This window comes from Narcine bancroftii, chromosome 6 (genome assembly GCF_036971445.1).
Source record: "Narcine bancroftii isolate sNarBan1 chromosome 6, sNarBan1.hap1, whole genome shotgun sequence".
Lineage (NCBI taxonomy): Eukaryota > Metazoa > Chordata > Chondrichthyes > Torpediniformes > Narcinidae > Narcine > Narcine bancroftii.
The window spans coordinates 17,021,757-17,165,935 of record NC_091474.1 but is presented as its reverse complement, the minus strand read 5'-3'; the positions used below and the strand labels follow the sequence as shown (position 1 = coordinate 17,165,935).

At 41.1% G+C, this 144,179-nt stretch overlaps 2 protein-coding genes across 7 annotated transcripts in view; both read right to left on the bottom strand.

The window, feature by feature from the left end:
- Positions 1 to 44,062, bottom strand: part of cables2b (Cdk5 and Abl enzyme substrate 2b) — a 49,390-nt gene extending 5,328 nt beyond the window's left edge. The window contains exons 1-9 of one of the 3 annotated variants that reach the window (XM_069884121.1): positions 43,516 to 44,062; positions 23,615 to 23,707; positions 20,868 to 20,945; positions 16,418 to 16,526; positions 13,561 to 13,717; positions 12,240 to 12,343; positions 7,457 to 7,563; positions 6,413 to 6,617; positions 3,437 to 5,631 (exon numbers count right to left, since the gene is read on the bottom strand). In XM_069884121.1, the coding sequence (XP_069740222.1) occupies positions 5,491 to 5,631; positions 6,413 to 6,617; positions 7,457 to 7,563; positions 12,240 to 12,343; positions 13,561 to 13,717; positions 16,418 to 16,526; positions 20,868 to 20,945; positions 23,615 to 23,707; positions 43,516 to 43,988 (1,467 nt within the window). In that variant the 5' untranslated portion in view covers positions 43,989 to 44,062 and the 3' untranslated portion in view covers positions 3,437 to 5,490. Of the gene's footprint in view, positions 1 to 3,436; positions 5,632 to 6,412; positions 6,618 to 7,456; positions 7,564 to 12,239; positions 12,344 to 13,560; positions 13,718 to 16,417; positions 16,527 to 20,867; positions 20,946 to 23,614; positions 23,708 to 43,515 lie in introns of those variants that run through there. The other 2 variants (XM_069884123.1, XM_069884122.1) reach the window with 2 other exon arrangements.
- Positions 44,063 to 52,161: 8,099 nt separating this feature from the next.
- Positions 52,162 to 123,206, bottom strand: rbbp8l (retinoblastoma binding protein 8-like). 4 transcript variants are annotated; one of them, XM_069884117.1, is made up of 16 exons: positions 123,039 to 123,206; positions 122,631 to 122,807; positions 103,198 to 103,275; positions 102,880 to 102,922; positions 100,475 to 100,570; positions 97,632 to 97,744; positions 97,464 to 97,539; positions 95,311 to 95,471; positions 91,967 to 92,031; positions 88,677 to 88,813; positions 85,380 to 85,839; positions 84,122 to 84,230; positions 83,326 to 83,378; positions 79,435 to 79,564; positions 68,761 to 68,890; positions 52,162 to 53,188 (listed from the first exon to the last, which is right to left on the bottom strand). In XM_069884117.1, the coding sequence occupies exons 3-16, from the start codon at positions 103,262 to 103,264 to the stop codon at positions 53,179 to 53,181; spliced, it is 1,650 nt and encodes a 549-aa protein (XP_069740218.1). In that variant the 5' UTR covers positions 103,265 to 103,275; positions 122,631 to 122,807; positions 123,039 to 123,206; the 3' UTR covers positions 52,162 to 53,178. The 4 variants fall into 4 exon arrangements, with proteins under 4 accessions (XP_069740218.1, XP_069740220.1, XP_069740219.1 ...); XM_069884119.1 differs by having other exon boundaries at positions 83,326 to 83,375; XM_069884118.1 differs by having other exon boundaries at positions 122,631 to 122,802.
- Between the last annotated feature and the right edge of the window lie 20,973 nt (positions 123,207 to 144,179).

Genomic DNA, 144,179 nt, shown 5'->3' with positions numbered 1-144,179 from the left:
ATCTGAGAGGATAATGAGGGCAAGGACGACTCCTGATGGGGCTCAGGCGTTGAAGGCTTCCTGATAGTGTCAGACATTTGGACCTGGAGCTCAGGTTGCCCATGGATCAAATAGGAGATTGTGTGTGGCTGCACAGACTGCAGGAAAGCTGGAAGCGAATCTGTGAACACTCAGTGATTCTGTAGGGATTCTTTTGTTTATTTTTCTCTCATTCTGTAAGGGGTGCCAGGCACAATTGCAATTCTGTATGTCTTGTGGTAGGCAATTTGGTGCAATATTACATGTCAATAAAGGAATCTTGACTCAGGGTGATGAGAGCGTGCAATGAGTGGAAGTGGTGGAAGTAAATATTGCTCCTATTCAAGTATCTACCAATTTACAAGGTAGAAGATGATTTTAGTCATTCAAACCCATGCTGACTAATTACACCCAATTAACTTAACCCCGTATACTTAAGGGGGGGGGGGTGGAAGGAAACTGGAGCACCCAGGGAGAATGCACAATTCCTTATTATTCAAAGGACATCCTCTATGGAATACTTGTAATAGGCAAGAGGACCTCTGCAAACGTGACATGAAAGCCTTCAGCAGATATTTCACCATGTTTAATTGTGATTCATATATAAACAAGGCTATTTGGTTGGTTTTGATGATCTTGTTGTGGGAGGTCCTTCATAGAACAGAAACCATTAAAGCTGGATAATATTTAAATATATTTAATGAGGAAGCCTTCACGGCTTCATTGAGAATTCCAGATTCACTACTCTGGGAGACGTAGGTCTTCCTTATCTACTCCCCAAATCTTGAGGTTATGTCCCGATTCTAGTATCAATTGTCAGTGGAAACCACTTCCCTGCTTCTAGCTTATCTATTCCTTTCATAATTTTATATTTCTACAAGATTCTCCAAAGAATCCTTATAAGCTAACCCCCTCATTTCACCACCAACATTCCTTACATAAAACATTTCCCAATCAGAGCCAGCTTACTTCTCATGCCTTCAGTTTCCAGATTTTATTTAGAATTTGTTTCAGATTAACTACACTTGTGCAAATATTATCCAGCTTTAATGGTTTCTGTTCTATGAAGGACCTCCCACAACAAGATCATCAAAAACCAAATAGCCTTGTTTATATGTGAATCACAATTTAACATGGTGAAATATCTGCTGAAGGCTTTCATGTCACGTTTGCGGAGGTCCTCTTGCCTATTACAAGTATTCCATAGAGGATGTCCTTTGGCATCCTCTTTCAAGCACAACATGAAAGCCTTAAAAATCAGTGTGCAAAGATGATGGCAACAAATGGCAAAGTACTCTTCAACACCTAGAGCAAGGAGAGAGAGCAAGGAGAGAGAGAGAGAGAGAGAGAGAGAGAGAGAGAGAGAGAGAGAGAGAGAGAGAGAGCTTGAGTCAGTTCGAGGAGCAGAGAGCTAAACAGAGCACAGCAGACAAAAATTCAACAATACCTTACATATGCTGCAGGTTTGGAAGAGCCTGCCATTCCATGATCAGCCTCAATTGACTCTGCTCAACAAACTAGTGATTATCAGAGGCGCAGTACCCATGGTCAACCATGTCCGAAGGAGGCCACACATATCTGTTTAATGACGAATTTTCTGGTACAGTTATAAGAACACAGCACACATTGGCAATGTTCTTAACCTATACCCAACTGAAAATGCTGTCAAGGGTGAGCTCTGGCAACTATTAGACTATATCTAGACTGGATAGGATGTGGAAAGAGCCTCTGCATGAAAATGATGCGGATTGGAAAGAATACAAGAGTTAGAAATGTAAACAAGCAATATTTGATACCATAATTAGATATTTTTGATGGTAAAATGGTAAAAAAATTAAGAACTGACCTAAAATAAGATCCATAAGTAAAGTTGATGAGATAAAGATATAGCTGGTACATACTGCAGCCATGGTGTGCCTTATAGATAAGGAGGAATGCACAAAAAGGTTGAAAGGGAATACAAGAGCGAGCAGAAAGAAGATTCAATTGTTTCACGTGAAGAGAAAAATAAATGAAAAAAAAATCTATTGGATAACATTTCTCACCATACAAAAATTGTTAAAAAAATGCATTCTCATGGGAATGAATGGAAAAATATGCTAGATTAAGGAGCCTTGTATGACAAACGAAATTTAATGTTTGATTGGAGAAAAAAGTAAACGACAGTGCATGCACTGGAACTAAGAGAGTCGAGAAGAAAACAAAGAAATGAGGACAAAAGGGTGGCAGGAAATATCCTTGGGAATAAGAATACCAACACATTTGATAAGTTTACCTCGAGTTTCTCTATCACTTCATTGGACTGCTTATTCCACATACTCACACTCAGTGTGGAAAACGTCAGGTTCCTTTTAAATTTTTCTCCCCGTCTTAAACCGATGCTCTCTAATTTTCAACTCTTCTACTCTGGGAAAATCTCACATTATCTATGCTCCTTGTGATTTTGTATACCCTGATAGGGTCATTCAACCTCCTGTACTCCAGAGAAAGTTGTGCTGAAGGGTGTTCAGAGAATAATCATGTTATTTCCTGGATTGGAGGACTTTAATTAGAGGGAGTGATTGAATTGGCTGGGCTTGATTGCCCTGGCACAAAGGGTGATCTCATAGAAGTAGGGAAATGGGGAAAGATAGGGATATCAAAAACATGATTCAATAAGAGAGGAAAAAAATTAAAGGGGATTAGAGAAGTTTTGTTTATTCAGTGGTGACAAATTAGATACAAACATTATGCTTAACAGACATTGAGACAGACACTTAAATAACAGGGTGTAGAGAGATATGGGACACATCAATGTGACGTGAATGGGCAAAATGGATGAAGTGGGATGAAGGACTTATTTCTATGCTGTACAATTTATAACTCTTATTTGGTGGTAGAAAATGTAAATTAAATTATTACACAAATTATTCTGAGAAGTTAAATTATATCAATTAATTTGTATAATTGCAACTCAGATTAAGGGATCTAAAACAGAGTACTTAAAAATGTGTGGTTTCTTGGGAGCTGAGTTCACATTGGTGCTGCCATCCATAAATGGATGTTAATTTGTTTCAATGGTAAGATTTGGAAATCATGGGCTTGTGTTTCCAATTTCTGGAGTCATATTAACAATGTCCAGCTTTCCAAGATCACTTCCAGTTCATTCTTTTGCTAAAGTTCTGACAGCTCATATCCATGCTGATCTGTTAAAATTCAAAGTTACTTTCCTCAGCACAGTTAGAAAGAAATACAGGTCTCAGTTTGAGCTAAATATTAATAAACAGCTTTCAGTATCTTTGAAGGGTTACTGACAAAACGTTTGATTACTAAATCTATTACACAACAGTATCAGTTGTGTCTTCAGAAACTTATCCATTTGAGAAAAGACCAGACATCATTTAAAATTGACATTTTACTTGCAATATTGCAATTCCACTAATACAAATTTAATAAAAATATTCATAATTTTTTAATCATAATTTTTAAGTCCCAAGATGGTCATTTTGTGCAATGAGACAACTCATTTAGATTTACTCAAATACAGTACTTCTTAATTATCAAAAGTAACAATAACCCATTAAATACAGTAACTAATTCCATTTTCCCATTTTATGATAAATAAGAGCACATCCGTGGAGCAAAATAAATCCATATACTATACAATAAATGAGGAATAGAAAGAAAAACCAAGGCATAATCTTAAAATTACAAAGTATAAAAAAAGGGATTAAAACTGAGGTGAAATTCAAAGTAGGTGAAATCTGAAAGTATACTCTATTTTAGAATGATTCATTTAAAAAAGATGAAATTAGAAAGTTTGGGTACAAAAAAAATTGGACTTGGAAAGGATAATTGGGAGATTCATTAAAATTAATTAGATATACTTGTTTTTAAATTTAATTGTTAGGTTGAAGGGTGTTCTCATTAAGGTACAATCTCCTTTTGGTGGGCAGGTAGGGAGGGGGGAAAATAAGGAATGGAAAGTGTACTCTACAATTTAAGAGCAAGGACATTTACAAATGAAATTTATTACCAGACGAAAGAAATCAGGAACACATCTCATAGTAAGACAGGGATGTTGGACGAATTGAACTTTTAAGATGGAAATAGATGAACCTTTGCTATGGCGCAAGAATGAAGGGGTATGTACAAAGAGGAGATGAGGTACAGGTTTAGTCTTGATCCACTTGAGCAGCTAGACACATTTAAGTGGTCAAATTGCCTTCTTCCATTCCCATATTAGACAAAAATAATGAATGGATAACCAAATGAAAACAGTACAAAGCATTATGCTCTTTTCACAATTAAAAAAAAATTGCTGACCTGATGCATGATCATAATTTGCTCACTGTTGGTTCTACCTGAATACCTGAAATGTCTTCACATCATGAAACTATTAAAATAATATGTAGACCAAAATGCAAAATATTGCAGATGGCAGTAATCCAAAATAAACTAAGGGCTGAAATAGACATTAGGCCACACAGCATTGTGGGAGAATGTAAAGTAAAGTTAACTTTTCAACCCTGCAGCTCGGAGAAGAAATCATCAATTTGAAAGCAACTCCAATCCCTTCTCCTCACCATCCACAGATGGTGACTGCTGTTCAGTCAATCCAGAGTTTTCCACCAAAAACATTTTACTCACAAGACAAAGGCAACATGTTAAAATGTAGAAGCTAAATAAACTTTAAGTACAACAGTTAACATTTAAATATTAAATATTTACTAGTATTACCATTAATCATAAAATGAGCAAACTGATAGCTGGTCTTCAATATTATTTTCCAAACTACTAAAATCTGTAAGACTCTATAAATGCATCTATTAACTACAGCTATTAGTAAGTTTAAAAATAGCATGAAAGGGGATCTAAAAAGAACAAATGTTATCTTTGACAGTTTACATTTTACAAACAAGATTATGAAAAGTACAGTAATACATTTTTATTGAAGACTACACTACCATGAACAAGTCTTAAACCCAAAATATTCAAAAAATATAGTTCAAATATTAACTGCACTATAAACGTGCTTAATTTGAATCTCTAACATAGAGTGGTAGCTTCTGTGCTACTCTGTAGCAGCAGAGTAGCTGTTACAATGCTTGGAAGAACAAAGTTTGGAACAGGCTATCACAGCAACGACAAGTTACTATGTAGAAAAGTGCTGATGCCTATTGAATTTTTTGGTAGCAGATATTACTCTCTAATGTTCCATGTGACTGGCCATTACATACACACACCCCTTCACAAGTTTCATCCACATAAAGGTACTGGAATTTAAAAAAGACAAAAACAGAGATAAACTGGCCAATAACCATTGGATGGATCACCAGTAACTTGTGAACTAGTTCCATAGCAATTCTTTTTGTTACATTGGTTCTCATTCTAAACAAAAGGAAAATAAAGTCATTCAACTAGTGCAGCATTTCAAGGAAGAACTTCTGGCTTCTCCCAAGGGTGTCATCTTCAATAGGAATGGAATTGCATCTATGATTGCTGGACAAGGCGTCTGTAGTGAGGTAATACTTTTTTCTCAGGAAGGTAAAGGCCAAACTCTAAAGCCACAAGTGTTGTGAACTCAAAAGAAACCAGCTCTTTGGAGTTCAATCTTAAACGCTCTTCCAGTTTCTGTGCACAAAGATTGATAAGCGTTATAAAAATGGTACATGCAATACACACACCAACTACCAGTCTTCAACACAAGACAGACTGTGTTTGCTGAACTGAAGCATACCCATTAGAGAATTTATACATACTAGACATTTTTGTGGATTACAATATTACAAATGAGTCAGGCCACTCTGATCAGAAATGTTTGGGTGGAGCAGATAAAAGTAAAAGCTCAAGGAGAAATCCCTTCCCCCAACACCACGTGCCCCACATAGCACCCCCCGCCCCCCCCCCCCCCCCCCCCTCCACAGACGCTGACTGCCTCCTCAGTCAATCCAGAATAATCAGTTCTCTCATTTCAGGATTTTTAGCACAATCAGGATCTGTCACATCTTTCTGAAGCTTGAGTGATTTTTCGTTTGGACTCTATTTAATTGGATTCATTTATATCTCATTAAAAACAAGATGGTTTAAAACTAAGAATATTAACCACTATATAATCTGCTACAATTTAATGCTTCTGGCCAGAGGATAATGAATTGTCAGTCATGCTCTATATTTCTGAGATTTAGAATGATCTAATAATGGTTATGATCAAAATCAATGTTTTTCTATTGACAAGAATATTGAAATTGCGTGTTTTTCTCTTCGTATACAAATAAAATTAATTGTTTCTGTTTCAAAAAACCCAGTCTACTCCTTAATCCAATACTATAATTTTCCCCCTCCCATAATGAACCCAACTTAAAGTTGATGGAAATGCAAGAAAGTTAGTCAGCTTGCTGTAGATTATACTTACATCAATCAGATGTTTAACTTCGTGCTTCTTGAGATCGCTGCTGATTTTGGCTGCTAGAAGCAAGCAGGCACCAGAACAAAGCTTTCTGTTCTGCTTATTGACTTTGCCTTGGAGTACAAGCTTCTCAAAATAAACAAACGATAAAGCCACAGTACAGTGCTCCAGATTACATTCTTCTGCCAGGTCTCGCATTTCCCGCTTTAAACTACCAAGAAAGCAGAAAATTACATGAAGCCCAGTGGTAATTTTGTTGAGGGTTAAACCTAATACATAAGCCACATTTTTTCTCTCTCATTCCTTCCATAGCTCTGTATCGGATCACTTTGTTACAATCTAGCTTGATTGATGATAGATCTCGCTGACTTCTCAGGAAATCTATCTTTAGAGATCCCACTTGTTTGTGTGAGCTTCCAATCAAATTGACTTTATCGTACTACATCACTGAGCACCACAGCAAGTAAATTAATGGACAATGATCCAGATTTATACATTATGTCAATGGCAATAAGGAGTACTAACATTTTTAATAGCAGTTGATTGATGAGAGAAACCAGCATTTTACTATTTAGAGATATCTGTACATTATTCACAAATTAAACTAAATATCGGATGATTATTTAGCTTGTACCTAAACAAGCGAAGATTAAGAAAGACTTGAATGTTTGATGGCGTCTTTTAATCGCTCGTGGTTGACCCAAAGCATTTTACAAAGTGTAATCATCCTGTGACATGGGGGATGTGCCAAATAATTTGGCCAAAATATCCACCCACCAACAGATATCAGATTTCTTTAGTATTGATTGTTCATTTAATAGCAAGGTTATTTTCCCCTCATTGTCTCTGTTCTTCAATAATAGTGTCAAGAGAAATCCCAAACAAAATTCCAATTCTTTAATAATATCCAAAAGGTCAAAGCTTAAAATGCCGAAAAGAAAATAAGAGCAATTCTTATGGACAAAATATTTTTATCTGCTTAGTTTTTTCTTAAACAGGTTGATTCCAAGAATGGTATTTTTACACTGAACATGTCATTAGCTAAATTACCTTCTTATCTTACTAAGTGTCAGCTTAATGTGAGGAAATTTTTCCTTGAATGTTTCATTCATATCCTTTTTCAGATCAGATGGTTTTACGTATTCAATCACTGTTGTCTGGCAAAAAGCAAGAAAATTCATTTGTGAAAAAATGGTTACTGATTTCAATCTCTCCATAACGTGAACAATAAATATACAGTCTACAGCACAAAAATTGGCCTATCTACATTAATCCCATTATGCTGCTACAACTTTCCCAAATACCAGTCCAAATGGATTTAAATATTATGACTAGACCTTCCTCTACCTCCTCTTACATCAGCTCATCCCATATGACCACCACCTCGGTGGAAAACATATACCCCTTGGAATTCCTTTAAACATTTCCCTTATTACTTCAAACCGGTGACCTCTAGTTACAGACCCTCCTTTCCTGGGAAAAAGACCAATATTCTATGTCCTTCATAATTTTATTAGCCTCTTCAAGGCTACCACTCAGCTCCTACTTTCCAATGAGAACAACCACACCTATCTAATCTCTCCCAATATAGAGCACTTAATTCCGCATAACATTCTGGTGAATCCCCTCTCTCGATTGCTACTACATGGTTTCTGTAATGTGGCAACCAAAACTGCACACAATACTTTTCAGTGCTATCAAACCAATGTTTGGTGGATGAAATTGCCAATCATGCAACATCAAATAACATAAAAAAGGGAAAATCTAGATAGCTCTGGATATTAACACCAAAAATAAACAAATGCAAGCTTCTTGTTGCTGTTAGTCATTGGCTTCCATTACATGGTAATTCTTCGATAAGTTTGTGAGAATTTAAGTATACAATACCATTAGTAGAACGGAACCAAAATGATTTCACACAGGATGGATTACAATCGTAGCTGGGGATTCTGGATTTAAGGTGGAGCCTTGGGTGATTTGTTAGTTACAGGATTCCAAGAGCTTTTGGGCAATTTCAGGTTGTGCACAAACCTCAATTCAATACGAATCTCAAATATGCTTACAAGCCGAAGAGGGAAGAACTCCCATATGCTTCGTCCAAGTATATAATAAATCCCAAAAGCAGTACCTAAATAACTAGGTTTAATTTTCACAAATTAGTCTTAGTTATACTTGATGTCATTATTGATATTTTATGACTTTTTTTAAACTTTATTTTTAAAATGGCAAATGACAACAGAATTGTGTGCATAGAAGACTCTTAGTCTCAAGATAATTTCCCACTCTCTTGTTTTGTGGAATGGAAATTACCACAATGAAGGTCGTGATCAGGGAGAGGAGAAAATAGTTTCAGGTATAAACGAGCCTGTCATCTATATCTCATTGAATGGAAGAGCAGGCTTGACAGACTAGATGGCTTACTCCTATTTCATATGTTCTTCTACATGCTATATTCATCATTTGAAAATTTCGACTGGTCTCATTTCAATTAAGCTCATTACAGAAGATAAATCAATACATTCTGTTCAAGATTTTTAACTCCAAAGCTGCCCTTTTTCATCTGTGGCACCTCAATGCAAAACTAAAGGGATAGCATTCAGAATACATAATCAAGGCTAATACAAAAAAGAACATTTAAAAAGAAAATGTTTCACCTAACATTTCTTTAATATCAACAATCTCGAGGAGTCACGAGATGGAGTAGTGGCCGGACGGTGAACTCCAGCCCTCTCCAGAAAAGTCGGGAAAAACAAGAGAAAACACAAAGGCACAGAAATAAAAGTTACAGAAAAGTGAGTATAAAGGTGGAAAGAAGATGGCGACAAAAAAAGAAAAGTCGAAAGCAACGGTAAGAAGAGAGGAAGAGAAGACAAAGGAGGAAAAAGGTGAAGGCCTTACCTGTCCGAAGAGGCCCGCTGCGGAGAGAGAAACCCGCTCCCTCAGGTCGGTAAATAATGGACTACAAAAATGGCTCGCAGAGCCGAACAAAAGTGCGCAACCGCGCATGCGCGAAGTTTCGCGCATGCGCGATGCGAATGAAAAAAAACACACCGACGGGAGGGGGGACCAGCTGGGGAGTCGATCTCCACAGCCGGCAACGACAGCTGCAGAACACCTGCAGCAAGAAGAGACCACAGAAGACAATAGAAACAAGATAGAAGAGGAGGAAAGGGCAGCAAAGAAACAACAGATGGCCAACCCAGAGGAAGAAGAAGAGGAAGAGTATGGTGAAATAGAAGAAGAAAAGAGAGGCAAGGTAAAGGATATACTTGCTCTTATTAGAGGATACATGGAATCATTTAGAGAATGGCAAACACAGGAATTTAAGGATTTAAGAAAAAGAATAAACAACACAGAAGAGAAAATAAATAAAATGGAGATGACCTTAACAGAAATGGGAAAGAAAATGGACAAGATGGAAGAGCGGGCAGTAGCAGCAGAAATGGAGGTAGAAGACTTAAAAAAGAAATTGGAGGAATCTAATAAAAAAACTAAAGAGACACAAGAACTACTAGCTCAAAAAATAGATACAATGGAAAACCATAACAGAAGAAATAACATAAAGATAGTGGGCCTTAAGGAAGATGAAGAAGGCAAGAATATGAGGGAGTTTATAAAAGAGTGGATCCCTAAGACCCTAGGATGTCCAGAACTACAGCATGAAATGGAAATAGAAAGGGCACATAGAGTATTGGCCTCTAAACCACAACCACAACAAAAACCAAGATCTATTGTAGTAAAATTCCTAAGATATACTACAAGAGAAAAGGTACTGGAGAAGACAATGGAAAAAGTAAGAGAGGGCAACAAACCACTGGAGTATAAAGGGCAAAAAATCTTCATTTATCCAGATATAAGTTTTGAACTCCTAAAGAAGAGAAAAGAGTTCAATACAGCAAAGGCGATTTTATGGAAGAAAGGGTATAAATTTATACTAAAGCATCCAGCGGTATTGAAAATATTTATTCCAGGACAACAAAACAGACTATTCGCGGATCCAGAAGAAGCACGAAAATTTGCAGAACAATTACAAAAATAGACTGAGGGAGGAAGACGGGTAATGAGAGTTAAAATGATCACGACTGATATGTATGTGGGTAAAGACAAAAATAGACTGAGGGATGAAGACGGGTAATGAGAGTAAAAATGATCACGATTGATATGTATGCAGGTAAAGAGGTATAAGAGTGAATAGAGACAATGAGCATACATGAATGTATCTGTACTTAGAGGAAAATATGGATAGTATAGACAAGAATTAATAAGGGAAGGTAATGGAATAGAGAGAATAAGGAGGGAATTAAAAGAGGGACCTTTGTGACATATGAAAAGTGAAATCTTTTCTGGGGGAGGCGGGGTGGGGGGAAATAGCGGTCACTGCAAAATCAGTTGACGCTTGCGAGTGGATTCGCAAATCCAAATGGAGAGGGGAGATGTGGTTGTCCGACAAGGGATAAAGGACAACTCAGGAGGTGAAGGGGAGATTGGGGATAAATAAGATAGAAATAGGAGAATAAGGAAAATGTTAGATGTTGTAGGAATGTTGTCTTATAAAGAGTTGAAAATAAGAAAACAGAAATGGAAAAGGAGGAAAGGTAATGATGGAAAAACGGAAAGAGAAGATAAACAAAATATAAAAGGGCTACGCTGAACTATATGTCTTTAAATATTAATGGAATACATAACCAAATTAAAAGGAAGAAACTACCAAATTTAAATGAATAAATGTATTCCATTAGAAAAAATAACATATTGGTTAAGAAATAACATTGAAATATTCGAACAAGTATAGGAGCCTTACATTAAATACAATAGCAAAAACCTACCGGGGACAAACATTACCTAAGTTGATGGAAGGAGAAGGAAAGAAAAGAATGGACTCAGTAGAATTTCTGGTGTAATTTGGTTGAATGACAACATTGTCTGACTGGCTTAATGCAACCTAGATTGTATACCTAAAATGGATGAGAGGGGGGGGGTGGGGGGGTGGTTTGGGAGGAAAGGGGGGGGGGGGAGAAAAAGTCACTGTATATGTGTGAAAAGAAATAGTGTATATCATGGCTAATGTGATTTATGGTGTGAAAAATAAAAAAATTTAAAAAAAAAAAAAAAAAAAAAAAAAAAATATCAACAATCTCAATGTTCATATTTCCTTATTATAAATAGCATTTATACAAAATTCTACATATTAAATTAGTCTTGGCGAAGAAAAAGTACATCTGTTCTTAAACAGTCTGTAATAACATAAATCAATGTCTTTCCTACTAAACGTAATAAGTAGAATTTCATAGAACAATATAAAAAAGGAAATTTATACATTTGTGGTTGACCAGAATGAAAAAAGGTTTTTAAATGCCATTGACTCTTTTATCAACTGTTAAAAACAGGTACCTGCGCAGCATTGACTGCTAAAAAACCATTTCAAATCTGCACTCACTCTCACCATGACACGACTGTCCAGGTTTCATGGACTGCCAAACTAAGGTCACCTTTAAATTGGAGGAGCACACCTAATATTCCATCTGGGCACTCACTAACTGGATGGCATTAACATCGATTATGGTTTCTGCTGGACCATTTCTCCCCCCCCCCAACTATTTTATTCAGGTGCCTGCCAACATTTTGCTCATACCTTAATGAAGGACTCAGGCATGAAACATTGGTTATGTATCTTTATCTTTGCTATATAAAGTACGCAGTTTGACCTTCTCAGTTTTTCCAGCAAATTGTTTTTTTTTAATTTTAAATGTCATGTTGTGGATCAAAAGATTAAAAAATAACTTCAAGCAGTAAATTATACTTTATTTTTGAATATTCTTCAAAATATTCTTACCATATAAGATGCAAAGATTAGAACACGTTTGTGTTTTCCACATGGCCACTGGGGATCGTCAAGAAGATTAGGATCATATTCAATTAAATCTCCAACTTCACTCCCTACACCATGACAGAAAACAACACATGCACTTTTATTTTGAGACCCTTAATACGCACGATACAACTTTGACATTAATCAGAATAATTGGCTTGGAGCACAATTCATACTTGCAACTGGATGCTCAGACAACAGAAAATTCAAACCTATCAACTCAGATTACAGTTGCATTTCTCACCAGAGGGCATTCAATGCAGTGTGTGACTCAAGTTTTGCCACTCATATTTGCAGAGGAGCTAAAACTCAAACTGGAAACTACATTGTTTCATGTGAGCCCATTCTGCTGGGCAGACTCAAGCCAAATAGTTTAATACAGATTAACTACATGAGGAACACAAGTTGATTTTTCCATTATTTTTAAAATCAGGAAAATAACAGTAGATGCTCCAAGACAAAAATTAGATTAGAAATAAACATATCATGTATTTGATGCAAACATATCACACTTATAAATGCATTAATTTCCAGGTAAAGGTGCAACTAGCATTATTTGATGCCCATCTCCAAAATCCCTTGACTTTTTAATGTCTCGTCAGAGAGATATTCCTTGGTTTTATCAATCATACCCTACTATTTATGCTACCAAAGCTAAATATGTTTCCTCTTCCCAGTTTCAATGAAGGGTCTTACACTGGAACTGCCATCTATTTCTTTTCCACAGAATAGATTCAGCATTTTACGTTTTTTTTTTTAAATTCTAATTTTCAGCATCTGCAATTGTTTTTTTTTGATAACTTGCCAATCTTGTTCTGCTATGTAATAAAGGTCATGGTTTGGGAGGTGCATTTGAAGACACCCTTGACAAAATGTTACAGTGCATCTTCAACACTTAAGCATCTTCAGACATAAGCAAAGCAGTTGTGGATGGACTGAATTTTTGAAATGGAATTCAAGTGTCATTCAATTGGTCTGCTTTGCTTTGCTTGATATCAAGTCTCTGTCTGCTGATGGAGCTGCATTTATCTGGGAAATTATGGAATAATCCATCTTACTGGGACACGGTTTGTGGATGCTCTGGGAAGTTGGAGTTACTTCAGAATACCTTGATCTGCTTACAACAACAGCAAAAGTATTTACATGGCTCATCTAGTTTTGTGTCAAATCTAATTAAAAACTTGTTCAACCATTCATGCAGCAGAAACAGTTTCATTCAAAACAGCAATTGGTACACATTTTCCTTCCAAAACAATATTAAAGTCATCTACCACTTTTATTATACCCAAGTCCATTGCTATTGGAACAGTTCCATGTCTTCCAGGTGTAAAACTTCGATGCATGCTGTTTCGAACTTGCACGAGTGAAGCTGAAACCTCAGGCAACGCCTTTGGCACAACAAAGGCATTGGTTGGATAAAGAAATTGAGCATACGAAACTGACTGTAAAGCAAAAAGAAACAAGTTTTCCCAAATACAATTACTAAAAAAAAAGCACATTTTAAGATCTGAAGATTATTGCTTGATTAGTCCAGCACTCCTGTGCAGCCATCCTTGTTCAAAGTCCAGATTATCGAGAATGTATGTGACATATAATCCTGAGATTCTTCTAAAGCGGAGGTCGTCTCAAACAGTTGCCCCTACATTAATGTATTCATCCCAATAATCTAACCCTCCTGTAATTATAAAACTACATGGATTCTGGGCTTTCAAATTTTCCTAATCTTGACTCTCCACATATTTAACACCTTCAAACCTCCTGTCATCTGAGCATTTCTGCCCTAATATTGTTTGTGTTGAATTTTAATCAATATCCTATTGATGCAGGGAAGGCTCCCTACAAATTCTGGAATGGTGTCCCTACACTATGACTCAGCAGCTGAAGGACCCACACAGGCAATGGCCTGTTGGCAAGCTGCGAAGGACTCGCATTGACTGTGAGCAGTTGGGAGTGGTTCATGGGAACTATGTATCGGAGCTAGGATTCAAGTGGGAGCTGAGGTCAAGAAAGGCTCCCAAAGGACCTTGGGCACTGATAGCTTCAAAATTGTACCAGAGGTTTGGACCTAGAGCTTGCGTTGCCAATGACATAGACTGAGTCTGTGTGGCTGCAGAGGCTATGGGAGTGCTGGAGGTGAATCCATGGACACCGACTCTGAACAGACTCTTACCTCTCTTATTATTAGGGGTGCTTGGCATTGCTCATGGCACCTCTGTTTGCCTTATGAGGAGTAAATTTGGAATACGTCATGCATATTACATTTTTATGTATTATTGTGTGACAATAAAAGGAGTCAAATTTATACCTCACCATCCTCTCCTACAGCCAAGCTTTCTTCCCTTGCATTCCTTGTATGGGCCATTGTCAAATTTTGTTTGAGTATTCTCTTTCTCACGTCAATAGGATCAAACAAATGCAAATTGTTGAAAGTACACAGTGAAGTCCAAAGGAGAATTTCCATTCAATTCAAGGCAGCAGAACTTTTTTAGATGTAGGGGCCAAGAAATGGAGTACTGGACGGTAAAAGCCAGGGTGAGACTAATCAAAGTTGAGGAAGAACATGTACTCCTCCTGGACAGCCTTGAACCCAACCGCGTTAATATTCAATTTTCTAAATGTATCTAGTTCCACTCTTTCCATCTTTTTCATTTTCACTTCTCATAAACCACCCCCTCCACCAGTCTTTTCCCCTACTCATCTTTCCACTTCTCCCACCTTCTTTTCAGTGCCCCATCACCTTCTGGCTCTTCCCCACCTCCTGTTCCCACTTCAGTTTCAATAAAGAGTGCCAATCCGAAACATTAACCATTTTGACCCATGAATACGCTGCTTGATCTGCTGACTCCCTCTGCCTCTCCTAGTTCAACAAGGCAAACACTGGCCAACTCTTCCAAGTATATTTAATTTATTTTCAAAAATATGTAGTTATTTAATTAAAAATGCATTTTAATGACAAAATAAAATGAGAAACTCAGGAACAAGACAGTAGGTGGAAATGTTTTAATTTTCAATTTGGACAAAAGCAAATATAGTTGTAAGTGTTTTAACATCAAGGGTTACAGCACAGTACAGGTACTTCCCCGATTTGTGACCAACGTGACTTATGTCTATCTACATATACGACTGAAAATTTGTTAAAAATATTTAAAATAAAATTGACACTGTTTTATGTTGTATTTGACAAACTATAACTGGGAAACAGGGCATGCAAGAGCCAAAATGTGTGTACTAACCTTGTTAGTCGGCATCCCCTGGGGTCCATAGGCTGGGCGCAGTCACCTTGATTCCTGTGCACATGCGCGAGTCTTCAGTTGGCGCATGCACATAAGTTAAGGGCACAAATTCAATATTGTTAGGCACTTAATTCTCATGCATGTGCCAACCAAACTCCAAAATGCGAAATGTGCATGCGCCAACCAAAGACTCACACATGCGCACAGGAAACAAGGTGGCCATGTCCAGCCTACAGACCCCTGTACGCCGACTAATGAGTACGTACATTTAAGCTCTTACATGCCCTGTATCCCTGTAATAATTTGTCAAATATAACACAATCCACGTAAATTTTATATATTTTTAATAAATGTGAGCAACTCTGACAGACGTCCATCCTTCGGTCTGAATTATGGTTGTAAGCCTTTGATATTTTGCCGACCTAATATATTCCTACCAAAAAACATACTAAACCCTTCCTGCCTCATAACCCTCCATTTTAATTTCATCTATGAGTCTGTCTAAGAGTATCTTAAATGCCCTCAATGTTTCAGCCTCTGCTACCACCCCTGGCAAGGCATTCCAGGCACTCACAATTCACTGTGTTTTTAAAATAAAACTTACTCCTGATGTCTCACCTAAACTTACCTCCCTTCACTTTGTAGAGAAGTCCCTGGTGTTTGCTATTTCTGTCTGAGGAAAACTTCCAGAAATGTAATTTTAGAAAAAGAACATGTTGGTTTGTGCAAATTGATCATACAATTTCAAAGGATGTATTATTTCAGATGTGGATAGAGCACCGAGTCAGCTTGAACTTATTGTTTAGTTGCCAGAATAATAAATGGAACAAACTCATATCCCAACTTTGAATAAAAGCATTAAAAAGTTATCAACTCTTACTGAACTGCTATTTACAATGAAGCCATTACCTTCCCATCGGCAGCAAGTTCAACTCCTTCAAGTCCAAGCAGCATGTCTGTTGAGGATGAAATCCCACCAGAAGGATTACGCTGTCTTGGTCCTTCCAGTTTGCTGTCACTGTAAAGAAAGTGTAAAATCCAGGTTCTCACAGAAGTCAGGAAAGAAATATGAATCAAATATTTAAAGAAGTGGTTTGCACATACAATAGACGCAGGGTATACAAAGAAAGGAAATGGCTTCCTTTATCGTTTATTCAGAAATCAAGGCTGCACACAAACAGGAAATGATTTTACACAATAATTTTTAAAATGTTCTGAGAAATTTATTTGTCTAAGGATCACAAAGCACAAATGATTTTGAAAGTCATTTAATCTTTGGCTCTTCATCTATACCCAAACTAATTTGGGATGGTTTACCAAAATAAACTTGTCAAACAGCATGCTCCGAGAGAAATTACTTCAATTTTTCATCTGATGACAAGGAAGACAATACACAACTTTCCTATGGGTCTGCCAGCTATAATTTTCCATCTGCCCATGGAAGAATTTATGGAATGCCTGTTGCAGCTTCCTTTTCATGGCATCTGTTCCCATCACAGCAACTCCATAAATTATACAATGGGTGACAACATGTAAATTATGAAGAGAAATCTGAAAAATTGTCACTAGGCAGAACAAAACTGATCAAAATATTAATGCAATCAAAAGTTGTTGCCTGTCGCATTGCACTTTGAGCACTTCATATATAATGGAGTTCAACCTAAAGTTGAAAGCCTGCAGATTCAGCCACAATATGCCATGAGAGTTTTTGCCATATTAACATGGGCTAATGCAGCTTATGGTACGAAATTACTTGCAACTCATCCATTATATTTAATTTTTGCCACAAAATAAAAACATACTTTGCCCTAAAGATATCCCTAAGGCAACAGTAGCATCAGTTTAGATTTCAAACCACAAATGCCAGATCTCACAACTCCACATTTTAGATGTTTTTTAAAGCAATGGGCATTGATGCAATCTTGTTTTCAACTGCCACTGTATACACAAATGGGCAGTCAAATGGGATACATGTTTTGTAATCCATAGTCAACTATTTATAAGGAAAACAGAACAAAAAGAGGATAAAATTACAGAGAGTTATACTTCCAAAGTTAGGAAGTAATTCACTCAAGACGTCTTTGAAGTTGGAATAGCATTTCACTAGGATTATTAACATGGAAAAATTTCAAACTTTTCACCAACTGAATTTACAGAGCATAATAGTCCTCATTTATAATAAAAAGACCATGTAATTTCAAGTACTACACACTTTTTCATTCTGGGTTTTAAGTTTTCAATCTGGAGCAGTTGCAACAGAGCGCTGCTCCGCATGTTCCTAAGGCCGACAGCTCTGTACAGGGTTTAAAAAGGCCGTTAAAGAAGCTGACGCTGCCTTTTTTAATTTTAAATTCTACAACTATATACAAAATGGCAGTGCCTGTGCTGGTCACCACACCACGAAGGGCTGCAGAGTCCAGGGGAGCAGTGGACCAGAAATGGGGAGAACACTTGCTGTTGAGAAGCAGCAACATAGCAACATAGAAGACAACCCTGAAGGACGGTGACCACCGCAGCGGACCAGCAAAGGGCCCAGCGGCTGAAGGACCCACACAGGCTGCTGGAGACTAGCTCATGGGAACCAGGTATCAGAAGTGGGACTTGAGAGGGGCTGAGGGCATGAAGGGTTCCCGAAGGTCCTCGGGCAATGAAAACCCTGATTGTATCAGAGGTTTGGATCTGGAGTTCAGGTTGCCAATGGATCAAATGGGTCTGTTGCTGAAGAGGCTGTGGGAATGCTGGAAGTGAATCTACAGACACAGTATCCCTTCATTCTCTTTTGCTTCTTTCACTTACTGTTAGGGTGACGGGCAATGCTAATGGTGACTGTTTGCCTTACAGCAGGCAAAAGGAGATTTTATGTATTACATTTTTTATATTATTACATGACAATAAAAAGAAGAATATTTTTTGACAATTTGAAAAGCTATTGGTATTGTCTACAACTTGAATCTTTCTTTCTTCTTTGGCTTGGCTTCGCGGACGAAGATTTATGGAGGGGTAATGTCCACGTCAGCTGCAGGCTCGTTTGTGGCTGACAAGTCCGATGCGGGACAGGCAGACACGGTTGCAGCAGTTGCAGGAGAAAATTGGTGGGTTGGGGTTGGGGTTGGGTTTTTCCTCCTTTGCCTTTTGTCAGTGAGGTGGGCTCTGCGGTCTTCTTCAAAGGAGGTTGCTGCCCGCCAAACTGTGAGGCGCCAAGATGCACGGTTTGAGGCGATATCAGCCCACTGGCGGTGGTCAATGTGGCAGGCACCAAGAACTTTCTTTAGGCAGTCCTTGTACCTCTTCTTTGGTGCACCTCAGTCACGGTGGCCAGTGGAGAGCTCGCCATATAACACGATCTTGGGAAGGCGACGGACCTCCATTCTGGAGACGTGACCTACCCAGCGCAGTTTGATCTTCAGCAGCGTGGATTTGATGCTGTCGGCCTCTGCCATCTCGAGTACTTCGATGTTGGAGATGAAGTCGCTCCAATGAATGTTGAGGATGGAGCGGAGACAACGCTGGTGGAAGCATTCTAGGAGCCGTAGGTGATGCCGGTAAAGGACCCATGATTCGGAGCCGAACAGGAGTGTGGGTATGACAACGGCTCTGTACACGCTAATCTTTGAGGGTTTTCAGTTGGTTGTTTTTCCAGACTCTTTTGTGTAGTCTTCCAAAGGCGCTATTTGCCTTGGCAAGTCTGTTGTCTATCTCGTTGTCGATCCTTGCATCTGATGAAATGGTGCAGCCGAGATAGGTAAACTGGTTGACCGTTTTAAGTTTTGTGTGCCCGATGGAGATGTGGGGGGGCTGGTAGTCATGGTGGGGAGCTGGCTGATGGAGGACCTCAGTTTTCTTCAGGCTGACTTCCAGGCCAAACATTTTGGCAGTTTCCGCAAAACAGGACGTCAAACGCTGAAGAGTTGGCTCTGAATGGGCAACTAAAGCGGCATCGTCTGCAAAGAGTAGTTCACAGACAAGTTGCTCGTGTCTTGGTGTGAGCTTGCAGGCACCTCAGATTGAAGAGACTGCCATCCGTGCGGTACCGGATGTAAACAGCGTCTTCATTGTTGAGGTCTTTCATGGCTTGTTTCAGCATCATGCTGAAGAAGATCGAAAAGAGGGTTGGTGCGAGAACGCAGCCTTGCTTCATGCCATTGTTAATGGAGAAGGGTTCAGAGAGCTCATTGCTGTATCTGACCCGACCTTGTTGGTTTTCGTGCAGTTGGATAACCATGTTGAGGAACTTAGGGGGGCATCCGAGGCACTCTAGTATTTGCCAAAGCCCTTTCCTACTCACGGTGTCGAAGGCTTTGGTGAGGTCAACAAAGGTGATGTAGAGCCCTTTGTTTTGTTCTCTGCACTTTTCTTGGAGCAGTCTGAGGGCAAAGACCATGTCAGTAGTTCCTCTGTTTGCACGAAAGCCGCACTGTGATTCTGGGAGAACATTTTCGGCGACACTAGGTATTATTCTATTTAGGAGAATCCTAGCGAAGATTTTGCTTGCAATGGAGAGTAGCGTGATTCCCCCGTAGTTTGAGCAGTCTGATTTCTCGCCTTTGTTTTTGTACAGGGTGATGATGATGGCATCACAAAGGTCTTGAGGAAGCTTTCCTTGGTCCTAGCAGAGCTTGAAAAACTCATGCAGTTTGGCATGCAGAGTTTTGCCGCCAGCCTTCCAGACTTCGGGGGGGATTCCATCCATACCTGCTACTTTGCCACTTTTCAGTTGTTCAATTGCCTTGTATGTCTCTTCCCAGGTGAGGACCTCATCCACCTCTAGCCTTAAGGGCTGTTGAGGGAGCTGGAGCAGGGCAGATTCTTGGACTGAGCGGTTGGCACTGAAAAGAGATTGGAAGTGTTCTGACCATCGGTTGAGGATGGAGATCTTGTCGCTGAGGAGGACTTTGCTGTCTGAGCTGCGCAGCGGGCTTTGGACTTGGGGGGAGGGGCCGTACATAGTCTTTAGAGCCTCGTAAAAACCCTTGAATACCTGTAGGGGAAAAGCATTTCTTCTCTTTTAAAAAAAAAGAATTTGGGAAAAGTCTTTTCACTATTGGCTTAACTCTATTGTCAAGGGGATTTGATTTCATAAGCCTGGCTGTATCAGTTAGGTTTTTAAAAAAAGATTAACTGACTGAGGCAAAATTCTCTTGTTTATTTAGGCATACTGTGGCTGAATCAAAATTCAGGTCAGAGTTAGGCTGCATTTAGCTATGTAAACCACAGTGTCATTACAAGGCACAGTTACTTGATATTAGTGATAATGTCTTCGACGGAATTGTGTGCAATATCAATTTTAGGGAAAAGAAACATTTAAAACAGGGAAAAGAGCATCAACTTTTGAATTTATTTTAAAGCAAAATATCCTTACCTGTTACTATGAAATTCTCCATAAGGCAGTACCGAAAAGGCTGAGCATAATGATCTTTTAGCACAGATAAGAACTATCCTTGAACAAAATGAATAAAATTAAGTATTAGTTTCTAAATATACACAAATTAAAGGACAAGTACAAAATATACATACCATCATCTGAAAACAATTGAAAACAATTTCTGAGGTGAAAATCTGACCGAAATTGTTGAAATGCAGGCTATATTTATTTAACACTTGGGTTCAGTCAAGAACAACATGGTGATTTATAAGCTTCTGATTTTTTTTTTGCATCAATATCAAAATTTCCAGGTTCTAGTTCTGCTACCAGAGTGAAAATGATCTCTCTGAGTTTTTCCTTAATTTTTTTGTCCTTTTATCTTTCTATTTGCTCCAAAGCATCATCGCTAGAGATCCCCAGAGTGATTTTTGGACAAAGCTGCTTCATCAATGGTCTTCCATTATTTGATCAATTCCATTTCTAACTCAAATTAAAGTAGACTGGTAAGTTGCAGAAAAAGGCTAAATAGCTTTTGTTCATGGATTAGTTACACTCAACAACAAGGATTTTGCTTCCTGAACTCGTGCATGCATTTTATGGACTTTGGGCTGCTTATCATGAAAATCACCTTAAAATTTTCTTATCATAGATCTAACCTGCTGATTTCCTGTCATATTTTAAGTCCACTTCAAGCGTTCAAAATCATGAAGTGCAACTTGTCACTGAAAATTCATTTCTCCATTTGCACTTGGACGTCTTCCCTGCTGATCTTGGTGCAGTTTGGAAAGGTTTCACCATGACATTGTAACCATGAAAAGCGGTATCAGGGCCACTGGAATCCATCAATGCAGGCTGACTATTGTTAGACACTGACACGAGGGGGTTCAGATGCTGAGTACAAACGAAAATCAGCGGCAAAACATTTTTAGGAACTAACGCAATGTGTCAGCGTCACTATTTGATTAAACGCACTGAATTCAGTAAAAGTTAATTTAATGCTTCTCCAACTCTTACATGATACAGGATATATGTAATTATCTTTGTGTTCAGCTTGAAGTTGTCTATCATAATCCACAATTTTTTATTTAGGAAGCAAACCTTACGAAAAAAAAAAATCTGTTGTTCAATGTTATATTCCTTCCACAAACATGCCAATCAATGTCCATCAGCAAGACAGAATCAACCACCAACCCTTAACATTGCACAATATTCTCATTGTGCACTTAGTCATTGTTCCAAACTAATTAAACCTTATTAGTGCTACCAAAGGAATAGCAATGGAAAATTCATCAAACCAAGACTTAATAGACCCGAAATTTAACTTCAACTCCTTTGTATATCAGCTATTCTGCAGGGGAAAAAAGGCTATTCCAAAATTCTATTAGCATATTTTCTTTAATAGTTTCTAACACTTAAATGATGCATACAAACGCTATAATCTCCACCTCTCAGCTATTCCCTTGATTTCTAGCCCTAATCTCTCTGCATTCTACTGTTTCTAGTATTTTACCTTGTATATACACTGACCATTAACATTTCAGTCAATTTCCTGATACTTAAATTACTTACTTTGGCCACTTTTTAAATTTAATACATTCATCATGACAGGTTATGCTACCTTGCTTTGTAACATTTACCCACTGATTGCTGGGCATCTATCACTTATCCATGTCTTTTATAAATATAGTGAATAGTTGTGGCCTCAATACAGATCCTTTAGGAATACCATTCATTACATGTTCTTCCCACCACCTCATCACTAGCAACTCATTACAAATGTTTAATATGCTGATAGCCATCTCCATTAAGCCATTTCAATTCATCCTATCAATGATTATTCCTTTGTTACACATCTCTCCCCACCCTCCCTCCAACTGCAAGTCGACTTGCACCTCTTTCCCCTCTTTCCGATGAAGGGCTGCAGACCCAAAACATTAACTGTTTATTTTACTGTAGATGTTGTCTGAGTTTTTTCAGAATTGACTGTTTCTTTTTTCAGATTTCTGACATCTTCCACAACACATTAATAACTCAGTAATGGAGAGGGTAGAGAGTGCCAAGTCACTTGTCACAGCAGCAATTGCCCTTCCTAGAAAGACTGAAGCAGGAATGTCTCCCACCACCATCATTTCAAACTTTCTACAAGAGCACTATCAAGAACATCCTGGCCAGCTGTATCAGTGCAGTATGGTTACTGTAGAGAATTGGATTGGAGGTCAATCTACAGGACCATAAGAGCGGTAGATCCCCGTAATCTACCGGGATTGTTGTTTGAAGATGGCTCTCAAAATTGTTGGGGGCCCCTACCACCCTGCACACAGCATTTTTCAGCTGCTCTTGTTGAGAAAGAGATACAGGAGTATCAGAGCCACATGGCTGAAAAACAGCTTCTTTTAATGGGCAGTGTTGGATGACTTAATTATCTGCTCATGCGAAGGTTCTACTATTTAATAAACAGTATCTATTTTATATATACATATTGCTGTTTGCATGTGTGTTATGTCTGGTTGTATGTTTGCACATTTTACACTGAAGACAGGCGAATGCCGTTTCGTCCGGTTGTACTTGTACAATTGAACGATAAATAAACTTGAACTTGATCTGCTTATTTTGATTAGTTATTCACATTTTGTCATTTTGGTTACCTGTTTGTTATCCCTAGTCTCATGGCTAATCAAATAACATCATTGCCTCTAACCATTTATAAATTATTAACAGATTTTTTTATATATACTACCAATTACCTGCTATTTCTTGTGTCATACTGACGCATATTTTTTATAAAATGGACTTTCTTCGTGTTTTTTGGATGGGGAGATCCGGATGAAGTTCTACTTCTGAAAAATAAAAAAAAGTTTAATAAATAATGGTACAACCTAAAAACGGCAGTAACAATATTTCCCACTTGGTCAATTAAAAAAAGTCAAGTTGAATAGCACTGCACGACTGAGGTATAAACAACCAAATTTTAAAAACCCTATTTGACATTTACAACAGAGATGGAAATTTTATGAAGAGAAAGAGCTGAACCATGAAATGAAAGCTGAGTTTGAGTAAATGATTAAAATAATTGCTTTAAGTGACAGATAAAACAGTCCAAAATTTGCACATTTGTAGCTCATAGGGAAATCTGAACACATCAATTCAAAATCCTTGTAAGAGTCCTCAATTCTCACTGAATATGAGAGAAAAAGAACATTTTTAAAAAAATATGCAACTCTCATCTCTTCCTTAATTTAGATCAAGGAATGTACCCATCCAAAGATATTTGGGAATCTGTATGAATAGGAGGGGCTACTGGATATGGGCTAAACGCAGGCAAATGGGACCAGCCCAGAATAGTCAGCATGGACTTGTAGGGCCGACATGGCCTGTTTCCATACCATAAACTGTTATATGGTTGATGGGGGTTTTAGTCATCTTCTAATTTGTACTTTGTTGATATGGAGAGGCACTGCATAACCTAGGCAGCAGAATTCCCTACAAGTTTACTGTAATGTACATCTTTCATTGTACATATACACTGAAATTCTTGCTGACGCTGAGCAAGGAAATAAAACTGCAATAGTGCACTAAAGATAAGTGGATAATAAATATTCACAGTTGCCACATAAGAAAATAAATGCTGGTATAAACAAACAATCTTCACATCAGTTATCTTCCGACTTAAAAATCATTCAAACTTTGATTCAACTTTACGAGTCTGCACGCTGCTATCTAAAGCAGACCAACAAGTTTATTCTCTCCTTCACGCATGCAGCATTGAGTTAGATATATTTTCTTTTCAGAAACAGTTCAGTCAGTAAACTGATGCAAATGACTTAAAATGTAATTTAAAAACAAATAATTCTGCTGTTACTCTTCAATTTTGTATGGCTGTAGGAATGTTAATAGCTGGCCAATTAGTCTACCTGAGGAAAGAAATCAAAATAGTTAGAAATGAAAATCCTTTTTCCCCCATTTGCTTTCTTTCCTGAAAAAAAAATTCCAATTCACACACAGGTCAATTGAGTCCTGGATCCTATAGCCGATTTAGTAGGATTAGAAATGCATTTTTCCAATGCAAATACTAGTAAGCACCTTTGCTGTAGACGTGCTTCCAGTTAAATAAGTAAATAGCAGCTCTTGCATTTATCAGCGTTGGGGCCACACAGTTGAGACAGAATTTCTTGGTTAGTTCTTTTTCAGTTGAATTACTTTTTTGGGGGGGGGGGGGGGGGTAGAAGGGAGCTCTCAATGCTGGGTAACTACTGAAATTTTAAAGATTACACAGTGGGAGATGAGGCAGTTCCTTGCCCATTGATGTTCTTAGCGCACCAATATTTTGTTGATGAACGCTGGCACACTGCTTTCCAATAGCAGAGTATGTATGGGTCAGTTAAGTAATGTTTATATGCAACCCATTAAGTATTCTAACTAAATTTCTGAATCCATGGCCTTTATTTCAAAATTTTATTTGTCTTGGGGGAAAAAAAAACGAACAATTTAAAAAAAGTTTTGAAATTTTTACACAGCTGCCCGAAACTAAAATGAGAAAAATTGAAGCTAAGCCATTAAAAAGATCTTGGGGTGGCCCGCCAATCAAGCTGGCTCATCGTGCGGCGTGCACGGTAGTAAACAGCAGCATAACAGCAATGAGCTCTCTGAACCCTTCTCCATTAACAATGGCGTGAAGCAAGGCTGTGTTCTCGCACCAACCCTCTTTTCAATCTTCTTCAGCATGATGCTGAACCAAGCCGTGAAAGACCTCAACAGTGAAGACGCTGTTTACATCTGGTACCGCACGGATGGCAGTCTCTTCAATCTGAGGCGCCTGCAAGCTCACACCAAGACACAAGAGAAACTTGTCCGTGAACTACTCTTTGCAGATGATGCCGCTTTAGTTGCCCATTCAGAGCCAGCTCTTCAGCGCTTGACGTCCTGCTTTGCGGAAACTGCCAAAATGTTTGGCCTGGAAGTCAGCCTGAAGAAAACTGAGGTCCTCCATCAGCCAGCTCCCCACCATGACTACCAGCCCCCCCACATCTCCATCGGGCACACAAAACTCAAAACGGTCAACCAGTTTACCTATCTCGGCTGCACCATTTCATCAGATGCAAGGATCGACAATGAGATAGACAACAGACTCGCCAAGGCAAATAGCGCCTTTGGAAGACTACACAAAAGAGTCTGGAAAAACAACCAACTGAAAAACCTCACAAAGATAAGCGTATACAGAGCCGTTGTCATACCCACACTCCTGTTCGGCTCCGAATCATGGGTCCTCTACCGGCACCACCTACAGCTTCTAGAACGCTTCCACCAGCGTTGTCTCCGTTCCATCCTCAACATCCATTGGAGCGCTTTCATCCCTAACGTCAAAGTACTCGAGATGGCAGAGGTCGACAGCATCGAGTCCACGCTGCTGAAGATCCAGCTGCGCTGGGTGGGTCACGTCTCCAGAATGGAGGACCATCGCCTTCCCAAGATCGTGTTATATGGCGAGCTCTCCACTGGCCACCGTGACAGAGGTGCACCAAAGAAAAGGTACAAGGACTGCCAAAATAAATCTCTTGGTGCCTGCCACATTGACCACCGCCAGTGGGCTGATATCGCCTCAAACCGTGCATCTTGGCGCCTCACAGTTTGGCGGGTAGCAACCTCCTTTGAAGAAGACCGCAGAGCCCACCTCACTGACAAAAGGCAAAGGAGGAAAAACCCAACACCAACCAACCAATTTTCCCCTGCAGCCGCTGCAACCGTGTCTGCCTGTCCCGCATCGGACTTGTCAGCCACAAACGAGCCTGCAGCTGACGTGGACTTTTACCCCCTCCATAAATCTTTGTCCGCGAAGCCAAGCCAAAGAAAAGAAAAAAAAACACACTGTAACACGTCCCTTAACACAGTGAACCAGCGCGGTTGAAAGCTGGAGCAGTACAAGACCAGCAGCCCTAAAATGGCACTGGCCAAGCTGCCCAGCTGACAGATCAATAATAGGCTGAGAAAAAAAGGTAATCACATGCAAGAATGTTCTCGCCCACTATTGTTATTCATGCGGCTTTTGTGAGCCAATCAAACAAACGGCTGATGTGAGCCAATCAAACAAACGGCTGATGTGAGCCAATCAAACAAACGGCTGATGTGAGCCAATCAAACAAACGGCTGATGTGAGCCAATCAAACAAACGGCTGATGTGAGCCAATCAAACAAACGGCTGATGTGAGCCAATCAAACAAACGGCTGATGTGAGCCAATCAAACAAACGGCTGATGTGAGCCAATCAAACAAACGGCTGATGTGAGCCAATCAAACAAACGGCTGATGTGAGCCAATCAAACAAACGGCTGATGTGAGCCAATCAAACAAACGGTGGGAACTCCAACTGTATAAAAGGAGCCTTTCCAGCCTCAATAAATGGCAGAGTTTAACCTCCCACACTACAAGTGTGTGTTTCTTTGTAGCAGTCGGCTACAGTGTTATCCACCTATCTTGGCCAGGGTACACTAAAATCCCTAGTATTTGGTAAAAAGTGGACAATAAATAAATAGGTGCAAACTAAATAAGAATAAATAAAAATTTGAAATTGTATAAGTAAATGTTCTCTGGAATAACACAAACTCTTTGACGAAAGCTGAAGCAAACATTCCGCTGGTGGAGCTGTTTGCATAAAGTTTCAATAAAATTGTTTGAATAAAATGACACTGAGCAGGCTGATGCCGCTCACTGCTGGGGTGAATCTCCCCAAGTCTCTCCCTATCCATGCCTAGTAAGTCTTTATCTTTATTAGTATATTAAATATATTAGCAAAGTTTTCTGTAAACCTGGGGGATGGGTTAAAATTGTGATGGTGGCAAGGTAGTCTTACCAATTAGTGTAATGCTGTTACAGTGTCAATGACCAGGGTATGACTTTAAATTTTACAAGTTACGGGAATTACCCGATTAAAGTGAACTTTACATAAGGACTACAATACTGATTTTTTTTTCAAATTACTTTACATTTTACACTGTCTTTTGTCTTTTAAACTGTTTATTCTTAATGCAAATGTATTAGGCATTGTAAGAGTGTCTCAGGCAACCGGAAAATTTGCACATCTGGCATTTGCAATTCCAGCAAGTGCCAGATATCAGGGATTTTACTATATATATTTGTTCACAGGCCTATGCAGGTGCATTTAATTTAAAAGCTTTTCTATTCAATGCACATTTTTATTTCCTGTTTTCACTTATGAAGTAAAATCCTTGAAATTGCAAAGAAATTTCACCACTGGAATCAAACTGCCAGCATTTGCTTCCATCAATCCAGTTTGCCAATACAATGCAAAGTCCTAAACTTGCTGACTGACATCTCAGATTCCAGTGGAACATGAAACTTTATTTTGCTCTGGCAGTTTTAGTGAGGATCTGCTTGTTGAACCAGTTCCAGATTGGACCTACCACAGGAACAATGAGCCCAATGAATGGAAAGGAATGGCTATAAGTGACAAAGGACATGCTGAAGAAAATTTAATTACTTGTAAATTAATTGAAAAGCTTTAATAATTAGGAAATTTTATTTACATCTTTGATTTTTATTGATTGAATGTTTTTCACATCATAGACAGATCTTTCTCTGGCCCACAATGTGCATATTTGCTAGCACAAGGCCCAATAACCATGCACGATATTGGTATTTTGGGTTGGGACTGTGTTTATCTGTAAGCTGACAATAGTAAGCCCATGCAGCACCTATGATCGGCAGCAGCCATGAGGGATTGCAGACTCCCCGGGAAGCATCCTGCCCACCCCGGTTTGAGAATGAGAAACAGAAGAGATGACCCATGGGATGGTGACCATGGCATTAGACCAGTGAGGGGTTCTGTAGCGAAGGAACCCACAGGTGACGGGCTGTTGGTGACTCAAGGAGAGGAACACCCGCAGGCTGCGAGCTACTGGTGAGAGCAGTCAAGGGACTCGCACCAGGTGGCAGACTGCTCGAGACTGGCTGAAGGGGTACCAATTATTGGATCCAGGATATGAGAGGGTGCTGAGGGCACTGAAGGTTTCCTAATTGTCAGAGGTTCAGATCTGGAACTAGGATTGCTGATGGTTTGGACTGGACTCTGTGTGGCGGTGGGAGCGGTGGAGGTAAATCCACAGACACACAGTGACTCTAAGGCGGTGGTTTTCAAACTTGTTCTTTCCACTCACATACCAATTTATGTAATCCCTATGCCAAAAGAGGTCGAGAACCACTGCTCTAGACCCAATCGTTACGGAAATATTTTGTTTAAGAAAAATTGCTATTGGTCCATTTCATTTGGAGTTATGAAGCTGTCCACATAATGAGTCAATTAGGTACGATTAAAACAGTGGTTTTCAAACTTTTTCTTTCCACTCACATACCACCTTAAGTAATCCCTTACTAATCACAGAGCACTATTGCAAGACAACTCTCATTTGCCTCTCTTTCTCTGTCTAAGAGGCTGTTGAGGCAACTTCTTCCGATGGCAAATTTGTCTGCGTTACAGACCGTTTTTATTATGAAAATAAATAGAATCTTGAATCCTGAATCAATGTACAACATGTGCAAGTTTACTTCACCTGTCAGAGGTGAGTGGAATTGGCTTGTTGCAATTTTAGTTCAATATTTCACTAGTTTCAAAATACAACTACTGTACTTGTCTGCCATGCAGTTCAGAAATTCTTTATCTTCATACCTTTAAAGTAGGGAATTACTGATCAATCTCACCAAAGATCAGAGATGTTTAGCAATCTTACCCTCTTGCAACAATCAACTTAAATGAAGCACCATATTGAATAGGCGAACAGATCACAACATAATTTTAAAGAAAATATCCCCCACAATTCCTACAATAACAGTTACCAATAATCTAAATGCCAACCACAGCTTTTTTTTTGGAAAAGAAACATGACTTTAGATGCTGAAACAAAAAAAACAAATACTGAAATAATTTGACCAGTCTATGGAAAGAAAAATAATAATTTTTTTTAGGTTGAAGTGGAAGTGTTTTTGACCTGAAACAGTGCCACCTCTTTGCCCTCCTCAGCAGTCTAATATAGCTGAGATATTGGCTAAACTGACTTAACTGAACCATATATATGTTACTGTTATCATGTATGCTTTTGCTACTGCACTTTAAATGAATGGATCTCTTCTCTTTGTCAATTAGTTTTGATTTCCTCAATATAAAATTGTTTTGGATGGTTGGGTGCTGAGATTCTTTTTTTTTTAATATTTTTTTTATTTTCCATACTATGAACCATATCAACCAAAATATATACAAACATTTCTCATTAAATATACATTTAATGAGATCTCCATTTTCCCCCCTACCTTCACCCCCCCCCTCCAAAACGAATAAATATTCAACATATACAATACAATAAAACCATTAAACAATGTCATCACACAATGAAAATAAACCAGACAAAATGTGTGATCTACTTTTACACACTGGATCAAGTTGTTTTGTCTTCTTATCATTTTAGGGGTGGAGGTCTGAGGCAAGCCCTCTCTGTTATGTTCCATGTATGGTTTCCAGATTTGTTCAAATAACGTGACTATTTTTTAAATTATGTTATTTTTTTCAATGGAATGCATTTATTCATTTCCATGTCCCATTGCTGTATTCTCAGGCTCTCTTCCATTTTTCAAGTTGACATTATACATTTTTTTGCTACTGCTAAGGCTATCATAATAAATCTTTTTTGTGCTTTATCCAATCTGAGGCCTAATTCCTTATTTGGAAGAAAGATCTCTGAATTTTTTGGTATATTATTTTTTGTAATTTTATTTAATATCTGATTTAGATCTTCCCAAAACATTTTCACTTTCTCACATGCCCAAATTGCATGTACTGTTGTTCCCATTTCCTTCTTACAGCAAAAATATCTATCTGATAATGTTGGATCCCATTTAAAAAAAAACTTTTGGGGCGTGTAACCAATTATATTGTATCATGCGTAACCTTGTGTTTATTATATTCTTAGTTCCAGAGCACAATTTTTCCCATGTTTCATTTTTTAATCTTTATGTTTAAATCTTTTTCCCCACTTTTGTTTGGGTTTATAGCTTATTTCATCCTTTTCCTTATCTTGCAGCTTAATGTACATGTTCATTATAAATCTTTTAATTATCATTGTCTGTAATCACATATTCAAAGCTGCTTCCTTCTGGTAATCTCAGTCAGTTTCCCAATTTATCCTTTAAATAAGCTTTCAGTTGATGATATGAAAACATTGTACCATGAGTTATTCCATATTTGTACTTCAACTGTTCAAATGTTAATAAATTATTTCCTAAAAAACAAAATTCTATTCTTTTAATTCCTTTTCTCTCCCATTCTCTAAAGAAAAGGTTATCTATTGTAAAAGGGATTAGCAGATTTTGCGTCAATAGTAATTTTGGTATTTGGTAATTTGTTTTTTTTTCCTTTCTAAGTGAATCTTCCATATATTGAGTAAATTATGCAGTACTGGTGAGCTTTTATATTGTACCAGCTTTTCATCCCACTTATAAAGTATATGTTCTGGTACCTTCTCCCCTATTTTATAGAGTTCGAATCTTAGTCCAGTCTGGTTTTTCCCTTGTCTGGTAAAAATCTGATAAATACCTTAATTGTGCTGCTCTATAATAATTTTTAAAGTTTGGTAACTGAAAACCACCTTGGCTGTACCTCTCTGTTAATTTATCTAATACTATCCTCAGTTTCCCCCTTTCCACAAGAATTTCCTTATTATTCTCTTTAGATCATTAAAGAATTTCTCTGTTAAGGGAAATGGTAACGATTGAAATAAGTATTGTATCCTTGGGAAGACATTCATTTTAATGCAATTTATCCTCCCCATCAATGTTAACGGTAATTCTTTCCAATGTTCTAAGTCTTCCTGCAATTTCTTTATTAGCGGCTGATAATTTAATTTGTACAGGTGGCTTAAGTTATTATCTAACCTAATACCTAGGTATCGGATTGCTTGTGTTTGCCATTTAAAATTCTGTATAATCCGCATTACTCATTGGCATCACATCACTTTTATTTGCATTGATCTTATACTGCGATATTTCTCCATACTCCTTCAAATTCTTAGGTAATTCTTTTATAGATATTTCTGGTTCTGTTAAGTATATCCCTTTTATTTTATTTTCTGTTCTTATCAGTTCTGCCAATGGTTCTATTGCTAAAGCAAACAGTGGCCATCCCTGCCGAGTTGACCCACTTAATTTAAATTGGTTTGATACATATCCATTTACTGCTACCTTCACCAATGGTCCATTATATAATGCTTTAATCCAATTACTATATTTTTCTGGTAGATTGAACCTCTGTAATACTTTGAATAAATAATTCCATTCTACTCTGTCAAGGGCTTTTTCAGTGTCCAAAGCAACAGCCACTGTTGGCTTTTTATTTCCTTGAACTGCATGAATTAGATTAATAAATTTACAAACATTATCCGCTGTTCGTCTTTTCTTAATAAATCCAGTTTGATCTTGTTTTACTATTTTTGGTACACAATCGGCCAATCTGTTTGCTAATAATTTTGCTATTATCTTATAATCTGAATTAAGTAGAGATATTCGTCTATATGATGCTGGTGCTAGTGGATCCTTCCCCGTCTTTGGTATTACTGTAATTATTGCTGTCTTACATGAATCTGGCAAGTTTTGTGTTTCTTTTATCTGGTACATTACTTCCAGGAGAGGAGGAATTAATAAATCTTTAAATGTTTTATAGAATTCTATTGGGAATCCATCTTCTCCAGGCATTTTATTGTTCAGCAGCTTTTTTAATATATCCTGTACTTCCTCTATTTCAAATGGTTTTATCACTTTGTTTTGTTCCTCTTGCAATTTTGGCAGTTCAATTTTAGCTAAAAACTCTTCTATTTTATCATCTTTCCCTTTGTTCTCAGTTTGATATAATTGTTCATAAAATTCCTTAAAGTTCTCATTAATCTCTATTGGGTTATATGTAATTTGTTTGTCCTTTTTCCTTGATGCCAATACAGTTCTTTTAGCTTGTTCTGTTTTAAGTTGCCAGGCTAATTTTTTGTGTTTTCTCTCCTAGTTCGTAATACTTTTGCTTTATTTTCATAATGTTCTTCTCCACCTTATACGTTTGTAATGTTTCTTATTTTATTTTTTTGTCCGCCAATTCTCTCCTTTTTGTTATCCCTTTTTACTAGTTCCTTTTCTGTACTTTTCTGTCCCTTTCCAACTGCTCTATTTCTCGATTGTAGTCTTTTTTCATCTTAGTTACATAACTTATTATCTGCCCTCTAATGAAGGCTTTCATTGTGTCCCATAATATAAATTTGTCTTTCACTGATTCCATATTTATTTCAAAATATATTTTAATTTGGTGTTCAATAAACTCTAAATTCCTGCCTTTTAAGTAACATGGAGTTTAACCTCCATCTATATGTTCTTGGTGGGATGTCCTCCAGTTCTATTGCTAATAACAGGGGTGAATGATCAGATAACAATCTAGCTTTATATTCCATTTTCCTAACTCTCCCTTGAATATGGGCTGACAACAAAAACATATCAATCCTTGAGTATGTTTTATGCCTACTTGAATAATATGAGTATTCCTTCTCTCTTGGGGGCTGCCTCCTCCATATATCCATAAGTTTCATTTCTTGCATTGATTTAACCATAAATTTGGCCACTTTATTCTTTTTGCTAGTCTTTTGTCCAATTTTATCCAACATTGGATCCAAATTAAGGCTAAAATCCCCTCCTATCAATATATTTCCTTGTGTATCTACAATCTTCAAAAAAATATCTTGCATAAACTTTTGATCATTAGGTGCATATACATTGAGCAAATTCCAAAATTCTGAATATATCTGATACTTTATCATTTCCTCCTCTATTTTGATTGGTACATTTTTATTAATTAATATAGCTACACCTCTAGCTTTTGAATTATATGATATTGCCGCTACGTGCCCTACCCAGTCTCTCTTTAATTTGTTATGTCCCACTTCAGTTAGATTCATTTCCTGCACAAATGCTATATCTATTTTTTCTTTTTTCAGTAAATTTAATAGCCTCTTCCTTTTAATTTGGTTATGTATTCCATTAATGTTTATAGTCATATAGTTCAACATGGCCATTTCATATCCCGTTTACACCTCATTTCCGCTTCCACACCACCACCATCAACTCCCTTTTCACCATTTTCATCTCTCAGTTTTCCCTTTTTAAACTCAATGTAATGACAACACATTTAAAACACAAAATACTCCAACAACTCTCACATCCAATATTCCCTTAACCCCAAATATCCCTCCCTTCTTGGAGTTGCCCCTTATCCCTTGCCGGGCAACCACGACTCCCCATTCCATTTGGATTGCGAACCTGCTCGCAAGCGTAAACCGATTTCGCAGTTACGATTATTCTCTCCCCCCCAACACTCCCCAGAAAACATTATTTATTTTTTTTTTAAAAAAACCACACATTTAACAAAGTTCTCACTTTTTTCCACCCCTTATTTCCTTTCTTCCCTTCTCTTTCCCTTCTTTAGTTCTTTACTTATACATTGTTTTTACATCTTTATATATATTTTATCACCATTCTTCAATCTTGTTGCATCTCTTCATCTCTCCTTCTGTCCTGTAAGCGTTCTGCAAATTCTTGTGCTTCCTCTGGATCTAAGAATAGTTTGTTTTGCTCCCCTCTTTAAGAGTTCAAAACTTGTGTGGGTAAAAAAAATTTTTTTGACCCTTGTATTCCAATGGTTTATTCTCTTCTCTAATTTTATTCTTTGCCCGCTCCAGTATATTTTCTCTCATCGTATATCTCAAACATTTTACTAAAATGGATCTTGGCCTTTGATGTGTCTGTGGTTTCGGAGCTAGTGTTCTGTGTGCCCTTTCTATTTCCATTCCTTCCTGTATTTCTGTCATTCCCAGGACCTTTGGGATCCATTCTTTTATAAATTCCTTCACATCTGTGCCGCCTTCATCCTCCTTTAGGTCCACTATTTTTATGTTATTTTGCCTACTATAATTTTCCAACATATCAATTTTCCGAGTGAACAACTCTTGTGACTCTAATTTTTTTTTTTTTTTTTTAATCACTTTCTTCCAATTTTTCTCTTAAGTAGTTTACTTCCATTTCTACAGCAGTTTCTCGTTCTTCCACATTTTCTACTCTTTTCCCCATTTCTGTCATGACTAGCTCTAATATTTGCACTTTATCTTCTGTTCTTTTTCTTTTAATTGCACTAAATTCTAATGACAACCATTCTTTTAATGCTCTCATTTGTTCTTGAAAAAAAAGCTTTTTCTATGTTCTGTCCATCTGTTTTAGCTTCTATTTCTCTGTGCAGATCTTGGTCGTCTTCTTCCTCTTCTTCTGTGTCTGTACCTGTGTTTGTGTCTTCTTCTTTTCTTCCTTGTATCTGTGTCTCTTCTGACTTTCCTGATGAGTTTCTTGTCTCACTTTGTTGGGCCTCTTCTTGCTTGGCTTCTTGCTGTTGGTCTTCTTCTGGGCTGCTCATCTGAGCCTCCTGCTGCTGCTCTTCTTTCCTTTCCTGCCGCTTTCCTCTTCTTCCAGCTGAGAGCCCTGGTCTCGGGCATCCCTCAGCTGGTCACGCAGTAGTTGCCAGCTTCTAGGCTGAGCCCCCCTCCCGTCAGTGTTCTCCTTAGTTTGCGCACTGCACATGCGCGAGTCCTCACGCATGCGCGGTTGCGCACTTTTGTTTGGCTCAGAGAACTATTTTTGCAGTCCAGCAGTCAGGGGGTCACGACTCCGCAGGGCCGACACCAACCTCAGAGATCGGGCGCTCTTCTCCACCACGGCTCACTGTTTCTTCATGCAGGTAAGGCCTTCTACTTTCTTTTCCAGCGTCTTTTTTTTAGCGTTGATTTTACTTGTTCCTTCTTGGGTGCCATTTTCTTTCTTTTCTTCACAACTTTATCTTTTATTTCTTATATTTTGTATTTATTGAACTTTGTCTTTTCTTCACTTTTTTTTCTTTTCTGGAGAGGGCTGGTATTACCCTACCGGCCACTACTCCATCACGTGACTCCCAGTGCTGAGATTCTTTGAAAATGTTCTTAAGTGTCTTGAATTGAACAATGTTATTTTCAGGATAATATCTAGTGACTTGTTAAGATTTCAAGGCAAAAACTTTTCCTTTTTATTTTTACAAATGGCCCAATCAAAGTTGAATATACCGCATAACAAATTTGTAGAACATCTCAGATCATGATTTCATAAGATAAAGGAATAGAAGTAGGCCATTCAGCCCATCGAGTCTGCTCCACAACTCTATCCTAGGATGGACTGTTCTCATATCTAGTTCCTAATTCCGGCCATATCCCGATATCCCTTGATATTTTGACTAATTAGATACCTATCAATCTCCTCCTTAAACTCCCCCAATGATAGGGCCTCCACAGCTGTACGTGGCAATGAATTCCACAAATCCACGACCCTCTGGCTAAAGAAATTTCTCATTTGTTTTAAATGGGTACCTTCTAATTCTAAAACTGTGCCCTCTTGTCCTGGATTCACCCACCAAGGGAAACATCTTATTCACATCTACTCTGTCCAATTCTTTCAGCATTCAAAATGTTTCTACGAGATCCCCTCTCATTCTTCTATACTCAAATGAATACAAATAGATACGTTTGTGGTCTGATTAAGTGAGAGTAGGGCTTTTCATTCTGTGGGCGAGTGGTAACCCTGCTTGGACCTGGGTAATGGTAGGACCTCCCAGGACTTACACACCACGGTCCAAATTCCCTCTCATTGCCCTCTCGGTGATTTGTGAGGGGGAGTCCAGCCCCCAGCAATGATGCATAACTCACTCACAGAAGTGAGAGGCTACTCTACCCAGGGTTCTCAGAATTGGACCTTTATATTGCTCCCCATTGTTCATTCAAACTGATCTTCACTGTCATGTGAACTGGACACAGGGTGTTTATTTCATCATCACATGAACACGGGTATTTAAAGGATTTCTTTACCCAGTTGTCCAATCAGCATTGAATGAGATTCAGATTTGGTGATGTGGTCCAAAGGTTGAAACGTGCGTGCACTCCACCCACCCCCCCCCCCGTTTTGAGGATGCTTCAGCGTGTCACGATGGCGGCACAATGCAGGATCAATGGCCAACTTTGTTACCCATAATCTCTCAAGCAGTGGGAACCACTCTGGGAAATGCAGAGCGATTACAGCTGCATGGGGGATTATGGGTAACGAGGACAGCTGATGATCTTGCATTGAGCTGCTGGTATGAGGTGCCGGAGAAGCCCCAAAATGGCCCGCTGTTGTCGGGATTTTAGTGCTATGATTCTTTATTTTAATCACCTGTGTGACGCAGCACGCAAGCGCTAGTATCATGACGCTTCCCCTGCTTGGCCCCCGATTCGCACCGCAGGGTCAGGGTGACCCAGGGAAATTACCCAGTAATTTTCCCGGGCCGACATTTTCACACCACCGGTTCACGGGAGGGTTCCTGGGAAAATTTACCGGGAATCCCCATTTTACATGGCAGTGTGAAAAGGCCGAGCCACTTTTATTCACTTCAGTAACAGAAATTTAACTTGAAAATCAGAGGGAGAGGAGATGGATTGACTGCAGTGTGGGAAAATAAAGGATAGAGAAAAAATTCACAAGCCAGGAGGGTTGCGCAAAAGGATAGGTGACCAGGTAAGAAGCATGGCTCAAAATCAGGGTCATTAAATGACACCTAATGATAATTTTTTTAAAAAATCCCAAGATACATTTACAAGAACACAAGATGTAGAAGTAGGCCCATTGAATTTGCTCGCCATTCTAATCATGAGTTGATCCATCCTCCCGCCCAGTCCCAAACTGCAGATTTCTCCCCTGACTAATCAAATACCCATCACACTCTGCCTTAAATACACCCAATGACCTCGCTTCCACAGCTGTTTGTGGCAAAAAGTTCACAGACTCATGACCCTCTGACTAAAGAAATTTTTCCACATCTGTCTTAAATTGACACCCCTTTATCCTGAAACTGTGCCCTCTTGTCCTAGACTCCCCGACTACATCTACTTGCCACATCTACTCTGTCTGGGCCTTTCAGCATTCAAAATGCCTCTGAGGTCCGCCCTCATCCTTCTGCACGCTAACGAGTACAGTCCAACATTCCACATAAGCTAACCCTTTTTATTCCTGCTGTCATTCTAGTAAATCTTCTCGGAGCTTTCTCCAATGCCAGCTGTAATTATACAAATGAACATGTATCATAGGATGAATGATGAATCCATCAACTTGCTCTGACCCTTTGTTACTTTATTGAAAGTAATGGAATCGGATTCATATGTAGTCTGCCTCTGTTGGTGTTTCACAGCACCAAAGACCTTGGATGCTGTCCATATAACCATTTACGGAGCGGAAACAGGCCATGATGGCCTTGCGAGTCCGCACCGGTTCACTGATTTTGTGCGCCCTCTTCAGGCATTGGTATGGTAGTGTGACACCCCCTCCACCCCACTGTTCTTCAGTGTCTTGCTACATCCCAAAGATGTGGCTTGATAGGTTAATTGGTTACTGCAAATTGCCCTTTATTGTCATTGTGCTGGTAGAACAGCCAACGAAACACAATCAGCATCATCCAGAATTCAAAATAGAGTTACGTAGATTATGATAAACATACAATAAACCATATACAATTAAAACCACACTATTCTAAAATGAATTGTTAAAAATTATTAATTATATAACAGAATGAGTGGTAGAATCGCAGAAAATCATGTAAATGAATGAAAGTATGATTAATGTACGATTATGGGTGTTATCAGAGGAGGGAAAGATGGGGTTTGATGGGTGCCATAGATTTGGTTAGCAAGTTTTTGTACTGCATTTCCTCACAGCACATCATGAGGGCGAGGAAGTAGGTGGGTATAGATTGCACTGGGGTTATATGATTCTATTGGTTAAATTTCAGAAGTTACGAGCACATTCGTAAGGTTCTTCAGACCATTTGTGGAAGTGACTCAAAAGAATCCCTAAAGCAGTGTAAAAGATTTTTTTAAATAAAAATTCCTTTCTTTCTATTTTTAATCTTTTTAACCTCTTCCAATCTCTACATTACTTTCCTTCTAACAACATTTTGATAAGCTAACTGCTTTTTATCAGTTTCCTTCCCCTTCGTTAACCATGCACAATGTCATAGACCTCTGTTTAAGTGAATATTATCCAGTTTTTAAATGATCAACATATGAAACGTAGAAGTGAAACACAACCTGCTGGAGGAACTCAGCAGTTCAAGCAGCACAAGGCTAGAGCCTTTTATCAAAATTGGAGACTGGAAACAGAAAATAAGCTAGTGTAAAAGGACAAGGGGGGGGGGGGGGGGAAGGAAAAGGATGGGCTTATTTGGGACTGGTGAAGCAAGGAGAGATGAAGCATGGTGGACAAAGGCCACTATTGTCGTACTTTTCAAGGGGAGAGGCAGCAAGACAAGCAGTCAGGTGGAGTAACACTAGTCATTCAGGGTAATAGTCTGCACCAATTGGAGGAAATAAAAAAATTTAAAGCATCAGAGGCTTAAAAAAAAGACCTTCAGCAACTAATGGCAGTATGGTTAAAAATAGTGGCTGGGGAAGCATTTGTGCCAGAGAATGAAGGCAATACCTTTGGTCTTTCCAAAGGCTTCCATGTACAGCACACATGTCAAACTCTGGCCCGCAGGCCAAGATCATTTCAAAAATGTATTAGAGGTGGCCCGCTGGCCGCCGCGCCAGTATAGCGCATGCACAGTAATACAACAAATCCCAGAATGCATTGGCGTCAGCCCGCTAATCGCCTCCACCTCCTCTGTTTACGTTGCAGAGTCTCACCGTGGACTCTGGTTTTGGGGCCTGGCTGGTGTCAGGGGAAGCCAAGGCCGCTTCCCAGCGCCCGGAACCAGAGGCCTCGGGCCTGACCTCGCCAGGACCGTTGACCACTCCCCCTCCCTGCCGCAGGCCGATCCGCGACTCATGATCCGCCAAGATGCTGCCCTGCAGCGAGAGCCGATGCCCCCGCACTGTCGTTGTCCAACCCGATCGCCCGCAAACCCCGCCCTCCCGCACACAGGCCTAAGTAAGGATTATGAACTTTAATCTCAGGATAAAACGATCTTCCAATAGTTTCATGTCACAGTGATAAATATATTCCTGGTTAAAAATGGTCCTGCACCTGGATACAAGCTCATTAGGCATAAAACTTGAAAAGTGTGTAAATCAAAGGATATCTGTACCAATGGAAAAAGGGCATGGCAAATAACCCTGTTAGAGTTCATGCCCACAATCAGTCACCCATTTGATTGTTTCAGGAATCATGTTATTCTCCCACATTCTCAATAGCCCTCAGATTTTACTATTCGACAGCACACTAGCAACATTTGACAAATCCTCTATAGAGAAATATTATTTATTGAATATTTTATTTCTCATTTGTTAATGCTTCTGGAAAGAGTTTATCCAAAACTATTATTAAACATTTATTTTAATAAGAAAAAGTTATGTTGAAAGAAGAGAAAACATGCAGATGTTGTTGAAAATTTTCAATAAATATTTAGTTCGGCCCTCGACTTAGTCCAAGTTTTTAATTTTGGCCCTCCGTGAATTTGAGTTTGACACCCCTGATGTACAGTATTCCAAAATGTCAGACAATAAAGGCAATGACTAAATACACGGGAAGTCGCTTCACTTCTCTTGAGCGATTAAAAATATGCAAGTATATATTTTTTCTAACTATTGTTAACATTCCACATTTTGCAGCCAAACAGGGTTTAGCTGTCAAATACTAGTAATTAAGTAATTAATCACAGAGGACAGAATATGGTTTCAGACAGGAGGAATTAGTGGAAAAAAAATCCTTTCAACAAAAGAACTTTCAAGGAATAGTTTTAATGACTTTTTCCAGTGCTTTAGGAAGAAACAGCTTAAAATCAAAATAAAGATAAATGTGAACAGAGAGGGATTCTTCAGTTTTTTTCTGATCTTACACCTTAGCCATTTATTAAGTTTCTAAGGTTTCAAAACTATTATAAATGCATTGATCAGACGAAGATACTCACATTTCATTCTAATACAAAACTTTGTGGAAAGACACAAGGAGCATACAAAGGTATATGGAAGTTTAAGAACACAAAAGGCAGATGAAATGCAAATTATGAAAATATAAGGTTATTAATTTTGGTATGAAAGTAAATATATAAAATGATTTTTTTTTGCAGTGTGAAATGAGTAAATGATGCAAAAACCAAACAACATGCAGGAACAGTAAATAATTTGGAAGGCTCAGGGATAGAGTTCAGAAGCAAAGTCAACAAAGAAATTGTACATACAGTACATGATACAGCTTCTGGGATATTGTCTGCAGTTTTGATACCAAAGAAATAATTGACACAATGCATAGAACACAGAAGATTTACTGGAAGGAGAGGTCATCCTAACAGAAAAAATAGTGTATTGTTCGAATGATAGAATGGAAATTCAAACAATTAGAAATGCAGAAGATGTCAATAAGTAGCAAAGTCATGACCATCATGGGCTCCTATCCACTGACATCAACTGTGAGGTGCTACCTCAAGGCAGCCAACATCATAAAAGATCCCCGTCACTCTAGCCATGCTCTCATCTTGTTGCAACCTGCAGCCATTAGATTCAACAACAGGTTTTCCCACAACTACTATCAAGCACTTGAACCTCCCTGTACTTGGCTAACCATAACACTGTTCCAAGACCACCAAAGATCCGTCTGCATTACTGACAAAGCACATGTTACATTATTGGCCAACAGTGACTGATTGATTTTTCTCTCTTTTATATTATCCATTTTTTTTGTCTTTGTGGCATTTTGTGTGTTAATTATGTTTTAAGTCCCTAGCAGCAGCAAGACTTTATTTGTACAATGGACATGGATATTACAATAAACTAAATTAATTCAAGATTATCTCATCTTCACTGAAATTCATGAGAATGATAAGTGATACCATTAATCCTAAATTTTTTTTGTTTGGCAGACTAGATACTGAGAGGCCATTTCCCATGTATGAAGCTGGAATTGTACACTCAAAATAGGAAAATCAGTTATTTAAATTTGAGATAAAATCATCTTTACTTAGAAGGCTCATGTTCTTGGAGCCCTCTGGCTGCTTGATCACCAAATCTATTCAAGGTTTAAGATTCTAAGGCAATTAAGAGACTTGGCTTGAATAGAAACTGGGCAAAGCTGAAAATTATATCAACTTTATTGAAAGTAGAGAAAGGCTGCACAATTTTTATTTATTCTCTCTCCACTTAAAAATTTTACTTTGTTTTCCATTAAAAACATTGTCTCATACATACTTATATAGTGACCCCTCCTTCTGTTTTGCCTCATTTCTCACTTTTTTCCCTTCCCCACCCTCCTTACCTGCATGCTATCTGCATGTTCCCTCCTCCAGCTCCACACCCCTTCCCTCCTATCAGATTACATTTTTTCTCAGTTCACTGCCCCTTCCCCATCACCTCTTTGCTCCTTTCTTCCCTCTCCCATTTAAAAAAAAATGAATGTATCTGCCTGGTTTTTGCTATTCCCAATGAAGGGTTTTTGATTTGAAAGGTTAACTGTCTATTGCTTTCCATGGATGTTGCCTGACCCTCTGAATATCCATTGCAAAAATGTTGACGGGCTTAACGCACACCCCCCACTGAAGTCTCAATTATATGGAAGTATTACTTACAGAAACATCCCTTAAATGATTTGCGATGTATTCTCGCAACATTTAGTACTGATACTAAATAATTCATCCATGACGAATGTTAAACAGGCAGTGTAGCTTTGAGATTTGAAACAAAGACAAAACCCAACTCCTGGTAAGCAAGAAACCCTCGAGGGTGTTTGAATGCCAATGAGCTGTCAATTCAATGGGGATGCAATCATGTGCTAACCTTGGACATGCTTAAACCTACATTATATAAACACATCTTTTCTTTCCTTTTGCCAGTGTAAAATTAAAGCTATAAATATTGATACGTCAACCGTCAGAAGTTACTCCCCAGGCACAGAACCAGTCACAGCTCGAACTCTCATCATTACCTCCTTTCTCTCATTGTCAACCGTCTAGACTCCAGAACATAAAACAGCAGTACGGGTCTTAAAACCAACATACGGCACGTCCAACTTTTAAATGTATTTAAACGATGGATTCCTGCAAAGTGATAGAAGAAAACACACACCAGGATTTTCCACAGGGTCAAGTTTGATAGCCTCGAGTTAGTGATGAATAGATGAATACACTACAAATAACAACATCTGCAGGAACACTATACACAGCTTTAAAAATGAGCATTACTTGTGATGTTCTTCTACAGCTTTTGCTTCTATTTGAGGAGTTAGAATCAAGAACTTCGAGTGGCAGTTTCCAAACGACAAGGGACCGAGTAAAATCGCCCAATTTGAGACGTTATATACAGGAGGGGTGAGGGCTAACAACTACTTTACTTGCAAAGAGTTGGTAAACGTACTTACGAGGAGTGAATTTCAACTTCCTGACCATCTAAACGGCGGCTCATGGCAAGTGGTCCAGGTGAAGTTCTAGCAAGCCGGAGGATACATCCAGCCACTGGCCCCAGGACGGAGGGGATTAGGAGGGGTGCAAACAACTCTGAGGCTGGTCAGGCTGAGCCTCCCACACACCTACCTCTGTCTCTGCAGGTCCAAGCCGAGGGGTCCGGCCGTTTGCGTGGTTACCAGCCCGCTCCTGGGCAGTGGAGTCCCCGGGCCCGAAGACACCTGCGGTCCCCCAGCGACACCTTCACAGGGGCCCGAGCAGAGAGCAAGGTCCGCGGCGACCGCCGCCGCCCCAGGCCCGGCAAACCCAGCGCTCGCCGCAGGCCCCAACCGGGGAACTTGCGCGGACAAGGGCGCCCCGGACACGCAGCCGCCCGCGGGGGGGGGGAGCGCCTCTTGCTCCGGTCGGAACGGCGCATACCCGTTGGCCAGCTCCGCGGGCCGGCGGCCGTCCAGTGAGATGTTGTGCAGGAAGCTGAGGGCAGCCTGCCTCCGCCGGGAGTCCGCGCGTCTCCTCGCCCGGTGGTGGTAATGATGTTCCTTGGAGCCGCCGTGCTTGAGACCGGGGAAGTGGAGCGAGCCGCCGCAAGCAGCGGCCGCCATTATCCGGAGGAATGATTGGCAGCGGTGGGGGGCAGGGCTTGGACCCGCGAGGCCCCGCCTCCTCGGTCTGTGACGCGTGACCTCATGCGACCCCGTCTATTGTTTGTGACGTCAGAAGCGCCGCCAGCAGGATAATATGGCGACCATGATGCTTCAGTGATCAGAGGTCTGCTTGGTCATAAAACCTACAATGCTGGAGAAACAGGCTTTGGTGTTTTTTTTTTAAAATCTAACCACAGTGGCAACAGATTTTCGTGTCTTACTTCTGTATTGTCATGTCTTCTTTGGCTTGGCTTTGCGGACGAAGATTTCTTCTTTGGCTTGGCTTCGCGGACGAAGATTTCTTCTTTGGCTTGGCTTCGCGGACGAAGATTTATGGAGGGGTAAATGTCCACGTCAGCTGCAGGCTCGTTTGTGGCTGACAAGTCCGACGCGGGACAGGCAGACACGGTTGCAGGGGAAAATTGGTGGGTTGGGGTTGGGTGTTGGGTTTTTCCTCCTTTGTCTTTTGTCAGTGAGGTGAGCTCTGCGGTCTTCTTCAAAGGAGGTTGCTGCCCGCCGAACGGTGAGGCGCCAAGATGCACGGTTTGAGGCGATATCAGCCCACTGGCGGTGGTCAATGTCATGTACATCATACACAAAATGTGTTCATATTTGGTTGCACAGGGAAGGGGAAGCAGAAGCGAGCCCCTTCAGCTCACCATCTGCTCCAATGCCATTGCCCTGCACCTCTGTGGCAACATGACCTCAAACTACCAGAGGAAATCAGAATGTATTGCCTCCAAATTCGTCGTTTTGAGGCAGCATTACAGCGCAAAAAATTATTTAAACCACTTGACAAAATAAAAGAGTCCAAGAAAAAGGAAAGGACAAAGTTTGAGGCTGTTCGTTCAGAAATCTGATGGCAGAAGGGAAGACGCTGCCCTTGTGGCTCCGAGTGCTCGTCCTCGGGCTCCTGTACATTTTTGTTCTCGGCAGCAGAGTGAAGAGGGCATGGTGCCTGGGCGGGTTGGGGGTCCTCGACGATTGAGGCTGCTTTCTTAAGGCACTGCCTCTTGCAGATGTCCTCGGTGAAGTGAAGGCTGGTGCCCATGATGTCACAGTCCAAGTTGACAATCCTGTGGAGTTATTTCCTGTGCTGAGCATTGGCACTTCTGTACCAGGCAGTGATGCAACCAGCTAGAATGCTCACTGCAGGACACCTACAGCCGTTTCCGTGAGTCTTCAGTGATGTACCGAATCTCCTCAAACTCCTTACAAAGTATAGCTGCTAGCAATTGCATCAATATGGAGGCTCCAGGACAGATCTTCAGAGATGTTGACACCAAGAATTTGAAGCTCTTGACCCTCTGCACTGCTACCCTATCTATGAGGACCGGTCGTGTTCTGATTTCCTCCTGAAGTCACAATCATCTCCTTGATTTTGCTAATGCTGAGTGCAAGGTTGTTCTTGTGATACCACTCATCTAACTGATCTCTTTCCCTCCTGTACACTTCCTTATTGCCATCTGTGATTTTGCCGTCAACTATGGTGTCATCGGCAAATTTGTAGTTAGCATTTGAATTGTGCCTAGCCACGGAGTCGTGGATGAAGAGTGAGGAGAGCAGTGGGTTAACCATGCATCCTTGAGTGCACATTTGTTGATAGTCATTGAGGAGGAGACGTTGTTTCCAATTCATACTGACTGTGGTCTTCCGATGAGGAAGTCAAGGACCCAATTGCAGGGGGGTGGGGAGGGGGGGTGGTGGGTGCAGAGGCCCAGAGTTTGGAGCTTGTTGACCAGCACTAAGGGAATAATGATGTTGAAGGCTGAGCTGTAGTTGATGAAGAGCAGCCTTATGTATGAGTTGGTGTTTTCTGGATGATCCAGAGCTGAGTGAAGAGCCACTGATAGTGCATCTACTGTGGAGCAATTAATCCAACACCAGGCTCATCTTCCCCTCTCCTTCCTTCTCTACCTTCCGGAGGGACCACTCCCTCCAAGACTACCTTGTCCACTCATCCCATTAATTGATCCCACCACCAGGCACATCTTCCCCTCTCCTTCTCTACTTTCCGGAGGGACCACTTCCTCCAAGATTCCCTTGTCCACTCATCCCATTAATTGATCCCTTGGCACTTTCCCCTGGGGCCACATGAAGTGCCGTACTTGCACCTATACTTCCTTCCTCACCACAATTCTAGGCTCCAAACATTCCTTCGATGTGAAGCAACACTTGTGTATCCATGGGAGTGATCTACTGCATCCAGTGCTCCTGATGTGGACTCTTCTGCATCAAAGAGACTGGATGCAGGTTGACGGTTGACTGATGCTTCTGTTGCATCAGTGACAGGGATTTCCCATTTGTCAACCATTTCAATTCTGCACCCCACACCTGTGCTGACATGTCTGTCCATGGCCTCAGGTACTGTCAAACCAAGATCACCTGTAAATTGGAGGAGCAAGACCTAATTTTCCATCTCAGCACTCTCTAGCCAGATGGCATTAAGGTTGGATTCTCTGGTTTCTGCTAGCCTACTCCCCATTCTTCTTCTCTCATCTCCATCCCTCTGTCTTCTTTCCTCTGGCTCTCAACCCCCTTCCTTCCCCTTCACAGAGCCATCCCCCCCACTCCTTGCTTGCTGGCATGTTCTCCCTCCCTTATCCACCTATTATCTCCTACCTGTGGGCCTGTGTTCCTCCCACTGCCCACATTTTGCTCATACCTTGATAGAAGCTCAAAGCTGAAACAAGGGTTATGCATCTTTATCTTTGCTCGATAACTGTTTGAACAGTTGAGTTTCTCCAGCATTATATTTTTACTTTTCCCTTCATCTCACCGCCTGCTCCGAAGTCTTAAACTGACATGGCAACATTGTCTCACATGACCAGAGGAAAGGGCTTCAAAGGGCCATGTGTTGAAGGTGTAACTTATTCAGTCAAGGATAGAGGTAGCCTGTGATGCTTTGTTTGGACACAGTGAAGAAGCAGGGATTCTGCATTCCACAGTGTGGAAGAGCAGAGGGATCTTGGAGTCAAAATCCATCGATTTCTCAAGATTGCTGCGTAGGTTGTTGGAATAGTTAAGAAGGCCTAAGGCTTCATTAGTCAGAGAATTGAGTTCAGGAGTCGTGAGGTTCTATAAATCTCTGGTGAGACCACATTTAGAATATTGTGTTCAGTTCTGGTCACCTCATTACAGGAAGGATGTGGAAGCTATGGATCTTTCCATCTGGGAACAAGAAGTCTGGTTATTTGTTATTTATTGGGGATCAATCTACATAACCAATGCCATTTAGACCAATATATTTAAAAAAAATTAGACATATAGCATGGTAACAGGCCCTTTTGGCCCACGAACCAATGACACCAAATTGCCCACAACCCTCAATACATTTTGGAGGGTGATAGGAAACGGGAGCCTCCAGGGAAATCCCACGCAGGCACAGGGAGAACATACAAACTCCTTACAGACAGTGCTGGATTCGAACTTTGGTCCTGATCACTGGCGCTGTAATAGTGTTGCGCTAACCACTGCGCAAACCGTGCCACCCTTCACGCTTCAAGGTAAAGTTTTCTGATTGTAAATGACCAATGACCTGGTCTCCACAAATGCCTGTGGCAACAAATATCACAGATTCACCATCTACTGGCTAAAGAAATTCCCCCCGCATCTCTGTTCTAAGCAGACATCCTTCAATCCTGAAATTATACCTTCTTGTCTAAAACCCTCCCACCGTGGGAAATAAACCTTTCTACACCTATTCTGTCCATGCCTTTCAATATTTGAAATGTTTCTATGAGATACCCTCCATTCTCCTAAATTCTGAGTACAGTTAGTGTGGAAGTTAGCGCAATGCTGTTACATTGCCAGCAACCGGGACCAGGGTTTGAATCCTACAAGGAGGTTTGTACATTCTCTCGGGTACTCCAGTTTCCTCCCACCGTTCAAAGACATACCAGGGGTGTAGTTCAATTGGGCGGCACGGGCTTGTGGGGCAAAAAAGGCCTGTTACCATGCTGTATATCTACATTTAAAAGGTGGCACAGTTAGTCTATTGATTAACACCTTTGTAGTTCCAGCTAATGGGACTGGGGATTGAATCCCATGGTGTCTGTAATGAGTTTGTTCGCTCTCCCCATGTCTGCATGGGTTTCCTCTGGGTGCTCCGGTTTCCTCCCAGGTTCAAAACATACAGGGGGTTGCAGGTCAATAGGGTGTACAATAATTGGGCGGTACAGGCTCGTGGGCCATGCTGTATGTTCAAATTTTTTAAAGATAGAGTCCAAGAACTGCCAATAGCTTCTAATGTAATGTAATTGGTTCAAGAGCAGTCAGGGATAATTATTGGCAATATCTAAACTCCATGAATAATGAGAAAAACTCTGCCAAATAGGAGATATTTTACTGGTACTTGTTAATGAACGCAGGCATTTACACTCACTGGTGTTTTTCTATTAAATAAACATTAGTGTTTAATGATGTTAATAAATTTAACCATTGTTTACAGTTTGAAATGCACTATCACACTGTAGAGCAGATTTTGACTGTAGTGGTTCATTGGTGGAAAATTGCACTGTTAGACTGATGTTCATGGTTTAAATGTAATATTACACAAAATTGCCTTTTAAAATATACCGTAGGTTAATGGGGTGTAAATTTGGCAGCATGGACTTGTAGTGCTGTATGTCTAAATTTAAATTAAAATTTTTAATTTAATCTAAATTAAAATATAACATGGGTTATTAATTCCCCAAATATAGTACAATGGTGATCTAAACTTTACCATAAATCCAATTTACCCCATTCATGATCAAGCCTGTCCATGTAGAAATCTGTGCCCCTAGACCTGGATCTATGATTTTGTGGAGTCATGTAAAAAAAACAGAAAATGTTGGAAATGTGAAACAAAAAAAAAATGCTGAAAACATTCAGCGGTTCAGATATTGAAATATCCCCCTATTGTAAAGGAGATTCTATAGGTTGAAATTATAGTCTGGCATCATTGAGTTTTGCTGATCTTTCGGAGACAGCATTAAACACTAATGTTTATTTAATAACATCGGACTTGTCAGTCACCAACGAGCCTGCAGCAGACGAGGACATACCCCTCCATAAATCTTCGTCCGTGAAGCCAAGCCAAAGAAAGAAAGAAAAGAGACAGCATCATAATCTCTGGCACGACCTGAAGCATAATTTCAGTGCCTTGTCAAAACCAATTTGAAACATACTCATTCATAAATTAATTTTAAAATGACTGTTTAGACATCAGGATAATGTGACTTTTCCATCTGAATTTTCAACAGACACAATAATGGAAGGACAGTGTGAAAACAGGAAGAAAATATATTATTTTGTAGTTTATTTGCAATAACTAAATTATAATACCAAATAATTTGATGACTAGATTAAAAAGAATATCAAGTTTTCCTTTTAAATTGTAGAGGCCCAGGGGAAAAAATAATTTCTTTGTCTGCTGATATTTAGAAACTGTAACATAGTTAATAACGTGGGTTAAAGCAGGTTCTTGACTAATTTTGCTTGGGTGTATTACTGTGCCATCATTAATAATTGAATAAAACTTACTCAAAAAACCTTTCCTCTGTCATTTTCTTCTGTTTTGGTTAGTGGAAGTTTATTATTTTTTTAAAAAAGCTGTCGCTGCCAGAGCTGCTGTAATGGCTGTGCTGTCATTGGTGTGAACTTGAGAGAGCTGAGACCAGAGACATAGTGCTGCTCCAAAGGGTTCAACCACCCGGTCCTAGTGCCAGTGGCACTGTACAGGCATTAAATAACTTGCTGGAGGAACCAAAGGCAATTTTAAACTAAAATCCTGCAACCACAGGTCTGTGCCCAAGATGGTGGAGCCTGTGCTTGGTAGCAGCCATGAAGGTTTCAGACTCCGGGGTGCATTGGACCAATGAAGGCACCAGAAATGGGGAGAACCTCCTCCCCCCACAATTGTGAAGGAGAAGCAGAAGAGATGGTAATTACAGCTGCAGACCAATGAAGGGCTCAGCGACTGAGGGACTCACGCAGGCTTCAGGCTGCTGCACATGTCAGAGCTAGGATTCAAGAGGGCTCTGAGGGCAAGAAGTGCTCGATGAAGGGGTTCAGGTGTTGAAGGTTTTCTCATTGTGTTGGAGATTTGGATCTGGAGCATGGGCTGTCAATTGATCAAACAGGAGTCTGTGTGGCTGCAGAGGCTGTGGGAGTACAGCAGACAAATCCACAGGCAAATTCACTCAATGACTGAAGGAACTCTCATTTGGTTCTCTATCTCTCAGTAATGGTGACTCTTTGCCTTTTGACAGGCAGAAGGCAGTTTCATGTAATATTACATGTTTTGTACTATTATATAACAATAAAGGAAGTTCTTGAAGAAATTAACTGAGATCCAATTTGAGGATGAGGTGAAGTCAGAGGAGATAAGGATCATGAGATAGGAAAACTGGGGAGAGGATTCAATCGGGAAAGTGTTGGGGAAAGGTCTTGGAGGGACGTTTTGGTCACAGAGATAATTTGTGGGGAAAATGGGTGAGTTGTTTGAAAAAACAACAGTGGGCTACTTGGTTGGGGAGATGATACAGAGATGGCATAAATTATTGAAACTATGGAGGGGGATGCATCGAGACTGAATTGGGAAATGAATGAAAGAATTGCCTGAGTACATTGGTAACAAGGGGGAAAGAATGGGGGAAACAGTCAAAAATAATTCAAACTCGAGTAAGATACTTACCTCAGGCATTCATCCTCTAGTTAAAGCTTGCTTCAGTGCATAAGGTCTGTGCAGTTCACAACAGGGTACATTAGTAGGATACTGTTTCACAGGAATAATATGTTTAAGCTCTTCATGACATTTGATATTTCTGCATATGTTCAGTAGCTCCTTGGCATCAAACATACTGAGCACCCAATTCTAATCATGTGAAGTGTGTTACTGGCACACAGAGGTCTATAACAAAATTTCACTGTAACTTACATAAAATTGCTGCCCTACAAAAAAATAGTATTAACACCAATGTGAATACCTGGACACAGATCAAACAATTGAAGCTAAACATTAGGTGGCACAGTTGGCGTAGCAGTTAGCACAATGCCTTTACAGTGCCAGTGATCGGGACTGGGGTTCGAATCCCATGCTTCTATAAGGAGTTTGTACGTTCTCCCCGTGTCTCCGTGGGTTTTGCCCGAGCGCATGGTTTCCTCCCACCATTCGAAATGTACTGGGGATGTTGGTTAATTTGGTGTAAATTAGGAGGCGCAGACTCATGGGCCGAAATGGTCTGTTCCCAAGCAGTATGTCTAAATTTAAATTTTAAAAATTGTAAATCATGACTTGATTCTAACATTTGTACTGGGTTACGAGACACTTGAACTCAGATTTGGCCTGTCTGGGAATAAGAGTATGGATGTGAAAATTTTGCATTAGAGATGAGAAGGAAAGTCAGAGGGACATTCCTAAAACAGTGCTTTCTCAATTTCCAAGCTCATTAAAGCTGGACAGAAACAATGTTCCAAGCAGCCAAGACAAGGAATAACAGAACAACTGACAAATAAAATAATTCACAGAAATATTTATGAAAGTCTGAATGTTCCTCTGTTCTCTGTAATGTTAGGAGTTAACTGGAAATCTCATTTGGAAATTTTCATTGCATCTCTTCATTATACTTATGACAATAAACTTAAACTTCAAACTCGAGTCATTAGCAAAACAAAATAAACAGCAGATGTTGGAATCTTGAGCAACCAAAAAGAAGTTGGAGGGACTCAGCAGCTTGGGCAGAATATGTGAAGAAGGAATGGGCAATTCACATTTTGGGTTAGGACCTTTTTGGAAAGATGGCAAGCATGAAAAGAAGGAAAAAAAACATCTTCTTCCTCTCCCCCTTGCTGATCCTGAGCATTGACTGACCATTTCTCTCCATGGATGCTGCCTGACCCATTGAGCCCCTTGAGCATCTTGTTGGCTGCTCAAGAATTACCAATGTTGGAAAATGGCAATACAGTAAAACCCCTGGTATCCAGCATCTATGGAGATTGATAGATGTCGGATATCAGTGTATTTTCTGGTTGCTTGAGACTTTTACAATGTTTAACTAATACACTTGCATTAAGAATAAACAGTTTAAAAGACAAAATACTATACCGTACTGACACTGAACAAACTTCACTTGCATGAATATATAAATATTGATATATTTTTCTTTATTTTCAGTCACATTCTTTGAAAACATTGCTGGATTTGCACGTTCTTCCCCATCAACAGGAGGTTCCTGAAAATTGAAAAATAACATTATAGATAATTATCCCCCCATCCCCTCAAGTTTACAGATAAAGCTTCTGATCGGGGTGACTCTTACTAAGCAGGGTTAAGGAGACACTTTAAGAGAATCACTCCAATGCCAAGTGGCATCAACCAGCTTTTCATCCTGGGCGACGCCATTGTTGTTTCACACAACTTTATTCAATCAGCTGCTAAGAGCAAAGCACCGTCAAGGCATCCAGCTGGCTGAATATTTGCTCCCACCTTCACTAAAGATTTATGGGTTACTTCAGAGAATATTTACTTTTACAATTTTAAACATACATATATTTTTTACCTACTATTCTTATCTATTTGAATGTTTAACATTTATTTTCCTCAATTTATTTTTGCATGGTTGCTCGAAGCTGCTGGTCGCATGAATTCTGCATGCCAGGGGTTTTACTGAACATATGGTATGTAGCAGTAATAAGATTAGGCTTAAGATATTTTGTTGATATTGAGTAGCAAATGTCTCCATGAACACCAAACTTGTGTGACATTTGACACGGAATAGTCAATATGGATTTCAAAGGTGGAAGTGATTCATTTTGTCAGTTATTGAGGCATTCTTCAACTCAGTAAGAAATTGAATGTTACAAATGGATGATAGGTAAAAAGAAATGTAAACTGCATTAGGACACATCGATTGTATTTTTGATTCTGTTGGTGTAACATTTCTATTTAGCCAAGATATAACATAGCTGATGGTGAAAAGCGTAAAGAATTTTTGCTCCTGTCCAAGTTCTCAATTCTAAATGTGCTGCCGATCCACTTGAAGACTCAGTTGTCAGAAAAAAAATGGTATGCGACGGAACTGCAGTGTTAAAAAAAATCTAGTATGCCTTCTCTCTGGTCTCTGGGGAACTCCTTCGCTTCCCATTTTTCACACAAAATTTCTTCTTAGTTTTGACTGCAAAGGGAAAAAAAAATTATCAAGATGATAACAGGATCTGGTAACATGCAAAGCAAATGAATATTGATACGTATGTCTGCAGGCTCTCTGCCTGTAAAATTATCAAAATGTATCAAGAATACATAATTATAAATATCACTTTACCCCCAATACCTTAATTGCATATGCTGAAACTGTGTTGCCCTATTATTCCCGTGAAGAACAATGAAAAGACTTTTTTTAACCAAATTGTAAAAAGTTAACTGGTCGCATATTATAAAAGTTTAGATTATTTTGGGTGAATTTTTCTGGGGAAAGAATGAATATCCTCTTTTGCTTCTGTCTCAGTTGCAAACAAGAATTTCCCCAGAAGATCCTCACATCTTGATTGGATTAAGTAATCATTGTATTATTGTGTGAAATTTTCTTTCAGTATTTGACAAAAGTCTGATCTGTTTAAAAATTGTTTGATTAATATTATTAGAGAAATGTAATATGAGCATATTGTATATTGCACATACATTAATATATATTTTGTATGAATATTCCACAATGAATTTGCAACTAAAATATTGTTTTAGCTCCTGTAGCAGCAGATCCAACAGAGTAAATGACCAATTTTGCCCTTGTGAATATTATTTCAATGAATATGAATGCATTCAATTAAAAAGTTTATTGTGGACAATTTCATGCAGTAAGTATAAATTGAGTGGAAGCTGAATTTGAACTCAACACCGTTGTAAAACTTAAAAAAAAATCCCAAAACAGTTCAAAAACATTTTAAACAAAACTAAAGTGTTATATAATTCTTAAGGAGCGTAACAACAATTTTAACTTAAATAGTGACTTTATACCAAAATAAAATGTCACAACATGTTTTCAGGGCCCTTATCAGATAGAACTTGAATGATGAATACCAAGCGAATAAAAACAAGTTGTTGGCAGTTGACCAAAAACTTGCTCATATAGGTAGCTTTTATGGAGCAATTTGTGTTGATTTACTGTCAAAATCTACCCGGATAAGGCCACTGTAAATCTTGTGACATTTTACAATTTATGAGCATTATTCAATTACAAATTATTGCCAAACCAGTTAAGAAGTACACATCACATTGTTTTTCTTTCAAACTTTGAAGTAGCTTATGAAATGTTTTATTGGACAAAAGAGACTAATATTTAGAAAGGAAATTCCAGAAGTTATGCTTTGGTAGCAAAAGGCATTGGTGCCATTTGAGGTACGCAAGAAACTAGAATGGGAGGAACGCAGGTATCTCTTAAAAAAATAAAAACCTCAAATGCTGTCAATCTGAAATATAGGCGGGAAGTACTGGTAACACACAGGGGATCAGAAATATTACCACTTCTTCTTTGTACAGGTGCTACCTGAAAAGTATCTGAAAGCAAGGATGATATATTTAAATTTAGGGAATTGCCAAACAAGGAGCCAATGTGCCACAAGTGGCCATCACAGTAGTGGGTGACCAATGTGAGTAGATTGGGATTGGAGGTGGAATGTGGGAAAGTGCTCAGAGCAACGGCAAAGGTTAAAAAAATCCCTTTTCCACAATAACATTGTAGTGATAGACCACTTATACTGTTACTTGTTTGCTGGCACTGTGCATATGTTTGGTTTATATGTATGGCTGGCCTGCCTTCTCTTGGTGTCTCCACCCCCTGGAATCCCCCAATAAAGGCAGTTAAGGTAAGTCCCTCCCTCAGTATGAGTATTAAAAGCCTGTCATCCAGCAACTCCAGCCTTTTGGTATTATTGATAGAGTATCAATATCATAATTTTTTTTGCAATGGACAAGCTGCTAAAGTCGGACAAACTAGATGTAGATCCTAAAATGCCCGACGCCCCAGACCAATTTGAGCTCTGGCTTATCTTCTTCGATGACTTCTTGTACACCTGCGCTCAAGTCATGAGGACCGATGATGACAAAATATGCTTGCTGCGTTTGACGCTCAGCCATCGGGCCTACATCTTCATTAGAGGCTGCACGAGGATTGAAGAGGCCATGAGTAAACCCCAAGACTAACATAGTCTATGCCAGGCACCTCCTCACCATGCGCAAGCAATGTCCCGGTGAGCCCCTTGAGGAGTATATTTGGGTCCTGCGTGAACTCGGGCATGCATGAAGCTGTAAAGACATGACTGCAGAAGTCTACACAGACAAACTCATCTGGGATAACTGCATAGTGGGCATCCGCTCAGACTATCTGCCAGCGGCTACTGGAAATCGATGAACTAACCTTGGAAAGAGTAGTTGAGGTTGCCAAAACTCTGGATGCAGCCTTCCGTACTGACAACGTGGCCGTCTCATGGGGAACATGGGCATTGCCATCTTTAGACACTTGGGTCCCACTCCGCCACAGCATAGGGGTGTCCCGACTTCACCACCACCGCTGCTGAGCCCCGAAGTGCGAGTACTGTGGTCAATTGAAGCACCCCTGGAAGCGCTGCCTGGCCAAAGAAGCAGTGTGCTCAGGGTGTGGGAAGAAAGGGCACTATGCGAAAGTACGCGAGTCCAGATCTCTTCTCCCCAGCAGCACCGCTTGCAGACAGTGGGGTCAGTCATCTTGGCCGACGACACTTCCACCTTCACTTTCATCCCCAAACAGCACCACCGCGTGTATGCCATGGAAGCCGCCATCTTCCCAGCCCAGGCCGCAGGTGCCATCTCTCTGGTCCAATACCGACAGTGACTACAACAGGGTACTGGCTTCCATTACACTTGATCAGCACAGTCCTCACCAACTCACTCGTTTTTGGAAGTCGAAATAAACAGAGCCCATTACCTGCCTGTTCGACAGCGACAGCATGGAAAGTTTTGTGCATCGGGACTGTTTACTCATGGTGAATCCATCCAGTTGCAAAATATCCGTGGCATCTAGGTCACAGTCGGCAGAGACTCTGGGCTACTGCATGGTATCACTAACTGTACGGGGCACTACTTATGACAATTTTAAACTTTTAGTCATGCCTCAGCTCTGCACGTCGGTAATCCTGGAGCGTCACTTTGGAAGTTGATGGGCCGCATCCTTCTCTCACTGTCCACAACCACCAATTTTTAAACCTCCTGACCTCCCCTCCACACGTGATCAATCGGCGCACTGTGAGCCACCCACAACATCTGAACTGTGGGCAATCCACTTGGATAATGTTACTATTTGCACCCTTGACATGTGGGATCATGATACAAACCTGGAGAAATTCCTCCAGATGGCCAAGGCACTCAACCTCACTTATAACAAACCAAAGTGTGTGTTCTGTACATCACACCTGGCCATTCTCGGTTGCGTTGTGGAACACGGTGTCATTGGGTCAGACCCTGACCGTATGCACCCCCTGATGGAACTCCCTCAGCCTCACAGCCTTAAGGCTCTGAAGAGATCCCTCCTGCATACCACCACTAATGCCATGCCTCATGAAAGACTGTTTTCCTTCCCCAGGATATCAACATTGGGAGACAACGCTACTATCCTGGCTGACATCCCCAAGCCCAGTCCTGCTCAGGAGGCATGTACAGGGCCACAAGAATGACCCACTGGTCGAGAAGGTCTACCTCGTCCATGTCAACCCCCAGTATGTCTATGTGGTGTACTCAGATGGACATGAGGACATAGTTTCTGGCTGGGACCTGGCCTGTGCAGAGACTCCGAGATCACCACTGACCAGCACCTACTCCCACACCCACTGAGCCACCTGCACCTGGGCACCCTACCCAAACCCAGGCACCAGCTGCTTCAACTACCATGGCCGATCCCCACCACCTCACCCTGACTCCTACACCACCCAACCCGCCCTTGCCCCCAACTGCCAACATACTCCTACCTGATCGGGAACTGGCAGCTGCACCACAGCCAGCACCACGACGTTCCACAAGGAACAGAAGACCATCAGACCGGCTGAACGTGATGGACACTGGACTTTTCCGACCCAGGACTTTTCTTTTAAAAGAGGGGGAGAATGTGGTGCAATACCACTGTATTCTGTTACTTGGTTACTGGCACTGTGTATATGTTTGGTTCATATGTGCTGTAAATGGTTATATGGTTATATGGTATGGCTGGCCCATCTTCCCTCGGTGATTCCACCCCATGGAATCCCCTAACAAAGGCAGTTAAGCAAAGTCCCTCCCTCAGTGCAAGTCCTGGGATCGGGCCATAGCAGGAGGATGGCCCAAGTTCAGCTTTTTGGTATTATTGATGGTGTATGGAGCATCTTATTATGTTTTCAATTTGTTTTGTTCATTATTTCACATTTATGTTTGCAAAAGAGAAAAGGTTCTGTGATATTATCTTTGATTTTGTTTTCCTTCAAATTCTGCATCAGAATGGGTATTAAATGGCTGGAGCTTTCAGTAGTTAATGGGCTGGTCATTTTAATGATAACATCTGGCGGTACACCACTAGGCAGGCAAACCAGCCCCGCTTGTAATCCACGCAGCGGGGCAGCCGGTCAAAATGGCGCCGTTGGGGGTTTCCCCTTCTTCTCAGCACAGGGCTCAGAAGCCCGCGCTGGGGGACCACGTGACGCCTGGGTGACATCAGCGCCACCCAGCGCGGTTCTCAGCCAGGTCCGGGCTGGGAGTGTAAGTCCAGCCCAGCAGCCTGTAATAAATCAGTTCTGCTCACTGAGCTCAACCCGTCTGGTTGTGTATTCTTTCAGTAGCAGTGTAGCTGCCACTACAATTGGTGACCCCGACTGATTCAAATGTATTTAAACCCATCATAAGCGAACCTGGGATCAGTGCTATAGCCGTCAAGCTGCCTGAATTCTGGGTTCAGGAGCCAGAGACCTGGTTCGGCCACGTGGAGGCTCAGTTTGACCTCTGCCAGATTTCATCTGACACGACCAAATTCTACCATGTGGTCGCCGCCCTGGACCAGGCCACCACAAAACACGTGCTGCACCCCGTTCAGCACCCACCCAAGACCATCAAGCGAGTGGTCATCGGATCCCTCGGACTATCCAGGCGCCAGCGTGCCATTCGGATGCTGCACCTCGATGCCCTGGCGGAAAGGTCCCCGATGGAGCTGATGGACGAGATGCTCATGCTCACGGGTGATCCCACCAACTGCCCACTCTTTGAGCGCATTTTCCTTGACCATCTGCCTGAGGACATTCGGCCGTTACTGGCCCAAGAGAGCTTTACCGACCCGAGGAAGGTCGCTCAGAAGGCCCAAGGGCTATGGCTCAAGTGATTCCCGGAGGGCTCGGTGGTCCAGTAGGTCACAAGACACGGGCATGACCATGCCAAGCCCGCCCCTAGCACTGCGGTAGAGCATCCAGCCCCTGCAGGGGCCACCAAGAGCATAACCAGGGGCACAGTATCCGCTCCAGGCTTCTGCTTCTACCACCAGCGCGGGGGAGCCAAGGTTCAGAAGTGTTATCAGCCCTGCTCATTCCAGGGAAACGAGCAGGCCGGCTGCTATTAATGGCTGCAGGGGCTGGCCAAAGACACAGCCTCCTCTACCAGTGAGACTCAGTCAGCGGCTGGCGGTTCCTCATCGACACTGGGGCCCAGATCAGCATCATCCCGGCCATGGCCATCGAGTCCAGGAACTGACCTCGAGGACCTCCCCTCCGTGCGGACAACACAACAGGGATCCGGACATATGGAGACAAGACAGTCCACTTCCAGATCAGCCGACGAAAGTTCTCGTTGAGGTTCACCGTCTCGTCTCTTCCGACTGCCATCCTGGGTTCCAACTTCCTCCTCGCCCACGGGCTTCTGGTGGACATTCTGGGTAGGCACCTGGTGCATGCCCGTACTTTCCAGGCCATTCGCTTCAACGTCTCTCGCACAGAGCAGCCGCAGATGGCCACGATCAGCACACCCAGAGACGAGTTCCACCAAATCCTGTACGAGTTTCCAGTCCTCCTTAAGCCACAGTTCTCCACTGCCTCGCCACGCCATAGGGTGTTCCACCACATCCCCACCCAGGGCCCACCGGTTCACGCCAAGGCACACCGGCTCCCGCCTGACAAGCTCCAGGTGACGAAGGAGGAGTTTTCGCATCTGTTGGAGCTGGGGGATCATTCGGCAGTCTGACAGCCCGTGGGCTTCACTGCTCCACCTGGTCCCGAAAGCCTCCGGTGGCTGGCGCCCCTGTGGAGACTATCGATGACTCAATGAGGCGACAGTTCCTGACCGTTACCCCATCCCTCACATCCAGGACTTTACAGCCAATCTGCATGGTGCGAGGGTTTTCTCCAAGGTTGACCTGATGCGCGGGTATCACCAAATCCCGGTGCACCCTGAGGACATACCTAAAACGGCCATCATCACCCCCTTCAGGTTGTTCGAATTCCTTCGCATGCCTTTCGGGCTCAAGAACGCCGCTCAGACCTTCCAGTGCCTCATGAATTCAGTGGGCAGGGACCTGGATTTTGTCTTCATTTACTTAGATGACATCCTCGTTGCCAGTAGGGATCGGGCGCAACACAAGGCTCACCTGCGCACCCTCTTCTCCTGGCTGGCCGACTTCGGCCTCACCATCAACCCAGCCAAGTGCCAGTTTGGGAAAGAGTCCATGCAGTTCCTGGCCCATACCATCATGGCTGAGGGAGCTACGCCCGCTGCTAAGAAGGTCGCTGCTATCAAGGAGTTCCCACGTCTGGACAATCTCAAGGGGCTGCTGGAGTTCACGGGTATGGTCAACTTCTACAACCAATTCATCCTGGGAGCTGCACGAATCATGCAGCCACTATTCGCCTTCATCGCAGCCAAGCACAAATTGCTCACCTGGACCCCAGAGGCCTGCAGTGCATTTAAGGCCACCAAGGATGCCCTCATGAAGGCTACCATGCTCGCCCACCAGCACACCGACCTGCATATGGCACTTTCTGTCGATGCCTTTGCCACAGCTGTCGGCGCCGTCCAGGGGCAGCAGGTGAACGGACAATGGATGCCGCTGGCATTCTTCAGCCAGTTTCTCCGCCCACCAGAGTGCAAGTATAGCGCTTTTGACTGTGAGTTACTGGGCATGTACCTGGCGGTGCAGCATTTCTGTTATTTCTTGGAGGGGAGGACTTTTACCATCTTCCCTGACCACAAACCCCTCACCCAGGCACTCGCAATGATGAAGGACCCCTGGTCAGCCCGCCAGCAGCGTCACCTCTCCTTTGTGTCGGAGTTTACGACCGACATTCAGCACAAGGCGGGGAAGGACAATGTGTTTGCCGATGCACTCTCGCAACCGGCCATCTGCGCGCTGATGCCCGGCTCGACTTCGACCAGCTTGCCTGGGACCAGAACTCCGATGAGGAGATGCGAGCCTTCAGGACTGCCATCATGGGCCTGCGGTTCTGAGACTTCCCGACTCCGAGCGGCGGAAGCACCGTCCTGTGTGATGTCTCCATGGTCACCCCACGGCCAGTGGTTCACCAGCAGTGGCGTAGGCAAGTCTTCCATCACATCCACGACCTTTCGCACCTGTCCATCAGGTCCACAGTCCGGATGGTGGCAGAGCGGTTCATCTGGCACGGGCTGCAGAAGCAGATCGCGGGCTGGGCCAGAGCATTCATCCATTGCTAAATGCCCAAGGTACACAGGCACACCAGGGCACCCGTGCAGGAGTTCAAGCACGTCCGGGAATGGTTCAGCAACATTCACGTGGCCATAGTCGGGCCCTTACCTGTTTCCCGGGGCAACCGTTACCTGTTCACGGTGGTGGACCGCACCACTCATTGGCCCGAGGCGATCCCGATGCCAAACGCCTCCATGGACTCCTGCTCCCGAGCGCTGTTGCACGGTTGGGTCACCCGGTTCGGCATTCTGAATCACCTCACCAGCAATTGAGGCGTCCAGTTCATCTCTGTGCTCTGGGCACAGCTCACCAACAGGTTGGGGATCGAGCTACACTGCACCATGGCCTATCACTCGCAGGCCAACAGGCTGGTCGTCTGCACTGCCACCTTAAGTCGGCACTTATGGCCTGCCTCACCGGTCCTGACTGGGTGGACGAACTGCCTTGGGTGCTCCTGGGCATCTGCTCCACGTCCAAGGAGGATCTGCAGGTGTCATCAGCTGAGCTGGTCTATGCCGCACCGCTGGCACTTCCTGGTGAGTTTATCAATGCGCCTTACAACCCCCAGCAGTCGTCGCACGAGCTGCTTCCCCACCTCTGGGCCCACTTGGACTCCTTTGCACCCCCACCGCCGTCCAGACACGGCACAAGCCCATCTCACGTCCCCAGCAAGCTGCTTTCCGCAGAGTACATTTTTATTCGGTGGGGCCCACCCGCAGCACCTCTGCAAAGACTTTACGAGGGGCGGTACAAGGTTGTCCAGCGTCCAGGGTCTACGTTCATGCTGGACATCAATGGCAGGCGGGCACTGTTTACTATGGACAGGCTGAAGCCAGCTCACCTCGACCCCACCGAACAGCACAAGAAGCGAGGCCGCCCAGATAAAAAGGATATTGGCGCCGGTTCTGGGGTGGGGGGGGGGGTGCTGTGTAGCAGCACACCACTAGGCAGACGAACCGGCCCCACTTGTAATCCACGCGGTGGGGCAGCTGGCCAAAATGGTGCCTTCGGGGTTTCCCCCTTCTCAGCACAGGGCTCAGAAGCCTGCGCTGGGGGACCACATGATGCCCGGGTGATGTCAGCGCCCCCCAGCGCGGTTCTCAGCCAGGTCCGGGCTGGGAGTGTAAGTCCAGCCCAGCAGCCTGCACTAAAGCAGTTCTGCTCACTAAGCTCAACCTGTCTGGTTGTGTGTTCTTTCAGTTGCTGCTACAAACTCTTCCTTTCTAAGAAATAATTAGTAGCATCAAAACATTTCCTTTGCATTCTTTTCTATTTAGTTTTTTTTCCTTCTTTTCATCAAGATAGACTCCTGAGTGATTGAAGATGACTGACTTATGCTTCAGGTTCTGAGAGGGCTAGTCAAGCAATTGTGCGAGCACAGAGACTTCCATAGATGAGAATGTGGTGGGTGAACAAAGGATGGGTAGACTTCTCCTTCCACTGCTTAGACAGGCCCTGTGTGTTTTGGATGCATGGTGGCATCAAATGTTCCTTCTCCAAATGTCTTCTACAGGTCATTTCCTGTAGGGGGCAGTGATTGGTAGCAGGAATCTCTTCTGCTGAGGAGCTTCTCCAATCACTCTTGCAATGACTTATTTCAATGTGCCACAAAGGTGGATATTGTTCACAATAAAACACAATGCTTTCAAAATATTCATTGAGCATGAAAACAACTTTGTTCACATTATACAGATGTACGTTGTGCCCCCTCTTTTTTTTAACAGAAAAGCCAACACACTTATATACATAGATATTCACATACAGCCTCAGATGCACACCCAGAGCCCCTACCTTGGTACTTTTGCTGATAGTTTCATTGATATATTACCGATCATACTAGTGCATAGAAACATAGAAACATAGAAGATAGGAGCAGGAGTAGGTCATTCGGCCCTTCGAGCCTGCTCTACCATTCAATGAGATCATGGCTGATCTTAAAGTTCAGTACCCTGTGTCCCCGCCTTCTCTCCGAAACCCCTAATTCCCTTATGCTGAAGAAATATATCTAATTCTCTCTTAAATATATTCAATGAACCTGCCTTTACTGGTCTCTGTGGCAATGAATTCCACAGATTCACTACCCTCTAGGTAAAGAAATTCCTCCTCATCTCGGTTCTAATACACACACACACACACACACACACACACACACACACACACACACACACACACACACACACACACACACACACACACACACACACATATGGGTTTCTATAATAGGTAGCCTATTATCCTCCAACCATGGTTCCGGGTTCTGGACTCCCCCACCATTGGAAACATCCCATCTGCATCCATTCTCTCCAGTCCTGCCAGAATTTTATATGTCTCTATGAGATCCCCTCTCAATCTTCTAAACTCCAGTGAGTACAATCCCAAATTGCACAATCTTTCCTCATAAGTTATTCCTGCCATTCCAGGTATCAGCCTGGTGAATCACCTTTGCACTCCCTCCATTGCAAGAACATCCTTCCTCAGATAAAGCGACCAAAACTGCACACAATACTCCAGGTGGGGTTTCACCAAGGCTCTGTACACCTGCAGTAAGGTATCCTTATTCCTATACTCAAACCCTCTTGATATGAAGGCCAACATACCATTTGCCTTTTTAACTGCCTGCTGTACCTGCATGCTCGCCTTCAGTGATTGTGCATACATTGCACAGTAAGACATTTACTCCATAAGCGCTCATAATTCAGAAAAATAATGCATAAAGGGTTGGCATGTATGAAAAAAATTCCAGTGGACCCTCTTAATGTGTATTTAATTTTCTCCAGTTTAATAAAGAAACTAATGTCCTTAATCCATTGTGTAAATAGATGGACCCTTTCAGATTTCCAATATAACAAGACTAGATGCTTGGCTAATGGAGATGTAAATGCTATCACGTCTTTGGTAGAGAATTTAGGGAATTGTCAGTGATTTCAGATATTGCAGTCAACAGGCAGGATTGCAAATTAACTTTGAATATTTTAGGTATTGAACTAAAGACTCTACTCCAGAACCTCTGTATTTTGGGGCACTGATAAAACATACGACTTAGGTAGCAAAGGGAGCCATCACACCAAACTGAATGTCCCAACCAAGCACAGGAGGTAGTAGAGCAAATTCTCTCAATTGCCTCTTCACACAGTTTCTCCTCAATTTCCATTTCTAATTCTTCCTCCCATTCTATCTTGGAATGTGAATGCCTTTTGATTGACAGAGTGGAGCTATACATTTTTTAAATTGTCCTTCTCGCTCCTGGACTGGCTGTTACTAGATCTTACCAAAGCACCATTTTTAATTACTTTGTTCCCCTCAAATAACAACAAAATGAATTGGACTTTCTTTGCCTCATGATTGCTGCACAACCCTGTCTGAGTATGTATACTTATATGTACCTTTATATCCAATAGCACCATCTATTGTGACGCAACCAGTATTACATTTGCATTTTTATCACTGATAGACTTCCTGCCAATGGTGCATGCAGAAACAAGGCATTATGTGAGACTTGCACATCATTCTGTTCTTACTTGGGTAATGCTGATGTTCCAATATCTACAAAGAACCTAATTTTGAATGAGTTTATGATTACAAATATTATCCCAGTTCAAAACATCAATGATGTTCAAGTTCAAATTTATTGTCGTCTGATTGCACATTCTTCTTCTTTCTTCTTTGGCTTGGCTTCGCGGACGAAGATTTATGGAGGGGGTAAAAAGTCCACGTCAGCTGCAGGCTCGTTGGTGGCTGACAAGTCCGATGCGGGACAGGCAGACACGGTTGCAGCGGCTGCAGGGGAAAATTGGTTGGTTAGTGTTGGGTGTTGGGTTTTTCCTCCTTTGCCTTTTGTCAGTGAGGTGGGCTCTGCGGTCTTCTTCAAAGGAGGTTGCTGCCCGCCAAACTGTGAGGCGCCAAGATGCATGGTTTGAGGCGATATCAGCCCACTGGCGGTGGTCAATGTGGCAGGCACCAAGAGATTTATTTTGGCAGTCCTTGTACCTTTTCTTTGGTGCACCTCTGTCACGGTGGCCAGTGGAGAGCTCGCCATATAACACGATCTTGGGAAGGCGATGGTCCTCCATTCTGGAGACGTGACCCATCCAGCGCAGCTGGATCTTCAGCAGCGTGGACTCGATGCTGTCGACCTCTGCCATCTCGAGTACTTCGACGTTAGGGGTGTAAGCGCTCCAATGGATGTTGAGGATGGAGCGGAGACAACGCTGGTGGAAGCGTTCTAGGAGCCGTAGGTGGTGCCGGTAGAGGACCCATGATTTGGAGCCGAACAGGAGTGTGGGTATGACAACGGCTCTGTATACGCTTATCTTTGTGAGGTTTTTCAGTTGGTTGTTTTTCCAGACTCTTTTGTGTAGTCTTCCAAAGGCGCTATTTGCCTTGGCGAGTCTGTTGTCTATCTCATTGTCGATCCTTGCATCTGATGAAATGGTGCAGCCGAGATAGGTAAACTGGTTGACTGTTTTGAGTTTTGTGTGCCCGATGGAGATGTGGGGGGGCTGGTAGTCATGGTGGGGAGCTGGCTGATGGAGGACCTGAGTTTTCTTCAGGCTGACTTCCAGGCCAAACATTTTGGCAGTTTCCGCAAAGCAGGACGTCAAGCGCTGAAGAGCTGGCTCTGAATGGGCAACTAAAGTGGCATCATCTGCAAAGAGTAGTTCACGGACAAGTTTCTCTTGTGTCTTGGTGTGAGCTTGCAGGCGCCTCAGATTGAAGAGACTGCCATCCGTGCGGTACCGGATGTAAACAGCGTCTTCATTGTTGGGGTCTTTCATGGCTTGGTTCAGCATCATGCTGAAGAAGATTGAAAAGAGGGTTGGTGCGAGAACACAGCCTTGCTTCACGCCATTGTTAATGGACCTGATGAAACAGCATACCTCTGGACCATAGTGCACCATAGTTCATGCACACAGATACACGATACACCCTACAAACAAACGACATATACAAAATACACACACACACACACACACACACACACACACACACACACACACACACACACACACACATATGGGTTTCTATAATTGTTCAACAGTCTCACCATCTGCAGGAAGAAGTTGTTTCGCAGCCTGGTAGTCCTGATTTTTATGATCCTGTACTTCTTCCTTAAAGGTAGTGTCTCAAAGATACAGTGATGGTAAGGATCCTCGATGATTCTCTGAGCCCTCTTTAAGCACTACTCCCTGGAAATGTCATCGGTAGAGGGAAGGGAGATCCAGTGATCTCAGCATTTTAATCACCCTCCACACTGACCTCTAATCTGATGATTTGCAGCTACGATACCACCCTATGATGCAGCCAGCCAGGACACTCTCTATTGTGCTCCTGTAGAACGTTGTTGGTGGGGGGGGGGGTGTCACAGCACATTTTTTATGTAGTGGGTAAGAGAGAAGTATGGAAGAAACCTAAACTTCACTGCTTCATAGGGAAAGAGGCCCATAAACGTGAGCAGAATCCTAAGGGGACCATTGGCAAATAAAGGTTGAAAATGGCTAATCTAAATAAATATTGTTGTTCCAGAAACAGGGCAGAGGCAGGGTGTGCTGAGGTGAGTCATTCCTCTCTGACACCCCAATGTCTCATAACAATTTACAAGATGCAAAACATACTGAAATCCTAATCATTTGCATGGATTAGTGCAGTGCTAAGAACACACAGATGCTCAGCCCCCATTCAGGAACACCACTACCTTCAGAATACTCACAAAGTTACATCTCATGATGATTTGGGAATATATTGCTGTTCCCTTATTGTTGGGTCCAAATCCTAGAACTCTCTCTCCTGTAGCACCATGGGAACACTTTCGCCAGATCTATTTCAAGGGTTCAAGAAGGCAGCTCACCACTATTTTCTCAAGTGCATTTGGGGTTTGGCAATAAATATTGGTCTTGCCAGCAATACCCAGATACTCAAAGTGATTAAATAAAACTAAAACTCGGAGCTTTCTGGGATCAGCAAGGTTCCCAAGTGGATCTAGTAGCATTTGTCTCCTTCCATTTTGTTATAGAGATCATCCAAAATTTGTCAGTCTCCAAGATATCAAACAGCTGGCTACCCAATGTTTGACCAACTATTTTATCTCCTGCCCACTGAAGAGGGCCATGTCACCCAAGCAGTCAAGTCATGGCCCCTTTTTATATCCTGAACTATCAGGCACAATTGACAAAAACACCATCTGGGACTATAAATTCCTCCTTTGCCAATTCCCACTTCCCCTTCTGCTCATGACTCACCCAGCAGTTCTGCTCCATTGACTGGTTCTTCTGTGAAAATGTTGATTAGGAAACAGGGTGGGGAGGCAGAGAAGGTTTGAAATTTCTCTTTAATCTCAGTGTTAAAAAGTGATGGAAATTTGGAGTTTAATTTCTCGTTCTAGTCAAGGTTGGAGTACAACTCAAAGGGGTTGGGTTGTATTTCTCATGACCAGTTTTCCTCTCTTTGCTGTGCTGAAAACACCAAATACAACAGTCCAAAAGCTAGCTGAAAGTTGTATGGTTTCTTATTTTAAAGTGGTGACAGAGAGTGAAGAGCACCAAGTTCCTTGGAGTCCACTTAAGTAGTGACCTATCCTGGACACACAACATTTCCTCACTTGTCAGGAAGGAGCAACAGCAACTGCACTTCCTGAGATGACTGAAGTAAGCAAGATTACAGGCCACCATCCTGTCAACTTAATCCTGGCTGACTGCATCACAGAGTGGAATGGTTGTTGTGGAGCATTGGATCACAGGTCAATCCACAGGTCCATAAGAGTGGCAGAGAGGAGAACTGGGGCAATCTCTATCTCCACCCCCTCAATTGACATGATCCATCAGGATTGTTGTCTGAATAGGGCTCACAAAATCATTAAGGACCCTTACCACCTCACACACAGCATCTTCCAGCTACTCCCATCAGGAAAGAGATACAGGAGTATCAGAGCCAGAACCATCAGGGTGAAAAACAGCTTCTTCCCACAGGCAGTGAGAAGGCTGAATTACAGGTATCCTCAATTTACAACCGTAATTGGGACCGAAGAATTGGTCATAACTCAAATTGGTCGTAAGTTGGATTTGCATGTCTTAATGAGGCATTAAAGCAATTTTTCCAAAAAAAGTTTCAACAAATGAACCTTTAATGAAGAATCTCAGCATATATACAGTATTAAAAAAAATCAGTCTTATGTGCGGGTGGAAATAACTCACGCAGATTGTAATTTGAAGACTACCTGTACTGCTGAATTGCTCATTCAACTCCTCTGAGACTATTTATTTAGCAATATTGATATATTTTAAAATATGTACTGCATATATATCGCTTGTGTGCTATATTGGAATGACTTCATTCATTCACTGGAATGACTTCATCACCAACATCGAAGTACTCGAGCTGGCAGAGTCTGCAAGCATCGAATCCATGCTGCTGAAGACCCAACTGCGCTGGGTGGGTCACGTCTCCAGAATGGAGGACCATCGGCTTCCCAAGATCGTGTTCTATGGCGAGCTCTCCACTGGCCACCGAGACAGAGGTGAACCAAAGAAGAGGTACAAGGACTGCTTAAAGAAATCTCTTGGTGCCTGCCACATTGACCACCGCCAGTGGGCTGATCTCGCCTCCAACCGTGCATCTTGGCGCCTCACAGTTTGGCGGGCAGCAACCTCCTTTGAAGAAGACCGCAGAGCCCACCTCACTGACAAAAGACAAAGGAGGAAAAACCCAACCCCAACCCACCAATTTTCCCTTGCAACCGCTGTAACCGTGCCTGCCTGTCCCGCATCGGACTTGTCAGTCACCAACGAGCCTGCAGCAGACGTGGACATACCCTTCCATAAATCTTCATCTGCGCAGCCAAGCCAAAGAAGAATATATATATATATATATATATATATATATATATATCTCTATATGTGTGTGTGTGTGTGTTTGCATGTTATTTCACAGAGGACCGAAGAAACACAATTTTGTCTAGTTGTAATAACAAACTTGAACTTGAACTTCTATGGCAAAACTTAAGACTTTATGAATATCTCTGATGAGGTACCAATTTAGTAAAATTATCATTGCTTACTTACCCTCCTGAAACCAACTCTGGAAGAGCCAAAGCTCTGTTTTCAGTGGTTTTTGGTGCACATTGTGAAGAATGTGTGTGCGCCGGGTGAGTCACTTTATATTTTTTAAGTCTTCTTCCTCTCTTGTATGAAGCTATAAATAAAAAAAATGATTACATGCAAACACTAAGGGTGTGCTTTCCAATGGCTTGAATACTGACAGTAAATTACATGAGTAAAAGGAAGGAAGAAGACGATTAGAATGCACACATTGACTCGTCAACTCAGATGCAAATATCAATTTGATCCCATCAATTGTTGCCAGTCTTATCCACTTTAATTTTTGTGGGTGAGAATGCTTGAGGATGAAAATCAAGTGATATTCCCAGAGGTATTTGTATCACCTATTGCCCAACGACATAATCATGATTGAAATACTGAAATCTCTTGATCGTACGTTTGAGACAGCCATGGATGTGAGTGGTAGAAATCATAAATTCAACAATATCAACAAATGCTGCAAGTTGAGAGACGCAGTGAAACCTTCTGATTAAGCAGAGCAGGTGCTACATTATACAGTGACACTTCCAGGAGAAAACATATTTCCATTTATATTTAATATATATTGCATTTGGTATGATAGTCAAATATGAAATTTGATATAACTTGGTAGAACTTATATTTTATATATATATATTCAACTTAAATTTTTAAAAACAGAATGGAGATCATCTGGCCTGGAATAAAATAATTAATTGAGGGAATGGATGAAGAATTTTCTTGGTATGTTCTAAACTACTCTTAGTTTCTTTTATTTTTGCGACCTCCATTGATAACCAGTCTAGTATGATGAGAGACATAACTTCTTAGAAATGTAAGTGGAGCAGTGATTCATTCTGAACACAACTTCAATTTATGCTCTGGCTTTGTTGGCAGCCTTTTGCCTTTGGATCAGAAATGTCTAAGTTCCAGTTCCGAACCCATAGAACCATGACATCGAATATTGAACATGGAACATTACAGCACAGAAGAAAGGCCCTTTGGCCCTTCTAGTCTAGGCTGAACTATTAAATAACATGCAAACTGTTTAGACCCACTGACCTGTACCCATTCCATATCCCTTTATTCCCCTCCCATGTATCTACCCATCCAAATTTTTCTTCAGTGTTAAAATTGAGCCCGCATTCACCACTTCATCTGGCAGGTTGCTCCATGCTCCCACTCTCTGCATGAAGAAATTCCCCCTAACGTTCCCCCTAAACCTTTACCGTTTCACCCTGAACTAATGTCCCCTGGTTTGTATCTCAACTAAGCTCAGTGGAAAAAAGCCAACTTGCATTTATTCTGTCTGTACTCATCATAATTTTATATACCTCTATCAAATCTCCACTCATTTCTCTACGCTCCAGGGAATAAAGTCCTAACCTGTTTAACCTTTCCCTATAACTCAGTTCCTGAAGTCCTGCAGCGACCTAATAAACCTTCTCTGCACTCTTTCAAATTTATTGATATCTTTCCTATAGTTACATGACTAAAACTGCTCACAATACTCCAAGTTTGGCCTCACCAATGTCTTATACAACTTTACCATAACATCTCAACTACTACACTCAATACATGGATTTATGAAGGCCAATGTCCTAAAAGCTCTCTTTATCACTGTTTCTATTTGTGATGCCACTTTTAGGGAAATATGCAACTGTGCACCTCGGTGCCCTACCCTTTACTTTGGTTTGTCCTTTCGAAATGCAGCACCTTACACTTGTCTGCTTTAAATTCTATCCGCCATTTTGTAGCTCATTTTTTCCAGCTGTTCCAGATCCCCCTGCAAGCTTTGAAAGTCTTCCTCGCTGTCCACTACACCTTCAATCTTTGTGTCATCTGTAAACTTGATGATCCATTTTATCACATTATCTTCTAGATCATTGATATAGACGACAAACAATAATAGACCCAGCCCCAATCTTTGAGGCACAGGATGCATTGAAACCCACTGAAATCCATTCCAGATATATCAGAGGACAAATCGAATTAGGATGCTATACTGTAAGTGTGGTCTGAATTTAGCTATGTAAAACTGAAGCATTATTCTCTTTACTCTGATTTACTAACTCTATGAGACAATATCTTTCATTCCAATAGTCTTTTGTGCAATTGTGATATCCATTATATAGATGAGAAACAAGAGAAGAATAGAGAGACAATAATATACTTGATTCCTGGAGCAAAAAGACACCATAGAATCATATATGGAGATAATGTAGGGGATGGGGAGAGGGGTTAAAGAGGTGACTGGTTGAAAAAAAAACTGTGGATGTCTTATCTTTCAAGTTAATAATTATCATCTTTTGTACTCGCTGATGAAAAATTTTGTTTACTCATACTCTCTCATGTCTAGTAAGGCTTTGTCATTAGAAATCTGGGGCATGCAAGGTAAATGCTCCTGTTTGTCAAAACTATTATCAATGGATAATCAAATTTCATAACTAGAACAGAAGGGAACTCTATTTTCACAATAATTTAATCCCCATCCTTGGTTAGGGAAAATTTGGCTGCTATAGAATATTAATTGAAGTCCATTTTCTTGGTAGCATTATGACCTATAATAAAGAGAATTAGACTGATGATCTAAATGAAAGTTCAACTATTACCAACTGTTTGCAAATTTGGATCTAGTTTTGGGAGAATGAAGTAAATTGCTGGTATTGGTGGAGGTGAAGTAACTGTTAGGAATAGGTGATTTGGTCTCGATCTTGCACTACCATTGAATAATATCTTTAGCAACCCCACACTATCTCTGGAATGCTCAGCTATCCAATAGTCAAGTCAAGTCATCATCTTTATTTATTGTTCATAGCATGCATTGCCCAGTAAAGTCAAGATAGTATTTCTCCAGGACCACAGAGCAGATTTACATAAATAGAAGTTAGAATATTAAGACACATACAGTAAAAAAAAAAAGTCCATGGTAAAATATCCACATATATTCTGGGAATTCAGGAGCCTAATGGCTTGGGTAAAAAAAAACTTTTGCCCAATCTGGATGTAAGGGCCCGAGTGCTATTGTACCTCTTGCCAGATAGCAGAAGGGAGAAAAGTTTACATGAGGGGTGTGTGGAGTCCTTCACAATTTTTATTGCTTTCCACATACATCGTGTGTTGTAGTTGTCCTTCATGGTAGGAAGAGAACCACCAATGATATTTTCCGCTGACTTCACTATCCTCTGCAGGGCCTTACGGTCTGAGGTGGTGCATCCTCCAAACCAGTCGGTGATGCAATTGCTCAGAATGCTCTCAATGCATCCTCTGTAGAATGTAGAATGCAACCTTCGCAGAAAGTAGAGGCGCTGCTGGGCTTTCATGGCCATAGGGCTGGTGTTAAGGGACCAGGTGAGATTCTCCGCCAAGTGCACACCAAGGAACTTGATACTTCTAACAACCTCAAATGTAGAGCCATCAATGGTCAGCAGAGAGTGATTCTCCCAGGGCCCTCCTGAAGTCGATAACCATCTCTTTTGTTTTATTAACATTCAGATATAGGTTGCTGGCTCTACACCAGTCCATTAGCGACTGCACATCATCACTGAACGCTGACTTACCATTCCTACTAATAAGGCCCACCCTTCAGCGTATGGTTTGAGCTGTGTTTTGCTGCACTCAAGAGTCAGCAGAATGAACAGCAGTGGACTAAGCACGCAGCCCTGGGGGCCCCCCATACTCAGTGTGATGGTCTTAGAGGTGCTGTTTCTGATCCCAACTGCCTGAGGTTTCCCTGACAGGAAGTCAAGAATCCAATTGATGAGGGACTTTTTTAGACCCAGCAGGCTCAACCTCCCTATCAGGTACTGAGGTATGATTGTGTTTAATGCCGAACTGAAGTCTATATACATTCAGGAATGCAGCAGAGCTTCATATTCTTTCCTACAGGAAATATTGCTTTAGTTTGGTGTCCCATCTCCAGATCCCAGCTTCAGACATTGCTGTGAATAATGCTCCATTTATAGAAGTATCATTTTGGCTTCTTCTCCCAGTGACAGTGCAAATGTTTTCCTGTTTCCCTGCTAGGAGAAAGGAAAATGTAGCCTGTCCTTCAAAATAATATTGACTGAGTGCTGTGCTAGAAGTTCTGTTAAACTGAATATCCAGCACCCAACTGAGTGGAGAAAAAAAACAATCCCACGGCAGGATTTGTGGAACACCAACTTCCTCCCTTTGTCTTTCCCACATAAATTATTCCATAACCCACATTACCAAAGCACCAATAACTTGACAATTTAAAACATTTGTGCTTCTTTCTGTGTGCATTCTAACTGCTACATTTCCTCAGAACAAAACTGGTAAAGTTTGGGAATATTTCGGGGATATTAAAACTCCTTAAATAATTTTTGGTGATTGTTTAGTGTTTTGGAATTATTTTAATCTCACTGAAAGTAAGAACAAACTTGAGAATTTAATTGATCTATTCCACTACTCTCTTCCTTTGTTATACATTGTTAATATCTGTATTGGCTTCACATGCTTATTTTAACAACAATTGCGTGAAACTTATGGAAGACAACTGCAGCCCTTACAATATAAGACAATCAATGCTAATGATCATAAAACAAATTTCACTCTTTATGTTTTCTTGCCCTGATCCTGAGTGAATTGGGACCTTTTGTATCAAAATCAGATCTGCACAGTGGCATAGTTGGCATTGCGGTTAGCGCAACGCTGTTACAGCACCAGTGATTGGGACTTGGGTTCGAATCCTGTGTCTGCGTGGGTTTACCCAGGTGCTCCGGTTTTCTCCCACTGTTCGAAATGTACTGGGGGTTGTAGGTTAATTGGGTGTAATTGGACAGCACGGGATTTTGGGCTGAAATGGCCTGTTACTGTGCTGAATGTCTAAATTTAAATTTATTGCAAACGTAGGAAGATCTTAACTTTGCTTGCCTCCAGAGTGCCATTTTGCCATCAGATCAGATCCAATGTTAAAATTTACCAGGCTTTGTTTCAATGAGCTCATTGAAAATCAAAAGAATACTTTTGGCTCTTTACAATGTCACACAATGAATGAAAGAAGAAACGCTTACTTTTCGGAACAGGCCCATTGCCTCTTTGCAATCTCTTATCTTCATTTTGCAATTCTAACTCCACCCTGAAAAACTTCGTGCAATCCTAATTAAATGTTGAGTAACAAAATGGTATGTTGTTTTGAATTAAAGGTAAATAAAGGTCTTGTTGAACAAGCACTTTTAAAGAATTCTCTGCTGATATCACTGTCTCCAGTGGCAGTCATATTGTAATTAATTAACAGCAAAATAAAAGGTATGCACAATCTCATAGTTTAATGTCTGCCTCACCCTTTCTGCATATATTCAATGTAAGTAAATGTCGACTGAAGGTGACTCCAGGGAAATATGTTCTCATGACCACGATAACTGAGAACAAGCAATGTAGCTATAAATACTTGCAAGCAAACAATCCATATATACCCCATGAACACAGTTGCTAGTTTGTAGATTTTTATCTCCAGTGAAAATTTTCCTTCACCTTGTCAAATGGTTAGTTGCACAAAAACTAAATTTCATAAAGATATAATATTTCCTGAAAGACTTAGAAATATGTTTTAGGCATTGTTATTCTCAAGATAGTAGAAATGCCCTTTAAAATGACATCTGCCTTGGTTGCACACATTTGAGATGGCAATTGTGATGGATGTGTTATCAGTGATGGTAGTGTCAGAATCACAATTTATTGTCACAAACTTGTCACATGTTGTTTGGAAGCAGCGTCATAGGGCAAATATTCTGATAAAAGTCCATTTAAAATGAATAAATGAGTGAAAAAATGAGAGAAAGTGAGGTAGTATATGTGGTTCATTGCCCATTCAGAAATCTGATGGTGGAGGGGATGAACCTGTCCTGGTGTCACTGGGTGTTTCTCTTCAGGATCCTGTACCTCTTTCCCAATGGTAGCAGTGCGAAGAGGGCATGACCTGGGTGGTCGAGGATAGAGGCTGCTTTCTTAAGATATCGTTGATGGAGTGGAGACTGATGTTCTTGCCCTGTGCATTGGCACCTCCATAACAGAGTGTGATGCAATCAGTCAGAATGCTCTCCACAGATTTCTATAGAAATTTGCAAATCTTTGGTGACATACCAAATCTCTTGAAACTCCTCGCCATTGGTGAGCCTTCATGATTGTATTGACATGGAGGTCCCAGGACAGATTCTCAGAGATGATGACATCCAGGAACTTGAATTTCTTAACATTTTCCACTACTGACCCCTCGATCAGGACTGGTTCACGTTGTCCTGATTTCCCATTCCTGAAGTCCACAACCTGGTCCTTGGTTTTGCTAACATTGAGTGCCCCATTCAATCTATCTCCTCCTGTATGCTTCCTCATTGCCATCTGTGATTCTGCCAACAAACGTGGTGCCATCAGCAAATTAGTACATGGCATTTGAGACGTGCGCTGACCTGTCATTAACAGTGCCATTTTGGAATGGAGTACACCAACTAACATCTCTTAATCTCACACAGCAGCAGGAAGGGGTTATAAGATGATCACTTGATGATTGTCTTGCTCTGACTTCAAATGTTTGCTGGATCCTATTCCAAGGCATCTCACAAATCAGTTGGTCCTGATCATGAGTGTATTGTTGGCATCCCCTTTGGAAGAATGTGCAGGCACACGGAGCAGGAGGAAGAGGGGCCTCAGGTGGGTCATTTCCCTTTGGGTATTCAGGGAGTAATTCTCCAATCTGAAACTTTATATGTGGGGTTCGAATACTTCAATAAAGACTTCCTCATTTATAGATGTCTGTAGCCATCTGACAAAGGCAACTGTGACTTCCAAACAGGAGAAAGGTGACATTGGCAGTGCTCTTAATGTAGTCCTGAATATGGCTCTTTCTAGGCTGGTCCTGGATATTCTTGCAACATAAACAAAGTTTTTCATCTGAGTTTGTGTAGTATGGGAGGGAGTGGAGGAAATGGTTTTCCATCGCACCTTTTTTTCAAAGAGAGACAATTATATTTAATTTTCTCTTGCTAGAGACTTCAAATATAGAGGGGGAACATATCAGGTTCCCCATTGCAGAGGGCTTTTGGCAGCTTACACATTGGACTTGTCAGCCACAAACGAGCCTGCAGCTGACGTGGACTTTTTACCCCCTCCATAAATCTTCGTCCGCGAAGCCAAGCCAAAGAAGACATCTCAATTACAGGTGCTCTGAATTAAATCTGCCCCCACAGGGACTGAAAGCTCTTCACTCCTTCCAGGCTCGATTGCTCATAATAAACAGCAACCAGGAATCCAGGTACACTGAGAATACATCTTCATTCTCCCTCACACCAGCTTGCCGGCTGCATTGAAACTCATCGACAAATTCCAAACTAATAAGAATGGTCTACTGTAAATGTGGCCAAGTACTCTGGTTTACAAAACAATAGACCTCAAAGCTCTGATTGGCAGTGGAGCAGGGACATTATCTCTGAATTACAAAAAAGCCAATTGCTGGAAATTTGAAATCAAAAAGAAAATTCTGGAAGAATTCAATGGATCAAGCCGCATTTGTGAGGATGAAGCACACCTGATATTCCAGGTCAATGACCTTTGATGAATAGTCATTGACCAATTTACAGCTATCATCTGGCATTCATAGCAATTTCCATTTTCATTTCAGTTGTTTATTGTGTGCTCTATAACATATATTCCTTACTCAATATTACTGATAGATTGAGGAAATTCTTCCTCCTCAGTGTTGGTGCTTTTGTCATTCTTCACCCTGTTCCCCATGAGCTCAGTGACTGGCTACATCAGCAAGTGCAATGAGGATGTCACTGAGATCAAATGGTTCAGAAACCATGGTTGCATACAGACGTCCAGGCACTTCTTAGAGCTCGAGATGCTGCCTTCAGGACAGGGGACTTTGATCAGCCAGAGCTGAACTCTCCCGTGCAATTCAGAAGACAAAGTGGAGATATGCACAGAAGATCCACAGAGAGCTGTGCGACACCTGTGATATGAGGCTTGTGGCAAGGGATCAAGACCATAGCAGATCACAAGATAACCTTGGAAGTTAAAGACAATGACAACTCACTTTCAGACAGACTGAACATCTTTGATATACAATGCTGAAGAAAGGTCTGTGTCCCCCTAATGATTGGGCCCCCTACATAACCGCAGCCGAGGTGAGGGGAACCCTATCCAAGGTGAACCCGCTCAAGGCAGCAGGACCAGACAATATACCTGGTCAGGAACTGAAGAACTATGCAGATCAACTTATGGAAATCCTTATCAATATCTTCAACACCTCACTGCAGCAGTCCATCGTCGCCGCAGATTTTGAGACAACCACCGTCATCTCCGTACCAAACAAGGCAACCAGAACTGGCCTCAATGATGACCGCCCCGTGGCACTGAACTCCACCATTATGAAATGCTTTGAGCATCTGGTTATGAATGCATCAAAGCGCACCTCCCAGAAACACTGAACCCAATTCAATTCACCGATAGAAGAAACTGTTCCACTGATCATTGACCACTATTACCTTGACTCTCCACTCTGTCCTGACCAAGCTGGAGAATGGTGCCTCATATGCCAGGCTGCTGTTCACTGACTTCAGCTCAGCATGTAATATGATTGTTCGCCAGAGGCTGGTGGAGAGACTGTCTTCCCTAGGACTCGACACTCAACCTCTCTGTAACTGGATTCCGGACTTCCTAATGGAAAGACCACAGTCTATCTGGGTCAACAGTAGAACGTTGAACGTCTCATACTGTGTGCTCAGCTCATTCTTGTTCATGCTACTGACCTACGACACCATCACCAGATCCAGGTCCAATGGTGTCATCAAATTTGCAGATGACACAACAATAGTTGGCCTCATCAGCAACAACAATGAGAAGAACAACAGAGAAGAAGTGAAAACTCTTCTAATATAATGAAAGAATAACAACCTGAGTCTCAATGTGGACAAGACAAAGGAGATGATTGTAGACTTCAGGAATACTAGGAATGACCACACTCCACAACACATTAATAACTCAGTAGTGGAGAGAGCACCAAATTTCTTGGAGTCCACTTAGCAAGTGATTTATCCAGGACACACAAAATCTCCTCACTTGCCAGGAAGGCACAACAGTGACTGCACTTCCTAAGAAGACTGAAGCAGGCAAGGCTACCTGTCAACTTTCTACAGGAACTCTATCAAGAGTGTTTTGGCTGGCTGCATCACGGTGTGGCATGGTTTCTCTCGAGAATTGGATTGGAGGTCAATCCACATGACCATAAGAGTGACAGAGAGGATCACTGGGGTCTCCCTCCCCTCATTGACATTGTCTGAAGATGGCTCGCAAGATCATTGAGGACCCCTACCACCCTGCAAACAGTATCTTTCAAATACTTCAGTTGGAAAAGAGATACAGGAGTATCAGAGTCAGTACCACCAGGCTGAGAAACAGCTTCTTCCCACAGGCAGAAAGGATGCTGAATGACTAAAGGAACTGGTCACATGAACTATCGTAGTCTCTCTATTTATTATGCAATATTTAGTTATTTTTATATATGCACATGTATATTTGTCATGCTTGTGTTATTGCTTGTCTGTATGTGTGTGTTGCTTGTTTTCCACTGAGAACCAGAGGATACTGTTTACTCAAATTGTACTTGTGCAATCAGACAATAAATAAACTTGACCTTGTTCTCCGTGGAATCCTGTAGTGCAGTGTTAATGCTTATTAAACTTGCCAGTGTCATGTTCAGCTCTGCCATCATGAATGTTGGCTGCCCTTACTAGTGAATTCTCCATGGATTCTACAGGGTAGCACAAGCTTTCCAGTTCTGAGTCTGGGGCAATGGTTCTATACCAGAGTAAACTGAAAGTTTGAATGAGCAAAGGCTTTTCTGTTCGGAGTGATGGATATTGAGAGATGACTTAATAGAGGCGTGTAAGATCTCAAGAGGCATAGATAGAGTGGACAGCCAGCACATTTTCCCCCAGGTGGCAATGGCCAGTACCAAATGACATCGTTTAACACGAGTTGAGGAAAGATTAAGATGTCAGAGGTTTTTTTTGCGCAGAAAATGGCTGGGTGCTTCAAATGCATTGCTTGGGTTGGTAGTGGAGGCTGATCTACTAAATATTTAAAAAAACCCTTGAATAGGCACATGGATTTGAGAGAAATGGAGGGAATGAGCTGAGAGGGAAAGGAAGAGTCAGGTTGATCATGGAGTAGGTTTATATTGGTCAGCATAGCATCATGGTCGAAAAGGTCCTTACTGTATTGTTTATATTCTATGAAAACCCAACATACGTAAAATGAAAGTGGGAGTTTGGTGTGCACACATCTTTGACACTACAAATGTTTAGAACTACTGCTTTGGCTGTGATACACCATCAATAACTCCAAAAGACTGAAGTTGAAGGAACTGATAGGCTTTCATTAGTTTTAGAAAAAAAAGCACATCCATGCTGCTCGACAGTTCTGCACTAGGCAGGGAGCTGTAGAACATTCTGGAGCCTGTGGGAGGAGCCACAGGCATAGTCAGCCAATGGGTGTGCCCAAACAGACCAACATATACATTCAGTGGTTTACCACAGGCAGCACAGTAGTTTTGGAATACCTTGAAAGGCAAGAAAAAACAATAAAGCAGCCTTTCATTTAACATTCATACAAATCCATCAGAAACTGTTCTATTCTTACCTGATGTCCAGTAGTCTTGGGGTCTCTTCTTTTTCTTTTTCCTTGGCTGGCCTGCAGGATTTTTTGATTGATGCTTCTCATTTTCAGTTTTAATCTCCTGGGTTTCATGTGATTCTTGAAAATTATCAACCTAAAATCAATCCATAACATCTTAGGGAGTTACAGTTCTCATTTCTCCTGGCCATCTTAATCAGAAGATTTATTTATGCTCTGCGCCTAAAATCAATGATTAGATGCTATTTCTGAAGCTTCTAAGTGAGGATGTGGTCATTTTATTTTTTATTTTTAAAGGGCTTTGAAAACAGATTCCTTGAGGCTGTTTCACATTGAGATTATTTTTATTGCCACGAGCATGACCCAAAGTCCATTATCCACTTCCCACTCCCACACTCTCCAATAATCAGCCATAAAAAGGGGGCAAGCATGAATATATGAGGATGTGCAAACATTCACCTGTAACGTTAAAAGACAATCTATGCAAGCTCCCAGCTAATCAATGATCTGGATTTCATTCAAGGAGGTATGAGGGCGCAGTTGATAATGAATGTATTTTACCACCAGAGTGACTGTTGTAATCTCAAAAGACGTAGAACTCTCATTGCATTAAAGAGGGGTTCAGCTTTCTTCAGGCAGCAAGTTTCAGACTTGCACCATGATCTGAGCAAAAACCAACATTCTTCTTCTCTTGCTTATCCTATCAATTACTTTAAATCCATGCCAACAGGTATGGCACTGTTACACATGGATTGTGGAAAAATACATGGCCTCCCTGTCTGAAACTTATTCAGAGGTCGGATCACCTGCCAATCAAGGTTAGAATCCCGCCACCAATTAGTGCACACCTTGCCATTGGCTCATTTAAATGACTCCTTATTATCATTGGGCAGACGCCCAGCTCAGAATAGTATAACACTTCAATACGTACCACATTCTCTCTGCCTCGTGGTCCAAGCCCCAGATATAGCTCCATGCCAGGTCGCTACTGTGGACATTGCTGGAGGAGTCGCAAGTAAGGTGTGCACTACATTGAGTTGAGCTGTATCTGTATGACTGCAATAGATCAGTGTTTGCAGAGAGCCACACCCTCATTGGAGTGCAATTGAAAGTCTGTCTGAAGTGTGTACATGTGTGGGAGGGTAAGCAGCCACTGGTATCAGCGTCCCTTGTGCTCGATGTGCCTGCTTGCACCATTATAGTTTTTGTTTTGTATCGTATAGAACTGTGGTTCTCAACCTTTTTCTTTCCACTCACATACGACCGAAATTAATCCCTAGGCCATCGGTGCTCTGTGATTAGTATGGGATTGCTTATGGTGGTAACGTGAGTAGGAAGGGAAGGTTGAGAATCGCTGCGCTTTCCCTACAAGGGTTATTTAATGTATACTATTGTGGTTGTTAGGTACATGCTTGTGCAGCAGGTAAGAATTTTGTTGCACATGGTGGATTATCCTCAGGTGGAGACAAAGGCTGCAGATACTGGATGCAAAGTCTGGTGGGGGTGAAAAGAGAATCAAGGGAACTCTATGGGTGGGTGGATCATGGCATGTTGAAAACAGAAGGCTGGGAGGTGGAAGAAATGTAATCAAACATAGCAGAGGAGAAGCCAGATTTCCTGACAAGGGAGAACATTATTCTTTCTGCCAAGGAGAACATATATTCTCTACTCATTATGGAGCTTGAACTGAAGATCTTGTGAGGGTGTTTAAGAGGATAGTTTGGTCTCAACCATTACAGCTGGAACTGCTGTAATGGCAGAACCTACTGCTGGTTTATAGGGAGAGTGGGGAGTGGAGACACAGCGCTTCTCCGAATGTTTCAACCGCCCAGTCCTAATATCAGTGGTCCCACGTAGGCTTTCAATGGTTTGTTGAAGGAGCCAATGGTGTTTGTAAGTAAAATCCTGCAACCATGAGGTTTCTGGCCAAGATGGCGAGGCCTGTGCTTGGCAGCAGCCATAAGGGGTTGGAGGTTCGAGGGGAGCAATGGACCGGTGCAGGGCACCAGAAACAAGGACAACACCCACCCCTCCCCCCACCCACCATTGAGATGGAGAAGCAGAGGAGATGACCCAACAGAGAAGGTGACCATAGCAGCAGACCAGAAAGGGCTCAGCGGCTAAAGGACACACGCATGCTGTTGGCAACTTGTGGTTAAGGGACCCGCACAAGCTGCAGGCTGCTGGAGACCGCCTCATGGGAACGAGGTATCCGAGCTGGAATTCGAGAGGGTACCGAGGGCTAGAAGGACTCCTGAAGGTCCTTGGGCACTGACTGACAGCTTCCTGATCAGTTTGGAGATTTGGATCTGGAGCTTGGGTTCCCAATGGATTGAACAGGAGTCTGTGGGGCCGCAGAGGCTGTGGGAGCACTGGAGGTAAATCCACAGACACTAGTCACTTTGGAAGGACTCTTTCTCTTTCTCTTTCTCTCGTACTGTAAGGGGCACCAGGCAATACTGATGGCGACTCTTTGCCTTACGGTAGGCAAATGTTAAAATATAGACTATTTTTAACGTATTATGATGTGACAGTAAAAAGAACCTTGAACTTTATCCTTCATCACTTGGTGTATGCTCTAAATCAGGGGTGGCCAACCTTTTAATTTTTAATCTTTAATTTAGACATACAGCAAGGTAACAGGCCATTTCAGGCCACTTGTACATACCAGGAGTGTAGGTTAATTGGGTGCCACGGACACGTAGGCGGAAATGGCCTGTTATTGTGCTGTGTGTCTTAATTAAAAATTAAAAGGTTGGTCACCCCTGCTCTAAATCATTCATGCAAACCTCCATTCTAGTCCAGTAATATAATTGCTTTGATATTGTGACGCACAATGCTGTCAAGGTAACAAACTCAAGTGGATCTGAGTTTGAGTGGAGGCAAGATGGGATGGTTCGGCTCCAGCCAATAAAAATCTTAGTGCATATGTACTTTGGTCATGAAAATAACTCATCATAATCATGAAAAGGGAAACATTCTTTCTCTGAATATTTATCACCTTGTGCATCTTTCTTTGGCTTGGCTTCGCGGACGAAGATTTATGGAGGGGGTAAAAAAGTCCACGTCAGCTGCAGGCTCGTTTGTGGCTGACCAGTCCGATGCGGGACAGGCAGACACGATTGCAGCGGTTGCAAGGGAAAATTGGTTGGTTGGGGTTGGGTGTTGGGTTTTCCTCCTTGTGCATAGAGAGCACAGAATGTAACTGCTCAGGTGTTGCTGAAAGAGGAAAGCGCTAAGCAGTAAAACAGGTTTGATTACACTTCACTGAGCTCCTCCAGCAATTCTTTGTCTGCTCAAGATTTGAGCATCTTCAGCTTTTGTATTTCCTGATTACTTCTTTACATCTTAGCTAGTCATTGTTCTAGGATTAATTTTGGTAGCCTACAGCACAGCTCCAACTGTATAGAGCAAAAAAAACCCAAACTGCTGGAGGAACTCAATGGGTCAGGTACATAGGTTTGGAGGGAACCTGAATTGTTGACTTTTTTGGGGTGGAGACTCTGCACTAAGAGTTAAACGGATGAAAGAATATTAAATCAAGCTCTGTTAAAAAGCTTGAAATTTGATTTTTCCCCTACATGGATATCCCAGATGTTTCAGCAGTAGGAGGAACATCTGGCCATAATGTGCTCTTTCAAAGCCTCGTAATAACTGCTCCAGTGCAACAATATATCTTTAGTATCATCGTGTAACATTGAAAATACTGTACTTCTAAATGTGAGCATATTATTCACAAACTATACTATTAAATTTCAGCCAGTGGCATGATAGGAAACACCATCAAAACATCATAAAGTACTAGTCTTTACATTCCATTAACACAGAGCATATGAGTCCTGATATCTTCCTCATTTATGAATCAGATGACCTCTGTGACATAGTTTCTGTACTAACCTCAGATTGAGAGAAATCTGACTGGGCATTCAAAATCTGAAGATGAACTTCTACTGAGGGAAAAAAAAGAAGTGAGTAGGTTTCACTGGAATTTATGATATGTCTGTACATTAAAATGGTAGAAAGCTGCGTATAATATTTGTTTCTAATGAAGAAAATTCATCAGATGGTGTCCTAGCTTCAATGGATGTTTTGTTTCTTAAAACTACTTCTGTATTTCCAAAATCATATAAATTGTCAGAATCTTGCAAGCAGTTTTTAAAAGTGACCGATCTTTTAATAACGAAGCCCATTCACTAGCAATTCCAGCTAACTGGTAGCCTGATTTGAACAAGCTATATTAACTTACTAGTGAAAACGAATTGTTTTTAATTCTTTTAACAATATATAGGTGAATTCTTGTTAAAAATTGTTGAGGTTAATCTTTTGGGGAATCTAAAAGTGAATGTCCATCAAACATACACACATAAATGTGTATTATAAAGAAGACAAATAACAGAGATGTTGTCATTGGCGTGTCATCTCTGCGATCCAGTTAATATTTATGGTACCATCCTTCCCACTTACAAATCATACATGGATAAACAACATTCTTTGGCCTAGATAATCCATTGTTGTGGAATATTTGGTAGAAGAATTATAGCAAAATAGTAAATGTATCGCAAAATGGTTTCAAACTATGGGTTCAAAAGGTTTTCCCTCCACCTGACATTTCCAGCCTCATTGTAAATAGAATCTTGATTTACAGATTACATTCTTAAAATTTCTATAAAGTTCAGATGATTAATATTCTTACCATTTGGATTTCCACCATTAACAGTCTTGGGTAACTTAGTACTTAGATTTGTTGCAATTCTTGGATTGTTGTCTGACTCTCCAGATTTAAAAGTGCTGTCATATTGTGCCTGTAAGCAGAGTATCTGATCCTGCATCTCAGCTCATATATATTAAAAAATTCTTACAGACACAAAATACATCTATGCTTATTCCACATACTTAGAAAAGTAATTATGTAATTGTGCCGAACCACAGGATACAATTTGTGCCTTAATTTTGTTCTGAGGGATAACAATTCACTCCAGTTAAAGTTTCTCTGTTTTAATTGGAGGTAAACAAACAAATCTGTAGGTGCAGGAGTCAAGTAAAGTACACAAAAGTGCTGGAGAAACTCAACAGGACGCACAGCGTCCATAGAAAGTAAAAAGCAGCTGACATTTCGGGTCTGAGGCCTTCTTCGGGACGACAAAGTTCAATAGTGGTCGTAGGGCGTTCAGTAAGAAAGGATAAACATAAAGCTTTTATATTGCTTTTAATAAATCGTGTTAGAATATTTTGATTTTGTTTTTCATTTAAAATTTTTTGTAATTTATTTTAATTTTATTTATGTTCATATTGTTTCTAAACATTTCTGTAAATCAGCGATATTGAGAAACAATTAATTGATTTTTGAACTTTGATGGTCAGCTGACTGCTGGGCTTAGTTGACTGAGAAAGACATCCAGAGGAGTTTTGTGTGAAAGGCTATTCTGGTCTCTTTATGAAACTTCATTAATTATTTAAGATCAGGTTGCCTCTTGGATGCAAGTAGTGGGACTCTGGGATAGTCTGGCTTCACATTCACCTAAGGTAAATTTGGAGATCAGTATCAATGTTAAGACCATTCTAAAATCTACATCATTGGTCTTGACATTATGTAAGTTTGAGATGTTTAGAGTGGACAAGAGAAAATAAGCACAAAAATGAAAGAAACAAGTTAAATAGATCAGTGCCTTATCTATGAAATCAATTTTTTCACATATGTTAATTGTGTTAATTCATTTTTATCATTTAATCCATAGAGCAAAGTGAAGCGACTGGTGTTTCTCATTTAGTAATGGCATTAAAATTTCCTGAACCGTGTGGTTTTTAAATAATCATCACCACCTGCTTTTTCCTGATCCCCATCAATGACATGAGATTTTAAGTTCCCTTTTGATCAGTAGTGGTTAAAAATGAAGATAACAATACTTGCTATACCACTCATACTTTATTAATTACAAAACATGATAACACACCTTAATGTTCAAATTCTTGTACACTTTGTCTTCACTGTCAATCATTTTTAATTCCTCTTTAGGGCTCAACACATCCTGTGTTTCATCTTTGTCTCTCCTGGGTGATTCAACACTCACCATCTCAGCGACCATTTCATGAGAATGCATTTTGTCATGGAATTTTTCATTTGCTAATCTATCATGTGCACATTTCTTCTGTATTGGTTCTTTGAATCTTGCCTTCTTGGGCTCGTATTGAATGGGTGATTCAGTTCTATGTGGGTTCCAAGGTGACTCCTTATTTTTGCTGTAATTTGATAAGTCCAAAGGTTTCTCTGTAGATCCATTGCCACTTCCCATAATATTTGCACAGAGGCCAATGTGACTGTTTTTTCCTTCAGTTTGTTTTTCCACTGTAGCGATAGATTGCTTGGTGCTGTGCTCATTTCTCCTGCAGTCTTCAGGCCAATTATGTGGCTCCCTATATTCAAGATGGAAGAAGCAAATCACATACACATTTGGCCCTCAGATATCAATGCATGGCATGAAAGGAGACCATTTGATCCAATGAGCAATTCCTTCACTCATTTTCCCACTGATTTCCCTGCAACTTACTTTCTCTCACTTTTGATACCCAGACACCCACCAACATTAAGTTGGGTTAATTGACAGTTGCCAAAATTAACCCAACCACTACATAAAAAAATAAGAGGTGGAGTCGGCCATCTGGCCCATTGAGCTTGCTCTACCATTCAACAAGATCCTGGCTGATCTGGGCAATGGACTCAGCTTCATGTACCTGCCTTTTAATTCACCTATTATTCCAAATTTGTCTCTCTGTATCTTAAATATGATCCAGCCTCTGTTGCCTCTTTGGGAGAGAATTCACTCTTTGCATAGGTGCCACAAAACACACACCACCGGGTTCAGGAACAGCGGCTCCCCCTCCACCATCAGACACTTCAACAACAAACTCAATCAGGGATTCATTTAAGGACTCTTACTTTGGCAGTTTATTGTTTTGTTTTTCTCACAGTATTGCACAGTCAATTGTTTACATTTCTTTATTTGTGTATACGTGTACAATGGGTACAGTTTTTTTTTAACACTAACACTCAGTGGTAATTCTGCCTGGCCCGCAGGAAAAAAAACCTCAGAGTTGTATGTACTCTGACAATAAATCTGAAATCTGAATTCCTTAGATTCACTTCGCACCCTGTCTCCTATAAGGTTGCCATTCCTTTCTCCCGAATGCTCCGCCTCATCTGCTCTCAAAATGGGTTCTGGAACGCCCTTGTTTTTCAAGGAATACAGCTTTCCCTCCTCTACAGTTAATAACACTCTCATCATTATTTCCTCCTTTTCTTGGAATTCCAGCACCCACAGCCTGGGCATGCCCAACTCCATCCTCTATGACTCATTTTCCATCAAAGCCTTTTGCCTCTCTCTTCATTTGTTTGGAACCTGTCTATCCTCTGCCTCTCCTTTCCTGGTTTACTAATCCTCCATTGGCCTCTGTCCATCCCCTCCCCTCCTGTCTGCATTGACATTTTGGCACCGAACATTTTGGCCTCCACAGTTTGGTGCTGGACATTTTGGCACTAACAGTTAAGCTCGAACAATTTATTCACTTATTATACTTATTATGAAACGAGGAGAGGTGCTTTGGGCTTTTGTGTGGGACCCTGCACTCGGGACAGTGGCTGTCACTCTATCAAGCTGACCAACATGGCACTGGAGACTCTGGAGGCAGGGCAGTGGCAGACATTGGGAGGGAACCCGTTGCTGAGCCCTTTTTTTTGTACTAAAATGTGGGAGAAGTAATTTACCAAATTGAAACTTGGGTGAAAGAGACACTCCTTCACTGTAACTGCTTTGAATTTGCTAATTTCCCAATGTACTAGTCTGATGATCAACTGGCTACCTGCCTAAGATACAGCATGTGTGGAGAGGCACTATATAAAATGGCCTCAGACAAAGAGGGCAAGATTGTGCCTAACTATTCTCTATGGCAATGGTGTTTACAGCTCTGATGTGGAAGCACCAGAGATTCTACCTGTCCGTGTTCTGAGAAGTCTGAACCAGGTCACACTGGCTGAACGTATGCAGGGTGTCCTGGGACGCTGGCTTACACTTATTTTCCTTTCCTAGGTGAAGTTACCAAGAAAGCCAGCAGTAGGGTAATGGTTGCCTGAACCATACTTAGAGTCATGGGGTGTGGGGATGGTGGAAAGGAAAGTGTTGTTGATGCTTAAAAAGCACCTGGATAGAGCCTGGATGGTGAAGAGGAAGAACCCTTCTATGCAGTCTTGCCAACATACCTGGACCCTCAGCATCACTACAAACTATGCTGTAAGCTGCATTGAGGGCAGGACCATCACCCATTTCCAGCTGAAGGTGTCTCTGAGGTACATTGGCATTTTGTGGTTCATCTTGTGCATTTGGATAACACTGAGCACTGGGAGAGACATAATTTGCTGCTGGAAGACCATGAGCCCTTTGGTTCTTTCCAAATCACCTGGTCTTCTGGCAGATGGATCTATCCACGAGCAAATGCAACTGCCCCACTGCAAGGGTTGGATGGACTTGTGAGGTATGATTTATGTATATGGAAAGTGATAATGTTTAGCCATCCCCTCTGAGCTTCTTTAGTGTACAAGAGGACAGAACCTGTGTAGTAGCCTTACGTTAATGTATTACTTGCAAAAAAAATTGCTTGACTTTACTTGCATATGTATGCTTTCCATACAATAAATCATTTACTTTAATAATTGAGGTGCCAATGCTTAGGACAAGAAAAAACTTCAGTGGGTTGTTAACTCAGCCTGCAACATCACAGGCACCAGTCTTCACTTCATCAAGGACATCTAGAAGAGGTGGTGTCTTAACAAAGCAGCCTTTATCCTCAAGGACCCCTACCACCCAGGGCATGGCCTCCACTCTACTACTACGGGGAGGAAGGTACAGAGCCTGACGACGAGCACTCAGTGGCACAAGGATAGCTTCTTCCCTGCTGCCATCAGATCCATGAATGATCTATGAACCAAAGACATTGCCCTACTTTGACTTTTGGTGCACTATTTTTTATTTATTTGGTAAGCTGGTTTATATAAAAGTTTGGTCTGTGATGTTGCCTCAAAACAACGAATATTGTGACTTGATCATGAAAATAAATTCTGATACTAATGACATTCTACTTAAACCATCCTTTGATGTTGCATAAACTGTTCAGATGCATCAGTATTTGAATAGCTATTCTAAGCTTCCCTGAAAGCATGCATTGGACTTCTTTCTTCAGTGGCAAGGCATGTTACTTACTCGTAACACCTTCGCTCTTTGAGTTTAACACCAAATTCCAGTGAAGCAACATCTTTCTCTGATGTACGGCAAGACATAGTGCCAGTCTGCACCACTGCTATTGTTCCATGTAACTGGTTTGATATTCTTCGAGGGTGCTGGAATCAAGGACAAATATTGCACCATATGAATTAGAATTGCAGTCAATACAGCTTTAATGAAAACCTACATTTCTATCTTCAAGATTCTCATTTTCAGCTACCTAACTACACAAAATTTGTTAACTTTTTTTGCCATAAAGGCACACAAAGAAAGACCACTAGCCCAGCATCCCTAACAATAAAAGAAAGAGAAGCAAAAGAGAGTCCTCTTGGAGACCGAGTTTCATGGATTTGTCTCTTAAGCCCCTTTTTCCTCACTAACTTTATCTTAGTAAAATCATGGCTGCAGTCTGTGCCATCTGTAAGAGGCACTGCATTTCTTTGCCTAGGCAACTCCAACAGCATTTCCCATCCTCAAGATCTCTACCAGCAAAAGTACATTGTTAGCAGAGGCTTGGGAAATCATTCCTGGCAGCCTCCTTCAAGTCACAGACCATTCTGACTTGGAAAATGTCCTATTCCTTCATAGTGGCAGCGATTTGATCTTCTGCAGAAGGACAACAGTCATTCAAAATGATGACCCATCACCTTCACAAGGGTAATTGGGGATGGGTAAAAAATGCTGGTCTTGTTGGTGATGTTTACATCCTAAAAAATGAATAATAAAAAAGGCGTATTCTCAAACAAAACATTAACATCATTGGAGGTTGAGAAAGAAAGTGATTTTGCTCAAAGGTAGATTTTAGGAAGCACTTTAGAGAAGAGCAAGAGCTATAGATTTTTAGGGAGGGAATTCCAGAGCATCGAGTTAGGGCAGCCAGATGCTCAGTGGATGGGAGGGAGATGGAAGTGAGGGATGGTACTGCTCCATGGATTTTGTTTACAGTACATCTCCTGCTGCCAACATTGTAGGACACATCACACCTCAGACACACTCTCTTTTCCCACCTCACATCAGGAGAAGCTTTAAGAGTGTGAAAGCAACATAAACAGTTTCTTCACTGATGCACAATAAATACCTCTAGAGGCTGAGACAGAGTCACTGATCTACAGGCTTTTATTCACAATGGACAATGACCTCATCCTGTGCCGTGACCCGAGCTTTCTGGGGAAGGGTCAAGGTTCTAGAGACTTTATACAATGTCAAGAGAGGGAGGGGCCACAGGTACAGGATGGGGCGGTAATCAGGAATACAGCAGTTCACCTTATTCATCAAAGCTATCAGTCTCCTGAATAAACTCCACAACAGATTAAATTGTCACTGTAAATTGTGCTCTTTATGCAGTTGTATAAATTTTATACTTAGTTCAATGAGATAAATGTGACAAATAAAACTTAAATTAAGTAGATAATTGGATGCAAGGATAGGAAGCATAAAATGGAGATGCTGTCATTTCAAGTGCGAGTTGATATGTCTGTATAGCATGCAAAATGAAGCTTTTCACTGTATCTTAGTTCATGTGACAATAAACAATCCAATTCAAGAAAGCAGGATCAAGGGAAGTTATTTGAGGAGAAATGTGGGAGATGTAAAAGCTGGGGGAACAATACCTGAAGAGTTAGAACTGTTCATACTCCTGGCTGAGATTGGGCCCATAAAAAATATCTGTGTGGTCCATCATTTAGTTGGAAGAGGTTCATGTCAATGGCAAATGAGTCAGCTTTGCTTGGAGAAAGCAAGGCAGAAAATGCAATAAAATCTCAAGAAAGTCATAATTTCAGAAGTGGGGCGGCTGGGAAAATTTGGTCCAATGGACATGTAAAAAGAGAGTCAGAGATTATCCAAGAGATTGCCTTGATCTTGATGACCAAAGAACACTGTTGTAAGTGAGGCAGAGGAGGCAGGGGATGGTGATTTTGCTTTTGTTTTTTGTCGGAGGAGCAGGGTTAAGGGTTATCGATCAAGTCATGGATAGTCTTTTAGTAATGAATAATTGTAGCAGTGAAGAACTGGATTTTAATACAATTCAAGTAAATCTGAAAATGGAGGGTGAAACCAGTTTCTTGCTAAATATATTTGGTAATGTCAAGAGGTTTGGGGAGAATGAGAGAGTGTAATCATTTCAAAGGGATCAATGATTTTAACATAAGTAAAAAGGGGTATGATTTAGCAGCTCCTAGAACGCTTCCACCAGCGTTGTCTCCGCTCCATCCTCAACATTCACTGGAGCGACTTCACCACCAACATCGAAGTACTCGAGATGGCAGAGGCCGACAGCATCGAATCCACGCTGCTGAAGATCCAACTGCGCTGGGTAGGTCACGTCTCCAGAATGGAGGATCATCGCCTTCCCAAGATCGTGTTATATGGCGAGCTCTCCACTGGCCACCGAGACAGAGGTGCACCAAAGAAGAGGTACAAAGACTGCCTAAAGAAATCTCTTGGTGCCTGCCACATTGACCACCACCAGTGGGCTGATATCGCCTCAAACCGTGCATCTTGGCGCCTCACAGTTCGGCGGGCAGCAACCTCCTTTGAAGAAGACCGCAGAGCCCATCTCACTGACAAAAGACAAAGGAGGAAAAACCCAACACCCAACCCCAACCCACCAATTGCCTGTCCTGCATCGGACTTGTCAGCCACAAACGAGCCTGCAGCAGACGTGGACATTACCCCCCCATAAATCTTCGTCCGCGAAGCCAAGCCAAAGAAAAGAAAAGAAGATGTAGGGTCCTTTCTGTGGTGTACAGCTGCAAGGAAATGCAGAGGGTAACAGGGATAGCCTTGCAACCATACGCAGGTTTGTGAAAAAGGGTTTTGTTAAAGCACTCTGAATGGAAAGCCAAAAATGATAGCATTGTCACCAAATCAGTGCTGCATATTGACTGAGATCTCTCCACAACCTTGGCAAACGTCAGGTGTACATAGTCTGCACATGTCTCTGTGTGGCATGTGGTGAAAACCATGTCAGGCATTAGATTTTGTTTTTGAACCACAGCGCACTCACATAATGCAAACCATTGATCTTCTTCTTTGGCTTGGCTTCGCGGACGAAGATTTATGGAGGGGTAATGTCCACGTCAGCTGCAGGCTCGTTTGTGGCTGACAAGTCCGATGCGGGACAGGCAGACACGGATCTTAAATTTGTACTAAATCACATTGTGCTGAATTGCAATGGACAGAACCACACATTAAAAAAATCCATGCACTGACATTTGGTACTGTGATTTGCAGAAAATGAATTTTATTAATGAAATAAACATACTTACCCAATCAAATAATGAAATCTCAGGCAAATTTTGACAAGAAACATTTTTTGGGTTTGCAATGCTTTCTGAAAATAGAAACAGAAATTGGAATTGGAATACAGGCCAAACATCAACAAAGATAGAATTGTTATCTTCTTTTCCCATATATTGAGCATAATGGGATGGCAGAAGATCAAATGTATCCCTTTTCTGTAACTTGTGCATGTGACTGGAGTGTTGGAAATCACTGATGATGAGAAGACCAAAAAAGTTCATCAAGTCCCCCTTGTCCCTCAACATTTCTACAGCATTCCTGCTGGATTGCTTCTTTGCGGGGACTACTCAAGATTGAAAGAAGCTACAGAGGTAGCGAATATAGCTTAGTACATAATGCAAACTTCCCTCCCCTTTATGAACTTCTTTGACATCTCTCTGCCCAGGAAAGGGAGTCAACAGACTGAAGGCCCAGACACACTCTCTTCTCAAACCAGGAAGAAGGCTTAAGCATGTGAAAGTGCGCACCAACAGGCTTAAATTGTGTTTCTTCCCTGCAGTCAAGCTCCTGAATGAACTCCACAGCAATGCTCTCATACTGCCCTTGCTTTGTACCATTTTGGCCTACTCCTGTTCCTACTTCCTATTAAAAAATTCCTATAAAAAGGTGCAGAAGAAGAGTTACGGTCAGCATAGCGCAGCCATGGTGATATTAAATAGGAGGGCAGGCTTGAATGGGCTGAATGACTTACTCTTTCTCACCTTTATTATGCTCTTGTGTGGTATTCTCTGGCTCTCAGATCTAGTTTTGGGAGGTTTGGGAGGGTGCGGGAAAGAAATTGACCTGTAAATAAAAGATGACATCTTTCCTGGCTGGGGTATCTGGTGCAAGGGGTGGGGGCGGGGGTCACAGTCTCTTAAAATAAAAGTGTTGGCCATTCACATACAGTAGAATTGATATAAGACAGGCAATTCCTTAACTACAATTCATTGAGTTGCAGTCCTTCTGATGTTATGTGTACAAATTCAATTACTTCAATATAAATGGGAATAAATTCCCATTCCTGGAGGTTAGATCATTGTCTGAGAGTGTTGCAGAGGATCACTTATTTTGCTGAAGACAGATATCAATAGGAGTTTTGGATATTGAGGGAATGAAACATTGGAGACTTAGTCCAAGAAGGTAAAGTTCAGCCTTAATCCTCGTGAATATTGTGGTACAGACACAAGGAGCTGAATGTCTAATCCTGTTTCTATTCCCTATGTCCTTGTTTTCTTGAATCCATAATTGATGAATACCCACTGGCATTTTAAATGCATGACTTACACTTACATCTTACATAGAACCTTTCAAATTCAATCAGAACATCCAGTGTTGTGTGGAAGAAGTCACAGTTGAAATATTAGAACTGAGGCAGCAAATATGCAGATGGGAAGCTCCCATGATAATGATGCAGTAATTACCAGATAATATTATCAGTTGAATGTCAATTGAGGGATAGGTATTGACCAGAACACTCAGGAAAACACTACTGCTCTTCTCCAGACTTATGGTATGGGATCTTTAATATTCAATGAGAGAAAAGGCAGAGCTTCAGTTTCACATCTGGTCCAACACCCTTTTCTATGACCCACTCCCCCAGCACAGCACTAGGCCATCAACTGAGAAGTTTGCATAGAACTTAAATGTGGAGCTCTCTGGACATAACTGACATTATCCATGCTGCAAGTTCACCTAGAATTTCAATATTAATCTAAAAATATTGGTGCATTAAATATTTAACAATACTTGAAATTAATGATTAGTTCATTGTGTTCTTTTATGATTGACCACCGCCAGTGGGCTGATATCGCCTCAAACCGTGCATCTTGGCGCCTCACAGTTTGGCGGGCAGCAACCTCCTTTGAAGAAGACCGCAGAGCCCACCTCACTGACAAAAGGCAAAGGAGGAAAAACCCAACACCCAACCCCAACCAACCAATTTTCCCCTGCAGCCGCTGCAACCGTGTCTGCCTGTCCCGCATCGGACTTGTCAGCCACAAACGAGCCTGCAGCTGACGTGGACTTTTACCCCCTCCATAAATCTTCATCCGCGAAGCCAAGCCAAAGAAAAAAAGAATTGAATCTGTACTCAGAGCATCAGAAGGACTGCAATTTAATGAATTGTAGTTAAGGAATTGCCTGTCTTATATCAATTCTACTGTATGTTGGAAACAGCCATAGCTGCTGGTGGAGTGATTATTTACTTCCTAACTCTTTAGAAGATTGTCCAGACTTAGACCTGAAAATTACCAGATTTATTTACTTTGTGATTAGAAATGAAATTGTTCCACAGAGAATGGTGTTTCATCCAGCAGTGAGCTCATTGTGCAGTGGAAGATCCCCGAGTGCTGATAAACTTCTTGGGCTTCCTGCAGTCGTTCTCACATGAGCCCAGGCAATGTCTATGTTCCGGTGAGTTCACAGCAGAGCCTGAGAATGACTGCACTTATTCTTTTTGCACATCTGTATTCCAGCAGTGATCACTACCTTGTAATTGAGAGCAGAGAATACCCTTTGCTGGAGGAATCTTGAGGTGGTTCCCCACTGTGGTCATGACCTACATAGGCATTCTTTCTCAATGTTTGCTGTGCATCGAATCTTACAGCCCTACCCATTGAAATGCTCATTAGATTTATGAAGTTAAATGGAAGGCATACAAGTCACTCACTTGATGAAGTAATAAAGGAAAGTTGCAGATGCGGTGGTTAAGTGGAATACACAAATATGCTGGAGAAACTCAGTCAATCTCTTTATGAAATTTGGGTTGAGATGTGTTCTAATAAAAAACTTACATAATTATTAGCTAATTTTTTTCTTAGCTTGCTTCTTGAGGAATACTGGCAACCAAAGTAAGAGCAAATATGAAGGAAACTTATTTTGAAAAACTTCTTAGAAAATTATGTATGATTTTTTTTTAACACGATCCTTTATCCAGACATCTAAAATCCGGAAAGCTCCAAAATCCGGCAAGTAGGGAGAGAGATGGCAGCGCGAGTCGGGCGGGCAAGATACCGGCAGCGCGAGTCGGGCGGGTGAGGGGGGTGGAACTAGTAGCGCGAGTCGGGTGGGCGAGGAGTTGGGGGAGACCGGCAGCTCAAATCGGGTAGGTGAGGGGTGGAGGTGGAGACAGCAGAGCGACTGGAAGGGGGTGGGGGTGGATATGGCAGCACAATTTGGGTGGGCTTAAATCTGGCTTTCCGAAATCCGGAAAAATCCAAAATTCGGAAGACACTGTCCCCCAAGGTTTCTGGATAAAGGATTGTGCACCTGTATTAATATGAATAGTCCACAAGAGGAAATAATCAGTAAATAACAGGCACATTGTTACCTTGTGAAAGAAGCCTGAAGTTGTTTTGATGCTTTTGATGCTCTGATCTTGGACTGAGAGCAGCATCCAAACTTTGCCTTCTCCTCTTGCTAAAGGATGAATCAAGAGGTGTGCTGTCATCTGACAATGAACGGTTTCCTCTCGGAGAAGTTTGACTTTGCCTATTCAAAAGCCATTCTTGTTACAGGACAAGTTAAAAAAATATACAGCAAAAGCATCAGGTTTTGACATTGCTCATTTATACAACTTTATTAATACTGTCAAATGTATCCTGTAGAATGACAAAAGCAATTTTAACCAAATGTGCCAGGGGCGATACTAACAGGAACATGCCAACAGCCTTGTTCAATTTCAAGAAAATACAGTTGGACAGCATGTAAAGCTGGAGGCATATATAATCTTAATACTTTTTATGATGATCTGATTAGGCTAACACTGGGCCAGATTACACTGAAACAGGCCTGCACCTTGTGGTTATCTGGCGCAGTTGTCCAGCTCCCAACATCTTGCTGATCCTGCTATGTAGGTGTATTGCAAGGGGAGTAAATGGAAGAAGTGACCTGCATCTGTCGGTGGTGGAAGCATAGGTTCTGCCCATGAACTGTCCTTTAGATAGCCTTAAGGCAGTTCTGATGACCTGATAATTATGGAAACTGTTAAAAAATATTTAAATAATTAGATCTAGAGTGGTTTTAATTTGGTGAGGGCACAGGGCAGGTGGACACTGATGCATGAATGAGACAGGTGCAAGCTGTATCATTTTTCAGAGAACCAGAGGGGACACAGTGGGTCCATTACACCTTTAATAAATGTCCCTTTATGGTCGGGCTTCTCAGCCACTGGACAACTAACGCTCTTTAAAAAAAATGGCAAGGCTGCCAGAGCTGCTGTAATGGCAGTGCCGGACCAGGGAAAGTTGTGATGCTGACACCTCCATACAGGCTTTAAACAGCGGGTTAAAGGAGCTGACCAAGTTTTATATTTAACATCCAGCAACAATGGAGGTCTGTTCCCAAGATGGCAGTGCCTGTGCTGGGGAAACAAACCATGAGGGGTTGCAGATTCCAGGGGATCAGCAGATTGGCACTGGGCACCAGAAATGGGAAGAACACCTGGCGCCCCTGCCCCCCCATTGAGAAGGAGAAGCCTGGGAGATGACCCTACGGGAAGGTGACCATGGCAGAGGACCAGCAAGGAGCTCAGTGGCTGAAGGCCCCACACAGGCTGCGGGCTGTTGACGGTGCAGTCAAAGGACTCAAATATGCTGCTGGAGACTGGCACGTGGGAACCACGATTCGCAATTGGATTCGAGAGAGCGCTGTGGGCAAGAAGGGCTCTGAACCTTCATGATCACATCAGAAGTTTTGGATTTAGAGCTCGTGCTGCCAATAGATAGTTGCTGAGACTACAGGAACATGGGGGGGGGGAGGGTGAATTCACGGACTCTCAGTGTTTCTGAAGGGACTCTCTTTGCTTCTCTTTCTCTTACTACTGGGGCACTGGGAATACCCTTGGCGATTCTTCGTTTGCCTTTAAAGGGAGGCAAAGATTGAAGTAAATCATGTTTATTACAGTTTTGATTTATTACATGACAGTAAAAGGAATCTTTGAACCTTTGATGTAAAGGAAGTGTTACAATTATGTCAAATTAAGAAAATTGCACTCTTCTCCAACACTACTAGCCACACTCTCAATCAACATGCTGGGCAGAGATCAGTTTCAGGGATTTCAAGAGCATCATTTTATTTGGGATTTTAATAAAATAGTTGTTGCTTGGCGACACGTGAATTCATGACAACTGAGCTCCTCTATGAAAGAGCAAGTATTATTCTTTGCTGTGTTAAGAGATACTTGTCATTTTGCATGAATGCCTATCCTCTTCTTTGTCACCACACACTCTGAAGCATCCGACCTCAGAGAAGTACAGCAAAACTCCCGGTGTCCAGGGGGATTGGTAAATGCTGGATAAGTGAATTTTCTGGTAGTTGCGTGATTGGCAAACTAACAGCGAGGTACACCAATTTTAATCTTCCGTACTCTTTTAGCTATTTATTTTCCATGTTTTTTTTTGCTGGTTGCTTGCATTCCAGACAACAGGAGTTTTACTGTTTGTCAATGCTGTTAATGAAGTGGTAGCTACATATTTTACTTACTGCAAGAGGAATTTCAGGTTTCTCAGCTCCTGATGAAGTAATTTGTTTTCTTCTTTCAATCCATTGATTTCGTGAGCTGCAAAATTCCCAGCCAGAAGCAAATAAGATGGAGTGCTCTTTTTAATTATGCGTGCAATGGCCTGATGAAGAAATTTGAAGGGCGCTTACCCAGAACAGAAATGTGTTGAAGGCTTTGGAGTTGAGAGGTTTCATATTCCTGTTGTTTTTTCCTAGCCAGCTCCTGTGAAACTGTACATCGATCACAAAGTCCTGCTCGAAGCCTAACACAAGGTTATTTTCTTACTCATCTTCGAGAATTGACAGTACATCGAAGGCACCATTATCAGTTAAAGGAGAAAAAGACTTGAATTTATATATCACCAATCAGGAGCAAAGGCCAAGGGTAAACATTTATGAAGAGCGGTCAAGATTGTAATTGGTAATAGAGTAAACCACACCCTCTCCACCCCCACAACTCCAGTATCTAGCACCTATGGGGATTGGTAAATGCTGGATAAATGAATTTTCCAGGTGCTTGAGACTGCATGTTGTGTGATTGATGAACTGACTGCTCAGGGGCACCAATTTTAAACTTTTGTATTTTTTACCTATCTATTTTAAATTAAAATTTAGACACACAGCACTATAACAGGCCATTTCAGCCCGCCCGATTGCATCCAGTTGATCTACAACCCCTGGTACATTTTGAACGGTGGTTTTGGAGGTGGGCGACATCACAGAAGAACAAAATTTAAGAGTAGCCTAACTACAAAAGTGAATACCTCAGATTTTGCTGCAACAAGTCAGATACGTTCAGGTTCAATAAATACCCCTTAAACAGTGATCAATTCCAACTAAAAGGTGGTTGAAGGCTTTATTTTGCATGAGTGACAAAAGCCTGTCTTGAAAACTATAAATGCCAAACAGCTTCTGTGGGTCTGACATGTGGGCATGAAGGAAGCATCTAAATTTACAGAAATGTATGGCTGTTTCTCTGAGCCCTTGATAACGGCTATCATTCACAGTACCGATTAGAAGCCCCCCTCCCCATCTTCTTCCCCCTGTCTCCTTTCCTCTAGCTGTCTTTCTCTCTCTCATCCTTTTTCCCTCTGTCTCCTTTCACAGAGCCAAAATCAATTCTTACCTTTCCTCTATCATATCCAATTAACACCTTTTGTCCATTGGCTTGCACTCCTTCCCTCCCATTCTTCCATGAAGTCTAAATCCAGTTTAGTCTAAAGTGTCTTGTGTTTTGCCCTAATGATGCACTAGTCTCCAAGAGTGTTATTTCTTTTTTTTTACTTCTGCTTATTATAATTGCCACAGCTTTCAGAAATGATGATAAGCTTTGAATATGTAATGATTTCCCTGACCTCAGATAAAAGTCTTGGCCTCACTTTTGTCTTGGTTGTCTCGGGAGCTGCAACGCCTGCCCAGATAGTTTGGGCTTGTAGGACGTGGGGTTGAGTCGGTCGTGCAGTGTGTCTCCAACCCATTACTATTCTGTGAGATGACTCTCTTTTCCAGTGTCTAGTTTTTTGAGTTTGTTGATTTTGTGCTTTGTGTATTTTTTGATTAATTGATGTAAAGCACTTTGGAGCAACATTCCTTTGTGTTTAAAATGTGCTATATAAATAAAATATTCAAATCAATTCAATACCCCTTTCTCTCCCCAGTCTTTAATTCAGATGCCTGTCTACTTTTTGCTTATTTCTTGAAGAAGGGCTCAGGCTTGAAACATTGGACGCTGTGAGACCAGCTGAGTTCCTCCAGCATTTTACTACAATAAGTGCGTCTGGAGACTTTTGTGTTTCACCTCATCATCCACTGTCTTACCTGTTAACATTTCTGGGCTGCTTTGTTTTACTAAAGTTGAGTGAGTACTTCAAAAATACATTTGCTTAGATATAGTGAATATTTTTGATAGGGCAACCAGCATTGATTGAGCCCCTTCTTCAGAAGTATAGACTCATGTTACTTCACCTAGGTTCAGGATAATGAATTTTCTTTGCTGAAGGGAATGAATAAAGCAGATGAGTTTCATGATAATATTTAAGTTTCACAGTTGCTGGTAATAATAATAGATTTCCTTTCTCAGCTGAATAATTTGGGCCCCGGTTATTCCCCAATAAGTTAAATCCCTTGCTGCAATGCACTGCCAGAACAGAGCTTTGGTTTAAATGTCTCATTTGAGACAGGCAATTAAACCAATGTCCTCAATACTACAAATGCCAACAATACAATAATTACAATGCTACAGTTTATGGAGTAGGACTTGGGACTCATAACCCTCAGGCAAATGGATACTCATTGAAGAATAGCCAGTGGAAGTATTAAGTTCTATATAGCCATTTCTTCAGGGGTTAGATGAGTACAGCATATACTGCACATTCTCGAATCACAAACTGATCTCAGAGTTTAATCTAAGCTGATCTAACCAGGAATCTACAATTATCATCACAAATATACTTCTCGTCTCCATTTTCCCTCAAGAGTACTGAGGCCAGGTGCAATGGTATCAAAGCAGAAGATATTATTTGGCAGGAAACTTGAATGATCTTGTTGCATCCTTAATATGAAACAATGTTAACCTTTCTGGTAGAACTGATGAAAAGTCAACAACCTGATGTGTGTGTGTTTTTTTAATTAAAAAATTTAATTTAGACATACAGCACCACAACAGGCCCTTTCGGTCCATGAGCCTGTGTCACCCAATCAAAGCTAATTTTCATACACCCTCGGTACGTTTTGATGATGGAGGGAAACCGGAGCATGTGATAGAAACCCACGTGGACACGGGGAGAATGTATAAACTCCTTACAGATAGCATGGGATTCGAACCCAGGTTCTGACCTGTTGATTATTTTAGTATTTTCTAGTTTTATTTCTTATTATTCACATGGAAAAATGAACATGTTGGCAGAATTCTTAAAAGCTGCAAAAGGCTGGGTCAGTTTAGAAACACAAGACAAAAAAATGAACTTGAAGAAAGAGGAGGCAAGTTTTCCTACCTGTCTTCTAAAACCTTGACATTATCGTTCATTATTTTGTAGTGTTCCTTCAAGTGGTTGTTCTTGTTGAACATCTCTTCCAATCTCTGTGCATCACTGCACAACACAATATGATATTTACCAGATGAAGGTGAAAGATTTTGTGCATGACATCCTCTGTGTAATCAATCTTTATATTCTACAATTGCAATTTCCAGCAACATTTGTTGTAAGTGCAGAATCATTGGGAATTAATCCCAATGCTTAAAATAATTAATTATATTTGCATGAGCAACATTTATCTCTGCAGTTTGTTGCTATAATAGATCATCTGAATACAATAGTTGTGATATACCTTTCTTTAGTTTTGATATGTAGAATTTTAAAAAAAACTTATGAAACAGGCATTGATACAACTGGTAAAACTTGTATTAACAGAACAAATATCCCTGTACTATTAAATATGTTGGAGATAGTTTCTGTATTGGAGTTAGAGAGCAAAGCAGTACAATTAGAATAAAGAGCCCACTAGAATGTTTTTGAACAATAAAGCTACAGTATTGTATCAATCCTTGTAGGAATGTCTATGGTACTTAGAGGACATGGTCACCTTAATAACATCCTCAAATAATTGAGGAGATACGATGAATTAATATGTTGGCCCTTTGGTGAATGATTCACCCCAAAAATTTGTCCATCACTTACAAGGCACAAGTCAAGAACATAATAGAAACTCCCAACAGCTGTCAAGAAGCTCAACACCATCAAGGACAAACAAGATCACTTGAATGTACTGCAGCCACCTCAGTAAATCTTCAATCCCTCTTCCACTTGTTCACTGTATCTGTGATGTTTACCGTTGACAAAATGCAGTCCATTTACTTGTCTGGGCAACTCTGATAGCTCCTTCCAAATCCAGAAAGGACAAGGGGAGGAGGTGCTTGGGAACATCAACATCTGCAGGTTCCTTTTGAGTTACGCACCATCATTAACTTGAAAATATATCACCTTCTTTTCATTGCCAGGCTTACATCTTGCACCTCTCTCCCCACCAGCTTTGCATGGGAACCTTCATCAAAAGGACTGCAGTAACTCAAAAGGAAGGCTTACCATCTTGTCAAGGGCAATAAATGCTGGCTTTTCCAATGATGCCCACATCCGTAAAATATTAAAAAGAATTGCTCTACATAAATTATTCCTTATTGTTGGTGATCTCAATCTTCATCTTAATAAATCTAGCCCAGGATCTACTCTAACTTTCATGTCGTATAACTATCCCTCAATCATGATTTGGATCACAAAACAGTACAGAGTTTTCTTACTTTCTAATGACACATGATGGCTCCCAGTGGAGTAATCCCATTAGTCCCATTTCCTTGCTCATTTCTCCATTTTCCTGCAAATTATTTGCTATCACATAGACCCATTAACCCTTGATTTGTATTTCTTTGCCATTAACTTAAACTAAGGAGTGGTTTTGCATTAGTTGATTAACCACTTAACCAGTAGGCAATTGATCTTCGAGATGTGGGAGGAAATTGAAATCTACACTCCACTACCATGCTGACATGTCTGTCCATGGACCATGGACTTGTACTGTCAAACCAAAACTGCCCCCCACCCCCCCATAAATTGGAGAAGTAACACCTAATTTTCCATCTGGGCACTCTCCAACTGGATGGCATTAACATCAACTTCTCCGGTTTCTGCTAGCCTTCTCTCTGTTCTCCCTCCCTTCCCATTCTCTCTGTTTTCTTTCCTTCAGTTCTCCACCCTCTTTCCTTTTCATTCACAGAGCTATCTCCCCTCTCCTTGTTTGATAGTGTTCCCTTCCCCCGCCCCCCCCCCCCACCTTATCCACTTATTACCTCCTGCCTGTGGGACTGTGCTCCTCTCCCTGTCCCTCCCCCCACCCACCAATTTGTTCAGGCGCCTGCCTACATTTTGTCCATGACTTAATGAAGAGCTCAAGCCCAAAATGTTGGCTTTGCATCTTTATCTTTCCTGCATAAAGTATATTGTTTGACCTGCTGAGTTTCTCCAGCATTGTTTCTACTTATATAGAATAAGGCCACCCATCATAATTGGTATGGAAGTCTAAAAAACAGTGGAAGCAAATTTGAGCGACAGAATACAAATATAGGAATGTAATGTCGAACTTTTACTAAACCTTAGTAATGCCACATTTATTGTTTTCTGCCCTCTATTAATGAAGCATATAAAAGTAATGGGCAAATACAATGAGAGTGTTTAAGATTAGGAAGGGCAAACGATAATTATTTTCCCTGGTTGTCAAAAACGGGTAACAAGAGGCCACATATTTAAGATTATCATGAAAAACATTGAGGTGTGTAATATAGGATTCTGAACTTTGTTCTATTTGAAGAAGGAAAATGCCAATCAAAAGCTTAACATGCCATACTTACAGACATCGTTCCGTGTTTATTTCAGTTAACTTTGAGTACAGTCCTGAACATAACAGTGAAAGGGAAACAGATGAGAGAGAGAGAAAAAAACTTTAGGAACAATGTAATCATTTTAAGTGTTCCTGCACAGTTTTCCTGAGAGGACGTGATTGTTCACGTTACAATAAATTTTGCAAATGGCCACACTTGTCAACATTTGGCAAAAGATAAAAGATAGCCATGCCTGTTACACTTTTCTATTTAACTGTAGCTATTCAGAACAAAGACATTTGCTAATGTAGAGGAGCATGTAGAAGAACCAATGTTTTATTTTTTTACCTCGTACTTCTTGCTCATGCAGGTCTTTGAGCTTTGCCCAGACATCGGTGAAGTTGTCTGTAGCCATTCCTCCCTGCCCTGAAGTAATTACAGAATCAAAGAACTGGAGTTAGGCTGAGCTTTGACACCAGATGTAAAACAAATATATAAGCAGTAAAAGAGGTGGAGATATTTTTATTGTTCTTATAACAGTATGTTGACTGCTTCAACGCAGTAGAAATATCCCAAGATGCCTCACAGTTGAATAATCAACCTAAGGACATAGAAAGGGGCCATTTTGCTCCATTGAATCCATACCAGATCTCAAAGTAAGTCCACTAATTTCATTGCATACTTATTTCTCTGCAATGTATTCTCTCATATATTCGCTAACTCTTCCAATGAATCTCCTGTCTGCTAACCATTAAGAGGAGACCAGTGAATCTTGACAAACAGGAAGGATGTGCAAATTTAACAGAGGACACCCGACAAGTCAGGTTTGACTCATGGACCTGGAGGCATGAGGCAGCAGCACCACCTGCTGCATCCTAATGTCCCATTGGCGTTCACTTAACTAGTGACTTATTGTGGGCGCACAACATCTTCACACTTGTCAGGTAGATACAACAGAGACTGTGGTTTCTGAGAAGGCTGAAGCCACCATGTCAACATTCTACAGGAGCTCTATCGAGAGCATCCTGGCCAGCTGCATCACAGAGTGGTACGGTTGTTGCAGAGAAATAGATGAGAGGTCAATCCACATGACCATAAGAGTGGCAGAGAGGATCACTGAAGTCTCCCTCCCCCCCATCAACGTGATCTACCGGGATCGTTGTCTGAGGAACAGGTTCTCCCTACAGGCAGCGAGAATGCTGAACGACCAAAAGAACTGCTTCCTCTAACCACCCAAGGCTCATTTATTTAGGCGGAGGTTGGGGATATAGGTGGGCGCTTAATGCCATAGTCATGTTCTTTGGAAATTCTAATAATGTGGTCCTATTTCTCCATTGTGCACAAGGTTGCATATAAAAGGAAGCGATAAACCAAACAGGTGAATGGTGTCATAGATTTGCAGACTACACTCTCAGCAAAACATTATTGAGGTGAAGCCAACAGCTCTGCCAGGCTATGTCAATCAATACGCACTGGCAGACAACTTCTCTGAAGTGATTTAAAAATAATGCAAAGGCATGTCACAGGTAGAATTCTGGCCATATGCACTTATACTAATCCCAGGAATGAGACCCATCTGTTCTCAGAAGTCTATATATAGAGCCCACCTCACTGACAAAAGGCAAAGGAGGAAAAACCCAACACCCAACCCCAACCCACCAATTTTCCCCTGCAGCCGCTGCAACCGTGTCTGCCTGTCCCGCGTCGGACTTGTCAGCCACAAACGAGCCTGCAGCTGACGTGGACTTTTTACCCCCTCCATAAATCTTCGTCCGCGAAGCCAAGCCAAAGAAAATAAGTAAACATTGCCATTTATAGCAAACATGAGCACAACCTCCACAATGATGGATTTAAAGAGCCATTTTGAGGAAGGTGCATTAAGTCCATCAGAGTCTGAATGGGCAAGGAAAATCGCTCAGTGGAGATGGGGATGTGGCATTCACAAGGCCTGTGATACTGCAGTGTGCAAGTTGGCTGGTTTTCCCCTCACTCTGTAGCCATCATGTCACTTATAACTGGTTTGATTGATCTCAAAATTGGGACATCCCATGCTTGTGACAGGCACCATGTAAACAGCTAAGAGTAAAAGTACCATTATAAGAATGAATGGACCGTACAAGTTGTTCCTGTGTTGAACTATTCTAATGTTAGCAATTAATAGTAATTAATTTACATCAGAAAATGTCAAATATTATTACTATTCACACCTTCCAGAAGTAGCTACAGGCACCAGTACAGTAGATTCCTTTACGCTTTCTCTTGGGATCAAATGTGAGAGTACTTCAATCCTTATCCACATGTAATTGAACCTACAACAATCTTGTTTACATTTAACTTTCTGCTCTCTTTAAGGTAAGTTCTAGTAGAGATTTAGACTGATTTTCCCAACTAATCCTGGTTCCTTGATGATGCCAGAAACTCTCTGTGCCTGAAACTATCACTTTCTTGAAGGTGTGTAAAATGCAACCAAGAGGAAATACAATTGCGCAATTAGTGGACTTTGCCAATTCAAAATTATTAATGTTTCAGAGATGAGTGTGCAGTGTTCATCTGGATTCCTCACCTGCATGCAAATAAGTGAGAAATAAAACTTTAAAGTGATATTATCACCAGAAATATATGGCATAGAATCCAGAAATTAGTTGCAGACAAATAATGGCTGGCCAAGGCGAGGTAAGAGAAAAGTTACTCACATGTGCCTCCCTTGATGAAGGGCTCAAGCCTGAAACATTGGTTATGTGTCTTGATCTTTTCTCTAGAAAGTACACTGTTTGACCTGCTGAGTCTGTCCAGCATTGTGCTTTTACATACATTGCATTGATGTTGGTTGTAAATTTAAGTTGACTTTGAATGGCTGAAAATCTCTGCATAGTTTAACAACATTACTTGATCCAAAATTTAAAGCTCAGGACATTCAAAGGAAAATGACTCAGTTCATAAATCAAACGATAATGATTGAATGGTGTTTGCGATAGTGTTTAGTAAAGCTAAATCTCCCATTTATCCTGCAAAATGCCAGTATTCGGGATTTATATGCAGAAGTCATGAAGAATTTGCCAACAATGCCAAAATGAACAATGTGGCTGAGAATGAGGAAGAACGCTTTTTAGATTGTGTGATGATATCAATGACTTGTTATAAAGTGACTTGATTGTTAATAAAGTTGCATATCCATTTCAATAGAGAAGAGTGAGCAAATACTTTACATCTGAGAAAGAAAGCGACTCAAGGAATTACAGAATACATGGAAGGATAAATTGTCATCGGATCTTGGAGAGCACGTCCACAGATTGCTGACAGTTGCAAGTCTGACTGATCAGGTGACTTGAGAAGGCAAATAACAAGTGGTTAGAACGCAAATGGAGTACTCACCACATCACAGGAAGGGAATTACATAAGCAGACAGAACACTATACAAAGCTGACGCCAGTGCACAACTTTAGTTGAGAGGAACAATTGGATGGACTGGATTTATTTCTTTGGAACACAGAAGAGTGAGTGGGAATCTAACCACTACATCAAGTTACAAGAGATCTATGCAGGTGAAGGTAAGTACCAATCTCTCTTTGTAGAGAAGTCAATAACAAGGGGACACAGTTTCAAGATAACTGATGGAAGATTAGTAGATGTTGGAGGACCTGAACTTGCTGCATTGAGAACCAGTAACAAAATAAACAGGAGTTGTGCTTTAACTTGTAGGGCTCCATTCCAATAGGTGAAATGTGGTTTATCTTTGGAGCTCTTCCATCAATTGACATTTTTACATTGGGCTGAAGGTTCACTTCTATCCTACATTTCTATAATTTTATGATGGGCATAAAATCCATCAAAATTTAGTTCAAGAACTATTAGAATGATAGAACCATAGAAAACAGGCCATTTGGCCCTTCTAGTTGTGTGCCAAAACATCATTCCTTTAGATCCACTGACCTGCACCCGTTCCATAACCCTCCAGACCTCTCCCATCCTTGTATCTATTCAATTTATTCTTAAAACTTAAGAGTGAGCCCACATTTACCATGACAGATGGCAGCTAGTTCCAAACTCCAACCACTCTCTGAGTGAAGAATTCCTCCTAATGCTCTCCCTAAACCTTTCGCCTTTCAGAATCAGAATCAGGATTTATTGTCCTGAACAAGTCATGAAATTTGGTGTTTGCTGCAGCATCACAGGGTAAACATTCATATTATGACCATCTTACAACATTGCTGTAAAAGAAAATAGTGCATGAAAAGCAAGGAGTCTGATGACAGCGGGGAAGAAGCTGTCCTTGTGCTGTTCAGTGCTTGTCTTTAGGCTCCTGTGCCTTTTTCCCGATGGTAGCAGAGTGAAGAGGGCATGGCCTGGGTGGTGAGGGTCTTTGAGGGTACAAGCCATTTTTATAAGATACTGCCTCATATAGATGTCCTCAATGGAGTGAAGCCTGGTGCCTGTGATGACGCAGGCCAAGTTAATAACAACCCTCTGAAATTTATTCTTGTCCTGAGAGTTGATGCCTCCATACCAGGCATTGATGCAACCAGCCAGAATGTTCTCCACGGTACACCCGTAGATGGTTATGAGAGTCTTTGGTGACATACTGAATCACCTCAGACACCTCACAATGTATATATAACTGCTGGCAAGCCTTCTTTGAGGCTGCAGGACATATCCTCGGAGATGTTGACACCCAGGAATTTGAAGTTCTTGACCCCCAGGAATTTGAAATTCTTGACCCTCTCCGTTACTGAGCCCTCGATGAGCACTGGATGTTGTTCCTCTGACCTCCTTCTGAAGCCCACAATCATCTCTTTTGTTTTGCTGACGATGAGCTGAAGGTTGATGTCATTACACCATTCAATGAGCTGATCTATCTCCTTCTCGTACACTTCCTCATTGCCGTTTGTGATTCTGCCGGCAACTGGGGTATCATCGGAAAACTTGTAGATGGCATTGGAATTGTGCCTGGCCACACTGTCATGGCTGTATAATGAGTAGAGCAGTGGGCTAAGCACGCATCCTTGAGGTGCACCTGTGTGAATAATCAGTGAGGAGGAGACTTTGTTTCCAATTTGTACTGACTGTTGTCTTCTGATGAGAAAGTCAAGGATCCAGTTGCAGAGTGGGGTACAGAGGCCTAAATTTTGTAGATTCTTGACCAGCACTGAAGAAATAATGGTATTGAATGCCAAACTGTAGTCGATGAAGAGCAGCTGTATGCATGAATTTCTGTTATCAACGTGATCTAGAGCTGAGAGGAGAGCCAGTGATATTGCATCTGCAGTGGAGCGATTGTGACAATAGGCAAATTGCCGTAGGACCAGATCTTTGCTTAAGGTACATGTTAATTCTGGCCATGATCAGTCCTTCAAAACATTTCATCACAGTAGAAGTTAGTGCTATGGGCAGTAGTCGTAGAGACAGCTCCCACTATTCTTTTTGGGTACCAGGACGATTGATGCCAAGCCATGTCCTCTTGTATTTATCTCTCCCAATCTAAGTGGAGAGAACCTACTTGCATTTACTCTGTCCATTCCCCTCATGATTTTGTAACCCTCGATCAAATCTCCCCTCTTTATTCTACACTCTAAGGAATAAATTCCCAACCTGTTTAATCTTTCCCTGTAACTCAACTCCCGAAGACCTGGCAACATACTAGTAAATCTTCTCTGCACTCTTTCAATCTTACTGATATCCTTTCTGTAGTTTGGCAACCAGAACTGGATGCAATACTCCAAATTTGGGCTCACCAATGTCTTATACAACTTCAGCATAACTTTCCAACTCCTGTACTCAGTACTTTGATTTATGAAGGCCAAGATGCCAAAAGCTTTCTTTACAACCCTGTCTACATGTGACGCCACTTTCAGGGAATTATATATCAGTATTTCCTGATCCCTTTGTTCCTCAGCACTCCTCACTGCCCGGTCATTGGCCCTTCCAAAATGCAGCACTTCACACTTGTCTGCATTAAATTCTATCTCTCATTTTCTGGCCCATTTTCCCAGTTGGTCCAGATTCCTCTGCAAGCTTTGAAAGCCTTCCTTGCTGTCCACAACACCTCCAATCTTCAAGCAACTGGTAAAAAGCTGAGGAAAATAAATGTAAAAATGCACGTAAATAAGAATAAAAGAATAGGTAAAAACACTAAGTTTAAAGTTGTAAATGTTCTCTGAAGTAACACAGAAACCTTTGGTGAAGATGGGACTTAGGTTGACCCACACACATACTGATAGACTCAGACACATAGTGTTTCCTCTTTGTCCCCACCACTCACCCTCCTAAGCCTTTTAGTTTTGCTCCTTCCTGTTCCTGAACATTTTTTATTTCAGTCCCCTCTTTCTTACTTAGATCCCTTTATGCCCCCTCTGACTCCCTCCTTTTTTCTCCATCTCTTTTGGAACCTGAAGATCCAAAATAACGTCTGAGGTGGGCAGCATGGGTTCATGGGCTGGAAGCACCTGTTTCTGTGCTGAATGTCTAAATTAAAAAAATTAGAACAGCCACTGTCTCACAACCCCAGTAACTCGGGCTCAATCCTGATCCCTGCCGTGTCTATGTGGAGTTTGCACCTTCTCCCCTATCACCCAGGAGTTTTCTTTGGGTAATCTGGTTTCTTCAAACGTCCCAAAAATGTGTGGGTTGGGAGGTTAATTGGGTATTATAAATTGCCTTGAGCGGGTAGGTGAGTAATGGAATTTGTGAGGAGGGGGGTTTGAGGGGGGGCAGACATGTCTAATCAAATGGGAATAATGGGTGCTGTATAGTCGATGTGGATTTGGATTGGGGCAAAGGGCCTTTTACCACACTACTCTTTGTCTCAATGACTTCTCAAAAAAGCATCTGATAGAATCCTTCAAAGCAAACTGTTAGTTGAAGTTGAAACTCATTTAATTGAAGATTAAATTATTCTTGAGTTTGCATATGGCTAATTGACAGAATGTAGATGTAATGGACAAGAACCGGACAAAACGGATGAAAAGGTGCCACAGTTAACGTAGCGGTTAGCATGGCGCTGTTACCGCGCCAGTGACCCAGGTTTGAATCCGGTGCTGCCTGTATGTTCTGCGGCTGAGGTGAGGGGAACCCTCTCAAGGTGAAGTGAAATGACTTGCATATCATTTCAATAGAGATCCATGGAAAATAAAGGCTAACATTGTAGCATACAAGCTGTAAGCACAAACATGATCTGCACAAATCAAGTTTTTAACATGTCCTTTGGACAACATTTGAATGGTATAGTATAAGGGTTTTGTAAAAGAAATGGTCAAATGCTTTTGAAACAAACATTGGTTGAGAACTGTATTCACAACATCCAGTCACTGAGGTGCATTTCTATCTCACAGCATCCTTCTAAACTTTATTCTTGATTTGTCATCACCTGTTTAATTTACGCTGGCATGCCGGATGGTCAAATCTTTTGTGAGGCAAATGATTAAGAAGTGATGAGTTGGCATTGATAGAGGAAGACAACATTTTTGCATTAATGGAGTGTGAATACTTATTCATTTATTCTTAGTATTCTGACCGATAAATGCTGCCGTGACAACATGCAATCTGATCACATTCTTTCAGAGATGCATTTGTGGGAAGTAGAATTATTCCTCGCCTTGCTTTGCTGAAATTGAATGTGCAAAGTTCAAAGTTCATATTTATTGCCAGAGTACATACATGGCATCACATGTAACACTGAGATCCTTTTTCCTGCGTGCTGGGCAGAATTTCTACTTATCAGTCGTGCAAAAAAAACTCAAGAAAAGAAAAAAAATAGGCGAGCAAGGCTACTGGCCGCCATTATGTCAATCTTCCACAGGAGCTCTGTTGAAAACATCCTGGTCGGCTGCATCATGGTGTGGTATGGTTAGTGCAGAGAAATGGATCAGAATTTGATCCACAGGGCAAAGAGAATCACTGGAGTCTCCCTTTCCCCCATCGACGTGATCAACTTGGATCACTGAAGAGGGGGTATAAAATCATTGAGGACCCCTTCCACCCTTCACGCAACATCTTTCATCTGCTCCTGTCAAGAAAGAGATACAGGAGTATTAGAGCCAGCATCACCAGGTTGACAAACAGCTTCTTCCCACGGGCAGTGGGGTTGCTCAACGATCAAAGGAACCGTCCAAGACTCCTCATATCTACAAAGCAATATTTATTTACTTATTTGTATAGATGAATGCTTGTCCTGCATATGTATTGTTTGTCTGTTTGTGTGAGTGTGTGTCTGCATGTTTTGCACCAAGGACTGGAGAACGCTGTTTCATCAGATTGTACAAGATTGTACCCTGTACAAAAACAAAGGCGAGAAATCAGACTGCTCAAACTACAGGGGAATCACGTTGCTCTCCATTGCAGGCAAAATCTTCGCTAGGATTCTACTAAATAGAATAATACCTAGTGTCGCTGAGAATATTCTCCCAGAATCACAGTGCGGCTTTCGCGCTAACAGAGGAACCACTGACATGGTCTTTGCCCTCAGACAGCTCCAAGAAAAGTGTAGAGAACAAAACAAAGGACTCTACATCACCTTTGTTGACCTCACCAAAGCCTTCGACACCGTGAGCAGGAAAGGGCTTTGGCAAATACTAGAGCGCATCGGATGTCCCCCAAAGTTCCTCAACATGATTATCCAACTGCACGAAAACCAACAAGGTCGGGTCAGATACAGCAATGAGCTCTCTGAACCCTTCTCCATTAACAATGGCGTGAAGCAAGGCTGTGTTCTCGCACCAACCCTCTTTTCAATCTTCTTCAGCATGATGCTGAACCAAGCCATGAAAGACCCCAACAATGAAGACGCTGTTTACATCCGGTACCGCACGGATGGCAGTCTCTTCAATCTGAGGCGCCTGCAAGCTCACACCAAGACACAAGAGAAACTTGTCCGTGAACTACTCTTTGCAGATGATGCCGCTTTAGTTGCCCATTCAGAGCCAGCTCTTCAGCGCTTGACGTCCTGCTTTGCGGAAACTGCCAAAATGTTTGGCCTGGAAGTCAGCCTGAAGAAAACTGAGGTCCTCCATCAGCCAGCTCCCCACCATGACTACCAGCCCCACCACATCTCCATCGGGCACACAAAACTCAAAACGGTCAACCAGTTTACCTATCTCGGCTGCACCATTTCATCAGATGCAAGGATCGACAATGAGATAGACAACAGACTCGCCAAGGCAAATAGCGCCTTTGGAAGACTACACAAAAGAGTCTGGAAAAACAACCAACTGAAAAACCTCACAAAGATAAGCGTATACAGAGCCGTTGTCATACCCACACTCCTGTTCGGCTCCGAATCATGGGTCCTCTACCGGCACCACCTACGGCTCCTAGAACGCTTCCACCAGCGTTGTCTCCGCTCCATCCTCAACATCCATTGGAGCGCTCACACCCCTAACGTCGAGGTACTCGAGATGGCAGAGGTCGACAGCATCGAGTCCACGCTGCTGAAGATCCAGCTGCGCTGGATGGGTCACGTCTCCAGAATGGAGGACCATCGCCTTCCCAAGATCGTATTATATGGCGAGCTCTCCACTGGCCACCGTGACAGAGGTGCACCAAAGAAAAGGTACAAGGACTGCCTAAAGAAATCTCTTGGTGCCTGCCACATTGACCACCGCCAGTGGGCTGATAACGCCTCAAACCGTGCATCTTGGCGCCTCACAGTTTGGCGGGCAGCAGCCTCCTTTGAAGAAGACCGCAGAGCCCACCTCACTGACAAAAGGCAAAGGAGGAAAAACCCAACACCCAACCCCAACCAACCAATTTTCCCTTGCAACCGCTGCAATCGTGTCTGCCTGTCCCGCATCAGACTGGTCAGCCACAAACGAGCCTGCAGCTGACGTGGACTTTTTACCCCCTCCATAAATCTTCGTCCGCGAAGCCAAGCCAAAGAAAGAAAGAAGACAAGATGACAATAAACTTGACGAGATACATATACAAAAGAGAGAAATGTAAACAAAGAAAAGTGCAAACAACTGACTGTGTAATACAGAAAATTAACATGCAAAGTAATGGGGTGACTGGAATGCCTACCTATTACAGAGCCTGGCCAGCTCTGCCTAAATTAAATGGGTAGAAACGGGACTGAGTGTCCACTGAGTGGTTGGTTTGCTCTGTCATATGACAGATGATGAGGTTGAAAGTAGATCCTGCTCAGATTTAAATATTAAAAGCTGAGTTCCACCCTTAATGAAAAATTGACAAAGGTTTAGATAAATTCCTATGTTAGATTTGTAAATTTGGATGGTAAATATTGTGGCCTGCCAAACAGGAATAATTAAACAAGATTGTACCTCAGCTCGGGACAAACCATCTTTTGTTGAGAAAATTCAACTTACACCATCACTAAATAATCAAGAGAACATAGAACACTACAGCACTGTACAGGCCCTTCGACCCTTCATGTTGTACCGATCCGTACATTCCTTCCAAAAGAAAGAACTAAATCCTCCCTCCCCTGAAACCCTCTATAGAGTCTCTTAAGTGCCCCTAATGTTTCAAACTCCACCGCCATCCCTGGCAAGGTATTCCAGGCACCCACAACTTACCCCTGATGTCTCCCCTAAACTTCCCTCTCTTCACTTTGTATCTATGACCTCTGCTGTTTGCTGTTCTTGCCCTCAATCAAGTATCCTCTCTTCCAGAAAAGTCCCAGCTCTGCTAACCTTGCCTCTTAAGACTTACTTTCCTATCCAGGCAACATCCTGGTAAACATCCTCGGCACCCTCTCCATAACTTCCACATCCTTTCTTTAATGAGGTGTGGTCTTACCAGAGATTTGTAGTTGCAACATGGCAGGATCTAATAGCCTGAATATGCTTGGAATTGTCTGATCTCAGAAGCTGAGCAGACCACCTAGGAACACCAGGTGCTGTAGGTTTCTGTGAGGGGCGCTGGACAAAGTGGTGACTCTCTGTCTGCCTTACAGTTATCAAAAGTTAAAGAATTTCACATATGTTACATTCTAACTGTAGTATTACATGACAATAATGGAACCTTTACCTTTACCTCTCTACCCCTGAACTCAATCCCCCTATTAATGAAGCCCAGCATCCCATAGGTCTTCTTAACTCAACATGGCTGTGATGTTGAGGGATGTATGGATTTTCAACCCCAAGGTCCCTCTGTTCATCCACACCCTTAAGTAACTGACCATTAACCCTGTATTCAGTCTTCTGGTTTCTCCTTCCCAAATGCATCACCTTACACTTAACCGGATTGAACACTATCTGTCATTTCTCTGCCCAGCTCTGCATCCTGTCTATATCCTTTTGTAACCAACAACCTTCAGCTCCATCCATAACTCCTCCAACCTTCGTGTTATCCGCAAACTTACTGACCCATCCTTCCACCTCTTCATCCAGGCAATTATAAAAATCACAATGAGCAGGGGTCCAGAAATGATCCTTGAGGCACTCCACTAGTCATCGACTTTCAGGCAGAATACTTTCCTTCCACTACTACTCTCTGCTTTCTTCCTACAAGCCAATTTTTTATCCATTGATCTCAGCCTCATGATTTTCTGGATGAGTCTTTCATAGGGGACGCTGTCAAATGCCTTGCTAAAATCCATGTAGACCACATCTAACATCCTACCCTTATCAATTTCTTTTGTTACCTCCACAAAAAAAAACTCAATTAGGCTTGTTAGGCACGACCTTCCCTTCACAAAACCATGATGATTATCCTTGAGTAGACTCTACTTCTCCAAATGCTCATAGAATCTATCCTTAAGAATCCTCTCCAATAGTTTGCACACCACTAATGTAAGACTCACTGGTCTACAATTCCTAGGATTCTCCATATTACCTTTTTTAAACAAGGGGACTACATTTGCCATTCTCCAATCCTCCGGCACCTCCCCTGTGGCCAAAGTGTATTCAAAGATTATAGCTACTGGCCCAGTTATCTCCACATTGACAAGCACACAGGCCTGTTCAATTTTGATCTCACCATTATCAAGGTCCCTTACTCTTGTGAATACTGATGTAAAATGTAAAATATTCATTTAGGATCTTCCCAACCTTCTCTGCCTCCAGGCACATGTTGCCTCCTTTATCCTTTAGTGGCCTCACCTTCATTTTCATCATCCTTCTGTTCTTCACATACGCATAGAACGCCTTGGGATTGTCCTTAATCCTATATGCCAAGGCTTTCTCATGCCCCCTTTGAGCTCTCATAAGCCCTTCCTTAAGATCCTTCCTGGCTACCATATATTTCTCGTGAGCCCTTCCTGTTTCCTACTTCCTATATCTAATGTATGCTTCCTTCTTCCTCTTTATATATAACCATATAACCATATAATAATTACAGCATGGAAACTGGCCAATTTGGCCCTTCTAGTCTGCACTGATCCAAGTACACTCCTCCAATCCCACTTACCAGCACTCTGCCCATATCCCTCCATCCCTCTCCCACCCATATACTTATGCAACTCTTTCTTAAATGACAAAATTGACTCTGCCTCCACCACCTTTCCCAGAAGTCCATTCCACACAGTAACCACTCTCTGAGTAAAGAAGTTCCCCCTCATGTTACTCCTAAACCTTTGCCTGTCAACTCTCAACCCATGACCTCAATGGGAAAAGCCTTTCCACATCAACTCTATCTATTCCTCTCATTATCTTAAACAGCTCTATCAAATCCCCTCTCAGCCTTCTACATTCCAAGGAATAAAGACCTAATTTGCTCAATCTCTCCTTGTATTCCAGATGCTGAAACCCAGGCAATATTTTTGTAAATCTTCTCTGCACTCTCTCTATGTTGTTAATATCCTTCCTATAAATCGGTGACCAGAACTGCACACATTATTCTAAATTTGGCCTCACCAATGCCTTGTACAGTTTCATCATTACTTCCCAACTCCTATATTCTATGCACTGATTTATATAGGCAACCATACTAAAGGCTTTCTTCACCACCCTATCCACATGCGCTCCTACCTTCAGGGAACAATGCACTATTATTCCTAGATCTTTCTGCTCAATGCCCTCCCATTTACCACATATGTCTTGCTTTGATTATTCTTTCCAAAATGAAGCATCTCAGACTTATCATCATTAAACTCCATCTGCCATCTTTCTGCCCACTCCTCTAAGCAGTTTAAATCCCTCTGCAATCTTTGAAAACCCTCTTCATCATCCACAATTCCCCTTATTTTAGTATAATCTGCATATTTACTAATCCAATTTACCACCCCATCCTCTAAATCATTAATATATATGACAAACAGCAATGGTCCCAATACCAAACCGCTCGTCACTGGCCTCCATCCTGACAAACAATTATCTACTATACTCTCTGGCACCTTCCTTCCAGCCACTGTTGAATCCATTTGACTATCTCCAAATTAATACCCAAGGAATTAGCCTTCTTAACTAACTTCCCATACGGAACCTTATCGAAGCCTTACTGAAGTCCATATAGACAACATCCACTGCTCTACCCTCATCAACATTCCTAGTCACCTCTTCAGAAAATTCAGCAAGATTGGTCAAACATGACCTTCCACACACAAATCCATGTTGAGTGTCCCTGATCAGACCCTATCCCTCCATATACTTATATATACTATCTCTAAGAACACTTTCCATCAATTTACCTACCACAGACGTCAAACTTACAGGCTGATAATTGCTAGGCTTGCTCCTCAAACCCTTTTTAAACAAAGGAACCACATGCGCAACACGCCAATCCTCTGGCACGATACCTGTCTCTAATGACATTTGAAAAATCACTGCCAGAGCCTCTGCTATTTCCTCACTAACTTCTCTCAAGGTCCTGGGGAAAATCCTGTCAGGACCTGGAGTGTTATCCACCTTTATATGTTTCAAAAGCTCCAGTACTACCTCTTTCTTAATCACCATAGTCTCCATATTTACCTCCTTTGCTTCCTTTACCCTGCACAGTTCAATATCCTTCTCCTCAGTAAATACTGAGGTAAAGAAATTGTTCAAGACCTCCCCCATCTCTTTTGTCTCCACACACATTTGACCTTTCTGATTCTCTATTGGACCTATTTTATCTCTCACTTTCCTTTTGCTATTTACATATTTGTAGAAACCCTTTGGATTTATTTTCACCCTGCTTGCTATAGCCACCTCATACCTTCTTTTAGCTTTTCTAATTTCTTTCTTAAGATTCTTTTTTACATTTAATATAGTACCCAAACATCTCCTTTTTTCCCTGTTTCTTATATTTATTGTAGTACTCCCTCTTTTTTTGAACCAAGTTTTCAATATCCCTTGAGAACCATGGCTCTCTCAAATTTTTGACCTTACCTTTCAACCTAACAGGTATATAAAGATTATGTACTCTTAAAATCTCTCCTTTAAAAGACCCTCCATTTCTCTATTAGATCCTTCCCAGAAAACAAATTGTCCCAATCCACCCCTTGTAAATTCTTACGCATCTCCTCAAACCTAGCTTATCCCCACTCAAAAACCTCAACTCTGGGCCCAGATCTATCCTTTTCCATAATTACCTTGAAGCTAATGGTACTATGATCACTCGACCCGAAGTACTCCCCCACACATACCTCTCACCTGACCCATCTCATTCCCCAACAGTAAATCCAACACAGCTCCCTCTCTAGATGGGACCTCCACGTATTGATGTAAAAAGCTATCCTGCACACATTTTACAAACTCCAACCCATCCAGCCCTTTCACGGAATGGGTTTCCCAATCGATATTAGGAAGATTAAAATCCCCCACAATCACTGCCCTGTGCTTATTACAAATATCTGCTATCTCCCTATTAATTTGTTCCTTTAATTCACGTTCCCATTCAGTGGTCTATAATACATCCCTATAATTGTTACTTCCCCTTTCCCATTCCTCAATTCCACCCAAATAGCCTCCCTGGACGAGCCTTCTATTCTATCGCACCGAAGCACCGCTGTAATATTTTCTCTAACAAGTAGTGCAACCCCACCCCCTCTTGCCCCTCCCCCCCGGTTCTATCACACCTAAAGCAACTAAATCCAGGAATATTTAGCTGCCAGTCATATCCCTCCTGTAACCATGTTTCACTAAGCGCTACCACGTCATACTTCCAAGTGTCAATCCATACCTTCAGCTCATCAATCTTCCTTACAATGCTCCTAATGTATGCATTTTAGAGATTTCCCACTCTACTTCCTGTTTGCCCCTATCTTTACCAACACCTCTCTTATGATCTTTTGCAATCGACCTCTGTCCATCTTCGTAAAGAGCATCCCCCTTTTCTATCACCTGCCTTTCCCCCCTCAAACACTGTCTACAAGCTTTCTCGGATTCCACTCTAACCTTCTCCTTGCTGGTTCCCTCCCCCAGCCATTCTAGTTTAAAGTCTCCTGAGTAACCCTAGCAAACATCCCTGCCAGAATCCTGGTCCCCCTGGGGTTGAAATGCAACCCGTCAGACTACATACTGTGTCAGGAATCCTTCTTGAACACACTTGAACAACCAAAGGAACTGCTCACATTAACCATCTGAGACTCTCCATATTTTGAAACAAATTTTATTTATTTACAGAGCTGAAATATTTATCCTGCATATGTATTGATGTCTGTATGTGTATTATGCTTGGTTGTATGTCTGCTTTTTTTGCACTGAGGACTGGAGAACACTTTTGTACTTGTGCAATCAGATGACAATAAACTTGACTTCCTAACTGCTCCCATACATGTTGATTCCAAAAGCATTGAATTTCCTGGACAAACCTGGGCCTCACTCAATTACAAACATTCCCTTTATTATCTCTCTCCCTTATCTGCAATTTGGAACAGACTTGTTTTCTCACTTTTTCCATTCTGGCAAGCGCCCATTAACCTGAAACATTAATGGTATTTTTCTCCCCATTTACGCCACCTGACCTGATGAGTATACCAGTGCTTTCTGCTTTTGTTTCACAAATTTATCACAAAATGTTTCTTGTGATGTTTTGTTATTAGTTTCTGTCATGCACTGTTTTATATTTTCCTATTAGAAGATGGTTAGTATATTGGTTATTGCAACACTATTACAGGCTCAGGCTGCCCCGCCCCGTGATGACACTCTTACCTGGACTCTTCCCCTGGGACCCAGGCCATAAAGGTCGGGCCACCTCTCCCTTCCCTGCACTTTCCTAGTTTGGATCCAGGCTAGCTCAATTCTTCTGTACAATAAAGCCTATCGTTCCTCTCAGTCTTTGTCATTGTAACTATTGGGGCAACTGGTGGTGCCCAGCACCGGGTTTGAATCTGGGACTGTCTTTAAGGAGTTTATTCGATCTCTCTGTATTTGCATGGATTTTCCCCTGATGCTTTGGTTTCCTCCCATCTTTCATGTTGTTGGTTAATTGGGGTATTTGAGCGGCATGGGCTCGTGGACCAGAAGGCCTATTACCATGCTGTTTATATTACATTTTAAATTTATAAAATTAAATTTTTTAATTTACATGTAAAAATGTAAAACATAATATTTCCTCTTTTATGCAGTGTATGCTCCTGAGTATACTATCTTATGTTTACCTTGTGCTAAGCAATGAATCTGTATGGTTTATAACACAGTTGGAGTGTACAACAATACACCAGAGTGCAGGGGGAACACAGCAGGTCACATGGGATCCATAAGCAGGTCACATGGAATCCATAGAAAGTAAAAGGCAATGGACATTTCAGGCCTGAGCCCATCATCAGGAATGTTGAAAATCAGGGACGTTGGAATGAAAAAGTTGGAATAGGGGAGAGGGAAGGGGAAGTGAGAGGAGCACACACTCACAGGTAATAGGTAGATACAAGAAGGAGAGTAGAGGAGACTGAAACTGAGAAGTGAGAGGGGAGAGGGCAGGGCAAAGAAAGATAACTCTCTGATAGCCCCTTCCTTCCTTCTATCACAGAGAGCCAGGACATTAGGAAAGGTTGGCGAGCAGATTTTTTCCAGGAATTCAGCCTCATATAATCCTGCTGAAGCCTGCCAGAGTTAGAAGTTGTTCCCTTTCTAATTTGCAGCCAAAGTTATAACAACAATTGACTGCAGAAGGATCAACCTGTCTTCAATATAACTTACATCTGTTTTAGTAGGCTGAGTTACTCTGTGGAAAATCACTAGGATGAATGGCTTAGATTGGGCCCTCTAAACTTCTTCTGGATGGGCAATTCTGCTTAACAATATGGGAAGGTTCTAGATCCAACTTCTACAAAATGAACCAGTCCCTGTGATTTGAGCTGGGATGTTCATTGGGCACACCAGTTGCTTTACTTCTTCAATAAACAGTTTATTGTCAAAGTTGTTAGTGCTTAAAGTGAAAAAAAGTTTGAGGTTCAAAAACAAAGGTAGTTTAAAGTTAGCCTGGAACTTGAGAATTTTATTTCTGTGATTTGGATTGAAGAATTTAAAATCAGATGACTCGAGAAGAATTTCCTGGAACTATTCCATCATGAAACATTCCATTAGAGTCTCCATTAAAAGATCTAAGAATATGAACACTTTAGGTCTTTTGGAAGAGCTATGACTCAAGCAATCTTCCGCTGTAGCTGACGTGGACTTTTTACCCCCTCCATAAATCTTCGTCCGCGAAGCCAAGCCAAAGAAGAACACTGCTACTGTGGTTTAGATAAGTAAATGTGATTATTTTCACTTTTAGCTGGTTGTAATGTTTTGACAATGTTATCTTTACCAATTTGTGAAGCAGAGGGGAATGTGAGGTGTTCATCTCATGTTATTTCTGGACTATAATTCTGCGATTAATGATAATAGCCCCTGTTCTGACACAAATGCAAGTTTTGTGCAAAACTGCCTTCTTGATGTGGCCAAAAGGTTTAAGTATTAAATCTAAATGGTAACAATGTCACTAGTAACAGATTCAACAAAAGAAAAACAAGCGTTCAATATTTAATGGTATGACATTTCAAATAATCATTTCAAAATTTATTTCCAAGCTTTTAATGAAGCACCTTTCTATAATTTTTGTTCAAATATGAAAGCAGTGTTCATATTTTTAATGGAATCATTTTCAGATTCAACCAGTAGTAAAGAACTGCAATATCTCACATGAGTAGGAAATATTGATCATATTTGTGAACTAAGAAAGTGACAGGAGCAACTGAGTTTTTTTTTCCAGCGGAAGCCACTTGTCCCTCTGAGCAAACACTGGAGATTGACCTGGAGATTGACTGGAGATTGACCTGATCCTTGACCTCTGCTGATGAGAAGGGTTGTCGATCACCTTTTTCTTTGACTTCAGTCTACCGTTTTCACGTATTTTTAAAATCTTTCATTTATTCAATATAAAAACCCACAAATTCAATTGGTTTTAATAAATCAATATAATGCACAAGTCTCTACCTATCAACAGCAACTAAATTTTTGTAATCAATTTCTATTTCTGCCTCTTGCACACCTCTTTGCTCCTCTCATGCTAACAATCTGGGAACGTAGTTATGTAATTCCTTGCCTTTTTAGATGACAAGGTGAATACTTGAACAAGCATTTGGTCTAATACATACATAGTTGATTTGTTAAGTTCCTGTGGAACACTTTGAGACGTCAACACACAATATAAATATGTTGTTCAACTCTTCCCTTCCTCCCTCATTAAATTAATTTCATTTGCGTCAAAATGGCCTCAATTAATTGTCCCAAGCAGATATTTTTGATTGAAAATAATCATGATTCACTTTATTGTCGTTGTACCAGTAAACCAGCGAATGAAATACAATCACCATCGACTGGAGTTCAAAAAATAGTGCTATTTACAGTACAATAAAACGTGAAATTAAAATCAATACTCGCTTTCAAACTATTAACAATGTGAAATTTTAAAAAAACTACCTTAACAAAAAAAAAATTGCCTTTTGCCTTTGCTCGAGTCAAGTTTGCTTGCTTAACTGAAAGTCTGTTTTACTCAAACATTTATCAAACAAGTGAGGGCAAAGGGTTTGGATGATCACCATGGGGTTTTTTTTTGTGAAACACGCAAATGTTTGAGTAATTGGTCAATAAGTAGAATGCCCCCACCCACCACCATCACAGATATCAGTCAGTGAGTTAGGAGTATTTCCAAGGAAAAAATAGTTTGAGGATCATGGGGAGGAGGGAGTGATGGAGGTGCTCCCAGGAAGGTAAAGGAAAAAATATACATTTCAGCATCACCTTTAACATCACAGGTCATATTAGAATGATTAAACTATGCTCTTCCCTTTGACTTCTATTTTTTTAATCCAATTTTTACTTCTGTCTCCCAATCTTTAAAGAATTTTTTAATCAATCTTGTATGCAACAAAAAAAGCCAAAATGCACAATCATTGCCAATTTCTTTAATCTGACAGGAAATGAAATCCTCTGTCATATGCAAGTTTCTGCAAGACCAGCTCTGGAAAGCAGCAAGTTTATATTGTCTTGACTACATGATGGAACATGCCCACTTTGCCTTTGGTCTCTTATGTTCTAAACACCAATGTCTTTTGTAGCATTGGAAAATCTTTGAAAAATGCGTGAATTTACCTTTAAAAGAAAATTGTTTTTTTTCTTTTGGAGATACTGCTGGTTGTCATTTGGCTCCAGAAAGTTACTCCCATTGGTTGTATCAATATTAAATAATACCCACATTAGAGGAGAAAATAATCTGTTCAGAATCATCAACACTTCACCTCAATACATTGTAATATGGCAACATTGAGTGGTGATGGCATCTCCAAATTTTTGCAAAGGCATTGGTACAGTCATGTAAAGACTCAAAAGAAAAGCAACATTACACAGATAATCCAAATGATTCCACTCGAAGCACACTTCAAAGAAAACAAGAAAAGATGCGAGCTGTAGATAATAAGAAATGTCACATACCTGTTCCAGATTACTTGTTGGAAAAGGATTTCATGTACTTTTGTTTAACTTATTCTTCCCACCCGAATCCTTGATGAAGTTCCACAGGATGTATGAAGGCAGCAGGATGGTACAAAACATTCTTAGCTCATGCTTGCAAACCCAGTTTGTGTTCCTTTTCCAGTTCGGGCAGCTGCACTAAAGAAAGAAAAGTTCAGTAAACCTGACAGACAGGTTTTTCTATAATTTTATAACAGGTAAAACTAGTCCTTTAATTATTATTTAACTATGAATAAAAGTTTCCTTTGTATGCCTGGTACTTTTTTCTTCAAGGCACTTTGACTGAAAGCAAAAAGTACATTTTTTTTTCTGTAAAAAGGAGCCCTTTGCTCCTTTTTATTTATTTCTTCAACCACTCAATCAATTCACCCTATTTAAGTGGGTTGTTCCAAATGTCCAGTTGGTCTGTAGCTTTAATCCTTTACTAGTGTTGATGACTTCTTTTAGATTTTGTAGCTGCTGTTAAGACATCGCTCCTTTATCACTCTGAAGACTGTGCATTAAAAAAAAAGTTTACACAAAATCTCTGATGGACAGAACATTGCATTCTCTGAGTTACTCAGAATTCAGCGTGCTTGGACAAGAGAGAAAATGGAACTGATGGGAGGGGAATTTATAATCTGCATCAGAATGTAGAATGGAGGTAACTTCACTGCAAACATTCATATTCAAACATGTGTCACTGATGGGAAGGTATTGAAATCGCTTTGATTTAATCAATTGATAAAAGTATCAATGTGAACCTTGAACTGTCTGTTATTCCGACAACAGAAAAGTGAACTGTCAATCCGCTGTGTCAAATAGAACAAACAGGAAAGGTGATACCAGGAGACATAACCTGAAGGAATGTGTTTCAGTTTTTCCACATGAGATTATGGCATTCACATCAAACTGAATTAAATAATAATGTATTCTTTTGCTGCGATTAAATTATAAGAGACTCATGTTTCCAACATGAAATTAGCAATAAAAATAATTGAACTGAACATAAATCTAGCAGGGGAGTACATTGCATTGACTGAGAAAAATTGGATCCTTTTTAGCCCCTTGATGTGCAGTGAATAATTCGCGAAGCTGAGAATGAGTCACCACTGATTTACAGGCTTTTATTCACAATGGACGGGGAATTGGTGCCATGACCTGGGCATTCTAGGGAAGGGTCAAGGTGTTAGAGGCTTTATACAAGATCAAAAAGGGAGGGGCCACAGGTACAGTCACAGAATGGGGCAGGTAATCAGGAATACAGCTGTTCACCACACCCCTATTACACAGAACTTGAAAGCCAGGTTTTATCCACCTTTCGAGCGCTGTGTGAAAGAATCGCAAGGTGGATTGGGGGGGGGGGGGGTGGGGGGGAGTTGGTCTAGACTTACCTGTCTTCGATCCACCTAGTTAGGTAATCTCAACGATGGAGTATATTTGACTCATGGAGCTGGCTTTTTTCAGTTCTGTGTCAACATACAAGTCGGGTCATGTCTATGGGAATACTGCAACTTTGCAGTATAAAAGAGGCTAGGACAGTTACTTTGTTAGCAATCTCACCTGAAGACAGATAGTCCTAAACTATTGGGCTTGGAGGACAGAGAAAGTTTCCAGTGTTCTATGTATATTTATGATAGATAGCCAACTGTGGTTTACCTATTTTTGATGAAAAGCTGTGTGGACATCCACACCTTGCTGTCTTGTATGTGTGGGTGCTGGGCTTGCTAATGACCCTGGCTTGATTTTAAACCTGCCCCTGGATTTATTTCTGAGATGATAAAGGATTTATCAGCCAAGATTAAGTGGGATGGATTAATGCTCTCTGGAGATTTGAAAAATGTGAGGTGAAATGCAAAATAGTGTTGGAGGACTGGCTTTTCCCTGCCTGGCAAGAACAGCAATAGGGGGTGGGTAGAAAAACAGGGTTGTAGTGAGGAAAGGGGGGATTCCATCCATACCTGCTGCTTTGCCACTTTTCAGTTGTTCGATTGCCTTATATGTCTCATCCAGGGTGGGAACCTCATCCAGCTCTAGCCTTAGGGGCTGTTGAGGGAGCTGGAGCAGGGCGGAATCTTGGACTGAGCGGTTGGTACTGAAAAGAGATTGGAAGTGTTCTGACCATCGGTTGAGGATGGAGATCTTGTCGCTGAGGAGGACTTTGCCGTCTGAGCTGCGCAGCGGGCTTTGGACTTGGGGTGAGGGGCCGTACACAGCCTTTAGAGCCTCGTAGAAACCCCTGAAGTCGCCAATGTCCGCGCTGAGCTGTGTTCGTTTGGCGAGGCTAGTCCACCACTCATTTTGGATCTCCCGGAGTTTGCGCTGAAGATGGCTGCATGCGCAACGGAAGGCTTGTTTTTTCTCTGGACAGGACGGCTTTGTAAGGTGAGCCTGGTGGGCAGCTCGCTTCTTTGCCAGCAGCTCCTGGATTTCCTGGCTGTTTTCGTCAAACCAGTCCTTGCTTTTCCTGGAGGAGAAGCCCAGTACCTCTTCAGTGGATTGCAGTATGGTAGTCTTCAACTGATCCCAGAGGGTTTCAGGGGACGGGTCCGTGAGGCGGGTTGCAACATCGAGCTTTGCTTTGAGGTTTGCCTGGAAGTTTCCTCTCGCTTCGTCTGACTGCAGTTTTCCAACATTGAACCTCTTTCTGGGGGCTTTATTGTTCCTGGGCTTTGGCTTGAAGTGAAGGTTGAGCTTGCAGCGAACCAGCCGGTGGTCAGTGTGGCATTCCGCGCTAGGCATGACCCTGGTGTGGAGCACATCTTGTTTGTCACTTTCTCGCACCAGGATGTAGTCCAGGAGGTGCCAGTGTTTGGATCGGGGATGCATCCAGGTGGTCTTAAGGCTGTCCCTCTGCTGAAAAAGGGTGTTTGTAATGACAAGCCGCTGTTCTGTGCAGAGCTCCAACAGGAGGCGCCAGTGGGCTGATAACGCCTCAAACCGTGCATCTTGGCGCCTCACAGTTTGGCGGGCAGCAGCCTCCTTTGAAGAAGACCGCAGAGCCCACCTCACTGACAAAAGGCAAAGGAGGAAAAACCCAGCACCCAACCCCAACCAACCAATTTTCCCTTGCAACCGCTGCAATCGTGTCTGCCTGTCCCGCATCGGACTGGTCAGCCACAAACGAGCCTGCAGCTGACGTGGACTTTTTACCCCCTCCATAAATCTTCGTCCGCGAAGCCAAGCCAAAGAAGTGAGGAAAGGAAAGTAGAAAGTGGGGGGGGGGGGGGGGGGAAGAATTGTCGCAGGTATGAGAGAGGCTAATTTTAACTGCAGAAACACTTCAACCCAAGAGGTGGCGAATCTTTGGGATTCTCTACCTTGGAAGTTAGGAGATAATCTAGCCTTGAGTGTATTAAGATTAACAATGGTAAAATGCAGGACGATTTAGAACATTGGAAAGAGCTACCACTAACATTGATAGGAAGGATAAACTGTATTAAAATGAACATTTTTCCAAGGATACTATACTTATTTCAGGCATTGCCAATACAACTGACAGAAAAATTCTTCAAAGAGTTAAAGAAAATAATAAGGAAATTTTTATGGAGAGGGGGGAAACCGAGGATAGCACTAGATAAATTAACAGAATGGTATAAATAAGGAGGCTTACAATTGCCAAACTTCAAAAATTATTATAGAGCCGCACAATTAAGGTACCTATCAGATTTTTATCAAACAAGGGAAAAACCAGACTGGACGAGATTAGAATTAGATAAAATAGGGGAAAAGATACCTGAACACATATTATATAAATGGGACGAAAAATTGGTACAACATAGAACTTCTCCAGTATTACACCATCTCCTCAATATATGGAAGAAGATTCATGTAGAAAGAAATAAAACAAATTATCAATTACCAAAACTAATATTGACGCAAAATAAGCTACTCCCTTTTACAATAGACAACCTTTCCTTTAGAAAATGGGAAAAAAAAGGGATTAAAAGAATAGAAAATTGTTTTTCAGGAAGTAGATTCTTATCCTTTGAACAAATGAGAGATAAGTACAATATAACTGGAGATACAGCGCTGGCATATTACCAACTGAGATCCTACTTGAAAGATAAATTAGGAAGCAATTTGAGTTTACCAGAGGGAAGTAACCTTGAATATGTGATTACAGATACAATGTTAATCAAAAGATTTATAACAAATATGTATATTAAACTGCAAGAAAAGGAGAATGAGGAAACAAATGGTAAAACTAAACAAAAATGGGAACAAGATTTAAATATAAAGATAAAAAAGGAAACATGGGAGAAATTATGTTCTGGAACGATGAGAAATACAATAAATACGAGGCTGCGTATGATACAATATAATTGGTTACACAGACTATACATTACACCGCAAAAGTTAAATAAATGGGACCCAACAGTATCTGATAGATGTTTTCGATGTAAAAAAGAAAGGGGAACAACAATTCATGCAATCTGGACATGTGAGAGAGTAGAAAAATTTTGGGATGATCTCAATCAGATATTAAATAAACAGAAAACAATATACCAAAGAATCCAGAGATCTTTCTCCTAAGTAACATAAAAAATAAAGAATTTGGAATTGACTTGGAAGATGCACAAAAAAGATTTGTTAAGATAGCCCTAGCCGTAGCAAAAAAATGTATTATGTCAACCTGGAAATTGGAAGATAATTTGAAAATACAACAATGGTATATAGAAATGAATAAATGTATTCCATTAGAAAAAATAACATATAGTTTAAGAAATAATATTGAAATATTCAAACAAGTATGGGAGCCTTACATTAAATACAATAGCGAAAACCTACCGGGAACAAACATTACCTAAGTTGATGGAAGGAGAAGAAAAGAAAAGAATGGACTCAGTAGAATTTCTGGTGTATTTTTGTTGAATGACAACATTGTCTGACTGGCTTAATGCAACCTAGATTGTATACCTAAAATGGATGAGGGGGGGGGGTGGGGGGGTGGCTTGGGAGGAGGGAGGGGGGGGGGAGAAAAAGTCACTGTATATGTGTGAAAAAGAAAAAGTGTATATCATGGCTAACGTGATTTATGGTGTGAAAAATAAAAAATTAAAAAAAAACAAAAAAAAAACAATGGTAAAATGCTGGAAGATCTCCAAACCTGAAAGGAATTTAATGTATAAATAATTAGAATGCAGGGACAATGGAGGATGACTATGACTTCATTTAAATTTAAATTTGGGCCATGAGCTTGTACCGCCCAATTACACGTAACTGATCTACACCCCCTGGTATGTTTATTTTTGCACAGTGGGAGGAAACCAATGAAACACACACAGATAAAGGGAGAATGTATAAACTCCTTACAGACCAGCAACAGATTCAAACCCTGGTCACTGGTGCTGTAACAGCGTTGCACTAACTGCTAACTGCCTCTTTTTGAAAAGAGGAAGATCTGCTTGGAGCCACTTGCAAAATTTTGCCACCTTGGCTATTTCAGGCTGAATTGAATGTTGGTTTCCTATATGCATTGAGTTGAATTTCCAAGCCAGTATCTTCCCCGTCACATCAGCATCACCTCTGTAATGTGGTTCTAATCTCTTCCACTGCTACAGCCCATCAGCTATTGATAAATTGACCACAACTTTGTCACTGTCAGCCCTTTACATGGTCTGTTGGTGGCCTCCAAGAATTCCCCCTCTGAGTTCACAGTTCAGACAAAATTTCACTCTGCTGATCTTATCCTGCACCAGTCATTGTCCGTCCTTGGCTCAATCACTAACATTAGCCCTTTTTATGGGCCAACCACATATTAAAATTGGCTCAACGAAAAAATAAAGGTGAATTTACTTTTTATAGAGAAGGTGTACAAGGCTGATCCAGCATTGCCTTCATACTGAGCAGCGTCGGGTGCCGTCTTCTGGAGCTGAGGTACGTGGGGCAAGTGGTGCAGTAGCGCAGGCTGATGCCGTGATGTTAAACATACATACCAAGAAAGGAAAGTGGCCTACATCCAAAATGGCGACCAAAGAGCAGGTAAGAGCGCTGGTGGAGATCCGTTCAAGCAGTCTTAAGATTCAGGCAGATTTCCTGTGCAACGTTTGCTGCCAAGTGCACATACACAATTTTAAAAATCATCCTTCTGAGTTGCGGGATGATTACATCATCAGCCCACCCCTTGGCAGCTGCTTTCAGCGGCATTGCTTTATGGAGGAGACAGAGCGAGCTCTGAGTGCACCCTCTAGATCACACATGTTAAACTCAGGTCCGCGGGCCAAATTTGGCCCGTGATATAATTATATTTGGCCCGCAAGATCATATCAAATATGTATTAGAGCTGGCCCGCTGGCCGCCGCATCAGTAGAGCGCATGCACAGCTAATACTACAAATCCCAGAATGCTTTGCAAATGCATTGGCGCCGGCCCGTCAGCCCGCTAATCGCCCCCACCTCCTCTCTTTACTTTCCTTAGCATCTGCGACCTGTCGCCCAACTCACACGTAATAAACCCCTTACGGAAAATGGCCAAACCAAAGACAGAAAACAGGACCTTTCAAGACAGGTGGGAGGCAAACTCTGACCCCAGAGTTTGATGAACTTGCAACTAAGAAGAGATGCCAAATATCTGGTTTAGACCCAGGTGCATCAGAGTAAATCACAGTGGAGCAAGCTAAGCTTGGATTAATATTTTCTTTGGTTAACTTTGGACTGTTCATAGTTGAAAGATTGGATTTTCATTGAAGCAAGTTGTTATTTTTTTGACTTGTTGGCTTGTGAAAAAAAACATTTAAAAGGAGCTTAAAGGCTACAGAGAAATATTATTTATTGAATATTTTATTTCTCATTTGTTAATGCTTCTTCTGGAAAGAGTTTAACCAAAACTATTATTAAACATTTATTTTAATAAGAAAAAGTTTAACATTACATATGTTGAAAGAAGAGAAAACATGCAAATGTTGTTGAAAATTTTCAATAAATATTTAGTTTGGCCCACGACTTAGTCCAAGTTCTTAATTTTGGCCCTCTGTGAATTTGAGTTTGACACCCCTGCTCTAGATGGATCAGAGTTTGCCTTCTGAGTCCGCCCTCAGAGCTTTTCTGAAGTGAAGCGATGTAAAGATGGAGAATATCCGTCTTTAGGTTTGCTTTTTTTCCCCACGATAAAAAGGCCTATTGGTCTCTCATCCCCCTAATCATCTAAATTAAAATTCACATCCACATTAAAGCTCACTTCAATCCTTGTATTCAGGCACCTGCCCGTTTTATGCTCATACCTCCAATGGATGCTGCATGACCAGCTGAGTTTCTCCAGCAGTTTTGTGTTCTTATTACAATCACAGCATCTACAAACGCTCATGTTTCACTTCAGTCTTTGCTGCTTCTTCTCTCTGTGACTTCATGCAATGCTACAATTTTCCCCAGAGCCTTGGGACTTCTCTTTCTCCCATTTTCATCTGTTGTTTGTTCAATTCACTCAGTAATGTTGTTAAAAGAGTTCTGCAACTACTAGACAGGGATGATTTTGTTTACTGGCACCACATTCAGGATACTGTCAATTGAAAGAGAGAGAGAGAGTGAGAGCAGATGGCTGTTGGTGGAATGTTGTACTCTGAGAATAGTCAAAAAGTTATACAACATGGAAACAGGCCCTTCAACCCAACTTGTCAATACTGATCAAAGAAAGTATCCAATTAATGAAAGATTTACAAAAAACTCTTTATCTTGCATTTGGGATCCTTTTTGAAATCCAGCATAATAAAGCCTTTCTTAATTTGATTACTTGACATTCTGGGAACCTAACTGGTTTAGGTGTGGCTGTGCTTTTAGCAAACAGCATTCTTTGCATATGTTAACTTCAACAAAATTAAAGGCTTAACAAAAACAAGATATCTTTTGGAGAGGGGTCTTTGCAAATAGAACTTGAATTTAATCCAGCTCACTTCACAACCTCAGAGTGTCAAAAGGGATTTAACATTGAAGGGGCAAAAATAAATATTCAGAACAATGTCCTGGACCTGAAATGGTAACTGTTTCTTTTCCTACAGATGCTATCTGACTTGTGTATTTCCAGAATTTTCAGTTTTTATTTCACAACTGAGGAGATCTGTTTAAAGTGTACTTATTGTTGTAACGGGGAGAAATTTTTAGTTTTATTAGTACAGTGAGAAAGATTCTCTGCATGGTATTTTGTGACAAATAAACTTAATGTCACAACATTATAGCAATTTGTGCACTTTAAACAGATTGCATGATTTTGAAAATGTTTACATTTTAAAAAAAAATCAGCCATACGGCATGGTAACAGGCCTTTCTGGTCCATGACCCCATACTGCAAAAATACACCAATTAACCTATAAACCCTGTACATTTTTGAAAGGTGGAAGGAATTTGGAGCACCCAGAGAAAACCCACGCAGGCACCGGGAGAACATATGAATTTACACAGATAGCGGCAGATTCAAACCCGTTTCACTGGCGTTGTAATACCGATGCATTGCTAACCATGCTGCCCATACACTAACCACGACACCCTAATGCTGACTGTGCAACAAAAATTGTTTTGTGAGAACATTTCAACTGAGAACACAGTTTAATTTGAAATTGGCTGTTCAATAAAATTGTACTCATGGATTGCTACAATTATTTTAGTGCAGACCAATAGAAGGTGCAGTTAATCTGCAGAGGAGGCATTTCAGTCCTGGACATCAAGGCTGATTCATTTGCCACCAATGCTCACCTCTACATGATGGATTCTCAGTGGAGTGAAATGTGGTGAGGTGAGTCTTCTCAGAAGCAGAAATAGAGATGCAAGTAGCAGGAAATTTCTCCCTACAAAGTCCTTGTAATAATGATAGATTGAATGGCATTTGAACTATTTCAGTTTTGAGTTCTTGCCATTTTTACAGCTATGTACAAGCAAAGTACAATGTACGTTCATCCTCATTTTGGTTTACAACAAGCACCAAGTTATGAATTTGATGCAACAGGGCTGAACCATTCACGTACCGGTGGTCTTGTTTTGTTTCTTCCAAACGAAGGTCCAACCACACACAGATGCATCAACTTGGATGTGGCAGCTTGTTGTGTGTGGAGGAAACTTGGCCTCCTTGCCTGTCTGGAATGTGTGCATTGCAGCTGGTCACGTGTCCTCCCTGTCTGAAACTTATTTGGAAGTCACATCACTTGTCAATCAAGGTTGGACTTCAGCCACTCATTAGTGCACATCTTTAAATCACCTAGGGTGATTATTTGCTAGAATCACAGATTAGCACTGTATATAACACCAATGCACAGCACATTCTTTCTTTCTGACTCATGGTCCAAGCCCCAGACATTGCTGATATCTCTGGAAATGTCGAGGGTAAGGTGTGCTCTACACTGAATCTGAGCCACAGTATTGCGATAGATAAATACTTGCATGGAGCTGCACCCCTGGGTGTGTGTAAGGGTCCCTGTTTGTAGTGTGTGTACTCAAGTGTGTGAGTGGGTCGAGTATAGGTTTACCATTGTTGGAGTCCCACCGAAGTCCAAAATGAATGTTTATAACATCACTTAAGTGAAATAGTGATCGAGTACCGTTTAACGTTCTCCCGTTTGTCTTCCATGTGCTAATAAAAGTTACGTGTGATTGTAACACTTGTGTCCAGACTCGTCTCTCTATGAACCCACCAAAACTGATATTCTTCCCAACGTGACACAGCTAAAGCAGGAAACCTTGAAGATCAAGCAGAAAGATGGGGATTTAACCAAAAGATAAATGGATTGACAAATTAAAGCCATTCTATAAAAGATGCCAAAATGGAGGGTTGCAATTTCAGCCCTGAACCCTTTTTGTTATGAGGACAATGGCCACAATTCACTTAGCCACGTGTCTGCTCTCACAGCCAGAAAAATGACTTACACCCACTTAACCCACCTAGACAATGACGCCTCGTTTGCCAGACCGCTGTTCATCGAATTCAGCTCGGTGTTTAATGTGATCATTCCCTATAGGGTGGTGGAGAGACTGTCCTCACTGGGACTCAACACTCCTCTCTGTAACTGGAATCTGGACTTCCTATGGGAAGACTACAGTCTGTCTGGGTTGGCAGCAGAACGTCGAGCACTATCAAGCTGAGCCCTGGTGCACCTCAGGCTGTGTGTTCAGCCCCCTTCTGTTCTTGCTACTGATCCATGACTGCAATGCAAGGTCCAGGTCCAACAGAGTCATATCAAATTTGCAGATGACACAACAGTCGTCGGCGTCATCAGCAACATCGATGAATCCCACTACAGAGAAGAGGTGGAAAATCTTGGGATATGCTGCGAGAGTACCAACCTGAGTCTCAATGTGGACAAGATGAATGTGGACTTCAGGAGGACCAGGAACAACCACCCTCCACTACACATTAATAGGGAGTAGGGAGTGCCAAGTTCCTCTAAAACTAAATCATAAGTCTCCTATCCTGGACACACAATATCTCCTCACTTGTCAGGAAGGTACAACAGTGACTACACTTCATGAGAGGACTGAAACCAGCAAAGCTACCAACTACCATCACATCAATCTTCTGCATGAGATAAATTGAGAACATCTGGGCCGGCTGGCATCACAGTGCTGTAGAGCATTGGATCAGAGGTCAATCCACATGACCATAAGAGTGGCAGAGAGGATCACTGGAGTCTCCCCACCCCATTTGACATGATCTACCTGGAACATTATCTGAAGATGATGCACAAAATCATTGAGGACCCCTACCACCCCACACACAGCATCTTTCAACTCCTCACATCGGGAAAGAGGTACAAGAGTAACAAAGTCAGCACTACAAGGCTGTGGCTGAACAATCAAAGGAACTGCTCACTCTAACCATCCTAGATTCTCATATTCACAAAACAATATTTGTTTATATGTATAGACAAAATACTTATCCTGCATATGCATTGTTTGTCTGTATGTGTGTGGCGTGCCTACATGTTTTGCACCAAAGTCTGTAGAATGCTGTTTCGTCGAGTGATTCTTGGGCACTCAGATGAACTTGAACTTGAATTTGAGCAATCCACTTAGCTGTGGGCCTGCTGTAGTATGATTTACACCCAGACGTTTTTCCCCTCCTCCAACAAAAGAACTATTTTGACATTTGATTTTGGTATTTCCCAAAGATCAGTTACTTGTATGTTTGTATATTTCTTATCTTCTATAGCAATTTTAGTGTTATTCCCAAACAATCTGGTTCTCCAGGCCAGCATATCTTGCTGAATGAACTGAGGGTTCCCAGTATAGTCAATATTTTATGGAGGCTGTCATATTAAGCAAATTAGAACTAAAACTATAACAGAAAATCAATTCTGACTTCAATGTTTCCTGCTCTAATAGGATTGTGTAAAGAAATGCTGAAGGAACTCAGCGGGTCTCACAGCGCACATAGGAGTTAAAGTTATATCACCGATGTTTCATACCTTGAAAAAGGGCTCAGGCCCGAAACATCAGTGATATATCTTGACCTCCTTCTGATGCTGCAAGACCTGCTAAGTTCCTCCAGCATTTTTGTGCTTTTACTATAATCACAGCATCTGCAGACTTTTGTGTTTCACTTGTATAAAGACTTGCCAGCTTGATTGACTTTCCAAGGTACTGAGGGGCCTTGAGTTAAAAACAAGAAACTCTGCAGATGCTGGGGTTGAGAGCCATACACAAGCTCAGCAGGGTAAGCAGTAGCCACAGGAAGTAAAGGGTAACTAATGTTTTGATCCTGGGCCCTTTGTCTCATACCTACTGTGTTTCTCCAGCACGCTTGTGTATTCCACTGAAGAGTTTGAGCTCTGTCAAGCTAACCTGCCACAATCAGCTTATTTAAATACATGTGTGGCTCTGCAAGAACATTACCATGGGTGAGGTGGTGAGCAATACAGGGCTGGATGGAGAAAAACTCTCCATCATTGGATAGTCTTAGATTTTTCCACTCTTTTTGTTTGACATTTTTCATTTGACAAAATTTGATATTTTAGGTCATTTAAAAAGAAAATTTAAGAGAAGAAATCTTTGGTCTCCATAAAGTGCAACTGATTCAAAGGTGGTGGGAAGAAAGATGCAGAAAGCACTGGAAGTTAACCTGAAGTACAAGCAGAAAATTTTGGAAACACCTAAAAGGTCAGGCAGCTACTATGGAAAGAGAATCCGAGGGAATGTTTCAGGCCTGTGTCTTTTCTTCAGGTTCCAGAAATGAGGCAAGGGAGAGTTTTTAAAAATATGAAGTATAGAAATGAGGAAGCCCCAAAGGTGGTTATTGAGAGGAGATTTGGAGCTTTTAAGAACGAGATCTGTCAACTTTGAGTAAAAGTATTTAGCAGAAACAGGATGCAGATCAGATATCAACAAACTGAATGGTAAAGCAACTACAAGAGGCTAAATGGCCTCTCCCAGTTTCAATTTGTATTCTTGTGGTTGCAATGATCAAGTTACCTAACATGCCATAGGAGAAGGATATGGGTGTGATTATTTACCACCTGCGGAAAAAATCAAGTCAGTATGCATCCATTATCAGCAATATTTAACCAAGTACAGGGACGCATCTCAAGGACACTTGATTAAATCAAAACCAGTCACTTTAACTGTGAAGAACTTCTTAACACAACCATGTTCCCGATATTGTATGCACTCTTTCTTCAAAGAATGTCTGCGTTCTGAAGAGAGCGGAGCAACAATGATTATGAACCCCAAGCTGAGAGGTCACTTTTGTAACACTGCACAGCTGTCCGCAGTTACATGATACTCATCTTTAAGCTGAAGGAAAAGGGTAATATGGAAGACGATCCTTGGACAGTGCATACCTTAAAAACAACTAAATCTGCAAATTGGGAACAAAACAATATTCAATGCAATGTAAAAATTACCAAAAAATTGACCATTTGATATAAAGTCCAATGAAGTACATTTGTAGCAAATGACAGGAAACTAGTTTCTGCAAAGATTACAGAATAATTTGAATAATTTAACCAGCATGGATACTTTGGGGCAATTTAAAAATACAGTTGGAACATTTTTCTATGGGGTAGGTGTCCTTAGATCAGTGGCTCTCCACCTTTTTCTCTCCACTCACATACCACTTTAAGTAATCCCTATGCCATTGGTGCTCTGTGATTCGTAAGGGATTGCTTAAGGTGAGATGTGAGTGGGAAGGGAAGGTTGAGAATCCAGTTGTTATTGAAATATTCTGCTTGAGAAAAATTGTCACTGGCCCATTTCCTTCGGAGTTGAAATCGTCCACATAACGAGTCAACGAGGCACGATTAAACAGTGGTTTTCAAACTTTTCTTTCCACCTGCATACCATCTTAAGCAATCCCTTACGAATCCCAGAGCACCTATGGCGCAGGGAATACAAAGTGGTATATGAGTGGGAAGGAAAAGGTTGAGAACCACTGCTTTAGATGGACAAAATATTCTTCCACTCTCTCTCCCCCCCCCCCGCCTCCCACAATATTGTGATTGCATGGGTTGTGCAGCAGTTAAACTCATTATGAAGTGGGGGGGGCGGGGGTAGGTGCATAGTGATATTCCAGGGTTACCCAACATAAACCCTGATCAGTGAGTAATGAGTATTCCCCCATTTATTTCTGAATCAAAGTGAATGTTAACCAACATGTACCAGAAGAGAGTGAACAAGCAGAAGAGTGCATATAAGGCAGTGTTAACAAGTGGCCATTGACCCTCAAGAACAATAAACTAATCAACAGGACCACCTGTTGATTTACAGAGCAATCTGAGTGAAACTCATAAATCAAACAAATTTAATTAAATTCTAAAGCTTATGTTGTTCCTCGTACAAACACACCAAAGTCAAAAGCATGAAAGTAATGTTTCCTTCAGCTAGAAAAAAATTGTAAAATGTTTACACATGAATGTAAGGTAAGAGCACGTGTCAGTAAATAGAGTGGAAAAATATTATTGTGGCTGTTTCCATCAGTCTATAAATGTGCTATTTATTAAGTGCAACCAACCTAAATAGGCTACATCATTGGCTTGTGTTATTGTACGAGATGTCACATGGTGGGTAAGAACATAAGAAATTGGAGCAGGAGTTGGTCACCTGGCTGGTCAAGCCTGCTCTGTCATTGAATAAGTTCATGGTTGATCTAGCTCCATCTACTTAATTCCCCTTAATTCCCCTGTTCTTCATAGCTCTATCTGTGCCTTGAATATGTTTAATGGGACAGTCTTTACTGTTTCCTTGGGCAGAGAATTCCGTAGATTCACTTTTGTTTGGGGAAAGGATATTTTAGCTCCTAGAACTCCACATTTTATTTCAGTGGAAATAAAAAGCAAGGAGTATGTAACAAATTACAGATTGGCTTTCAGCGCCCTGTTTTGAACTCTCACCCAAAGTCAGGAGTTGTCCCAGTGAGTTTTAATCATGGATTAAATTCCCAGAATTTCACAGGAAGATTGTAACTGACTAATGTTACTGAAATTTAGGAGAAGGTAACACAGTTAGCATAGCGGTTAGTGCAATGCTGTTATAGCGCCAGCGATCGAGACTGATGTTTGAATCTCACGCTGTCTTTAAGGAGTTTGTACGTTCTCTCCATGTCTGCATGGATTTCCCACTTCAAAACAGACTGGAGGTTGTCGGTCAATAGGATGTTATTGGGTGGCATGGGCTTGTGGGCCGAAAGGACCTGTTACTGTGCTATATGTCTAAATTTAAATTTAATAGTCTCTGTGGATTTTTACCAAATCTGAGATGATAGACAAATCAGAATGGTAAAAGTTCACAGAATCCAAGAGAAAATTTTGATTGGATCTAAGATTTGAAGATAAGGATCCAGTGGCTAAAAGACTGTGTGAGGCTGCATCAAATGGCAGAAAATGTACTTTCTGCAAAGACTTCAGAACAGTTTGAAAGGGAATAACAAAGCTCAGTGCTTTTAATGGTATATGCTGTAGCTTGAAGATAAGAGGAATCATTAAGGAATTTACAAATGATTGTAAGTCTGGTTTAATAAAGAAGGGTGCGGGAAGATAGTCTGGCAGTCAAAACTGCAGCAAATTGAATTTTATCTGTAGTAGTGTGAGGATGAAAAAGAGAATGATTGGAAACTGAGTTGTGTGGAGGAATAGAGAGATCAGTGGGCAGTTCCACAGAGCCCTCAAAATATGTCTGATATCTGCCATTATTTTGGTAACACTATAAAATGCTAGTCAGGCTACATCTACTGTACTGCGTATGGCCCTACAGGGAGAATGTGACAGCACTTGACAGAAAAGGCAGTGCAGAGATTTTTGTGGATACAGCCAGAATTGGAGAGTTTTAGAATTGAGGAGAGTCTGGCTGTCCCTTGAGCAAAGGAAGCTGATGGAAGACTTAAGAAAGGTTGGAGGCCTGAGCTTTTCATTTAACTGAACATTTGAGAAATTATTGAGAACCACAGGTTGATACACAATCACAGGGACCACGTGGAGGAAAGAATAGACCACCTCACATCTCTCAATCTACTCATCTCTTGTCCCAGTCAGACTCCACATCTCTATCTTCTTAGCAGAGGAGATAGGTCCAGCTTTGCTAATAAAGAAAAAGTAAAATTGTCTCAATTATTTTATACCGGGGGGTGTGGCAAGATGGCGTAAGGATCAGACGTGCCTTCCAGTCCTCTCCTGACTCTATCTTATTGTTTTGTCTAGAAATGCCCGTTAAAATTCTTTAAAAGTTTAGATAATTTCAGTGCTGTTAATTTAACTTATGATGGTACAATTGGTGGAAAAGAGCAAAAAAAACGACAACAGATCATCAAAAAACTACATTTTCCAAAAGTTCAAGTTTTGGAGCCTACCTACAGGAAAGACACCGGGACTCAGCGTGAAATGGATCCCAGGAGAGAGGTACAGTGTTCGGATGTAGAGCTCTATGTTACATCGGTAAAGCCCCCTAAAGGGGGCGCCAAACAGCCTTTAGAACAAAGAGTTACTCAAAGGCATTTGTCAACTGTAGAGGTGGCGCTGCAAATTGCATCTCTTGAGATAAAAGAACCTATACATCTTGATGTACTGGGAGAACTTAATACATTATGGACTGGGGAAAACCCCGGCCAGCGTCCTCCAGTTATTGCTGGAGAGGCTGTGGCTGGGGTTTCCACACGCAGTCATACTACAAGGAAGGCAACCAGAATGAAGGAAGGAATAATAAATCCTTTGGTTATGCAGAAGAAGCAGGAATCTGTTGAGCCAAAATCTCTTCCAATTGAAAAGATTTTTGTGAATCTTGAATCTAAATTATCTTATACAATGCAGGGATTATCCAAGATTATGATTGAACTTGGGACTAGGTTTAATACTCTGGTGAAAATACATTCTCAACAGATGGCTGAGTTTGGAGCTTTTAAGCTTGAAGTGAGAGATAAATTTAATTTGTGTGAAGAAGATATAGACGAAATACGGGATCAAGTTTTTGATGTGACCAAAATGGTCGAAGACTTACAAACTCAAAATAAAAATTTGGTGAAAAAGATTGATTATTTGGAAAACCAATCCAGACGGAACAATATAAAGATTATTGGTTTGCCGGAAGGTATGGAGGGACCAGACCCAAGAAAATTTTTTACTGAATGGATTCTGCAGGTGCTGGGTCAAGAACATTTCCCGGAAGGTATAATACTGGAATGTGCTCACAGAGCCTTGCGTAGAAGACCTATTTCAGGTCAAAGTCCAAGACCTGTTTTGGTTCGTTGCTTGAATTATTACGACAGAGAAATAATTTTACGAGTGGCTATTAGAAATGCACAACAGAGAAAATCACCCTTGATGATTCAAAATAATTGAGTTTTCTTCTATGCGGATTTGAGTCAAGAAGTTATGTTCCAACGACGGGAATTCATTCCTGCTAAAGAGTTGTTGTGGAAGAAAGGTTACAAGGCAACCTTTAGATATCCAGCTGTTTTGAAGGTTTTTCAAGATGGTTACCAACCAAAGTTCTTTGATTCTCCAAAGGAAGCTATAGCATTTGCTCAAGAGCTGCCAATTACTCAGTTTCAACAGAGACATAGTCCGCCGCGATCTCTAAGGAGACAAGAGATGGAAGAAAAGAGCCGTGCTCCAAGAAGGAATGGTTGTAATGGTGACTCGGCAGTTGGAGCTGATTAAAAGAAGAGTTGTCCTTTTTTTTTCTAATGTTTTTTTTTAAAAAAAAGGGATATTAAATAATGATGATGTTAGTTTAAGATGAAGTGAGAGTTGGGGGAGAGAACTGGATAGGCACTATTTCCTGAAAGTCATCTGCTACGTGTGAGTTATCTCACACCCATTTTTTTTTGGGAGTTACCGCATTGCACGGTTTAGACGGGAGGGGGTATTTTTAACCTCCTACCCGTTTTTTTTCCTTTTTTTTGTATTATTAGATTAAAGAGTGAAGGGTTTTTTTTTGTTTAAATATAAAAAAAAGCATAAGAAAGTATTTGATTGTTTAAAAAACTAAAAATTGATGTGGTTTTTTTTGTAAAGTTTATTCAGTAGATAAGGAATATCTGAAATTTAAATGTGAATGGGATGGATAAGTTTTTTTTATATTTTTTCTTTAACTTTAAGGTGAAAGGAGTGGTAATTCTGGTGTATATTATTTTGCTATTTTAGTTATAGAACGAAGGGAATAATGGTGAAAGTTATAAATTGAATTGTACAATTCTTAATGAGGCTTGAATTTTGTTTGTGGTTTATGCTCCATTTATTGAAGATATAGATTTTGTTGTAGATGTGTTTTTATTATTTGGATATCTGAATTTTAACGTAATGATTGGGGATATTTAAATGTGGTATTGGAGCTTTTATTGGATAACTATTCAAGAGTAAAAGGGAAAAATGGTGGAAGAGTACTAAAATTGAATTGTACAATGCTTAATGAGGTTTGAATTTTGTTTTAAGATGGTGGTTTATGTGACTAATATGATGATAGATGTGAAGTTAGTTGATATTTGGTGAAGATTTATCTCTATATAAAAAGTTTTTTTTTCATCTTTTTTTCATGCTACAATTTTTTTTAAGAATTGATTATTGTTTAAGAATTTTTGATAGATAATGTTACTAACTTTACTAATTTTTTATATTAAGTTTGAGTTAAATATATGTTTCATCTTAACTCCGTTTGTTAAATATATGCATTTAAGTTTGATTTAAATATGTTTTTTAAGTCTGATATCTTAGTATTAATTACTTTTCTTTTTGTTAGTATTTTAATTGGTTATGTTTTTGTTTTTTTTTGTAAGTGGGTTTTTTTTCTCACATATATTATTAACTTTATTAATTCTTCACTCTTTATTTTGGGGGGAAAGGGGGGTTGGACTAATTTGAGTTGGGTTATTAATGTGTAATAATTATTGGGGAGGGTATAGTTTATTTAGATTACTGATACTGTATTGTAATTTTATTATTTTATTCTTAATTTTTTTAATGTAATCCTATATGTTATTCATGTTATAAAATTTTAAATAAAGTTAAAAAAAAATTATTTTATACCAAAAGGAAGTTTGTGTTAGCTAGTATTACAGTGAATGATCATCAATTCAGACAATAAATTGCCAAAGGAAGTCAATGGAGCTCTGGTATTGACCTCATTAGTCACTACAGAGTCCACAATGGGTGTAAAGCATCCTCGATCCCAAGAGACCTTGGAAGAAGAAGAATAGATATATATTGCAGGAAGCAAATGCAAGCTTTGCCTGGGATATCCACAACTTGGAAATAAATGAAAGGGAAATTACAAAAAAAATTTAGAAGTGTTTTTGGTTATAATAGATTAATCCAAAACTTTATCTGCTTCCTTCTCCACAGATGCTGCCTGACCTGATGAATATTTCTAGCATTGTCTATTAAATTTCAGTTTTGCTTTATACTTTTGATACATCATCAGTTGAAGGAAATAAAGCACATTTATACACCTCCTTCCATGGCATTTGAATCCCATTCCAAAACACTCTGCAACCAATAAAGTGCATTTGAAGCGTAATCATTGTTGCAATTATTAGCCAGTCATAGCTGAAGAAAGCAGAGTCTCTTCCAAGATGGACCATGGTATACAGATTGCAGAAGCAGTGTAGCAATCTTCACGGTTCACGGAGGCAAAATACTAAATGCTATGGTTTCTAGAAATCTGAATTTAAAGCCAAAAATCCTGTAAAGGAAAGGTTTAACAACGCAGCTCTTGCAACCCTCAGTCAGAATGTTCACAAGTCCTTAATGTTTTAGGATTTTGGTGAGCTGACCTTGCTGTCTTGGGAATTCAGGACATGGGGGTATAGATTTAATTTTGAGCATAATCTTTCAGGTAGGTAGGATACATTTCTACATCCAAAAAATGTACTCTGATTCACCAGGTTGGCCATGAAGCATTGTGAAGCTAATATAATCTGATTGTTTTGAAATCCCAATGCTTTGGATCTGACTCACTTGTTAGTCTGGTTAAGAATGTTAACAGTGTAAGCAGGATACGTCGCCAGAGCTCAGGGTCCGAACTCTGTAAACTGCAATTGTTATTGAGTTGATTATTAATTTTAAAACTGAGATTTAAAGAGTGGCACAGTTATTCACGGTTTGTGGGAGAATGGCAAGTAAATGGAGTTAGACCAGATTAGTCATGATTTAAAGGTTCAAGTTCATTATCTGACTGCACATGTGCAAACTGATGAGACAGCGTTCCTTGGGATCATGGTGCACACACATACATACACAATACACAGTACATACAAATCACCTATATACATAAAGATATAATTTAAAATAAATATATATAAATATTTTGGGATGATTTACTTGGTTACAGGATATTGTTCATTGATCTCACAACCTGCAAGAAGAAGCTATTTCCCTGGCAGCCTTGATTTTGATGCTCCTGTACATCCTTCCTGATGGCAGTGGGTCAAAGATATTGTGTGCTGGATGGTGTAATGTGAATTGTGGGATGGTCATGTGGCCTCTCCATCTGGAACCTGGTGGGAGTGTGGATGGTGAGGATAATGTGGCCTCTCTAGCTGGAGCCTAGCTGGAAGTCATCTCATCAGCCAATCAAGGGTTAGATTTGCATACAGATGAAGCTGATGTAGGATTTGTCCTCACAGGTCACATGGATGGGTCTTGCATTGAAAATGCTGAGGATGTGCAGTCTCTGCACACTCTCTCTCTCTCTCGCTCCGTTTGCTACTGCTACATGAAGACCATCACTGAACTCCAGGCTGTAGGACATGGGCAGTCCAGAAGACCAAATGCAATGGGCCTGTCCTGGGTCCTGAGTTATGGGCAATGCTGGAGACCTAGTTAATTTGATATATTTTTTGTTAATGTGCTGTGCCTGCTAGAGACAGAGAGAACTAATGGTACTGCGTGTTTAGCTTTGCATTCCCATTCAGGAGTTGACAGTATTTAGCAGTGATTTATTCGCACCTGATTTGTAGTTATTTGTGTATGTGTTCATTAGTTGTGACCATTGGTGAACTTCAGGCTGCAAGCCACAGACAGCTCTGGACAGCCAACTCAATGGGCCTATCCCAGAACCCAAACAATGACAACGCTGGAGATCAGGTTCATAGTTACGCACCATACCATGCCTGTGGGTAATGGGTGCTGAAGAAGTTAAACCCTCATTTCTGGGTGTACAAGCATCTGGATTACAAACAACATGTACTTATGAACGGGCTGTTCTCCAATTCATGCATGCACGTAACTGTGCCCAATTCACTCATGCACATAATATACATAATGTTACCTTACAAATGCTAAATAAGAACTGTAAATACCTGTTCTGCCTTATGAACAAATTCAGCTTATAGACAGACTCAGGTAATGGAACACGTTTGTCACCTGGGGACTACCTGTACTATTCCTGTAGTTGGTGGGTGCTGAAGAAATTAAACACTCGTTTCTGCATGTATCATGCCTTATGGGTGATGGTGCTGAAGAAGTTAAACCCTTGCTTCTGGGTATGCTGTGCCTGTAAGTGGTGGGTGCTGAAGAAGTTAAACCCTCATTTCTCAGTATACCATGCAAGTGGATGATGGGTGCTGAAGAAGTTAAACACTTGTTTCTGGGTAGACTATGTCTGTGGGTGGTGGGTGCTGTAGAAGTTAAACCCCTGATTCTTGGTATACCATGCCTGTGTGTTGTGTACATTAGTCTGTGTAAGTGTGTGTCCTTTTGTGAATTTCTCTGTGCACAAATAAAACCATTGTTGGTTGATAACATGTGTCCAGCTTTGATTCTCTTTGAACCCATTGAACCTATTCTTGAACACAACAGATGGAAAGGGTCCTCTATAATTCTTTGAGCTCTCTTTAAGCAATGCTCCCAGTAAATTTCATCAACAGAGGTAAGGGAGACCCCAGTGATTCTCTTGGCCATTTTGATGATCTTCTATATTGACTTCTGGTCTGTTGCTTTGCAGCTACCATACCACCATGATGCAGCCAGCTGGACACTCTCAAATGTGCTCCTTAAAACGTTGTCGAGTTGGGGGCTGGAAAGTGTGCCCTCCTTAGGAAATTTAGGCACTGTTTCAGCTTCCTGACCCAGTGTTGTTGGGGAGCTGGTCCTATATATGCACACTAAGGAACTTTGTGTTCTCCACTCTG

Coding starts and splice junctions, on each gene's coding strand:
- rbbp8l (XM_069884117.1), bottom strand. CDS start 103,264: ATGGCTACAGACAACTTCACCGATGTCTGGGCAAAGCTCAAAGACCTG. Junction 97,540..97,631: donor TCAACACATTTCTGTTCTGG/GTAAGCGCCCTT, acceptor GGAATTTTGCAG/CTCACGAAATCAATGGATTG. Junction 84,231..85,379: donor ACAAGAATTTGAACATTAAG/GTGTGTTATCAT, acceptor CTCTGCTTACAG/GCACAATATGACAGCACTTT.